Raw genomic sequence first — 104,305 nt, 5'->3', positions numbered from 1 at the left:
CATTTGAATAAAATGTTTGCTTCCAGTACTTTTAGATTAGAACAAAACTATTATATGTTTCCCTGAACCACAGCTTGTTCTGCAGCTAATCTGCTACATGTGTGCAAACTTAAACTGTTTAAGATTATTACTTTCTTTGCTTATAATTCATATGATATGTCTGTATCTGCTGCTTCTAATTTCTTAATATGGTTTCAGGTATCTGGTTTTCCTTATACTTACTTCAATCACCTCAGTTTTCTGTCTTATATGAATCTGTTTTGGAGTTTGGAGTTAAATCAGAGACACAATAGAAACAAACAGATTGTGTTGTTTTGCCTGTTATTTTTAAAGCATCGGTTTGACCGTTTAATTTACATGTACAGTCTAAAATTAACAATCATACAGCTATCCAGAAATGACAGCCTGTTGGTTTGAGTTTCCTCTTCAGGAGGATGAGCCCATAATCCTACAAAGTATTTTCAGTGTGTGTCCAGATGTGTGTGATGTTTGATGTCCTCTGTAGCTCAGACATCTGTAGGGAAACTGACTGATGCACAGTGGACCAGACAAATCAGAACCAAAAGACTATTTTTATTTCCTTTTCTTTCAGTTAGACACTCCATTGACAAAAACACCATTTTACCACACAGAGCTACAGAATACCACTTCCTCAATTTATTAGTTTGTTTGTGTTACTTTATGGTACTTTTACTTATATAAAGTATCTGATTACTTCTTCCACCACTGAAAGTCACACAATAACACAAACACACTAACAGATGGAGGCAGTGGTATTCCAGCAGCTCCTGTGTTGTGCTCAGTTAAAATTTAGGTTTTTGTCAATGGAGTCTGGTAGTGATATATAGTGATGTTTTTGGTTTACTCTTTAATAAAAAGCTCTGTCTTGATTGACTAAAGGCTGCTGCTGTAAATAAACACAGTACAGTAACTAACCTCTTATTTGTTAAGCTTAACAAGGCTGAAAGTGCTTCCTTGCTAGCGGGCTAACTAGCACGGCTAGGTTGTTAGCATGAATTGTGAAGACACAGTGTTAACAACAGTAGCTAGCTAGTTGATGTTCCTCAGAGAAAAACACACAACTGTGAAGAGTAAAAAGACAGACAGTCATTCTGGTGGTTGTTTGAGCTAACAGGAGCTAGCTAACATGGCTAATACTACTCTCAAATTAATGCTAAGCAACTAGCTAGGCTATTTATCTAGCAACAACAATGCAGCTTATTTGTTGCAAAAATGAAATAAAAACTCATTCTACGTTTGTTCCCAGTTTACATGTGAGTGTAAAATGAGTAATAGCATCTTTGTTATTTCCATATTCCCACTGATGTGTCCAAGATCAGATTAATGAACGCACAGAGATGTGGGGAAAACATCCTGTCCACCATACAAACATCCAAGGACACAAAGTGGACACACAGGGCCATGAAGGGTCTGTTCCCCCTTCAGTTAACCCTGTCACATTATTTCAGCTGGGTCAGTTCACAGCGTCAGCCTCTTCAGCCTGGACTGTACCCTTAAATCTCTGACATGTTTCTCCACCTCCCTCTCTCGGCCAGAGTGGCTCCCACAGAGAAGAAGCCTATTTTGGAGCTCCCACAGGGTGCTTTATAATATCGCCCCATACTAATTTATCCTCCCTTACCAATTAATTTGGATCACGTTATTCTACTGGGACAAAGGTCGGTTATTTTCTGCTGATGGCCTAAATCATTTTTAGTTCAAGGGGGACCGACTAATGAGACTGTCCCTGCTTCAACTCAGAACATCTCGAATCATGTCACTTTGAAATTCAGTGGAAACCTTGGACTTTATATTCTATAAAAAACATTCATATTAAACCAGAATGAGGGGATTTTTTAGCTGCACATCCAACAGACACGGAGCAACATCAGCATTTATCTGGAGTTCAAAGTGGTGAGAATGAACCAGAACAGTAAAGTTACACTGATTATAGCTGCTTTAAAGCTGCACTAACCAACTTCTTTAACGTGAAAGAGGTCACTCAAAAGAACTCTGGACCACGCCTGAAGAATCAGCTCCAACATTAAACCACTGACAGGTGAAGAAACCTTCGGTCCTTCAATCATCTGGATGTTACTTTGACACGTACCACCCACCTAGGGTTGAAGTTGGCGATTAAGATTTTATGGGAATTAACAGGAATAAACTGAGAATTTGCTAAACTGCAGATTAGTTTATAACAAAGAACTTGGAAAAAAACATCTTGCAGCATAATCTTGGTTAAAACAACCAGATTTAATGTAAATTCATTTCACATGAACAGATCATTTCTAGAATCCTGCTCACAGTACTGCATCTGATCAGTCTGGATCAGATTACTGAGAAAAATATATTGGATGCTAAATGTTAGCTAGCTAACACCATTTCATTGACAGTTTCAGAGGCTAGCTGTCAGCTGTTAAAGTTCTACTCACAAATAAATCCAAGTTAAAAATGAAAAATGTCACTTTTTAAAATGTGTATTAGCTCGCAGTGTGTCTGCCTCTGACAAAACACAATGTTTATGTTTGTATATGATAGTTTGTATAAATTACAAGTACGTTTTGAGTTAATTCCTGTTTATTCACACATATTTCCAAGGAAAGTTTGCAACCATTATTTCCAAGCTTCTGGAAATTTACTGGAGGTTTGGAACCCCACAACCACCTTAATATTGTGGTAGACCAAGCCCCCCCATGGCAAGAGCACTCCCCAATGTCAGGGGCCTCCCCCGGCAGGAAGACAAACCCACTACACCACCAAGCCTGCTCAGAAACGTCTGGAGGAACACGACAAAGAGCCTGAGGTGTTGAACTGGCCTCCAAACTCCCACAGATCAAGTTAGATCCATGGAGGACCCCCACCCTGCATCCTACAGAAAGGATCCACATTTAACCAGAAACACACTGACTCTGGGACGAGGGAACAGGAAGTGCTAACATGCTAACATGCTAACTGACTTCCTGGTTTTAGGATCAGTCCTGCAGGACTCTGTACTGTGCAGGACAGTGATTTTTATCATAATAACTCTATAATGTGACAGTTTGTTGCTGTGTCTCTGTGTGACCTCTCTTTGGATCGAACCTTTAATCATTTCTATCAGTGTCGTTTGATCAACAACATGTCCCCCGACCCCTCAGACCCAAATCTGTTGATCCAGGAGGCAGTGTGTTCACAGACGGGATGATTCTTCCTGTTTCACTGCCATCTAGAGGTGATACACCACACACACACTCACTTTGACCAAGAAGTAAAACTAAGTGAATGACGGCATCGTCTGTCTCTGTATGAAGGCGGGCTCTATGGGGCCTGAGGCCGTTCACCCGACTACAAACAACAGCCATTTTAGTAACAGCAGCTCGTCCAAAACACAGAGGAGGCCGGTGTGTTCAGGGCCAAGATCACCTCTCCCACTCATTCCTCCATTCACTCAAACCATAACTGGCAATATGTCAAGCCAACGACCCCATGATTCAGACCGGTTGTAATGAGAGGACGGTACTAAATATAAACTGAGGGGGTTAGAGGGGTTGTTTTTTTTCTGCTTGTCAAACACAAAGCTCCTGAAGGTGCTGAAAACAGGCCTGTGTGTATCTAGGAAACGGCCGCTGCCAACATGGGAAACAAACCGCGCTCTGTGCTGCTCTCCAGAGCCTTATGTAAATGTCCTGGCAGAGCGGGGCTTTAATTGACATCGACTGGTGGCCCCGGCCACACTGAAAATGATCAGACTGTTCCACCTTGTGACCAGCAGATGTTTGCTTTTTGAGATGGTCGCTGAGATTCACAGTCTGACCTGTTTGTATCAGTTAATGTCAGAACGGTTCTGTGCAGAGAACACAAACTGCTGCTCAGACTCAGAGACAGAGCTGGAACTTTTAATAACAGAATAAACCCCCACCAGGAGGAGGAATAATAAAAACTGTGACGCGTCTGTTCTTGGTTTGGTCCAGCAGGTGGCAGCACTCAGCAGTGATATTACAACAAGTTTGGATTTAAATCCACAAAGAGGACGAGAGAATAAATCTGTGACAGGCAGGAATGACTGCTGTTATTATATTTACTGATGACCTCTCTCTGCTGGTGCAGGTTCCACATTCATCTGCTGGTTAGAGACCCTGTTATATACTGTCAGGTTCCAAACAGCACAAACCAATAAACAACAAAATACAACAGAGGAGCAGCACATTCCACTGTATATTTAACTTCCTGTTTCTCACATACCTAAATATGGTTTAACACATTACTTACTTCATTTATTTGGTTATTCTATATTTGTTGGAGATTTGCTGTTAAATTATCTTTTATTTATCTATTTTCCCTCCAGCTTAGATCTATTTGATTATTGTTAATGTAGATTTTTAAAATGTTTTTTAATGTCGTTTTATTTAATTTGTTTTCTCTTTTTAATCTAAACTTGTTTTATCTGTGAAACTGCACTCACCTGTATGAAAGATGCTGCACAGATACACAACACTCCTCATCCCTCATCAATACTTCTTCTGATCAGACAAATAAAAAGAGAAAATCAACTAATCAGTAAAATCAGGCAGCGAACGAGTGTGAATAAAACCCGCCCCCATGGCAGCCACTCTCTAATACTGCTGATAAGTTATGATCAATAATCATCATCCATGAGTCCCAGTTTTCAAACATCATTAACCTCTACACACACGTACAAATAAAGTGAAACAGCAGAGAATGAATGGAGGAAAAAAGGGATCATTATTAGTTTGTTAATTTGCCCTCTGTTATAACTGCAACAGGCCTCATCTCTAGAACAGATCAGTCCAGTCTGCTGTTTATTTCCCTCAGTAAAGATGGAGAAAACTTTATGTGTTTCTTCTTCTCAGTTTCTTTCTAACTCTAAAGGGGCCGTCTCAGAAAATCTGATTTAACTGAAGTTGATTTAGGAAATTTGCCAGATTTAGTAAAAACTTTCTTCTTGTTTTTTCAGAGCGAATTTAATTTTCTCTAGTTCCAAGTTTCATTACGTCCTTGATTAGATTTGAATGTGTTGGTGCAGTTTCCAGTTGAGTGAGATCGATGTTTGAGGCATGAGGCAGAGAAATGAAACCACATTAAGTTTTTCATTCCTGGAACAAACATCAGTGGATTGAAGTCATTAGGTTTCTGCAAGTCAGAAAAACTCTGCTGCAATAATCTGATATCCTCGACCAACTCAACATCTGCCCCAACTCACCTCCTGTCCTCCACAAACCTTCCTCTCTGGATACAAACAGCAGCTCAGACGCTGAAACCAACGAACAGGTGAGACCTGACGGCGACAGGTGGGAACCAATCAGGCACCTCATCACCTGGAGAGAGAAGGACCCCTGAACAAAGGCTAAAATGTGTCTCCATATATAATCAACTAGGTTTTCATTTGAACTCAAACTCATCTTCTAGCTCCTAAAAAGTTCACTTTTCCCACAGCTCCCGCTCAGTAAAACCAAGGGTTTATCATATTAATAAAGAGTGATTATTTCCATACAGTCAGCTGCCTGTGGTGAACCACTGGGTGGCAGTGTTGGACTGGTTTAGTCTTTACTCACTGGACAATGAAGGAGCTTCAGCTGGCTTTGTGAACACTCTCAGTTGGAATAGTTCAGATAATTTGCTGTTCTCATCAACACAGATGCACCATCACTGAAAATCATTCATAATTACGCCCTCAGACTCTTTCTGGGTTTTGGTTCAATTTCCCTAAAACAGTGTTTGATTGGTGTCACCTCAGAGCTGTGGGTGGTGTCCAGGACTCACCGGCCAGAAGCCCCATTATCCAGTCCAGATGAGGGGGCACGATAACACCCTGAGTGACAGGTCTGTGGCAGCTGTGTGGTGAGGGAGGTGCCCCCCCAACCCCCCATCACACCCCCTCGTCTCTGAGTGTCCATTCACAGAGGGAGGCGTTTGTTACTGTGTGACAGCTGTCACTGCCTCCCCCCTCCTCCTCTCGCCCTCACCCCTTCCTCCAGCATGGCGTTCCACATCATTACCTCTCACCATAACCTGCTGTCCCCTAAAACCTCAAATAAAAGAAGCAACGTCTGCGTGTGGAGGAGGAAGCTGCAAAATAAAACATGTAAAAGTCAACATGCTAATGTGATTAGCAGGTAACGTTTACCATGGTCATGGTGGCGCTAGAGGAAAAGCATTAATTAATTAATAGAGTGCCACAGGAATAAGTCCTGAAACCAGGAAGTCAGTTAGCATGTTAGCATGTTAGCTCTTCCTGTTGTCAGTGTGTTTCTGGTTAAATGTCTGAAATAAGGTCTGTGGTTTTAACACAAGCTCCAAGACATTTTCAGGTTTTATTCTCCGGACATAAAATGGGTCAGTAAATCCCCCACTCCTGATGTTTGAAGCTTTTACGTGTCTTAAAAAAGGCGGTTGCTAACGAGTGTCTAAATGAGACTACAGAGGTTGTCGGGGACGTTAACATGAAAACCGTTTCAGTTAAGAAGTTGGAAAAACATGGACAGGAATCAAAACAAATCTCAGAAATTCTAACTTCTGAACGCAACTGGAACGCAGCATAACATCCGTACAAAATTTTATCCCGATCCCCGTGGTAGATGTTGAATAATTGGGTGAATGGATGAGTGAAAGCAAACTCGGGGTCACGAGTTCAACCAGAAAGGTTAGAAACCACAGCTGCAGGTTTCACTTCTGCTATCATGTCCATTTCACACAGTTAAATACTAAACGTACGAGAAGGTGAAGTCATTCCTGAATGAAATGATCTAATCTGTGGATTAAAGTGGCTCCATGTGTAGGTTTGTGATATAAAGACATCTGCAGAGGAGAAGTGTGTTGAGGTTGTGTTGAGATACAGTCGTGGCAATTTCAAAGAAAGCAGATGTGGCTTTTTATTACCGGATGACTCACAGACACATCAGCCCTCCTGCACTCATATAGCATGGCTGTGTTTCATAACATAGCTATTCAGGGCTGGGCCAATATTGGCCTTGGCTTTTAAAGAAGATGGGATATTTTCCTGTTATTGTCACTGATGCCCAGTGTGATGACTACAGAATGACACAGCTGGATTTTGACTCACTTGGTCTGGACTAGTCCCAGCACAGTACAGTACCTGTGTTAGTAGTTTAACGTTAAAAACAGAAGTGTTGTAACTGTCTTTCAGCTGTGAGAATGGTTTAATCTTTAATTCTGAATAAGTCAGCAGAGAGAAGGTTTTATAAGAGAATAAACGTCTCCACCCACGGCTGTAAATACTGTGTGGGATTCTTTCCTGTTAATGTACAATGACTCTGTGATTGCCAAGACTCCTGTATCGTACCGACGACTCCATTAAACTGTAAAATGCAGAACAAACCTGATATAGAACATGAATCACTGTTTGAGTTCCTAAAGTTCAGTTGTATGTGATAACTCATTTAATCCATTGGTCCGTGGTGACTTTATTAAGGAGTAAATGTGTGATGAGCATTTTTTTTAAATATTGACTAAAACAGATTTGAATGTTACAGAACAATCGAGCGTCAGATGAGTCACAGATTGAGCCGCTAATTCAGGGAGGAGGTTAATCCAATGAGGATAATGACACAGTCTTTCCTGTAAGTACCACCGTCCTGTTGATTCATGGCCTGTTTTCCACAAAGTCCCTGGCACTGCCACCTCATACCACACACACTGACGGCTGTATGAGAAACCGTCACAGTCTGTCAGCGACTTACAAAACAAAAAATGTACTGTACTTCTTATAAGGAAAATAATGGCTGCTTCTTTGGAAATATGAACAAGCCTGCTGTCAAATATCGCAGTTGCACGCAGGAAACAAAACTCCCAAATATAGCTTAGCTAATACTATACGAGGCTAGCTTGTTAGCCTTGTTAACTGGGGCTATAAAAGCTAATTACAAGACATGACGTTAAAGAAATAAATTGAACATAAATGAACTCTAACTTTTACATTAACTGATTTTAGCAAAATTATTTCCCAGTAAAATAAAAACACTACATTAGGACTGTTTTGTTTTTCATGCTGACCAGGAAGCTACCTGCTAGCTTACATTAGCTAGCAAAATGCTGCTACTATAGGACCAAGCTAAAATGATCACACATATACAAAGTAAGTGTTTTCTGTTGGTTATGAAGGATAGCGCTTTTTATTTTTGTTTAACCAGAAACATCACTATATATCACTACCAGACTCCACTGACAAAAACAGGGATTTTTACCGCATAGAGCTACAGAGCTACAGAATATCACTGCCTCCATCTGTTAGTTAGCTTGTGTTATTGTGTAGTTATATTACTCATATAAAGTATCTGATTACTTCTACCACCTCTAAAAGTCACACAGTAACACAGACACACTAACAGATGGAGGCAGTGGTATTCCAGCAGCCCCTGGTTAAATCCCTGTTTTTGTCAATGGAGTCTGGTAGAGATATATAGAGAGGTTTCTGGATTAAACTAAAGGGATCTTACTCTTTAATAAGCAGCTTTAGCTCTGCAGGAATCCTGTCCCTAATGTTGTCAGACACTCTTAGCAACATCTTTCACCTCAGTTCACATTACCTTCATCTTGTAGAAATTCCTCTTTACATGACTCACCGAGCTGCCACTGAAGGAGCCTGGCTCTGATTCTGTCCTAAAGGTTTCACCACTGTGATTCAGACCCTGAATCACTTCACTATAATGAGCATGTGATCTGTGGTGCATATGTGCATGTGGTTGAATGTGCATTCACTTACACATTCTTTGTGTGTGTGTGTGTGTGTGTGTGTGTGTGTGCCTGTAATGCCAGGGGGTGTATTACATTAAAATATTGTGTTTCACCTCAGCTGTGGAGGGAAACGTGAATGATAATTATTTCAGATCTGATATTGAATTAAACACAGATTGTGTCAGATTTAATTAGGGGGTAATTAATTGCTGGTCTGATTAAGTATGAATCACAGGCTGATCCATTTAAACATGTGTATATACAGAGTGTAAGGCCTCACTGGATGGCTTTAGCAGAGATAGAGTGCAGTGCTCTTTTCAGTCAGAGAAAGCCATTGATTTCTTCCCTGCTGATAACGCTGTGGTGTGTGTGTGTGTGTGTGTGAGAGAGAGAGTCACTCGTCTCTGAGCTGCAGCCTCGAGCTGCCTGATGAGATGAGTGGAAAAACCTGTCAGAGAGTGAGGTGGCAGTTAGACACTGCCATGGCCCGAGGGAACTGTGGCTGAGAGATGTGTGCTTCACCGTCCTCCTCCTCCTGAGGATGAGGGGAGACCAGTTTATATATGTTCAGTCTTTTCCTTAGTATTTTTGTTTTATTCTACTTTAAATGTGCATATATACTTGTGTATACTTGTGAGATTTTTCCACCAACAACCACTCTGTCTGACCAGACTCCATTGACAAAATCAGGAATTTACCGCACAGAGCTGCAGAATATCACTGCCTCCATCTGTTAGTGTGTTTGTGCTATTGTGTGATACTTTTACTCATACAAAGTATCTGATTACTTCTTACCACCACTAAAAGTCATACAATAACACAAACACACTAACAGATGGAGGCAGTGGTATTCCAGCAGCTCCTGTGTTCTGCTCTCTAAAATCCCTGTTTTTGTCAATGGACAAGGCAAATGCTCCCTTGCTAACAGGCTAACTAGCATGGCTAGGTTGTGAGCTTGAATTGTGAAGACACAGCATTTAACAACAGTATCTAGCTAACTAATGTTCCTCAGAGCTAGCTAAGCCTAGCTAGTTACTAGCTGTATCCTTCATAGCCAACATAAAAACACTTAATTTAACACTGTGTGTGATCATTTTAGCTTGACCCTTCGGTAATGTTCTCACACATATTTAAAAAATGGTAGCAGCATTTTGCTAACTAATGTAAGCTAGCAGGTAGCTTCCTGGTCAGCAAGACAAACAACAAAATAGTCCTAATGTAGTGTTTTTATTTTATTGGGAAATAAGATGGCTATAATCTTCTAATGTAAAAGTGAATTAGAGTTAATATATGTTTGACTTATTTCTTGTAATTAGCTTTTCAGCCAGTTAGCAAGGATAACAAACATTAGCGAAGTCTGGTAGTGATATATAGTGATGTGTCTGGTATTTTTACTTATGTAAAGAGTCTGAAAACTTCTTCCTCCACAGTATTTTTTTCACAGGTATTCTGACCCTCCCTGCCTAAAATAATGTACATCTGGTGTTCAGTTTTGAAATGACAAGGGATCTGTCGCAATTTCAAGATACTTATCAGCTTTAACAAACACAACACTCATCCCAGTCATCTATCGGAGCTTTCCCAGCTGTGTACCTACACACAGAACACAGGAACTACATCTGATTTATTCCGATATATCTCTCACCAGTGTATTTCACTTTGTTGTTTTTATCACTGTAACATCATATCTGACCGTCATCCAGAGTTACTGTAAACAGGGGGAAGTGAAACCCTAAAACGATCTTGATGTGACGCCCTGAGGCAAAGAGCAGCAATCACAGGAAAAAAGAAAATTACCCTTGTTATCTCAGAAGTACACCTCGAGTCCTTGATGAGGCAGTGATACTGAGCCCTCTGTAAAATGCCCGTGCATTTCCACATGGAGACACAGTGGTGATGAGTATGAACGCACACATTGGCATTTCCTCCCTGTGGGAACACGGTCTGCAAACAGTGACTCATCAGGACACATGAAGAGAGGGAGAGGAACTCACTCTAATGTTCGACATTCATCATCCTTCAGTGTCAGATGTTACCTTAATGAGAGAGTTTCAGAGAGTTTCCCCGTCGCAGCTTCTTTCGCCTGCTGTGGAGAGAGGGCGGTGGTGATGCAGAGGACTGTGGTTATTATTCTCCACCATCTGATGCTGATCTGCCATACAGAGGCGGTGGTGTGCAGAACTGTGGTTATTATTCTCCACCATCTGATGCTGATCTGCCATACAAGGCCAAAGAATGTTAAATATGAGGGAGGGCAGGGAGGGTATGAAGCAAGCTCACTGCTGCATCTCAGGACACACATATTCACTTCATGTGAAGCGCTAACGCAGACATCCACATTCACACACACACACACAGAATTATTGAAGAATCAACAGTTCCCAGGCCTCAGGAGGTGAGGCTATGCAAACTCAGCTGCTCTGACTTACTGTAAGCAAGTAAGCTCCTCAGCTTAACCACAACCTGAGCACAGATCTGTTTTCTTTTCCTCCACAGAGCCTCTAAGACTGTTGGCACAGACCCCCAGGCTCTGAGGTGAACTCTCCTGAGCTTCTACCAGCTTTTATTATGTGATTTTTATCTACATGAACTGTTGGAGTCAGCAGCGAGGCTTCAGGCCCGCAGGCAGAGCTGCTCACATCAGTGTAAACATGAGCTGACAGAGTAAAGGCTCGCACCAGAAATCAGCTGATTTCAAAGGTCAGATGAGTGAATTCAGCTGCAGAGGTGATGATGACTCCTTCTCTCTGGAATCTGTCGAGGTTATCGACTGGGAACGCTTCCCAAGATCACACAAATAACAACAAACAAGAGACGTGGTCGTCCTCCATGTCTGTTTCCTCTGACGTGGTCAGATGTGGAGCTGTGAGAGTCCAGACTCTGGTTGTTGGTGGTGAATCTGTTAGTGTGTGGTCTGACGTTATCTGTCGTCCTGTGTGTGCACTCTGATGTTTGAAAATCACACTGCACCCACATCAAGAAAATACTAAATATTAATACTAAATATAAATATTGTTTATTGTTACTTGTTTGTTTTTTTTATTTAAGACCAAACTTGATTATATGTTGCTTTCATTGTTGTGAGATGTACACGTTTTACCTCATGTGTCTTGACTCTGAGAGCAGCTTCCAGTCGGGTTCAGCCTCGTCCTTGAATCAGACTGGTTCACTGGGCCGTGGTTGTTTCATGTTGCATGTGAACATCAGAACGTGGACTCTCTGGTCTACAATGAGAACTAATGTGGTGATCCTGACTGAGGCCATTTTCATTTTGGCACCTACAGCAGCCGAGCCTCACCCCATTATCACAAGGTGCTAATCCACTGGATCCTGCTAACCACACACACACACACACACACTAACCCCTCCCTCCTCTGAGTTAATTAGACTGCAGTCTGCTCAGAGGAGAGAGTTTTGGGAGCCATCCGGGGCTGCACCGAGCGCCTGTTGTGGTGCTGCAATGTTAATAGTCCTGGATTAGTGAGACAATGGAGGTGGTGCTGGGATCAAGCTGTGAGGAGGCAGCGTTCACAGATGGGATCAGCATAGCTGTAGGGCTGCACACACACACAAATCTACACACAATGATCAGCACTGACAGGTGAAGTGAATAGTACGGTGGCTCTGAAGGTCAAAGCACAGCAACATTTCACAAAACAAAACAAAACAATTGTAGTGTTTTGTTACATGTTGTTGAGGTGGTGACCTGATCTGGATCAGTGTATTCAGTGTGTGTAGATATATTCTTACGCTGCAGACACACTCTTCATGTCAAATATCTGATTCTGTGTGTGTGTGTGTTGATCCTGGAACACACTGGTTCCAGTAACAGATAAAGAGGAAGCAGAGCAGCCAGAGGGAGGATGGACCTGAGGTGTGATAGGTGACATATTAAGACACTGAACCATCTCCTCTAATGTACAAACACCTTCCCGTGTATGTGTGGTTAATGTGTATCAGCCTGTTATGGAGGAAAATGAAACCTCAGCCTGTGAATGTGTGAAAACATTAACGTCATGTTGTCAGAGAAAACACTGACGACTCTGATTCTCTGTTTGTTGTGTCTCTGGCTCTCGGTGACGTGGGATCTTGGCAGACACAGAGATGTGGGAGGTTCAGTGTCTCCTTGAATTTCCTGTTCTAAGAAGACGCTCAGATACGCATGTTGTTATGCAAATGGTGGCGTAACCTCAGTCATGTGTTGATTGACTGGGTGCAGGGTCGCACAGATAATCAGCTCACATCATAAAGTCTCTGAACGTCTTTGTAATGACTGTGTTTAATATAAGAACATTTTAGCTGATGAATGAGTGAGTCATATATCATTAGACACAGTCTGGTGTTTATACTCAAAGCGTCTTTAAGGAAAGAGCCTCAGTTAAACTCACGTGTAGTTGTTTTCATTCATACTCTGCTTCCATACACCATCATCGTCTTCGTCTTCCACACACGCAAACTCCACATCAAATCAAAATGGCTGCCTCTGTGCATGAAGAGGAAGAGCTGCTAAAAACAAGAAAAAAGAAAAATACTTTGAATAATATTTCAATGTCCTTTATTTGTAGCCTCTCAGTCAGTATTGTATCAATGCCAATAAGGAACTAGGTCAGAGCTCTCTGTGTTTGGAGGAGATTTATTCACAAACTGTGAGTCATGTGACAATGGGAGTCACACTGGGTGAGAGAGGACACATTTCTCTACGTCTTCATATAGAAAGTGTCTGTGTAGGTTGGAAACTGTGGGAATTAAAAGAGGTTTGAATCAGATTTTTATGGTAAAATGTTCAGAGGTGGCAGTTAGAGTGATGATGTCACACATTCTAGAACAGAACATTCAGCGCAACACACACCCATTATAAACTCTGACACTGTAAAACAACAAATGTCAAATTTAAACTGTGATTTAATAAAAACTATAACATCTATCAACATGAAGATTTAACCTGAAGAAGTCTCAGGTCTTGTGACCTGTTTAAAGTTTCAACCATGTTCCTGTGTGAAAGTAAAATGTGGCTCCAAAGAGGAGTGGGTTTGATCATTTTTGAAAGACTTCCCATTCATTTTCAACGGGAGATTTTTTGTAGTTTTTTATGATTTACCTCATTAAACCATTTTTTGTTGATAAACGAACAGACAGTAAAACCCCAGCTGTGATCTGAGGTGTTCCTTTGTCTTCAGTTCAAGCGTCTTCTCACATCGACCTCTAACAGAGCAGATCATCACACATTTAGAAAGAAAAGCAGACAGACAGATTTCATCCTCCTGCTCTGTAACATGTATCTGTCTGTAAATGCAACATGGCCTTTACTCGACTTCTCCTTGACAAAATGCAGGACCATTCTTAATAGATGCAGCTGCCACAACAGGCTGTTATGCAATCATTAGTCAGCCTGGTCCACATTATCCTGTCATTTAGTTTCTCACACAGACACCTCAGATTCTCTTCCTGCAGAGACACTGGCACACTGGTGCTTTAAAGCCCTGAGGATGTTGAACACCAGTGTACAGAGGAGAGGACAATGGAGGAGGTGTAAACAGGAGGCTGAGACGGAGAAGAAAGAGGAGGCCAGATGGGAAGGTACGTCAGGCTGAGACCAAGGCCAAGTATCTGGAAATCCATGTGGGGAAAAGATGAATAAATCAACATGATGAGTGAGAGTTAGCCTGATTTCATGAGGACATGCTGAGGAATTGCTCATGATTTCTCCATGTTGTATCTCCCTGTGAGAATGCCCATCCCCCCTCTCAGGCAGGCTGGTGAGGCTGGGGGCAGGGCGGCTCTCTGACAGCTGCTCGGGGAGGCCTGGGGCCCGGCAGAGCCACAGCCACATCCTGGAAGATTCAGTGTTCGCTCACAAACCGGAGCAACCTGAAATAAAGACGTCTGCATGTTTACTCAATCTATCCACTTGTGTTAACATTTGAGGAATCCCTGAGACGCTGCGTTTAGTAAAGGTTTAAAGTCCTTCATAAGTGACGGCTGCTTCCTGTCGGGGCTCGAACTGTGATTTATGGTTTGACCCCTGGTGTGACAGTCGTGTAAAATGTCGAGTTGAACCACACCTATGATCCTTGAGAAACACATCAAGTCTCTTCCTGGAATTGCGTGAGGCAAGTTTGGGAAAGGCTGCATGTTTGGCAAGAGAAATTCAAGAGTTGCACAATGCAGCTATTGTTGAGGAAGAAGCTGTAACATCCTTTAACCAGAGTTAGAGTGTACAGATATTTTACAGCATAATAACCTGCAGAAATGAGTGATATATAAACAGGAGGAGGATGGAGGCAGGCTGCTCCTGAATGCAGATTAGAGCCTGAAGTGATCAAACCCCAGATGATTATCCCGGATCAATAAAACGACCCAATTTAAAAAGCCTGGTCGAACAAACCTGGGCTGTCAATACTGATGACAGGAGTGAGAAATGACTCCGAGGCATCAAGGACAAAGGAGGAGACAGCTCTCCCATGCTCGGCCCTGGAGACAAGCCAAGGCCTGGGTCTGAAGCCGACGACTCCGGGGACAGATGGAGCATGTCAGATAAACATAGACACGTCAGGCTGGATGCTTCTCATTTTCCTCATGACTGTAAAACTTTCAGAAGGACATTTACACACACAGAACAAACCACATCCTCATGGGGAGCTGATATACATCTGAACGTGAAGAGGGAATTGTGGAAACGAGTTGTTTCTGTCTGTGTTTTGACTCATTTCTACTGGGAAAAAAAAAACAAAAACGAAATATGAGATAGAAAGCAAAGATTTGGACTTATTCAGTTGTTTGTTAGTCAGTCACTAGGGTTTAAAAATTCCAAACTTTCCATGGGAATTAACAGGAATAAACTGGAAATTAGCTAAAATCACAGGGTAGCCTATAACAGGGAACTTGAATGTAGTTGAAAAAGCAGGATTATTGAAGCCACACTACTGCACCTGAGCCCACAGGCTACATCCAGTCAGTCAGTCTGGATCAGATTACTGGCCTCAGTGTCTTTGATCTGTGCTACTTAAGTTTAACCAGCAAAGGTACATCTACATGTGTTTATACAGTAGCTAGCTAGCTGCTAAATCCGACATGCTAAATGTAAGCTAGCTAAGACCGTTTCATTGACCGTTTAAGAAGCTAGCTATCGTGGTACTAGCTTAACCGTGATGCTGAGTGGGACTTCTTGGGGGAGTCATGGAGAATATGTTTTATTTTATTGATAGCTAGCTAAGGTTAGCTTTATTCACCTTAGCTAGGCAGCACAAAAAAGGACTGTGCTAGCTTACGGAGATCCTGTGCTATCGTTTATTGGGTAACTTCCAAAATAAAGCTAATTTAACGCCTAACGAAACAAACAGACCTTTTTTAAGCTGGTAACTGATTTCTAATTTTCCGAAATCAGGAAATGGCTCGTTATCAGTTTTCTGTTTTCCCACTCCAACATGCAGCTGTTATGTACATGGACCCTGATCATGACTGATTTTCCATCTTTTTTCTTCCACAGTTGTTGACATCCAGTTGCACAGTAACTCGCTGACCTCCAGTTCAGCCGCTCAGCTTCACCACACCCTCTTCACTAAGCCTGAGTTTTAGTGAAGTTCCGGAGGACAATTCCCTCAACATCCGCATCGCGTTGCTCCTCACATGGGACCACCCAGCGAGCCTAATCTGGGGTAGCAGACATGTTTGTCTGAACAATGTCAAGGCAGGTTTGCTTTCTTAGCCTCGGCTGTTCCCTGCACACACACAGCTCAGACAGGCCGGGCTTCCTCTGCTGTTAATTACGGCCACAGCTTGCATGGAGGCATATCATTAGCAGTAATTGCACACAGCATCCCACTGCCATGTGCCTCGCTTTTTCTTTTCTGTCCCAGATTTACGCTGCACTGATCCATGAAGGACCAGCGACCAGGGGAGGACTGATGCAACTCCATGTGTTCACATCTATCAACAGGAGGAAATCAGGAGTCTGAGAACGGGCACAACGGTTCCATGTCAGTTCCAGGAAATACAGGGATTACTGAGCGGCAGTGTTTGTTGTGTAAGCATGTTCCTGTGTATAGGTGTGTGTGTTTTCATATCAACAGTGAGACAGTTGTTCCCTCCTGGTCGCTTCAGGCTGCACCAGGAGCCGTGGATTCGCAAATCGAAATGCAATTAGCCTGTTTCACTTCTGCAGATGGCTGAAAGAGACGGAGCTCCAGGCTTATATAACGACTCTCTGTGACAGTATTACACAGGGTAATCTGAAAGGAACCTGCTGTAACACAAACAAATACAGAAACACTCTGCACATTCACAAGGGGTTTCCTTGGGGCCAGTGTAGCTACAAGGGCTGATTGATCAGTCTGAGTCCTGAGGTAGAAGGAGATGAGTTCATGAACGTTCGGTTCACCTCTCTGACTGATTCTGCAGAAAGTTGAAGTTAATAACTTCTGTGGTTTTTCTGTTTCAGGTTGCTGAAAATTAAGTCAGCACTGTCTGAGAAAATGGACGCCATCAGGTTTCGTGCAGTTCGTCCAACAACAATCGAATGCCTCAGACTAATGGTGCGTTCAATTCACATTGGAGGTTGGAACTGGGACTGTCCAGCTGAGAAGTTGGACGCTCACAGGAAAGTCTTTGTTGTTCGGTGCTCTGTGTAGAGTGTTCACTACTACTGATGTGAGCAGCAGCCATCTTGAATTCTTATATCAGGGTTGGTGGAGTTGCTCCAACTTTCTGAGTTGGAAATCTGACTTCATGGGGCGTTCAGGTTCAAACTTCTGAGCAGGAACTTGGAAACTCAGACTTCTGAGTACACCTGGAATGTAGCATGATACCTCCTCCCTGGGGTGAAGAAGGTTGGTGTTTGTTGGTGACAGAGCAGTCCAAGATAAACTGAACATGTCCTGCAGCTGATCTGTCTCCACCTCAGAGGAGAACCAGGACTCATTAAAAGCACCAGGTGGAAATGTAAAGGAAAGATGGGATCATTTATCACCTGGATAAAGTGTCTGGATGCAGATCAGAGTTTAACTCCAGGTGTACATGAGGTCAAAGAGTCAAACATTTCTGTTTCATCTCCTTCTTCCTCAGGCCACAAACAGATCAATCAGCCTTTGTACTGATCTCTGCTCAGGTTTAGACCATGTTGTCTGATGTATATTCACTGACTCTCCAAATGCTACTGGATGAAAAAGGGATCTTATCTCAGAATCTCAGATCATACTGGAACATACAAAATGCTCATTGTGAATAAAGTGGAGCAGACATGATTTGTTGGCTCCACTTCAATAAAAACAGCCTCGAGCATCGACGAACCTCCACAGCGGTCACTGCTGCTTCGCCTGCAGCTCTCCCAGTAAACACACTCTCTTTGTTTCTCTCATTGTGAGTGTTCAGAAATGTGGAGTGCCTCCCCCCCTCCCCTCCCTCACCCTCACCTGCACACTGTGGCAGATCGACACCAAGCAACAGCCGCCGAGCCAAACCGGGCCTCAGATGGCGAGGACCTGGCCTGTGGGAGGAACAGACTTAACACAAACTAGAAAAACCAACACAGCTGCAATAAACACACAGAGACAGGAGCAGACCAGTTTATCTGAACTGTAAGCCAGAGCTCTAACACCGACCTTTAACACGTGAACGTGTTAATGTGAAAACCAGACGATGATATGAATAAATACTTTCTAAAGCCACAGACAAGTGACTCAGCTGGGCTTCACTGCACTCTCTTTCCTCTCCTGCAGCTGAACGCAGAAATAACAGGTTTTTAATCATTTCATTTTCCTTTTTTGTAAAACAATGGCAGTGTGACATCCAGGAAGTGAGACAGAGCAGCAGAGGAACAGCTTCTAACTATGGCATCAACAGAACTGATTTACTGGTAATCAATTACCCTGTTAGCAGATGTACAGTATTATGACTCTATACTCTACTCAAGTGTTTACTATTTTTAAAAACAGATTAAGTATTAAAATGTTCATTTCATTAATATTAAATCATTTTCTTTTAATCCAGAAACATCTCTATATATCTCTACCAGACTCCATTAGACAAAAACAGGGATTTAACCAGGAGCTGCTGGAATACCACTGCCTCCATCTGTTAGTGTGTCTGTGTTACTGTGTGCTACTTTGATCTTACTCTTTCATAAAAAGCTCCACCTCTGCAGCTGCTAACACCTGAACTCGTCTGTTTCTATGTGTTTAAAAGCACGCAGCCTGTTTGTGGCTGAATCAGTTCCTTTTCTTAGTGGAAGCGTTGGTCCGAGGAAACAGAGTGGAGAGTTATGAAATGTCTGGCAGCAGACTGAGCCAGGTCACAGCTATGAAACGAGAGCAGGAGTGAGCGGGGGAGGGGAGATCCACAGCTGAGCCTGTATAGTAAAGTGATCTGATGTGGCCATAGCCAGACGAGGGTCATCTCACCTTGACCGGCCTATCCTCTGAGCCGCACACTGGTTACACAACAGACACACTAAACCACTCCTATTTATGACACTGAGGCCACAAATCAACAGGCATGGCATGAAGAGCCTGGAGGACCAGACACAGTCCGAGCTGCTCTTACCACTAACCTGGCTCTGCAGTCACAGCCGATACAGGCCTCCAGCTTCAGCTGCTTCCTGTGTCAAACAAGAACAGAAAGGTCAAAAAGCAGCAGCAGCATTTCAGCAATTCAGAAACTCTGAGTCTCATGTTGTTGCTAAACCGAAGCGTATGCAGCTAACATGTGACCACAGAGAAATCAGAGGGCGAGCGGTAAAATTACAACCTGAAACCTGACCCGAGGCCGAGAGCTGAGAGAGATGAAAGGAACGAGCGGACATTTTGGCTTTCTTGCCTGGTTAGATGAAAACACTGAGACCTCCTGTATCTGCCGTCACGTTACAGCTACAGGCAGCAGCTGCATCCAGCTCTGAATCTCACTCATTTGATCAATGTTGTTTGTTTAAACTGCACAAAAATAACCCTACTGTGCAATGCTAAGCTAACTGGATGCTAGCTATAGCTGCATATTAACCAGACAGATATAAGCATGGACTATTTGTCTTCTCATCTAGTTCTCTGCATAAAACCAAACTACTCCTGGAAATATGAAAACATTGTCCATTCCTAACCAATAAACACCTGATGCTAATTAGCTAAGTAGCGGCTAATGGTAGCTGGTGGTGAGGCTCCTCAGGTACTAATGAATAAAAGTAATAAATTCACATTCAAGTGTGGTGGTAACAAGAAAAATATACATTTCACTTTGTGTACTTCCTCACACCTGCTAAAAACCAGGAGACGAGTCGAGTGTGGAACAATGGACGCTGCTCACCTTCAACGGCCGCCATCTTGGCTACGTGGCAGAAGAGAACAACGTTTTCAAACTTGTGAAAATGGAGGCTGAGGACACGATTCCACATCACATGAAACAGGAAACACACAAGAAAATAAACACTCATTTTAAGTCAAGTGAAAGTGAGTGAAGCAGCCACAGGATATTCTGACACGGTCACATGATGTGATCGTCACTTCCTGTTCACACAGCGGCCATGTTTGATCTGAGACAGTTCTACCCTGTTTAAATGCAGAGTTACAGCAGTGAGTGCACTGTGTACTTCACTGTCAGTCAGTCAAAACACTTCACCTTGAAGATTAGAAAATATTTTACCTGAAAAGAATAAAAAACATCTGAAAACAAAAGAACACCGGATCAGCTCTAATAACACAGCTGATGTGTTTTCATTGACTCTCGTACGTTTCCTGGATAAATACACACATTCTTCAAACTGTCACAAGCTGGAATCCTGATTCCATCAAAAAGGAATATCACAGGCTGATCCACAACAGCACAGGTATTGCTTGTATATTTTATTTTATGTACAGTACATGTAAAAAAAAGAAAACAAAAAAAGTAGCCAATAACATTGACCAACGTGGGCAACAGTAGATAGCCATGTTGCTCATAACACGGGAAAAACCTGACGAGCGTTTTCCCCTCTCGGGCGTACGTCGACTCTCCCAGCTCCTCTTTGTGTAAGGCTGCCTGGAAACTAGAGAGCAAACAGTCAGACGGCAGATTATCAGAGCGGGAGGAGGTGTGTTATCTGCTCCCTTAGTAATAAAACACACTTCTCTCATTGACGCTCAGCGAGCTGCTTTTCAGCCGGAGAGGAGACGGGCCGGTCGGCCGAGCGTGACTGTGTGCAATCTTCGGTTTAGTTTTTTTAATACAGACCGGGGCTGCGCTCGCTCCACAGCCGTGGTCTCCTCCCTCCCTCCCCCACTTATTCCAACAGTGCTGCTTTCAACACAAAGGTCACTAAAGGTCAGCGCTGCAGTCTGGATGACTCGATGTAACTGCAGGATCCAACTAGTAGCGAGCTTTTCTTCCCCTCAGCACTCAGCAGTTGAATTCACAGTATTCTTACAGCATGTTTTTTTTTTAATCTCCCAAAGTCACATAAAGCTTTAACTGATAATGCATAGGGGGCTTTGACACATTTGTTCAGCCATGTTTCTCCAGTGGAAATGTGGATTTTGTTGTAGTGTGTGTGGTAGATAAGCTGAGAGAGAAACACACCCAATGCGAGAATACAGTGTACACAACCATCGGTGTCTGATGTCCCCGAAAAATCGTACATTAGAATAAACTAAAAAAGAAAAGAATTTGTTTCTTGTATCTCCAAGGCCATGGATAGTCAACCACAAAGACTTCTGAGCTCCCCTGCTGCCTATCAGGGCTGTATCTCGCAATAGTGTTTCAGACAGTGAGCTTACAGCAGGCCACCAAGGTACAGATAAAGTGCTTTTTTTTCTCTTTAACATGACGCTTTAAATAATTAAAGTGATGTAAAAATGGTTCTCAGGAAAAAACAGAAGAGAGAGGAGGGTTGGAGGGGTTAAAGTACGCTGACGTGACGCTCCTAAAGTTACAAAATGAAACGACGTGATTCAGGAAGAGAGTTCAGTTTAACTACAAATCCAACTAATGTCGCAGGAAAGGCTACGAGGATGGAACACTGTCACTACTGTCTCTGGATGGAGCCATTCACATTTTGAGTAGTAAGAGGATTCAGGGTAAGACTTTATCCCAGGAAGGAGGAGGAGGAGGAGGTGATGGAGTTCGACGCCACCGGCTTCCTCAGGCTGGACGAGCTGGACCTCGTAGTGAAACACGTCGGTGGCGGCGGCGGCGAGGACCGGCGGTAATGACAGCAGCTGTAGTAGAAAGGTGATGGATCGCCATAAACCCATTACAGATAATAATAATAAATACATTCGGGTCCTTGTAGTGTCGTTATTCGGCTCTATTGAAATGTGATTAAATCTAGAAAATAAGAAAAAGGAGGAGGAATAGTTCAGTTCATAGCAGTTCCTGGCCTTCTTTTTTTTTTGTGTTGCTCCCTTATCCCAGTCTTAACGACTCTCCACCTTGGCGGCCATTTTCCACCAGCCTTGTGAAAAAGAAAAAAAAAAAAGAAGAAGAAAAAAAACGGCATATAAATAGTAGCCGTGGCAACCACACGTACTCCCTCCTGGGTCTTGATGACAGAGTCTGAGAATTCAGAAAAACCTTGGCGATCTCTCTTCAGTCCTCAGCCTCTGCACAGGAGAGAAGAAGAAGAGCACAAAGTAAAGACAATGAGCAAATAAGGCAGGGATTTTTTTACTGTGTGTACAACTTAGTCATCTGAAGATTATGGAGCAGAGTGAAGTAAACGTCAGCTACTTTCCACCCTGCTGAAACCTCTGTGAAGCTGACAGAGCAAGAAAAACGCTTCCTTTATGAGCTCTGGAAAAAGCTCCAAATATAGGCTCGTCTTAACCCCTTACTGTGTTTATCCTCGACTGCTGAGTCTGTAACAGAGTCAACAGAAGGGGCTGGGAGCTGCCTGTCTGCCCCTCATATCACTCAAAGACAATATTTAACCTCTGAATGTGTGTCGAGGGCCTGCTGCTGCTCGGCTACACAGGAGGTCAACCAACTTGGAAACTGGGGTGGGGGGTGGCATAGCTGCAGCTTTGAGACACAACACAAAACACATTTGAGTAGCTTTCATTGTGGCAGAAGTTTAAGGGATAATTTTGGTGTTTCTGAGACGTTTTATTAAAGAGTCAGATCCTTTTTGTTTAACCAGAAACATCTCTATATATCAATACCAGACTCCATTAAGAAAAAGAGGAATTTTACTGGGAGCTGCTGGAATACCACTGCCTCCATCTGTTAGAGTGTCTGTGTTACTGTGTGACTTTCAGTGGTGGAAGAAGTAATCAGATACTTTACTGAAGTAAAAGTACCACACAGTAACACAAACACACTAACAGATGGAGGCAGTGGCATTCCAGCAGCTCCCAGTAAAATTCCTGTTTTTCGCAATGGAATCTGGTCATGAGTACAAAATGATGGTAAATTACAGTATTACAGAAGGGTGTAACAGTCAGTTCTGAGACAAAATAGTTGTGAAATAAGAGACAAGTCATCTTGTACGGGATTAAAGCCTAAGCCTCGCTACGTTTCAATACCAGACTCCATTGAAAAAAACGTGAATTTTACCAGGCAGAACACAGGAGCTGCTGGAATACCACTGCCTCCTTCTGTTAGTGTGTTTGTGTTATTGTGTGGTACTTTTACTTCAGTAAAGTATCTGATTACTTCCTCTATAGCTCAAAGTCACATAATAACACAAACTGATTCCAGCAGCTCCTCTTGTTCTGCTCTGGTAAAATTCCTGTTTTTGTCAGTGGAGTCTGGTAGTGATATATAGTGATGTTTCTGGTTAATTAAGGATAATTTGATTAAATAAAAGGGAAAGAAATACAAAGGTCATTTTCACTCCGCTTACAGCATCAAATCTGAAGTTTGAAAGAAATGGAAGCATAGGCTGGGTCATGTGACACCTTTACAAACACTTCCTGATTCTATGTGCTGATAAAAATATGACTGACTCTTGGCATCAACAACTTCTCATTCAGTGCAGTGCTACTGTGACTCTAAAATATTTTATCAGAATTACACAACTCTTTTTCAGCGTGTAGAAATCTCTCAGGTGGCAGCTTCTCATTTTCAGCCAACGCTGACCAACATTTGGGAGGCGTTGGGTCATTTCATCTGCTGCTAATTAATGCTAATTCTGTGAGCAACTTGATAACAGGCCAGAATGAAAGAGAAATCCTCTGCAATAAAAAGACTGAGTCACATTCATGTATCAATAATTTTCACCAGCAGCTCATGAAAAACAGGGTGTGATATTCAGGAGGCTCCAGCTGAGTCAGATAATATTTAATCAGCCTCACATACGTTCTGCTGCTTTAAACTTTGCATACGGAGCATTTTTAAGATGAATTCAGATCAACTTCAGGCTTCAACTGAATATTTCGACTCTTTTTTGTTTTATAATTTAAGCTCCTTTCAAAGTTTGATCACTGAACCTAAAAAGACTGAGTAATGGATTTCAATGGACTCTGACTGGATGAAACGCTTTCGAATCTCAGCCTCAAACCTTCAAAAGAACGAGCACAGTGCATCTTATGTCGTCTCACACACAGTCTCATGCATAAAGTCTGTTTAACAACACAAGAGAGATGCGTTCAGGTTCATTAGAGAGAGAAAACACTCGCTGTGGCCCTATCTTCTCTCAGAGGCTTGTGTAATCACCTGCTGCGTCTTCTTTTTGGGCCATGAACTCTTCATATTGAGTAGTTTGTGTATCTTTCAGGGGACAAAACAAACTGCTGTGAACCTGCTCTTTAGTCCAGCTCTGTCTGACTGATCCCTGCCTCATCTCAGAACCTAAAACCACCGGTTACAACAACACAGAGGGAACTACGCTCAGCACACGACACACGATTTTAACACTATTCTCAAGAAAACTTCAATGACAAAAAATTTGACTGAAGTCACAAAATGAAAAACACTGCAGGAGCAAACGTCTCGAGTTTAACTTCTAACTGAAGCTGTGTCACCTTCTGACTGAACCACAATCACAGTAATACTCAATACTCACACAGAGAAGGAACGATTTAAAAACCATGATCTGTAAACACAACGTTTACTCAACCAAAGATCTGCTGTTCTGAACATTTCAGGCCAGAAAAATATGAAGAATAAAAGTATGAAACATCCAGGGTGATGTGTTCAGGTGCATCACTTTTTTCTGTTTTATTGAGAACCATAGACACAGGCCACTGCCAGGAGGTGAAATATGGAGGATAAAAAATATAGATGTTACCTCTTCCTGAACTAAACTGATGAACAGCTTCTATCTGGAATTTAAAGCTACAGTGTTGAGGTTTTAAAGTCATGTGACGTGGTGACATCACGCAGCGCCGGCAAAAGTCAGACAAAATTTCTAACTGGCTGCATTGTTCAGTGCCACAAAGTCAAACACACCTAAGTCATGCTAGTTGCAGCGTTCACCTCGACGAGAAACAACATCACATTTTAATCTTGCGAGATCTTGTCACACAAACATAACTTTACTTCTCAGTTAACTGCACAAAGGACACATGTATAAACCTCTAACTCGGACCCAGGTGTGAATGTTGTGAACTAACCTACGTGTCGCAGTGGGAAAGCAGCGATGTAATCTCTGGGCTCATGTGACCCACGGCCTTGGCGGCCTCCAGGATCGCTCTCCGGTACATCCCTTTCTTCTTGCGGTTGAAGCGGGACCTGAAGAGCTCTCTGAAGGGCGACAGTTTGGCGACGGAGAGCTGGGAGGTGGTGGGCGAGCCGAACCACGCCACCTTCGCCTGGGGCCACTGCGCCTCGCAGGTCGCCGTCTCCTGCTTGCGGGTGCCGCTGATGCTGAGGACGCGCGCCGGCCACCAGGGGAAGCCGTGGATCTTCCCCCACACGATGTCTCCCACCGCCACGGCGTGACCCTCCTCCGTCACGCACTTTGTCATGCTGCGTGTGTGCAGCCGCACGGTGAGCGGCGGCACCGTCTTGCAGTCCTCGCGTGAAGGTACGGATGATGAGGTTACGGAGAGGTCTTCACCGGGGGCCAGGTCGCACAGCTCCGGTGAGGTGCCGTCGGAGCTGAAGGACTTGGACTCGTCTAGACTGTCGCTGCTGCAGACCGACAGACTAGAAGAATCCGCCTTACGCTTACGGAAGTTGATCAGGAGGGTGAGGTCGCTGTGGCCGCGCTCGGCCTCCTCTCCGGAACTCCCTGACCACAACTCCAGAGAGTTCTTGCCCTCCCCCGAGTCTTCAGAGTGGGGGAGGCAGGGCCCGGGGACCCTGGGGCTCCGCCTCCTTGCGCCCTCTACAAGTTCTGCCTCGTACTCGACCACGCTCTCCTCACCCTCCCTCTGAGGGGGTCTCAAGCGGATCTTTGGAGAAGGCAAGTCCTGACCCACGGTCGTGAAAGGCCTGGTGAGTTTGAGTTTGGGAATGGACACGGTGAGGCCGGACCGCGTGGCATCTAGAATGTGCCGTTGTTCCTTGGTGGGGTCGGAGGGCGCCTTGCCGTTCTCCCCCACCCCGTTCTGCACCAGCTGTTTTGGGCAAAACGGTTTGACGGAGCCGTGGACTCGTGAGGGGATCTTCATGACCTCCCCCTTACCCTGCGGAGTGCTGTAGGAGATCTTTATGACAGGGCTGTGGGGGATGATCACCTCACCTCCGTCGGCCTCCCCCCGTTTGTCCTTCCTAAGGCGCTTGCTGTCGAGGCTGGTGCCGTTTTCCCGTCTTTTAGAGTCCTTGGCTGCGACTACATCCTCTTTCCTCGACAGCTTGGAGGGGATGTCCTTGTCGTCGGCGTCGTCGTCGCTCTGTAGTGTGTTCTCTTTTCTAGACGTCTTTGTGTTGCTCATGCCGTCTTTGCTGTCTTCGTCGCTGTTCAGCGTGTTCTTGCACTTTTCGCACAGCACCTGCCGCGGCCGCAGACGGATCGTACTCATGGTCATGCGGCCGGGTTCTCGCGTCCGCCTCTTCTTCCTCTTGATTGGTCGTGGAGGGGGCTGAGGTACCCATTGGCTGTAGCTGTGGCGCACCCATAAGGGCTGAGGGAAGGGGGCTCCTTCAAAATAAGGAGGGTAAGGAGTCTGTCCAGCTGGCACTGGTGTGGGTACGGGGCAGGGAGGAGGTGCAGCAGGTATGCTGCTTTCAGGGAGAGTGTTTTCATCCTTTGGTCTGTGTGAAGCCTGGCTGGGAGGACTGGAAATCGGCTCCTCGCTCAGAACTTCCGGGATTTCGCAGCCTGGTTTGGGTATCGGGCAGTCTCCTGGTTTTGCTGTGAAATCTGGTAGACAGAAGAGCCCAGTCCTGGGACGGACACGAAAAAGAAAACAATCAATGAATAACTGTGTGTCTCATTCAGCTGTGTTAGAGTGTTACAGTAAAGTTCATCTAAACAAACACACTCTTGCTACACATGACAAGAATTTCTTGAATTTTTTAGTTGAGCAATTTCCTGCACAAGAATGAAACTATAATGCTGTGCTTGTATTTCACCATGTTAGATAACGAGGCCGGTGGGACGGCACAAATCAAATACCCTGCTGTTTCAATTAGGCCAAATGAGAAATGAGACTCTAAAGCTTTTCCTACAAGTGGCCGACCACAGGCTGTAAGCACAGAAAGCTATTTTACCGTTTTGTTTTACTTTGACCGGACACACTGACGCCGCTCTCCCCGTCACCTGTATGCTGAAATTCTTTGGGTGTGGGGGTTGGGGTATGAGCGGCCAGAGCTGTAACAGTATCACTGCTGTGATTTTAATGTGATCTTTTTCCTGCAAACATGTCCAGAGAAGGCCAAAACTGCCAAGGAGTCTTTGAGAGGTGGCTGGCAGGCAACAGTAACATGGCTGTGCTGCTTTAGTCAGGAGACAGCAGACAAAGAGACTACAGGATGCCCAGGAACCCCCCCTCCCCAACATCTGACTGAACAAAAACAATCCCATGAATCACTCGGGATTCAGAGAGGTAGAGAAGGAGCCAGGAGATTTCAGTTTGTTTTTGCATCCGTGTCTACTCAGGGCTTATGTGTGGTGAGATTATTAATTAGTGCACATTTGGGGAGCCCGTTTTCCTCCCCAGGAGAAGTAACTGGCAGGCACATCCGAATAATAGTCTCTTGGTGAGGCTTTTTCCTCTCACCTTTTTTTTTTTAAAGCAGCTGAATATTAGCCCTCACTGTGATTGACACGGCACAAACAGTGCAGCCTGTGACAGGGAACACACAGTGCTAGTTAAGCACAGTACAAGGACGCAGCATATGACCAGCCATGATTCACCGTACTGCTGCTATTTCATGTTGTGTACAGTGCAACTAGATGTGGAGATCTGCCTGAATGATAGGCCTAAAAAAACCTGTGGGACACAATGACAGGAAACGTATTTCCATGAGCTGAAAAGGAAGAAGTTGTCAAATTTTGTCAGTGACAAGGCCTAAAATACAGGCCTATTTCAAGTTATTCCAAGGCCTGCCTTTTCCCATTTGGGTGGGTTATTTTCAGGACAGTGTGAGCTCTCACATGAAAAACCATCTAAGCATACTAAGGGGCAAAGCTGGTCAGATTCTGATTCTGCTCGTCTATAAATAGTCTAAAGCCAATGGCTTTTAAGGTGCACAACACCAGGAGCAACACAAGGCTTATACATGTGACACACACCAAAGAGGACAGATTAGACATGGCACTGATATGTTTATATGTCACATTACACTCATATGAACAGGACTGTGCTCTAATAATGAGCAAGAAAGGACCTTTTCCTGTCAAACACACAGACAGAGGTGGTTTCTGGATCTTATCAGAACCAGGATTTTACATAAACCACTAAAGTTGTGATTCATCAGATCCCACATGTATCTTTATTGTCATTTTCTATTGTTTCTGCTGATGAAAAGTGACTGGTTATCAAGGTAACAAACCACTTCTCCAAACAGCAGCTGCATTCCACATTATTTTAATTAGAACATCACTTCAGATAAATGAGAACACACTACTCTCCCATCTGCATGTAGAAATTCACCAAAACAGAACTGATAGACAGAATACAGCCAAGGCCCAGCCTTTCACTGAAGACGTTTTAGCTGCTGTGTATTTGATTAGGCTAACAATAAGCTACAGATGAACCCAGTGACATTAGCTATTGTTTAAAAGAAGTCATTAACAATCTGTGTAGACAGGGCCACTGTGTTCACATGCAGTCTGTAACCACAGTAAAACATCGTATTTCATCATGTTATTATGAGATAAAATGACACCAGTTTGTCATTAGCCAGCAAGCTAGCAGATAGCTACCTTGTCAGCTACAATAACCTGTAAGTCTTTTGTATGGAGGCCCTGTTAGCTAACGGCTAGCTAACGGCTAGCTCTGGCTTGCTAGCATCAAAGGTAGATTAGCCGTTAGCTGAGTTTAGCAAATTAATTTCAGGGATAAATGTGTAAAGGAAACGAAGGAAACAACACTCACTTTTTGTTGCAATCAAGTAAAATCCCCGTGTAGCTCCTTTCTCGGTAGGTCAGCGTCACCACCAGTGTATCGTTAACTATTTGATCGATAGTGACAGGTACCCGAGAGCCGGCCCGCAGCTCCTCGGCCACAGCCTCCATGTTTCCCGGGGTGAAGTGTCCGGCTCGGCGGTGCTCGATCCCGGCCAAGGGAGCCACGGTCGCGTCGGCCAAAGATCCGTCTCCCCTTCGCTATTGGAGCAGGAGGCTACACCAGGGCATAAAATGACGCCATCACCCCCACCAAGTCAATTACAACAGTACTGCCACCGCTGACATCACGCTCTGAGCTACAGGAGCAAAAAATCTCCCAAGACGAGGCCTACCCTTCCTCTGCCTCTGCCTCCGTCTCTGACCTGTTTGATGCCGCTCATTACGACCGACTTTTATCCCGGGAATGCCTCAGTTTCCCCTGCGAGAGACTGATGGCGTTCACTGCTGAGCTTTACACTGAGAAATGGATAAAACATAGATGCATTCTCTGTCTTTGAGGCGCACATTTTTAATTTTATTTTTTCAAAAGTGAGATATTTATGACCTGTATTTAACAATCAATCATTAAAATACACAGGCACAAATCACAGCTGCGTTTTTTCACACTCTTTTACAGGAGCATTAAATGTGTTATTTGGAAAAAATCTTCAGTTTGACAGTTTCCTCATTCCTCTTTAAGATCCTTACACTTTGTGTTTGAAATGCACAGTGTGAGGTGGTAATCCAGATTTTATAGTGAACACAGGGAATATTCATCAGCAGCTTCATTTCACACTGTAAATAAACAGTACCCTGTTTATTTAGTGTGTTTTAAGGCACTAAACGTGTAACAGAGAGTCTTATGTTGCATAAAGAGCTGTTCCATGGAAAACTCTCACTCAGCAGCTTTGTGATCTTTATTTCAGGATAGTGTTACAGTGCTTATTCATGAAGGGATTATTACACATCAGAAACTGATGTGTTATCTGTCACTTGTCGAGGAAGCTGGGCCGGGCGTCTCCAGTGAAGATGGTAAAACAATTTCCAAGATCTCTTCCTCGATTTCTCTTCCTCTCCAGCAGCCGTGTCTGTAACTTCCTCATCTGAACAGGAAGGAGTAAAAACAACAGTAAACAGTAAACTCAGAGTGACAGCACAGGGAGTTCAGTGCAGATGAGATGTGTGAGTAATGAAGTGAAGGTCCGACCTCCTCCACGTCTTGCTCTGCCGCTGCCATCTGTTCGCTGGCTGTTCCTCTGGGATTCCTGCGTCTCTCCTGCATCTTCTCCACTCGGGCTCGGATCTGCCGCTCGAGCTCTCGGGCCGATCTGGAGGAGTCACACGGGTCAAAACACTTAAACCACAAACACGGAGGTGTTCAGACACGGCTACTGGTGTCTTCACTGATGGGAGACGACTGATTGTTTTCTCCTCAGTTAAGATTCGTCCCATCAGTGGAAACAGAAGAGACTAAGTGTGCTCTCTGATCTGGTTGATCAGTTTCTCCAAAGACATAATGTTGTTCCAGAAGAACAAAGGAAGCAGCTGCTGCTCTCTCTTTGTCCACTAGGTGTCTCTAGCTCTGCATCTGCACAGCTCTGACTGAAAACCATGCTAAATGCCATTAGGTGGATTCTTTAGCCTTCAGTTCTGTGCAGAATGATTTCCATGGACTAAACTGATGAGGTCCCTGTCATTGTGTGTTGTTGGTCTGTAGTATTTCCCATGTACCTGGTCTCCTCACACTCTGTGATGGGGATGGTGGTTGTCTCTCTCTGAGGAGTGTCACCGCTCTCCTCCTCCACACCAGGATTTAAACCAGCCTCTGCCTCCTGTAACAGATTGGTGAGGTTGTTTATCATCGTGTTTTGTTCTCTGGGATGATACAACAGTTGCGACATGTCCTGCAAACACAGCCTGCAGCTGCAGAGTCGCGGCCTCGCTGTGTTTGGTTCTTACAGTGAATATTTACTCTGATGCTGCTGGTTGAATACAAACAGTCACATTACTGAGAACCATGCATCTGTCTGTGTGTGGTATCACTCCTCCATCACAGGCTCTGAGGGTCTGATTGTTGTTATGTAACATGAGCATCAAACTCATTTATCTGGTGGTTTCACATCTATTGTTTGAGTCCTGTGTCCGCTCTGACAGAGGTGGTGCTCTGCTGCCTCCCTGTGGTCGGCAGGAGATTTCCACAGATACCTCTGGCTTTCTTTGTCTCTCGCTCTTCTTCTGCCTGTGCTCCGACGTTTTCTTCTCCTGTGTGATCTTGGCTTGTGAACGCCACGTCCGCAGGGCCTCCTGGTTTCTGAGGGAGAGCCAGATGACAATGCACGGTCACAGATTCATGTTAAAGAGCCTGAATCAATGCGTGGAGGAATGATGAATGAACACAGAGCAAGTTTAACATGAATCAATATGAATCAGCACGTGAGTTTGGAAACTGGAAGAGGTTGCTAACAAACATATAAAAAGGTCAAAGGTCAGAACAGGAAACTACATTTCTGTCTGAATATAATTCACTCTGGACCCGTCTCACAGTTCCTTTTTTATCATTATTTTAATGGCTCATCTTTCTCTACTTATACATCTGTTTCAGTGTTATTATATTAATAGTGTTGGACAGGAAACCTTATTGAACTGGAGCCTACAGCTCTGAGTCTGTCTCTGTACACGTCTTCAACGTTATAGATAAAGTTGGTTTAAGTGCAGTCAGATTCTCTAAATGCCACAGTTCTTAATATTTCTCCTTTGTATCTGATGACGTTTTCCATGGAGGTCGAGGAGAAGTGGTTAGGAAAAGTCTCACACAGCTCTGTGTTCTACATCCACAACATCCTCCTGTCTGAAACAAGCTGTGTTTTTAGCCACAGATGCAGCAGTGACGCCTCCTCACCTGCACAAAACACACCTAAGCATGAACGCTAACACAGTTTCTGTTCCTGACAGGAAAACTGTGGACTGGAGTTTTGAATTAAACGTTCAGTAGAAATCTGTTAAAGAATGAAAAGAGAGTATTTCAGGGGAAATGTTTCTGTTGTTCTCCTGGACAAACAGCAGACAGCAGGGTGTATACAGGACTGAACTGAACCCAGCTTACTTCCTCCTCTGCTCCAGAACAGCCTGTTTCTCTTTCAGCTCCTTCATCGCCGCCTGTTTCCTCTCCTCCGGCCTCTTCCAGTGCGGACTGTCAAACAGAGGGAGCTCAGGAATTACACCGGCCCCGGTCGCTGCCTTTTTCCTGACAAATAAATTGAAACAAAATGCTTTACTTTTATTGCTCTCCTGAGCTCTGAGTCCCAGCGGAGAGACAGCTCAGAAGGTATTTTATCACTCGGCCTCCTCTGCAGAGAATGTCATTAAAAAGTGTGTGTGCTCTTCTTTTCCTCTGCCCTCCACCACGACTCCAGACCTCAGCACTAAAGTTATCCACTGAAACTAATTCACCAGCAGCACCTCCACTGCATCAGATATCTGAACAGGTGATAAATGATTCATGACCAGCAGATATTTGCTGCAAAAACAGGTCAGGAGCAATTAGAGAACATGTTTGACCTCTGACCTCTGAACAGATTCTTTACATGTGTACAGACTTTTTAAAGAAAAAGGGCAACAGCTTCTGTCAGAGAGCGAGAGACTCATGTCTTCATTAAATATGAAATTAAAGCCAGCAGCTGCTGAGTTTAGCTTAGCATTAAGACAGGAAACAGCTAGCCTAGCTCATTAACAAACATGAAAGACGACAACATGTGGGCTAAGAACCAGCTCCATTCCCAGCAGTTTTTACATTTTGTATTTTGTCTGTATATAGTTAAAAAATATCCTGTAAATATATATTTAAATTGAATCAGTTGATTAGTGAGCTTTAGAGGAGCCGACAGGCAGATTGGACAGAGCCAGTCTTTATGCTAAGCTAAGCTAACAGTAACAGTAAAATGTCAAATTATTTAACAGAGGGAAATGATTTCACTTCAGTAATCTCCTCTGCCTTTCCTGATACATTTACCTGCCCAGGTAGAAACAGAAACAGCTGGCCAACTCTGGAGCTCATTAATAAACATGCTGGGCTGTATCTCGCTCAAAAACCAAAGTGTAAAAACAACAATTTGTGGAGAATGTGGCTGTTTCCAGCTGTCAGAGCAACCAGTGGAGACTCCACTACAGCACTGGTCCCAGCTAAGAAACAGTGACACACAACCCTCCCTGAAATGGTGGCATGTTGTTTTTGTTTGAGTTTGTCTTTAGTTTAAGTTTAACTTGAATGATTGATCAGTGAGGTTTAGAGGAGCTGTTTCTGCTAAGCTAACTCAACAGAGGAAAAGGATTTTCACGTCAGTAACTTTTATATTTTCACCTACCTCTTGGTAAGAGAGAGAAGTCGTGGCGTCAGGTTTCTGTCACTCTGTGCTTTTGAACCCAGCTCAGCTTTGTCCAGCAGCATCATCTTGTGTTTCAGCTCCTTGAACTTCTGCAGCTCGTCCTCGTCCACCGACTCATCCTGCTCCTCCACGCTGGACTCCTGTCAGCTCCGTCAGCTGGAGCTTCTCCACCACTGGCAGCTCTACAGATGAAACCGTGGCAGATACAAGTGTGATGAGGGGGCAGCCAGGACTGGAAACACATGATAACTGGTTCACTACCAGGAATGAGTGCAGCACAGAGGTGAAGATCAAACACTGCTCTGTAAACATGTGTGAGGACTGCAGAGCAGGATATGTGGCTGTTAAATATTCCACGTTATCGCTGCTGAAAAAGGCTGATGATGGTGCAGTATGTAAATGAATGGTGTATATTCAAATCTGCTAAACTTATACTCTGAGCCAATTAAATGAGAGGAGATTTCCCCCCAGAGAGCGCAGCCCTGTCTTTGTTAATAACCTTGTAGGCAGGGAGATAAATGGTTTGATTGAGGGGTTGGGCTCAGCTCAGTGTGCAGCAGCAGCCTCTCCTGTGGAGGGCTGTCTCTGACTTCTCACAGTGATTACCTCCAGACAGTACTCCGTGACAGAGAGCTCCTGTTCAGAGCCCACAGGTTATCGATCATTTTCATCAGGCTAAAAATATTGCAGAGCTGGAACTGGAGGGGGTAAAAAAAAAAAAAAAAGAGGAGTCAGCTGAGTGGCATGCGCCGTCTCCAAGGGAACAGGAGTCACACCAGTGAAGTGGTACCAGGGCAAGGAGCTATTTTTGTGGCCAGCCGTTCTATCTTTGACAAAAAGAGCAGATGGCTCGGATGCACGTGCGTACAGAACACCTTGCTGCTGCTGTAGCCTTTGATTCACCTGGAGGGGCCTTCCTCACGCTAACCGGTCGCTGAGCCATAGCGCTCCTCAGGTACTGGAGGATGCTCTGGAGACCCTGGTGCACGATGTCTGGTGGAGGGAAGGTGATGGGGCAGTTCCTCAGGTTCAGGCCTTTGAGGGTGATCACGTTTCCTGGGTAAAAAAGGCAAAAAAGGGAATGTTTGATGGTGATGTTTACAGCTCACTGTAGTGACAGGGTTAAGTGATACTACTTATTCACTGCATGTAATCTGGATCTAAGCGTGCTGCCAGTGAGGCTTATTCAGACTAATGAAACAGCTTGTTATCTCAAAAAGAAAAGAGACGCTGCTCGCTGGAGGAGGTGACTGATCTCAACTCACCCAACTCTGGTGGAAGTTCTGAGATCGGATTCCCCTCCAGCAGTAACGCCTTCAGAGACCTACATGAACCAAATCACACATTATTAGATGATGGAGAGTTTCAACGCCTTGATCGAGACTCAAGCTTGAACAGAGAAATTCGTACGAGATACAGATATGTGTCTGTGGTGGGAAAGTTCAGGCAATCCTCAGATTTACAGAAATTAACAGGAATTTAAGGGAGTTGACAGGAAATTCACACAAACTGTATCATATACAAACAGAAAAATGAAATGTATCCACACATCAGACTGGAGCAGGTGTCATTGTTCTGTAGAATAAGATGAGAAAAAAGCTCATAAACACACTAATGCACAGACATACAAACAGGTAACTAAACAACTGGAACAGCTGAGCTAGCATCCATGTTAGCTAGCCTCTTAAACTGTCAATGAAACAGTGTTAGCTAGCTTACATTTATCATGTCTGATTTACTGGCTAACTAGCTTACATGTGTTGCTTAACTGTCTTTGCAGGAGTTATTGTTTTAGTAGTTTACTAAGGGTCTACAGCTCAATAAGACTAAGGTCTTATTGAGCTGCTGCTAACGTTAGCTCACGTTGATTCTAGATGCTCAGCTTATGTTTAGGTTAGGATTCCTTCAGTGTTCATTGTTCAGGAGGTTTTTACTGGGAGATGAATTATCCACCGAGGCCTCATTGAATAAAGCAGTTTCATATTTCTAAAAAAATCAGTGTTTCTCTGCGGCACAGACACAGGACGTTACTCAGCTCGTTTCTCTGGTTACTGAAAATCCAGACGTCTGATGAATCCTTCATCCTGGTTTAAGATGGAAAGTTATAACATTATATAAAGTGAGAGACGTGACTTGAAACATTAAGAGAGTAGTAAACAAAACTAACTAACTAACTGTGCTTATATTTGCTGTGAATCTCTTCTCCCACACTTTGGAATCATGAGTTTAGTTTCCAGAGCATATGTTCCTTAACAGAGGAAACTTTCTCATTAAAAAATCTTCTGAAATGTGATAAATAAGCACTCTGTACTCCCATGGCGGCCTGGGGGTTTAGAATCAATCGGAGTGTATTTCAAAGAGCTGTTGCGTAAGTAGCCTACCTGTGTGAGCCAATTTCAGCAGGGAGCGACACAATCTGGTTATTTCTCAGGTCCAACCACTGCAGGCTGGGCAAACTGATGAACAGTGAGTCTGGGATGCTGGAGATCTGGTTGCCTTCAAGATATAAATACTGAAAATGATACAAAGAGCAGTTACAGTTAATGGATAATGCAGGAGAATAAATTGTGGCCTAATGTTCTAGTAGAAGGATTACTGATTCTCTGCAGCTGAGTGTGTAGAGGTTGACAGTCCACACTGACCTTTAGTGTGCTATTTTTCAAAATACTCTGTGAAACATGTTTCAGCTGAGTTCTGCTCAGACACACTGTCTCTGTTGGATAATGTTCAGCAGGCTCCTGTGGTTCAGCATCCTCAGACAGGAAGTGGGGGGTCTGTGGTTTGACAACACCGCTCCCAAAGACAGAGCTTAGCTGCAGACCTGGAACCTCCTCCCTCTCCTCTGAGGAGGACATTGTGATGCTGAGGCGTTCACGTGTCTTTTTTTATTGGCATTATCCTCACTGTGTCTGGAAATAAGAAAAGTTTCTGTAAGTGTCAAATTAATTTAGTGGTTTTACCTGAGATTTTAACCTGATTAGATTCAGGTGTAATGCTGCATTCATGACAGGTAAGCATGGTGGGTATTACAAGTTCCAACCTGGGAAAAAATGATTTGAATGCACGGGTGGGTCTGATATTTTGCTAAGGAACTTCTCAGAAATTAAGGCCTCTTTTTACCCAACTCGACGTCCTAACAGTTACTTTTCAATTTACCACTGTCTGCGATACATTTACATTTGAATGTTAACCTATGTGTAATGATTTAATATTAGCCCATTAAGCTACAAACAGCTATGGCAAACAGCTGCGACGGTTTATTTATATAAAGACAGCAACAGTGCTGAAGTGTCACTGTGGGCAGCCATTTTGTTTTCATAAATGATCACGTGAACGCACTTTTTTCGGAATTCAGAAGTTCGTGCTTTGATATTTCCGAGTTTAAAGACGCCTTGAACGCAGCGTTAGCTAATCATTCTCTGCTGCCTAACGTTAGCTAACGTTAGCTAACAGTAGTTTTACCACTTTAACCGCTGCCCCGCGGCTGCATTAGCTCACCTGGTATCTGAGTAAACATCCTCCTACACCTGTGAACCAGACTCCTCTTTAAAGAAACACTTCATTTAAAAAAGAGAGAAAGAAAGAAATAGGAGAACGTCATGCTAACGTGTAGCTACCACCTGAACGGGTTTGACGGTGTCACCATGGCAACGCGGTCAACACAAACTACGGCAACTATCCACGTGCAAACAAAGCGAACTGACTCCATAACGTTTATTTAATTATTATTTTAAATTATTTCATGAATTCTTAGTAGTTGTGAGCGGGTCAGACGCTGAAGCTGGAACAGTACCGGTGTCAGACTTTGTTCAGTGTGGTGGTGTAAACAGGAGTAAGTAAAGCTCGTGCACATACTGAAGACAAAGTGTTAAATCCCCTTTCCCGCCCTCCCTCAGTGATCCGGCACCACCCATCCATCTTCTAATGAGACTGTGGAATAAATTCACGCGGGTTCGTCCTGGCAGGAGGACGGCGGTGGGCAGCGGTTCTCTGCCGGTGATGGGAGCCGTGAAGCCTCCCGGTTTGTACCGAGCTCTGCCGGCTTCACCCACAGAGGCAGGTCCCTCATGTGTTGATATGCATGACAGTCTGTGATACACAGCTACGTCGACCACAGTCACTGGCCAGCAACTGTCACACTACTGCTCTCACAACCGCCAAGCTAGTCAGGAAACATGGCGGGAGCTTCCGGTTTATACTTTCAGTATAAAAGTCTCCTTAACAAACGTTCAACGTAAAAATATAAGGTAATGATAATTAAGATAATTACTAAAGATTGACTGTATTAATTTCACGGGGGAAATTTGCAAAAGGAACGAAATTTTTAAATATAAATAATTTTTCTGTATTTTTTTGGTTTCATAAGGCTACTTACATGCTCTACAAGCGTAAAATTAATTTCATTTCATTTCATTTCTTTTATTTAATATCATTTCAATTTACTTCATTTTACTTTATTTCAGTTTATCGAATTTTATTTTATTTTATTTTATTCGGTTTAATTTTATTTCATCTTGCTTTATTTTATGTTACTGAGCCAGAACTGCAGCTGCATTTCATCACTGATAAATCAATATCACTCAATTTTGCGTGTTATCATTTTCATTTAATTGAACTGGACTATTCGCTGCTTTAATGTAAATTATTTAAAATAAATTAGAATTGATTAATTTAATTTATGTTCAATGTATTAATGTAATCTTAAATTCTCCAGTTGATCTTATTTGATGTGGCTGCTAATTTGAAGGTGATTTGTCATGCTTTTATTTTCATTTCAACTCTAGTGCGACTTCCTGTTTTGTTTCCGCTGAATGCGTTTGACTTGACGCAGCTTTTTACTCTCAGCCCCGACAAACAGAAGTCTCTCGGTTTGGCTGGCAGGCGAGTACGGAAGACAACTGAACAACACCAGGACCGAGTGATTAAACGAGGCTGCCGCTGTAACTAACTGAACACTCTTTATTTTTCACACATTTCACAGTCAGTCGCTTCCTGCTTCACTTGCTCTTCCCTCTCGGGGTTTTCTCTCTCTCTTTTTAAAGACTTTAACTCGCCGTTCTCACATTTTTCGGCCGAAGAAGAAACAACCGGGTAAATAAAGCGAAATAACGGCCACGGTTCGGTTTGGGTGAAATGTGCGGAGATTCCCACTGTGTGCTGAGGAGGGTGTCCAACACAGAGCTGTAGTTTCTCTTCAAGAAGGCGAGGAATGCAATCTGAGCATCAATGTTTCACTGGGGCAAGTGGAAGAAGAGGATGGGAGCCAATAGTTCTTCAAAGAGACCAGTTTTCGATGAAAAGGAAGATGGTGAGTGATGGAGAAACCCCGCAGAGTAAAACTCCTGCAGGGTTTCTATCTAACATTCATCTCTCTCTTTCTTATTTTACTGTAAATTCAGGTTTAAAGCTGCAAAAGTTGTCAAAGTTTCCTCTGATTTAAATGTTGACAGAGGAAACTGTTGCACAGGTTTAAAATGCTGGAGTCCAACTTCCTCCCAACACACAGACTGTAACTGTCTGTCAGTTTGTTTTCTAGAGGCGAGAATAAAAAATAAAAAGTCACATTTGTTTTTCCATCACGCTCACTAACGCCCACATAACGAGCACTGACAGCACATTAAGTTTCTGCTTCACATTATGTGCAGATAAAGTCAGTGTCTGCTGCTCAGACTGAGAGAGAATATTAAAGGATCACTCCGATATCTGCCAACATTATGGATGTGATTCCTACAGAGATAGACTTTAATTTAACCAGAAACATCTTTATATTTCAATACCAGACTCCATTAACAAAAACAGGAATTTAACTGAGAAGAACACTGGGTTTAGTTTGTGTTGTTCTGTGATTTTCAGTGGTACAGGAAGTATTTAATCCTTTACACAAATAAAAGTACCACAGACACTAACAGATGGAGGCAGTGGTTTTCCAGCAGCTCCTGGTTAAATCCCTGTTTTTGTCAATGGAGTCTGGTACTGATATATAGTGTTTACAGTTTAAAAAACACCCTCTAGGTAAATGAATAGAACGTCTTAATACTTAATCTGTTTTTCAAAAATAGTAAATGCTATAAATACAGACGATCGTAACACTGTGTATCTGCTAACAGGGTTATTGATTACCAATAAATCCTGTCGTGAATATTTGGAAGTGAAAATCACTGAGGTTCCTGTCAAAGGATCACAGGTCTGTTGTTTTCTGATGCCATAGTTGGAGGCTGTGCTGTGCTATAATAACTTCTAGTGACAGTCTGAGCCTGTTGGTGGAGGTCTGCTACTCTGATCTGTCCCTGTCAATCCAAACACACGGGGAAATAAGGTTTAAAATGCTGGAATGATCCTTTAATGCCTGAATGAACTCTTTGAAATATGGGCTATTTGAAGACAGAGAGTTAATTGCATAATTAAGACAAGATTAGTGTCATGCATGGAAGTAATGTTAATTCATGATATCCTGTCAGTGTATGGGGAAATAAGCCTCTTGGAAGTGAACCCAATAATCTGTATGATAGACTGCAGAGCTGTCGTCAGCGGCCGGCCAACTTACAGGCAAAACTTGAGTAAATGAGGCCATTTCTCTGCAGGGATGTGGTCATATGGCCTCTGTGTGTGTGTGTGTGTGTGTTTAGTGCACACTCCTGCATACAAGGATAACCCAGTTAAACTCAGCTTTTTGCTTCAAGAAAAGTGTCCAGTGCTAATTCAGATTGCTTCTTGAGGAGAACAGGAGTGGTGCGCTCTCACCCTGAAACACTGAGGATAGATCTGTTCTCTGGTGCAAAGCTGCATCTGATGTATTTCTAAAAGCATGTTCTCTGGAGTGCGTCCCTTTATGCAGCAATGAAACACTCCTCTGCAAGCAAACAGCAGGAACGTGGAGGCCACGTCCGCACTGAAAAGAGACAACTGTTAATGTCAGCCTGATCACCTTGAACACTGGTGAGGTGCTGATTCTACATCGTCTCTGTGAAAGCAGCTGCTTCGGTTTCACCTTGTTCATCTTTTCAAAGAGCTGCCGAGCACTGATAACAGTCTGAGCAAACCCACGGCGCTCTGCTCTGTGGATGCTGACTTGACTCGAGATGTCTCTTAGAAACAGTATCTGTTGGCTTCTTGGAAAACAGCATATGGCCCACATTAGGCAGAAATATTAGAGCAGTGTTTGGCTCAAAAGGCTGCAAACGTAATCAGGCGGTCAGGTTGATGTCCAAGCGTAGCTGCCAGCAGGGCTTTTTTGGCAGATAGTTTGATTAGCAGAGGAAGGCTGTGGAATTGATTGAGGTGCACATCCTGATCATTTCTGTGTCGGTTTTCTCACTGAGACTTGTTGACGACAGCTTTCAGGCTGAGAAATGAGGGTTAAGCTGCTCTGCTCGGTCAGTTTCTCTGTGGCAGCTGAATCAGGGAACACATATTATTACATTCAGACACTAACACATGCTTTACCAGTGGCTCCTGACCTTTTTAGCGAGATAGTTTTAAGTTTTGGGAAATACAGTTCTTTTCTTTCTTACCAAGCATTAAAAGATATTAACATCGCTCTCTGTCCCGCCTCTTAAAGCCAAAACTTGAACTCACAGCTTGACAAGTCTCCAGTATTTCACAGGAATGTGTCTGTTTTCTTGTTGTTGACGATGATCATCATGTTGTGACCCCTCAGATTTATCTTGTGACCCCTTGGGGTGGTCTCGACCCTCAGGTTGTAAACCACCGTGTGAGCAGCTGTGTGACTGCTCTGTTTAGTTTGAGCAGAAATATCAAACAGTTGCTGTGGATTCTTGGCTTCTTACTTTGGGATTTTGTAACATCTGGTATTTATCAGCTTTTATTTAATTTTTCTGAACAAAGTAATAAAGAAGAAAACAGCCTCACTGTGACTGAGTGAAATGACTCCACAGGTTGTTAACACAGCAGGAGGTGAATGAGTGAGTGTAGAGTTTAACTATTAGCCAGACTCCAGACAAAGGAGCACTTCACTCTTTCCAAGAACTGGGAACAGCGCTCGTTTGTCGTTTTCTGACGGAGGGGACCCTGAATGTGCCACAGAGCTCAGGAGAGGAAAACGTGATCGTGCATGAAGACGATGCTGTTAATTGTGTCGTCTGTTTATTGTGTGTTTGATCCAAAGGCAGATTTCCACTTCTGTGGACGATGAACTTGTGTTGTTTGTGTGTGTGACTCCTCTTCCCGTCAAAGAGGAGAGTGTACGAGGCAGATTTGGTTGAGGATAAAGATAGATGCAGAGAGCGATGGCTGATTACTTGCACTGAATACTGAGGCACTCACTTTGCTTCATCTCTGTTACACCCTGAGTTTCTCTCCCTCTCTTTATTCAACTCTTCTTCATGGCTGCCTGCAGCGACTGGCCTCCTGCCACAGCCGACGTCCAGCCGGCCTTCGCAGTAACGCAGGAGGAGGGGAGCGCTGTCCGCTCACATCGATGTTTTATGGTCTGATCACAGAGCGTGGCCACAGCTCAGACTGAGGAGTGTTTGCTCTGTTAATCAACGACCACAGCAGAAAATCTGACGTTTAAACACATGAAATGGCTAAAAATTGTTGCAGTTAAGATGGAGAACATCCTCAGCTGAAGCTCTGAAGGAAGTTGAAATGTCAGTGGAGGCGCAGGTGATTGAGCTTGAAGTGGAAATTAAAGTGTAAAAACTTGGGGAAAAGGTTCAGGAGGTGTAAACACTGAAAGCAGCTGGAGGTGGGAGGTTTGTTCTGGAGTGAATATCCACATCATGTTTTTTGAAGCTAAAATGTGTCACAACATCATAACTGAAGTGTTGTGGTGTAACAGAGACGCTCCAGCCTACAGAGGAGGAACTAATCTGCAAAAATCATCATCCAAAAAAGAAAGAAAAATGTCCTTTATTCGTGTTATGGCTGAGCGACCTGCACGCTAACGAAGAAGAACATGAAGGTGGCTCGCCCCGCCACCCTCTCAATGGAAGCTTCAAATAACTGTGGGTGTTTCTCACTGAAGCGTTGAAGCTCCAGAATCTGCCTTTAATCATGATATTTAAAAATGATGTTATATTTATATTGAGCAGCTGCACAGCAGAATAACTGACTGCTTCAGTTTAACATGGCAGTCTATGGGACTGTGGGTCAGCGCTCTCTGTGTTTGGAGGAGATTTATTCACAAACTGTGAGTCATGTGACAATGGGAGTCACACTGGGTGAGAGAGGACACATTTCTCTACGTCTTCATATAGAAAGTGTCTGTGTAGGTTGGAAACTGTGGGAATTAAAAGATGTTTGAATCAGATTTTTATGGTAAAATGTTCAGAGGTGGCAGTTAGAGTGATGATGTCACACATTCTAGAACACAACATTCAGCGCAACACACACCCATTATAAACTCTGACACTGTAAAACAACAAATGTCAAATTTAAACTGTGATTTAATAAAAACTATAACATCTATCAACATGAAGATTTAACCTGAAGAAGTCTCAGGTCTTGTGACCTGTTTAAAGTTTCAACCATGTTCCTGTGTGAAAGTATGAGGAAATGATGTGGCTCCAAAGAGGAGTGGGTTTGATCATTTTTATAAAAACTTCACCCTTTGCTTTTAGTGGGAAACTTATTAGAAACTGTTCCTGATGGATCCACACGTTGGGATGTGACGGGATCAAAGCTGCAGGACTAGTTAAAAGAGGAAGAAGAAAAAACTCATCGGATTATAACGTGTCCTCAGCCATCGATTTATGTCATTATTTACACCTGTGTAGTTTGTGTCCGTGGCTCAGTGTTGTGTAGTTTGTGTCCGTGGCTCAGGTGTTGTGTAGTTTGTGTTTGTGGCTCAGGTGTTGTGTAGTTTGTGTCCGTGGCTCAGGTGTTGTGTAACCCTGTTTGCCTCAGGTGATGTGCAGGAGACAGTCGTAGCAGCTCTGGTGCCAGAGCGACAGAGTCTTCAAAGAGACGAGCTCAGCTTGGTGCTGAGGTGACAACAGAGGGAAGAAAGGTCGCCGGGGCTCATTGAGCCTGTTTCTGTGCAGGGAGGACGGGATTAGGACGAGGAGGGAGGACGAGGAGGAGAGTCTGTGTGGATTCCCTCACACCTGCTGATTGTTTGTCTTTACTTTCTGCTGTTTCTGTCACTGACCTCTGCAGAGGGAGGAGCACACAGACACAGGACATAAAAAAGTGGAAATGATAAGAGAAACATCTAATAAAGCAAACAGAGGCGTTACCTGTGGGCATCCTCGCAGCAGTCGTTAGCTTGGTTTAATATTTGTCTTTCCTGCTCAGTTCCTTTATGGAGAAACACATGACTGCTTTCAGCTCGTTCCCACCGCTTCAATTCCTGAACTAGATTCATGGCAGCTCTCTCTCTCTCGTCTGGACGATTCCCATGGGAAACCTGAATGAAACTGTAAATACATTTTCACCAGGCTCAGGCAACCTCGCTGCAAATAAGGAGGATCGCAGAGAGGATGAGTCGCGTCGCATGTCACAAAGTCAACACCAGGCTGACAGATGTGTAGTTTATAATCCTGTTCATTGTGCAGAGGAGTGTGAGGGAGTGTTTGTGACGAGTGTCGTGAAAGAAACCCTGTGTTTCAGTTCAGCGATATATTTCCTTTTTCCAGGTAATGAAAAAACAAAGATTTAACACTTGATGTTACAAAGAGGAGGATGTTTTGTCAGATGACGACTGTTACTGTTCATCAGCTGTAGCTTGTTGGCTAATTAAGCTTCAGGTTAACTTGTTTTTAAACCCTGTAACAGCGTCCTGCAGGACTGATCCTAAAACCAGGAAGTCAGTTAGCATGTTAGCATGTTAGCTCTTCCTGTTGTCAGTGTGTTTCTGGTTAAATGTGTGAAATAAGGTCCGTGGTTTTAACACAAGCTCAAGACATTTTCAGGTTTTGATTCTCCGACATAAAATGGGTCAGTAAATCCCCCACTCCTGATGTTTGAAGCTTTTACGTGTCTTAAAAAAGGCGGTTGCTAACGAGTGTCTAAATGAGACTACAGAGGTTGTCGGGGACGTTAACATGAAAACCCATCTACTCACCAGTCCACCTTTACAGCCTCGTTGTGTTTCTACTCACGCTCTTTCAAACTCTCACTAACTTTCTAAGAAGAAAGGCTTTTGTAGAAGAGCTCAGAGCTAAATGAAATGACCAGTTGGAAGCTTAGTGGTGGAGACGTTGACGTCATGTGACCGTGGTGGTAGTTGGTTTATAGACCTAACATTAGCTTCTTACTTCTGGAGGTTGGATTTCATCAGAACAGAAGTGTGGTGTTGCGCTGAGTAAACATGAAAAGGAAACCAGAACCCTGTTTGGCTGCTAAGCTAATATAAGTGTTTGCAGACCCTGTCATGTGACCTGCTCGTGTCCGGGACCAAGATGGTGTCCAGAGATAACAAACTTGACATTTAATCATGTGCATGCACCTCTGATGTCAAACTGTTCTCCTGCCTCTCTGTTTGCATCGCAGCATGACGCCGTGTGCAGACATTTTGCAGATCTATATACAAATAATTCACCGAACAGGCCTGAATAACAACTCTCAGCTGATTCTGCAGCATAAACGACGACTTACTGACCTTTCAGAGGCGAACACCTTGACCCCTGGATGGTCCACATTTCCTGTCTGTTCCTGAGTACACAGACACAGACCAAGCCATCACCCCCCCAAACTCAGGGCCCAGGTCCACTGACCCGGTGTTCTCCAGATGACGGCGGCCATGTTTGTTTGTATTTTGAAGCACTGTCCACTGACCGGTCATCTACAGTCAGAAGATCTTGAATGCAGTATTTCTGCTACAAACTTTTAAACAGCCAAGTGAACTTGGGGAAGCTTCTCTTTTCGCTGGATTTTTTCAGGAGGCTATTTGTAACTGAGAGAATGAGGTCGGAGAGAGGTGACTCTGTTCTTCATGTTACTGCAGGAGGACAGGACACCTCTCTAACTCTGTACAGCTCTGAGAGTTCGTCACATGTTACAGCTGCAGTCAAACAGTCAAATAAATCTCAACACTCCTCAACCTCGATGGAAAACGAAGGAAAAGAGAACCGCTCTTATTCAAAAGCTAACTTTATTTCTAACACGTGGAGATACAGGAACATTTAACCATCAGTTACTGACAGGACACAGAGACACTGTATATTACAATAAATCAGAGTTTGTAGTCCAGTCCTGGCTGCTTATTAAGTTTTTAGTTTGTTATACTCATCTCTTTGTGTAGCTTTAAACGCTGCTGCTGCTGCAAGGAATCATGGGACGTCATTCTCTCCTTTCCTAAAGGAAGCTCCAGAGGAAGCAGTGAAGGAGACGTGGACCAGGTCTGATCAGGTCTGAGTCTCAGAGACTTCCAGACAGTAAAACCTGAGCCTGTGTTTACAGGAACACACAGAGTAAGAGATGAGATGCAGCTGATCAGTGATCAGTTTCCTCCTCTAAACACTGTTGTCTTTCATCTCTCTGCACAGAGCAGTGTTTCTGTTTGAAGTCTTTGCACACGTTCGTGTACGAGTGGATAAATCTGTTTTTCCAGCAGAAATCAGCCCCTCCCTTTAACAAAACAGAGTTTCTCATCTACATGACTTTTCTGAAATCAGATTACTGCAGACGTCCAGCAGTAATCAGGTTACTCATGCAAACACACACATCAGTCTTGAAAGCTCCACAGTGAACGTGACTCTGTTAAACCTGACGGAGACTCCTCCTCTCTAGCTGCCCCCCCCCCAGCTGGGAGTGTGTACGTAAACACACCTCCGTCACCTCAGGTCACAGGTCTTTAAAAACCGTTGGAGAAATCTCAGTCGATTTCAAAGACGTAGTGAAAGTTGTTTAAGAGTGTAGGTGTGTTTTTTTTAGGGCGTCATGTGAGCGCGCACCTGACTGATGAACTGAATATACAGCTCTGTCCTAAATACCTGAGAGGACTAACAGAAGTCAGGTGTATCTGGGCCAGAACACGACGTGTCCTGCCTCTGCCTCAGATCGGAGCTGTTGAGGGGGAAAGAACTAGGACACGGTGTCCGTTTCCTCTCACCTCAAACACACACTTGAGCACCGCAGCTAACACAGCTAACACAGCTAACACAGCTAACACACAGTTTTCTCTGATGATATTAATGTTTATATTTCCTGTAAATGACCTGAGATCAGGGTTGGAGATGTTATTCGAGGCCTGTGACGTCCTGCACTGTTGTGTTTTGTGCATGCGTTCCTGTGGAGACAGCTGCTGCAGGAAGTGAAGATGCATTATTCAGCCCTCGCTGTACTCTTCACCTTTGAGGGGCTGAAAATAAAGACTGCTGTTTTTTCCTCCATAACTCAATATCCTGAGCCATTTTGTTTTGTTTTTTCCCTCACACTGGACAGTATAGGACTCTATTTACAGTGCACCATCACATTTTTATCTTTTTGTGACTGCTCTTCCTCTTCCCTCTGCCGCTTTCCCTCCCACCACCTCCCACCGGGCTCTAAATAGATCCATAATGTATCCCTCTGTGAGCAGTTGAAAGGTTAGTATGGCATTTTAACCCTGGAGCGTGGTCCATTTCTCCACCAGCCCAGGTCCTGCTGAAGATGCAGGGCGACGGTGGAAACATTCGGGAGATTCAGCTCTTAATTGGAAGAGCTGCAGCAGGGAGTTTGGACCCACTCAGCGGCTGTCGACAGAGCCGGTTACACATGAGTCAATGCTTGTGTTGAGTGTTAACAATATGGTGGAAGCTCGCCCTCGAAGGTGTTGCCAAATTTCACTTTTTCTGCAGCAGTTAAAGCTTCTGCGAGAATGAGATCGTTCAACGTGCAGGAAAAGACAGAGATTTGGATATTTTTATATTTTTTCCTTCCATTTTCACAGAATAGAAGAGACAGCATTACAGCAAATTAAAGAAGTTCTTTCTGCTTTTCACATGTTTTAGTTTCTTCAGTGCGACCAAGACTTAAAGCGGCACAGAGCAAGTTCTGGAGCAGGAACCAAACTCTGTTTCTAAGATATTTCCGTCAGTTTCCTGGCTGGATATCAGAGATGAACGCTGGTTTTAATGACTTTTTTTTAACTGATCTACAGTTCAGCTTGCAACAGCTCTTTGTTAGCTCAGAGACCTGAGCTCCTTGATGCTGCTTCCAAGTTGGAAAGCAGATAAACCGTACACCAGTTCGTTTGTACGGTTGTGGCAACATAACACACAACAGCTGAGCAACCTGACGACTTTTTAATCTCCACAATTTCACTGTCAGATACAAAAGCAAAGTCCGTCTCTGTCTACTTCCTGTCTACACTTTGTCTACTTGTGTGAACAAAGGGCCCATAATGCATTGCATTGCTGACATCACGATCAGAACTGCTGTCAAACTAAAAGAAGAGTTTACAGTGATAGAAGACAAAGCAAAGTAGAACATGCACTCACTCAGTCAATCATCAAAACAGTTTAATTGACCGTTGAGCTTTAACAGACTGTTAGCAGCAGTGCTGATCAAACCTTCCCTGCACCTTTAGCTGTAATGGTTATGCAGCCTGCTGACCTGGTTTCACTGTGCTGGTTTGGGGACGATGACCTTTGAGGAACCAGCAGGGCTGTCCGATAAATCCATTCCATTTCACCGGAGAAACATAACACTGTGCTGCAGGAGTAACTCGCACTGCAGACGATCTATACGCATTGTCTGAGTCCAGATATAATAACCGGCTGCAGGTAGTTCACCACAAGTCCGGCACAATGTGTTTTATTAATGAGCCAAATCATGATGAATACACAATGTGCCGATGCCGGGCCAGGAGTTGTGAATCACAGTGAATTAATTACGCCAGTGCAGAGACTAGGAGATTATGTGGCAGCGCTGTAACGTAACAAACACACACACACACACACACCACACACAAAGGGACACATTACCATGGTAACCTCAGAAGTTTTCACACAGTCCAGATGATGTTTCTTTGTGACAGTGCTGTGCATGGAAGAGTCCCCATGCTGCAGTGCAGAGTGATCCTCTGAAGCGTTCTCATCTCACTCCCTCCTCGTCCTGACAGCCTTTAGATGTACGATACAGCCTCCTGTAGTGACTGCTGTGTGTGTAGAGGTCCAATTTCACATCTCCTCTTTCATTCTCTGCGGCGTGGCTCCGTTTGTGAAGATTTACTTGACATCGGTGCAGATTTTTCAAACCTCATTCATCTTTACAACCACAGAATGCACCGCTCACAGAGTACTGTACATAAAGATTAGAATAAAACCGCTGCTGCTGCATTAGCACCGTGCATGTGTCTGAGTTGGGAAGTGCATTACCATGTGTGGCATCGTGCTAATTAGGAGAGCACTGTTGTTTCTGCTGTTTGAAGCACGTCCAGTAGGTATTTAATGTGGATCAGGCCAAGCGCCAGACCACATTAAATCCAGTTCTCAGTTTATTTAAACAAGAAATACATTTAAACATGAAAAATTATAAATTTTAATTTTCACATCCACTTCCTGGAGCGTCTTTTAGTTTTTGTAGAATATGGATTTACATTTTATCACAGGTTTAACAGTGAATGGTATCGGGTACGGCGTCACGATTCTGGAAAAATGAGAATCGTGTTTATTGAACTCATTTACCAGATACATGAGGAAACAGAACAGCTTTGTCGTATTGTGGTTTGTGGTGATGTCTAAGGTGACTGTATAGATTTGTGTTACTTCTTTTCTTCTGCTGTTGTTTAATGGGATGAAAAGCTGTAACCTCCTGTAACTGATCAGAAAATCAGAACCATCCAGTCTGATCCAGATCCAGACTACCTCTTCTGGTCAGACCAAACTTTGGTCCTTTGACCTGGAACGTGGTCTGAGGCACCTCCCACAGTCCAAAGACATGCAGGTTAACAGGTGACTCTGAGTGTGAATGTGAATGTGTTGGTCCTGCGATGGACTGGCGATCTGTGCAGGGTGTACCTCGCCTAATGCCAGCTAAAAGATAAGTGGTAGCGACAGTGGATGGATGTTTTGGTTCGGATCAAACTGAGAAGTCCGAAGGTCGGTGTTAAAGCACCTTGAAAGAGCAGAATTAAAAAGAAAAAGAGATATTGGTTAGCGTTAAGCGATAAACCAGTGTCTCCGTAAGTCTGTGGAGTAGATAGTAGGAGGCAGAAGTTAACAGAAACGACTGCTCGGGTGGAAAATCAGTATTATCGGTCGACAATGAAACAGCCAATAAAACTTTGCCAGTTGATGTGTGCATCCCTGATCTACCTCTACCTCTATTGATCTTTAAGGCACCAGCAGTTCAAGTTCATTCTAATTTGATGAGTAACCTTAGCAACAAGGTACGGCGAATGAATCACATGCCTCACTAGCTGTTTTTGAATAGAGGTTCATCACATTAGTGAAACACACAAACACAGCCGGAGAGAGAGAGAGAAAAAAAAGCCAGATCAAGCCTTAATGGCTGCTTTAATTTTCCAGCAGCATGACTCTTTTGTGTTATCATAAAAGCCGTCCAGCAGATGAAGATCAAAAAAACACTCTCACGCTAATTAATGCACACGCACAAGGAGACTCAAAGACGGTGGAAGCACATGACAGTCTGCCCGCGGGGAGCGTCGACTCGCCACTGGAAACGAATCCAGAGTTGCAGCGGCACACCCTCCATGCGAATCTCCATCCTCGTCCAATTATCAGCTGAGATCCATAGCTGAAGTCGTCACGCCTGTAAAGACAATGAGCACCGTGGCGCTCATGAATATTCATCGGGTGCTCTGTTTAGAGAGCCCGCAATTAGGTTGTATTAGCGCTCTAGTGCAGAAGGAGAAAATGATGATGATGGCTGCTCAGTGATGATAGTGATTTAAGTAAACAGATTCATCAAACGTGGCCTTCAGCAACGCCGCTGCCGAGGCACTGTCCTGCTACGTCAGTTTGAAATGTAAGAGAACAAGCGTTTGCTTTTGTTACCAGTGTAAAATAAACTCACATACAAATCTCTTCAGTAAACAGGGAAACAAAACACAAGGCTTAATGAGCTCATTCAGAGGCAGCAGTCATGTCTCAGTCGGTCACTTTATTAAGTACACCTGTTCACCTGCTCGGGAATCAAAATACCTGATCAGCCGATCACATGGCAACATATTTAGACATGAAGACATGATGACGACGACCTGCTGAAGTTCAAACCGAGCGTCAGAGGGAGAAAGGTGTACCTTGAAGCAGATGGTCTACAGCAGCAGAAGACCACACCGGGTGTCAGCTAAGAACAGGAACAATAGAAGATTGTCTAGGGTCGAGGGTAGGGTCAGAATTTGCTTGTAACCAACATGAAAGCATGGATCCATCCTGCCTTATATCAACGGTTCAGGAATGTTTCCAGCTCTGGTTGGAATGGTATGAGATTCTGACGGTATGATAACCATAGGCAAAAATATCACTGTTCGTAGTTTTGCGGTATTGCAGTTACAGCGTTGTTTGGCAGGGTGATGGGTGGTGCTCCTGTAGATGGAAAATCAGTAGCCTTCCTCCTTCAAGTGAGACGCTGGGGAATGGTATAATGGAAAATATCTGTGGTTTTAAAACCTTGACTTTTTCAAACCATTGGTGTAACTTGAAACTGGCAACCGAAGAATTAAGGCTGTTCTGAAGGCGAAAAGGGGGCAAAGTGTACCTAATAAAGTGGCCAGTGAGTGTATGTAAGTGATATATCTGTGTTAATTTAGTGTTATCATGTTGAATTTATCACCTGACCCTCACTTCTTAGTCTTCATTTGTATAAGGAGCTCTAACGAGAGCCTGGTCTTTAAACTTTAACGACTTGAAATGAAGCGTGCTGCTAACAACGTTGATTCAAGCGGCCGTTATTCTCCTTTATCGCCATCCAGGGCACATGCAGCCCTTCCCTGTGCTGATCAAAGAACATGTGAGTCTTTTCCCCTTGTGTTGTAATGAGAGTCCCATCAATACAGATCAAAGAGGACCGGCACAAGGTCAAGATCAAGATCGGCTGTAACTCGTAGCTTAATGTCTTGGATTTACATTTACAGTAAGACGTCCTGCGTCCCAATGCCTTTGATTGGATGTTCGATATCAAAGACTCTGGTGTGTCCCAGCAGCAGCTCGGCTACTACAGACCATGAAATATGGCTTACTACTGCGATGAAATATTCAGTATTCATGTGGGAGACTGAAGCTGCTGTAAAGCAAACAGTTCTTACTATGATCCCAGTCACACTGTAGTGTTACTCAGAGTCTGATCCTCCTGCCAGGGTCTGTGTGCTGATACTCAACTACCGCCATGAGAACATAAGCAAAGCACGTAGATGATGCTATGACGCTGCACTGGTTGTGTGCACTGTGTATGCAAATGGAAAAACAAACCTGTCAGCAAAACCTGAGCAGCGGCTCGTCCACCTGGCTGACGGCGTGGCACAGAGGCAGGCAGCACAGGATTGGATTAGAGGTACAGGCGTATTCTCCAAAGACGCAACAGGAAGGGATCGATGCTAGGAGGTTTTTTGATCCTGGTCCAGCGGGCTCGTCCACACAGGGCGCATTCACCCAGTGTGATTTGATGGCTTGGTCGTACTCTAAATGTACTCTGCATTAACATTTCAGAGTTCACTTTCTGTGCTCTGTGTCAAACTGCTTTACATTTTAAAAGGACCGAGCCGAACCTTGATATTTATTACACTTAGGTTCAGATAATCATCTCACCGTCATTGAAATAATGATTCATTCGGTGCCAGTGATGCTGGGCTTTGTGCAAACTGTGCATCCATCCATCACATTATCAGGCAGAGAGTGTGTGTTGTATAAAAGCTCTGAAATCATCAAACCAAGTTGAGTTTAACAAAACATGAAGCGCGGCTGTGAACATGGTGAACGCCAGACGTCTTTGTGTGTTATGGTCACTGTCGATTATTCTGACAATTGTTGTCTTGTTTAATCATTAACAACAAAAAATGCTCATCACAATCATCAGTAAGACATCAGTAATCATCTGGTTTTGTCCAACCAACAGCACAAAACCCCAAAAATGTTGAGTTACTACAATTTAAGACCAAGAAAAGCAGCAATTTCTCCCGTTTGAGAACCTGAAACCATTTAATATTACTATTTGCATTTTTTGCTTGAAAAACCACTTGATGAACAGGACAGAAATGCACAATCAGCTGTTTACCAATGCTCAGATTTTAATGCTCTTCCTCGTTAAACCTGGCATAGACAGGTTAATGTAGACAGGTGTGAGAGGGTAGTTCACTTGGGTTTTTACATTGATGTATTTTATCATGTTGTAGAAAATGTGACAGAACTTAAATCTCTGGCTTTTCTGAACCGGCTTTCTCAGCACAACACTCTGAGACGTGAGCTGAATGAGCACGATGAACCACGGCTCCATCGCATTAAGTGGTATCGCGTGGATCAATGTGCTCAAGCTCTACTGACATCAAAGGTATTAGGTGACCCCCAACCCAACCCCCACCCCCATTAGGATAGTACTTAGCCTCCTTCACAGTCCTTGGTGGCGTTGTAGCTCAGCTTGATGCATCCATTTCAGGTGACAGTGGAACAGTATCATTGGTCCGGTTTATTGATCGTGTGGTGATTCTCTTCCAGTTAGATATCCCCTCTTTGGGGAACCCAGGGTGAAATTAGAGGCTGAATGGTGGAGGATGAGATGTTGCGGGTGGTGTTTTGATTTACTGAGGAATGCATCGATACTTAATCTCCTCTCTCTCTGTGGTTTTACATAAACCCCAACTGAAGTTCAGGTATTTTCACTGCCAGGTAACTATCATGTTCTCAGAGGAAAACAATGGATTTGAGGGGAAAATGTGAGAATTATATCTACGCTGCCTGGACAAAAAAAAAGTCACCACCTAGATTTAACAAAGCAAATAGGTAAGAGCCTTTCAATGGATAATTACGCATCCATTGGAAGTTGGAAGTCTGGGATTGACGTCCCCCCCGAGTTAACGGCTCCAGTTGAGAAAAACATGGACGCAGTTGTTTTTTCAGAGTTTAGACAACTTCAACACAAATCTGCTCCACCTGAAGAACACCTCAGCTGTTAACGTTAGATTTTAATGCAAACACTTCAGAACGTTCTTAAAACGCTGCTCACATTGTTCAACTGTTCAAGAAACAAAGAAATGTTAAACCACGAACGTATCTCAAGACTAGCCGTTGTTAGCAACACCAGTAAATCAATACAAGACGACATGGTGGTCCAATGAAATATTAGTGTGTGTGTTTGTTTTTGGCCGGGCAGTGTATGTATGTTACAGTTAACTCAAAGGAGGACACTACATCAGACGCTCGTTCATTTATTTGCCTCCAGTTTTGACTAAACCTGCAGAAAGAATCAGTTTAAAGGCCTGACGCTGCATAAATAACATAAACTCTCCACCTTGAAGCACAAGGCGTCTGTTTGCAGTGAATCACGCCACAGATCTCCAAACTGCAGATACTCGTATGTGAGTTGAACTCATAATTCATCAGCGTCTGCGCTCTTGATAAATTGCCACCCCTCCTCCCCTCACACAACCCTCTTTGTGCCGGGAGCGACTGTGATGGTGATTAATAAAGAACGTCTCATGAAAATTACATCATCTTAGGATTCATTATTAACACCAAAATATGACTATAGAAACTTTGTGCTACACACTAAGTCCATATTGATTTTCATGCATATATTGGGTGTTTTTTCATGTGGTTCCAGATATTACTTATAATCTTTTTTAACTTTACTAATCTTGTGAAATCTCTCCTCTTGTGTGAAGGATTAAAATCGACCTCGTCCTCTGGTTTTTTGTTCTATTATAAAAGTTCTCCAGTTAAAGAGAATTACTTTGAAAGCTCCAAAACTCCACAGTTCAGTATTTCCCAGGGTATAATTAGCAAGGTTAATGATCCCATTGTATAATGTATTTTTCATGATCTTGAAGGTGTCCTCCACTCCGCTCACCTTTCCCAGCCTCCTCTCATTTCTCTTTTATCATCCGCTGTATTATGATTGATTTTATTAATTGCAGTCATCATTAGAAAGCAGCCGAGCCTTTGTTCAGTCTGTGTGAAGCCTCCCACGCTAACACCACAGAGGTTATCGGCTTGTTGTTGCTGTGGTTGTTAAGTTGCTCCTGAGATCAGATCCACGGACCTTTGTATCACCACACCTCCCACAGAGAGTCCTGAAAGAGCTGATGAAGTTCTGATCGACACAATTGATGATTTATGAGGTAAAAAGACAGACGTTGTCTGACGTCCCTGAAATTTACTATTTTAAACTCTGACAAAAGAAGTGTGGAGTACATTCTACTTTTTTTCAGTACACTGACAAAAGATTAGAAGTCATATCTTGATTGAAGAGGTAGCAGCTCTCTGAGTCTTTGATAAAAAGTCAAAGGTAAACTACGACTCCCAGGTGCGTTTCCATCCATTAACAGGTGTCAACATTATATTCTGTGCAGCAGGTGAAGGCTAAAGTTTATGGTGCTGCAGCTTAAATCAACTCACTTGTGAATTCTGGGTAGATTCTGGATGAATTCAGCTTCTGTGGTTTGTGTGTTTTGTTTTCAACCGCAACCAGGAAGTAATCTGAATTTGTTCCAGCTCTGGTTTCTTCTCCTTAGCAGTAGAGGCTCATGGGTACTGTAGTATTAAAGCATGCCAAACTAAAAACCAAACCACCTTTAGGCTTGATGAATTATTCAGGAGAATGTTGTTGTCTGGAGTGTTTTCACACAGGACCTTTGACGGCATTCCAGTTGAAAAGTCGGAAAACGCTCACAGAACCTCCATAGCTTCAGGTTCAAACTTCTGACTAAGAACTCAGAAATTCTGATGTCTGAGTACAACTGGAACGCAGCATTGGTCCTCAAACTCAACACCAACATCCTGAAATATGTCCAGAACTGGCCGTGGTGCAGCTTCAGCTGCTGTATATTCACAGGAGAGAGTTTGTGTTCTTTATTAGTGACACCCTCAGAATGTAAAGGCCTTTACATGAAGAGTAACACTGACGATTAAAGAAGCACTCGAAATGCCAACAGAGAGCAGGACAAACTCTTCTGTGATCACCACTTTTCCTGCTTTATGATTAAATAAAACTGAGAGAGCTCTGAACTGTGACATTGCCTCAATTAGAGGTTTTAAGTGTGTGAACACACACGGTTAAACCCCTCAGACTCACACTTTCCATGCCCCTTGACACTGGCTTCATGCCAATATCAGCTCCTCCACAGGAGCACATCACCCACTGAGGACCCCTGTGGTGCCTACTCAGCATCCGATCCTGGAGCGTCAGCAGCTTCCAGCCCTCACAGAGGAAAAGACGCTGTCGACGTCTCTCCGGTGGATCAGATTCAGCCGTCTGGTTCGCAGGGTTTGACTGAAGTGCAGCGTCCAGTGAAACCTGAGAGCGGTGGATGGAGGCCACGTAGCGACTGCTTCTTCCTCTTTGTCTCCTCACTCAGCATCAACTCGCCGGTTCCTGTGAAGTACCACTTGACAAACTACAAATACAGTCAGCGGCGTTCCATTGAAGCCGGAAGAAAGCAGATCGTATCTAAGGACACCCACTGACAAACATGACAAAACAGTAATTGAAAAGCTGGTGAATGGTTCGTCACAGGAGAGCCAGAGAAAACTTAAGCTCTGAGATGAAGGCTGTCGAGGTCGGAGCTGAAGAGTAAAGCATCTATCGACTGGACTGCACACACTTCACCTCCGTGTTGTGATAGAAGTCAGTGTAAAGCTTGTGTGACATGAAAGACCTCCACAGCCTCCCTCGTAATTCTTCCTCGCAGCATGTGGGAGCCAGCGTGGCACAAAGAGAGGCTCTGACGCTGAAGTGATGGTTACAGGAAGTGCTCTGTCTGCTCTAATTATCCCCTTAGCTTTGAACAAGACCCAAATCTCTTTTACCCCCCTGAATCTGAAGAGCAGCTCCTTTCACCAGGCCAGTTAAAGGGACGGGGGTGGAGGGGGGTATTTTTGTTTTGCTTCCCATTACCAGATGACTCATACTTCGAGGAAGCGCTGTGATACTGGGGACATCGATCCACGGTTAAAAAAAGTCGAAGTGGATGTTTAATTGTTTGTTACGTTGAATCACATCCGAAGTCTTTGATTGTGAATTAACATTTACTGGTGTTTCCTTTGTTAATATCGGCTTCAAACCATCTGACACACTCTGCTGTGTGAAGGTTGTTAAAGAGAATTAAAGAGAATTAATCATTTTAACAGCTGACAATCATGCCTGATAAAACATAAAGACTGTTTGGTCGGTAGTTTCAGTTTCACCTTGTTTCTTTTAATTCGCTTCAGTTTTTCAGCTGCCAGTCTGATGTGAAACTAGACTAAACCAGTTGGAAGCGTCTCTGATCTCAGACCTGCTGTTTTCATATAGAGCGTTCACAAAAAGAAAGTCCTGGACGTTGAGGCCTGACGGGGAGGTCAACGTAGGCCTGCTGGGTCTGCTGCACCCTCTTCTTAATCTTTCTAATCGTCCCAAACAGCAAAGAGAAATTAAACACGGTTAATACTGCACCTTCTTTACTAACATAGTTTACTTTATAAACTATCATCAAGCTTAAACTCAAAAAGCTTTGTGACAGATTCTGATGTTTAGAACGTCCAGTGAAAACCCAGTCACCTGCAGTCATGACTGTATGGACACGTCTGCCTGAGTTAACATGAAAACACATCATGACACACCAGAACCACGAGTCCATGAACCCACCGTGCTGTGTACATACGTTTTTCACTTTCCCCTCCATCCCTTTAATACCACACAGAGCGCTGTGTTCATGGTGTCTGTGTGTCGGCACCAGGGTGCAGTCAGAGCCACGCCATATGAGAGGATTAGTCATGTACAAAAGACTGAGCAGGGAGAATCCGCACTGGATTAGTCTATCTCCCAGACAAACCATGCAAACCACACCTTGTGTCTTTTGTGTGGATGCAGCGAGCGTCGTGGGGTTTACCTCCACAGGTCAGCTGGAGGTGGGTCTGCCTGGAGGAGCCCCAGCGTGGGCCTTCCTTCTCCCGTGATCAGTCCTTGTTTGCCCGGAGAGGGAGGAGGCCGAGCAGATCAGAAGGTGACTGACTTTTAAGGAGGAGCTGCAGGAGTTAGCGCCTTGCCTGCTGCGCTCACACAGAGAACAGAGGCGAGTCTCAATCAGAAACACAGGCGACCAGGAGGAGGTCGGTCACTGGCAGCAGCTCATCAACATTACAGGACGTGTCGTGACTGATTCCTCCGCTTAAATCAGCTCCAACGCACTTTCAGAAACCCTCGAAAGAGGAGAGAGAATATCACAAACATCTAACCACAACCACAATTTAGATCATCAATCAAAAGTGTCTTAACAGGCTGCAACAGGTGAAGTGTAGTTCCTGCTGATTTGAGTTCACTCAGCTGTGTCTAACTGCTGTGAGTTGGTGAAACAACAACAATGAAAATCTTGGATGTTGTCTGGTTAATCATCTCTCAGCATCTGTTCTGTTTACACTCAGCCAACAATGATTCTGTCAAAGAAGAAACACCACGCTGTCTGATGTTGGTGAAGAAGTAAAGAGTGGGTGAAGACATAGTTTTTCTACATAAACAATCAGGTGGTTTCCTCAACGATTGACAGGGACAAAATCTTTGGAACTGGTGCAGTATTGATCAAGAACCAGCAGCTGAACTTTAATCTAATGGATAATCGTACTAATATTAATAAATTTGATTCAGTAAGTATCTGATTACTTCTTCCACCACTGAAAGTCCCACAGTAACACAGACACACTAACAGGTGGAGGCAGTGGTATTCCAGCAGCTCCTGGTTAAATCCATGTTTTTGTCAATGGAGTCTGGTAGAGATATATAGAGATGTTTCTGGTTAAACTGAAAGGATGTGACTCTTTAATAAAAAGTAATGATAATGACGTCTGTACCAACTTCAGCTGCAGTTTGTGTTTGATTTTAATTAGCAGTTGTTAGCATGTTAAGCTAATAATGTTATAATATCACACCAACAGACTCAGTGTTGTTATCAGAACAGTGATTTTACACAGACAAGATGACCCAGAGCTTTTTTGAGGCCAAACAAAATGTTCTTGACAGTCACCTGACCTCAGACCAGCTGAGCTTGTGTTCCTGAGGACCAGACTGAAGTCACAGGCAGAGTGAGCAGGAAGTGTTGATGGTTGTGTAGCACAGGTCTGGCAGAGCATCAGCAGGGAATTGTCTGCTGTTGTGTGTGGGTTGTAGACTTCAGCCAGTTATTGATTGCACAGATTGCAACTAACATTAATGTGACGACTTTGTGTTAACTTGTTCAGTCGCGCTCTGTAAACAAAGAGCTGCAGCCCCTCCACTGCTCGTCTGATGTGCATGTGAACCCTTCAAATTAAAGCTTGGAGTCAGCACTTTATCCTCACAGTCATTGTTTCTGTGCTGATACTTAACGACTGCACCACATGTTCCTGAAGCTGCTGACGGGTTCGTTCTCTCCCTCTGTTTCTCCACAGTGAACTTTGACCACTTCCAGATATTGCGTGCCATCGGGAAAGGCAGCTTTGGAAAGGTAATGTAACCTCCATTTTCCATGCTCTGTGTGTGTGTGTGTGTGTGTGTGTGTGTGCTGTACCTTCAATTACCCAGCACAGTAATTATCTCCTGTACAGAATCAGGAGAGGCCGGGCAGAGCACGGCTGACAGAGATCACATTTTAGTTCCCATCATTTTCTGCTGCTGGTGAGATAAATAATTTTTCCATTTTAATAATAGTCATAAACAGGGCTTATGTAATTGTTTCTGTAAAGTCACTTTGAGGAGAGCCAATTTACTTCTCATCTCATGCCGGTGAACCTGTTGGGAGTTTTGACCTCACATCTCCATTTAATTACAGAGCAGCACAATACTGTGGCTGCAGTTGTCATCGTGCTGAATGACTGGGCTGCAGCAGAGAAGCTGGTGTGTGTGTGTGTGTGTGTGTGTGTGTGTGTGCAGCATATTGTGAAACCAAATTACCGCAGTTCTTTTCAACCTCGTCTCAGGTGCCAATATCATCACTGGTGGCCATTGTTGATAAAACAGACATTTTGGATTAACTTGTGGGCCGTTTGTTAGTTGAAGAATTCCTTTGTGTTGCTGTTGAATGCCTGTGTGAGACTTCAGTAATGAATTCAGGGCACTGTGTGTGTGTGTGTGTGTGTGTGTGTGTGTGTGTGTGTGTGTGTTGACGCACAATCGGGCTCCTGAGATTGGAATAGTTTATCTTCATTTTGAATCCCAAATATCACGGCTAATATTTGTTCATTATCCTCGTGTCTGTGCACGCCTTTGTGAATTCTCTCTGCTTTGCTCTTCTCAAAACACAATCTTTTTTCAAAAACATGTCCCTCTGTTGTATGGAAAGTCATTGCCCAATGCTGAATACATTACCATGTGAATTTATGTTAATTTTTTACTTATTGCTTTGTTCCCTCGAGCTGCTGTCACTTCCCTCATGATACTGAAGGGAATCTGCAGTAAGCTGGGAAATACACCGTGTGCAGCGCGACGCAGACGTCCTGAATACTGATTCACACTCTACACTTGTTTTCCTACATGTAAATAAACATGTGTTCATGTTTTTGGTTTTAAAATTCAATCATATAGAAACTGAAACAAGCTACTGTCCTGGCTAATGTGTCTCCAATCAGATACTTCACTTTGTACTCAGTAGTACTCAGAATTTCTCCAGGGTAATTTTGTCTCCAATCAAACATGGCCGCCTTGCACTAACAGGAAATGAGGATCGTATCATGTGACCAGGATTGTCTCAAAAATATCCTCCAGCTGCTTCGCTCTCTTGGCTTAAAAATGAGCGGTTTATCTCCTTGTGTGTTCCTCCTGTTTAATGCGACAGGGAATTGTGTCCTCCGTCCTCGGCCGCCATTTCCACAAGTTTGAAAGTATGTTGTTGTTCCCTCCTCGCCTGCTACATAAGATGGCGCCCGTTGATGAAAAGTGTCCATTGTTCCACATTCACCATCCTGGTTCTTATAGGTCACTGCATTAGGATCGGGCAGTGATTTAAATTTATCACGATATTTTCTGGTTTTTATTACAATAACGACCTAAATGTTGTTTACTAGTTTTCTAACAGCTAACAGCTAACGGAGCTAACGGCTAACAGGGCTAACAGCTAACGGAGCTAACGGCTAACAGGGCTGATGTCTGAGTGGATAAAACAGTTCCTCTCAGTAAAGACATGATGAGGCTCAGCAGAGAAAGATGTGTTCAGGAAACTGATTAAAATTCTGGACCGTAGCTACGAACTCCCAGACAGGAAATACTTTTCACAAACTGCTGACTGTCTAATCTGCTCCTCTACATAGAAGGTCCTATCAGAGGAATCAGTGATCAGAGTCACAGGTTTTTGTTTTATGTCCATGTTTTGACAGGTTGGTTTTAATGTTTAGTTCAGGCAGATAAAACATGTTTGTGTCTGTTAATCAATTATATTCTCAGAGTTTAACTAACGAGCCACTGGTTTCTTTAGGCTTCATCAGGATACTCACAGACTCACAGATTATAGATCGTGATAAATATTGGTATCGATGCCACAGTTGGGTTTTAATGGAAAGGTGTTTTCACTTCATACACATACAGAGAAGCTACAGCCACAGTCAGACAGATGCTCACAGAGACGTCGTGATAAAAAAACGTCCTTGTTGGAGGTCATCCCGTCTGTGTTGTTTGGCCCACTGTGGCCTCGCTCTGTGTTCCTGCTGTTTCTGAACACTTAGCAGCATGAGTCTTTAGCTTCCCACAGAACACACGACAGCCTGTCGCTGAGCAGGGAATAAATAAGATTGGTAAACCATGACCTCCAGTTGGCATTCATTACAGGACAAAAGAAAACTGTAATTTAAAGGAATTTGGTTAAAATGATTTCTACTATTCTAAAATAATAAAATAAACCACAACATAAAGACGTGGCTGAGAGAGAGGTATTTATCTCACACTGTAGCTCTGTGAAACATGAGCTGTACATCTCAGCTTGTGTAGGTGCTTTGAGAAAATGGCTTGTGTGGTGTGTAGTACTGTAGATGTGTGTATGTGTGTGTGCATTTGTGAAAGAGTGCGACTCGTTCTCTCACAGCGGGGAGTCGTGAGGTGGGTTGGAGCTGAGAAAAGAGGAGGCAGCCAGAGGGGAAGCAGAGGAAACCCCCTCATCCAACACTGCTCTTCATCCCTCCGTCTTTCTTTTCTCTTTCCATCTCTAGTGTTTTTTACGTACATCCAGTATTAGTGTTGGTATCTGTCTCTACCACTCGTCTCGCTGTCACTCTTTCAACACTCCCTGTCATCTCCCTCCAGTCTTTAAGCTCGTGCAGACTGCAGGGCTTTCAACATCTCACAGTTTCTGCACTGCACAAGACGTTTTCTGTCACAGACTGTTGTCCTATTAACACGAGGATACACTGATCTGAAGACCCTTTGTTCACACTGGGGGATTTTGGGCCATCCCAGTCTACATCCACCCTGATCTGCTTGTATGAAAATACTGTTTCTGGGTCCAACTTTGCTGAAACTCTCCTGTTTCTCATGTTTGAACAGATCTGAGTAAAGCTAGCCTTAGCTAGCCTTAGCTAGCCAGCTCTTCGCCTGGCTAAGGTGAAAATAAATATCTAGCTAGTTTTTCGCTGTTTTTGGGCAGACTGACTGAAACACAAAGATATGGACTCATAGCAAGAAACATCCTGTAAAACCCAGAGCTTATATCAGGGGTACCCACCTTTACTAGCGGTTGTTAACATTAGCTGAGTTAGCTGCTAACATTAGCTTTGTTTTTCTGCATTCGTTTAAAAACTATAACGTATCAGCTGCAGCCATTTCCTCTTCTCGTTCTCGTCACACAGAAATCAGGAATGACACTGAACAGTTTTTTTGGATCTGGGAATATTATTTTTATCAGTCGAGACGTCACAACTTAACAATCGGTTACGTCTTCGTTTTAAAACACATCGTTGTTGCTATGGCGTCCACACTACTCTGATCACATGACCCTTCTCAGGAAGTTGTTTCAGGTGAAACAGTGAAATACAGGAATATCAGTGCAGCTCCCTCCTCTCTCCGTCCTCTTCTGCTCCTCTCACAATTCAATTCAAGTGTGTTTTACGGGCGCAGCAGTAAAGAAATCTGTGTTGGCAAAGCAATATAGTATTATTAAAAATAAAATATGGCATTAATATTGTTTGAATTCCCTGTCTAGGCGCAGCCTCTCTTGTGTTTTGGAGCACCTGTCCTCTGATGGAGGGGGTGCAGAGTGATGGTAGGAAGGTGTGATTATTTCCACAGCAGTAGAGGATATAGCTCATTTGTAACATGCCTGCTCGGGGGCTGGACGCCCATATACAGCACCAGAGTAAGGATAATTGCTTGCTCCCCTGTTGCTCTCCCACTCCTCCTCTACCTTTCCCCCATGAGCTTCACACTTGCCCTCCCCCTTCGTCACTCCATCTTCTCATCTCAGGCTGCATATGAGGCCGTTTCTGCCGCGAGGCTCATTAAGGCCTGAGCTTCGAGAGCTCGAGGGGGGGCGGGGGTGACAGTCATCGACACTGACAGGAGTTCAGTGACAGCTCCTTAATGGCAGCAGTCAGATGGACAGGTAAACATCTAAACAGAGACAGGAGAGCACAGAGGGGGGGGTGGATGGAAGGTCAGAGGTGGTGCAGGAGCTCAGCTGGTGGTTTCCACATCCTCATACCCTGCACACACTTCAGTGGGAATGAAGCCTCATTAGGAGCGAGTGTGATGGACCTGGAAAGACAGACGAACAGACACAGGCACTGGAAACGAGTGCGACTGGAGGAGAGAAGGTAGACGAGGGGAAAAGGACAGCGAGAGAGGCTGCGACACCCTCATCACACTGGGAGAAGGCGACAGCATCTGTGGAAAGGTCAGGAGATGATGAAGCCTTTGTTAGCGTTTTCTCTGCTCTGCAGGACGGCTCACCCAGAATCCCCCTGACCGACAGCCTGATCGCCTCTCGCTCAGAAAGACTTCTCTCCCTCTCGTCTTTACCTTCTGGCTGCTGCAGGTGTGAAGAGACAGTCGAGGCAGATGAGAGTTGGTTTTGCAGAGAGCAGTTTTGCAGCACAGCCGAGCCTCAGCGTAGCCCTCAGCAACCCATTAGCCTAGAAATGTATGCTCTTCCATTACACTACACCTCTATAGGTTTCACAGCACAAAGCTCCGCTGCACAGCCTCTAAAGGAAGCACAGGCCATATGGATAAAATAGCTCCAGGACTTGAAAAGCTGTTTGAGCTCCAGAGAGCTCAGAAATCTTGAATCGCCTCATGTTCGTTTGTTTTGTTTTATAATTTTACCCATCTCTATTTCTGCTGATAAAAATGGCTCCAGAAATAAATAGGCCATTTGGAGGCGTTAATATTAACATTCCTGCCAACAAAATATAATATACATGGTGGAAAATGAGAATGGCAGCAGTGTTGTGAGCCAGAAAGCTGTCATGACCTCTAAAATTTCTCACTGCAGTGCATCTTATTTAATCAGCGTCCAAGTGTGCCAGAAGCTCGTCTTTGTACTTAGACACAACAACACACGTTAATGAGAAACTATCATGAGTATTGTTGCATTTTTACACTAATGAATGGGTTAAATTCCTCCTTATTCATTATCATTCCTCTCCAGAGAATACCAGAGCTCTCAGTATCCACATGCACTGTGTTGTTATTTAACTGTGTTAGCCAAAAACAGGACACAGAGTTTTGTTCCACCTCCACATTTCTGATAACTGTGCAGCTCCATGGAGAATGAATTTCAAAACTGTGACAGTACCAAGTATTTTTCTTAGGATAAAGTTATATTTTCTGATTAAAATCTGATAGAGAACTATGATAAAAATGACTCTCATTTGGCTTTAAAAGTTCAGATAAGAATTCCATCAGCCAGTAAACTTTATGTTCTGTCATCATCAGTGCAGCCGGCCTGGGCTGGAATATCTGTAGATATCTGAAGATACTGTAAATTCACATTTTTAGTATGAGAGGCTGCATCTGACCAGCATTAATTAAGTGTTCAATAGAGAGGAATGCAGCTGTCCATTCCATGAATAGCAATTAGCCTTAGCTACCTGATGAGCCTGAAGAGGTGTATATAGAGTTATCATACACATTGTGTATTTAACAAGATGTTAAACTCACACAAGCAGATTAATAAGGAATTAATCGACGACAGTCTCATGTGCAGCTACCTAGCTAACTAGTAATATTAATGGAGTGTTACTTCCTAGGCCCAAAGTTAGCAAAAGTTAGCATATCATATCCTCTTACTACAGTAGTTTGTGGGGTTATAGGGTTTACTGTGTAGTAGTCTGTGTAGTATTTCTCCACTGTGTGAAGCTGATTCTGAATGCTACCAGAGATTAGGCTAAAAGTTTTAGGCTAACAGTTAACAGCCAAGGCTAATTGTAACTTAGTCTCACAGTAGCAGTATCTTAGGCTAATGGTAGCGCTAGCTTAGGTTAATGGTAACTTAGGCTAATGGTAGAGAGTTCTCATTTTAATAAAAGTCAGCTGCAAATATCACAAAATCATCAGGAGATTAAGCTAACGTTAGCTCATGGAGCTAATGAAATAAAGTTAACTTAACGACTTTGCTAGCTGGTAAAGCTACAGCTGGTAAAAGCTGGTAGCCTGTTTTTGGTCTACGTCTGTTTACAATAAAGTTCCTATTGTTTCAGTAAATATTAAATATTTCAGCAGGGTTTAGTGAATCAATCAGTTGTGTAAGAAAGCTCTCATACATTTGACAGAGCAAACATATATTTGTGTAAGTGTTGTGTTGGTCCCACAGGGATATAAATGTAGTGACGTTCCCTTTAACAGAGAGTTCAGGGACTGAAACCTGAAAACAGAAGGATGAGAGCTGTGAGTGAAATACCTATGTCAAACAAGACGGAGATGGTCAGTTTTATCTCTCACTGATTTATATAAGCCTTCATTTTAAAAGAAGACATGCTGTATTATACAGTTCCTGTTGGGTCATGACACCTTGAATTATCAAACAGCATGGATAAAGATATAGAACAAGATCTCAGATAACAACTTTCCAAATTCTATCATGCTGATGAATATTTATGAGATATTCCACCTTTAATGAAACATGCACCTACACCTCTAACACCGTCAGTAAAGCTAAAGAGAAAATACTCGAGATAAGCCTGCAGGCGCTTTTTGTACATCTTTACCTTCTGTGATGCATGTAATCCTCATTATACCATCCTTATATTTTCCCACCTTCATACATGAGTGGCTTCAGTGTCTTTCCGTGTGTTTTCTGTAAATTAGAGGTAAAGCAGAGACTCTGGCGAGCTTGTTTATACTGCCGTGTGTTCAGAGCAATTTTCTGCCATTTGGAGTCTTTTCCCAGAGGGTTTTTTGGATTTTTTTCATCAGTTAAATCATGTGTATTTAAGTTTTTCTGTTGTTGCAGTCATTCAGCACAGCATATAAGAGGTCTGCTTTACTCTGTATTTTCCCTCTGAGGAAGGTTTTGAGTTTTATACGACCAGAACAACCATTAATTCAAACTGAAAATCAATTAAATCAGTGCTGGGGCCTGAATATTGACGATATTAACCTGACTGGGTACTGCCAGATTAAATGGATCAAGAAAATAATTGTTGAAGCTTTAGTCACAGAAATCCAAAAAGATTGTAAGTGGTGCAGTGATGATGTGTTTCTGTAGTCCAACCTGAAGTTAGCATCAGCCTGGTTCCTCCACATGTTAACGTCCCCCGACAACCTCTGTAGTCTCATTTAGACACTCGTTAGCAACCGCCTTTTTTAAGACACGTAAAAGCTTCAAACATCAGGAGTGGGGGATTTACTGACCCATTTTATGTCGGAGAATCAAACCTGAAAATGTCTTGAGCTTGTGTTAAAACCACAGACCTTATTTCAGACATTTAACCAGAAACACACTGACAACAGGAAGAGCTAACATGCTAACATGCTAACTGACTTCCTGGTTTGAGGATCAGTCCTGCAGGACTCTATCAGCAAAGATCTGAAGTGTCTGAATAATTATTGGTAGAGAGAGAGAGGCATTGGTGCATCCCTGTTAGTCTTCTTAGTTCTAACATGGAGTCATTACAGACTGGCTTTTCCCTTAGTTACACCAAATCCCTGTGTAATTTTCAGAGAGACGTCTTCAGAGACTGAAGCACTCACAGCCCATCAGAGTAATGTGTGTGAGTGTGTGTGAAGCTGATGTGTCAGGGGTTTCCCAGCAGAACGAGATGATCGATGTTATTCACTTCACCTGTCAGTGGTTTTAATGCTGTGACTGATCAGTTTATACTGTAAAGTCACTGTAAAGAAAACACCCTCCTCTCCTTTTTTTACTGCAGCTTCACTTCACCCAGCTCGGTCTCAGAGTACTCTGATCCATGACTGTGCTTATTAATGGTCATGCCTGCTGTAATAGTCCATCCTGGAGCTGTGCGAATGGACGGCCGAGCTCAGTAAACACTTTCATTTCCTGCAGGCTGACAGCAGCCGCCGTGGAGCAGGAGACATCCAGTGGAATGAACCAAATGAAAGAGCAAATTATTCCTTCTTCTCCCTGGATGACATGTTCATCAGACCCTGAAAGTGTGTTTGCCTCACTTGCCCCTCTCAAAGCACTCTTGCTAAAATGCAGCATTTGTGAGAGTGTGTGTGTGTGTGTGTGTGTGTGTGTGTTTTCAGGTTACCCTGTGCTCATACAACTCTTCCTCAGTCGCTGCTCGCTGATGACGGGTGTTAAACCGACAACAAACACAAGCTGAAACATAATCTGAGGGGATGATGGATGTCAGCACTTAATGTACAGAATATTTCCACTGAACGTCCCCCTCTGCCTCCCTCTCCTCCCCCCTCCTCCCCCTCAGGCAGTGGTCTTCTATCTGTTCGTGTTTCCCCGTGTGTCTCAGGCAGAGGCTTCTGGCCGACTTGGCACTTACCTGACCTAGAAAACAGAAAATCCGCAGCTTCCTGACTGAGTCCACTAAATTTAACACCCAACCTTTTTCTCCTCGCTGCAATCCTTATTGTCCCAGGAGCTTTTAGACCTTCTGACAACAATTGATAGGACGGCTAACTATAGCAGAACAGTGGCAGGGGGTGAGGAGGAGGAGGAGGAGGAGGAGGAGGTAAACAACACGCAGCCATCCCTGGGATTTAACAGTGACGCTTTGCTTTGAACATGAAAAAGCTCTTTTTGCATCCAAGTGATATGTTCAGCTAATAAGCATTTAATAAGTGCATGATGTTCAAGGAGCGCGTAACATTGAGATTAACCAGAGGGAGGTCTGGGTGGGCAGAGAGGAGCTGGAGGCTGAGGCAGACCTAGATCACTGTTTTTTAACATGAAAGATTTAGAGCAGCTGAAAGGGAACTTTTATTTTTGTTTGTTGAGAATCACCTGCCTGAGGCTGGAGCTCACAGGGACAGAGACAGTGACCTCCTCTGACACCTTAGAGGAGATATGATATCAAAATCCCACCTGAGTGTCCAGTGAAGGTGGACAGGTGGTAAGAGAGTCTGTCCCAGCACCTTGTACCAACCTTTGGGTCTCACAGTCATCGTCTAACTGTGACTAATGATGCTGTGATGTACTGGTGTGAGCTCTCACTGATAAAGAGGCTCTAAACGTTTGCAGAGTAAACATCAGGGGTTTTGGTGATTTCTCAATTCAAGAAGGATTTTTGCTGAGGAAGACTAACAGTTCTAGGAACATAAGAATTTTTTAATCCCACGTTTATGTTGCATTGTGAGTTGCTTGTTGCTTGTTGCTGTGTGCAACAAGTTAGCTCCACAAAATCCGCACCATGAAGCATTGGTCTAAAATGGCTTTTATGAAAGTAGAACTGTTAGAAATCATAATCAAAGCAGTAAAATAAACAAGATATTAGAGTTAAGAAGTGTTGGGTTCTGGACCTGATAGTGATATTTACATGGGTTCCCATCGCTCCGTTTTCTTTCAGGGATCTCTGAGAATCCAATAAAATTATCTCCCCTTTGCTATCCAACAGCTATCCACTATTTCCAGCAGGCAAACAGAGACGTTAGCTGCTAGCAGTGGTCTGCCTGGCAGTAATTTGAACAGCACACTTTCCTGTGTTTTGATTTTGACTGCTGCATTCTGGGGATTGCGAGACGTCAAGTACTGCAGCTGTATATGGCACAAGAACTCATAGTTTTTTTAATGATTTATCCTGAAACCATTAATGCAACAGCTAGGTTTTCACTCCTCAAATGAACAGAAAAAAAAATGCTGAGAAGAGTTTTGTTGTCGTTTCCAGTCACGCTGCATTAAAGTACAAAAGTAAACCATATCATAGGGCTCTATCGACGCGTAGTTATGTCAGTCACGTCGGATTTGGTTGTTCAATATGAAGATATACTTCTAATACAGACTTGAAGTTGCCGTTTGGTTGCATGAAATCCTGTGACCGTGGAGTGTCTCTCCTGCCGGGCTGCTGACAGCATCATCAGCTGGTTTTCACTCGCTGTAACACCTGTAGTTTCTGATTTAGCTGTAGAATCAGAGTCTTCCCGGCAGATGCATCAAACCTTTAGGAGGCAGCTCTACTGTACCATGACAACAGGGCTTTAGATACCATAAATCATAATAATGTAATGCCTCTAGAAATCATCCTGAGCCCCCGCGGTGGCTGCTGGTGTCAAGGTTTACAACCACTGCAGTATTTTAGGGTCAATTACTGAGTCATATCAGCATCCTTCAACAAGACACTACAGCCTGACCTGTTGGGTCATTATGGGATGTTCAGCCATAAACTGTGAGATAAATGTCTAAAGTATATGTATCATAAAATCCAGGAGTGAGGTGGTAGCAGTGAGTAGGATTTAATATCTCCTCTGTGATCGATGAGAAATGTTATTAAAGTAATGAACTTCCCAGTTTCCGATTTTGAGCAGAGTTTGAGGCTTTTGCCTTTAATATTTTCCACACCTCTTCATTCTGGCAGCACAATACTCAGTTGTTAGGTATCCCTCAGTTAATAAAAGGACATTCAGGGGGCTGTTCGTCTTGAACTCAGCTTTTTAATACCTCAGAACTTTATTAGGAGTATTGGTGCTTCAAGTCCAGATAAAGTTTTAATGAAACTGAGGGAGTAAGCACCTCTTGGGTTTAATTAAACTGAGCAAAGGAATTACCTGTTTGACCTAATAATTGGTTTTCTTTAGACATACTGGTACTTTTTCAAAAAACAGTTTCTCTTACCCAAACTAAATAGGACTCTTTTGAGTCAAGAGAATGATTTTTTTTATTATTGTGACTCTTCCAATGCCCTGTGGAATCATTATCCAGTGACCTCCCAAATTAAAATCATCCGCCCATCAGCAACCAAAGTAAAAGGGCTGAAGTTAGAGCCGGACAGAGCGTCTCAGTGGAATATATAATTAGTCTCATGATCTGCTGTAGATGGGTCATATGAGCAGATGGGTCACTTTGAGTCTCTGTGGATTATTTCCAGCAACTTTAGAAAAACTTGTGTTTTACAAAAATTTAATTTAAAAGTCTGTTGTTCTGTGAGATGCTTTGTACCCGTTAAAACTTTTTCCGCACTGATTTTGTTTCAGCAACAACAAAGTGACACCTTTAAATCTTTAACTGCAAACACTGAAAATAATGAAAGTTATTGATAATAATCTGCAGGCTGTGCTAAGGCAAGCCAACAAGATAATAACTGATCCATTTGTCATTTTAATAGATTCAGAAACTCTTTTATCCCCATTTATACAATAGACGGAGACTGAAACGATCGATCTATTATTTTTAATGTTTTTGTTCTAGTGCCTTTCTGTTGTTATCTGTTTTTCTCTAATGTATGGGTTGACTATCATGTTTTCAGATACGTTTCTGTCTTATGTATGTGGAGTGTTTTATTTGTGAGTGCTGGCGTCGTGTTTTTAAGAAATTCGTCCCGTTGTAGTAAACGTGATACCTTTCACTTGGACTCAAGTATGAACTGATAAGACTTCAGTGGTCAAATCTTTTCTTTTTTTCCCATACCTCAAGAATTTAACAGAAACTGTACAACCACAAGTCTGTAGTTCTTGTTTAACAGAGAAACATCACCTGTTTTTCACTTTCTAGAAAGATAGAATAGATGGTATGGAGTGATAAGCTGGACGTAGCCACCATCTGGAAGTTAAAATATAAAACCAACTACAACGTCTCTGAATCCTCCTCAGCCTCTCAGTGGGCTGTGTGCAGTCTGCATGGTTTACTGTGCAGCTGCTGATGGTCTGTTGAATATGAAATACTGAATTATTAATGAATCACTGTTGCCTTTTTAATGGATTACTGCTGCTTTTAAATCAGAGTTTACAAGTAGCTGCTCCCATCTCAACCCAGTGAAGACCCAGCACTGTTCTCCTGTAATTGCTGCTTGTATTGCCTCATTAGGGATCCTCAAAAGTTTTCAGAACATATGGGTGAATAACTGCGGTGGCTTTATTTAGAATGGTGGATGTTTTAATGTGTTGTTCAATCGCAGGAACGTGTCTCTCTGCCTGCCAGGCGGCCCCAGCTGACCCTGTGGAGATTAACTCCAGGAAACAGCCCGCTGAGCTCCTCGTTATTAGCGCCGTTCTCCTTTCTTAGCACTGATTAAATAATGATTGTGCTGCAGAAAAACAAAGTTAGTTTTATGCTCCAGAGCTCAAAACTATTAAAAGTGAGTGTCTGAGCTGTTGTTGAGGGTTTCTCTGGACACCTGTCTGTTGATGATGAGACAGACAGGTGTTCTCATCTCATCGAATACCTGCACATCAAATGACTCTGCACTTCTAACACCGTCCACAAGGAAATCGATAGGTCCCGCCTTCACGTTTACTCAGAGTGTGTGAGTCTGACCACCTCTAAAAAGCTCTCTTTAGGAGAGATAAGCAGCTGCTGTGTGCAGCTGGTGGTCAGAGATTACAGCCAACACTGTGACAGCATCTCACCCCCGGGCCAGCGCTGGAGACGTGGATCCTGGAGCCAAGTATAAACCCTGGACGCAGCCAGTATGAATGGACCTTTCCGTTCCTTTTTCCCTCTCCTTCAGTTGTATTTGCTCATTAACTGCAACGCCATTCAGATTCCCTGTTGCACAGGACTACAGCAGTCTGACAGCTGCACAGCTGAATTCATCGTCACCTGGACCGTAACGGCCAGTTTTACTCACACGCTTTATGTAAATACAGCTGCTTGAATCGGTGGTGTACGTTCAGTGTCCCTGCTCAAACAGAGCCCCGTCTGAATTCACATCATTACAGTAAACAAGTGGATTCAAGAGAATCCAGCTGGTGATATTCTGTATTTGACTCTTCTGTCAACAAATACCATTAAAATACAAATATCAGCGGTGAATTGATGCTGCTAACGAGCTGTGTTTATCTCAGCTGAAGATTTCAGGTGTACGTGAGATGTGATTTAATAATATTTAATAATAACGTGCTGATGCATTTAATAGAAACATAATTCACAAAAGTGATGAATACGTCACACATCTTATCTCTTTGGCCTGTGTTTGATGAGCTCCATATTTGTTGTTTTGAGATTTAGCCTCATAATAGTCGGTCTTCCAGTGGTTTTTAATTTGTGTAACGCTTTAGTCTGTGTAACATTTGAGAGTTCAGTCGGCTGCAGTCTGCATTCTCACCACTAGGTGTCACTAAATCCTACACACTGCTGCTTTAAATCATGGTACATTTTTAATTTTGATCAGTTTATGAAAAAAGCTTAAACCACTTCAGGTCTGTTCATTCTTATTAAGATGTATTTTATTCTGTTACATATACATATACAGAAATATAAACGTTTCCATCATGTGTTCTGCAGTTTTCCACTGTTTGACTGTGAATAACTTCACCTTCTTGTGTCCTTTTCTTCTGCTTTAGTTTAAAGGCGACTGAATGACCTTAGTCGATACCTTTGGTTGCTGCTTATTTCATTTATTTTCAGCGGCTGTAAGTCGTCCGGTGGACAGCGCCTTGACTTCCTCCTGTTGGACTCTGGTTCTGCTCAGGCTTGGTGAATGGTCCGGTGAATGTGCCAGGTTATTAGCCCAGCTCTGTCCCCAGATGCACCTCCAACCAGCCAGCGGAGAAATTTGGCTCCTCGAACTCGCCCCGAGCTTCCTGTTCAAAAACAAAATGACCTTTATCTCTGACAAATATTCAAAGCCAATTTGAAGAGCAGGTGTTCCTAAATTAGAATTTAGCAGAGTGATCATGGGTTGGCTCGTGCTGCTATTAGCATTTTGGAGATAATGTTACAGATTTAATTAATGTCTGCTACTAATCAGAGAGACCTGGTCTCAGAAGCCATCACTCAGTCTGAAGCGACACAACGACTGAAGGAATCTTCCACCTCCACTGATTTCAATCTCTGTGAAAATGTCTCCATTCATATGCAAATATCCTGCAAAACATTCAGCCTCACACCTCTCACCTCCAAACGGTTACTTTTCTCTGCTCTATACTAAACCAGTCTAATGCATTGAATTGCTAATTTGCTCTATGAATATATGAATAAATCCTTTTTAAAAGTCATCATTTCACTTGGCTGACCAGCCTCTGGGGAGACGGCGCTGGTTGGAGATGACTGACAGTGTGATATCTGATTGGTGGAGAAACTCTGGCTTTTAGATTCTGCTCAGCTCCTACGATCATTAGAGTCTGTAACAAAGACAGGCTTTAAATATCTGTGTTTAATGCAGCAGAGAGAAACGTGATCAGGAAAAAATGAATCCATACAGCAGTGAAATTACAGCTGAGCTCGGGTAAGGAGCAAACACGAGGCGCAGCAGGTGTTTTAGGGGCAGTGACGTGAATTCAAAGATTCACCTGTTGGTTTGCTGCTGCTTTGAAATCAGTTTTGAAAAAGAGGCTTTCCTCTGTCAGCTGTTTGGAGTCACTGTGATCAGCATGCACCACTGCTTCCACATGTGAAGCTAATCTCTACACAATTAGTCTTTAACAGTGCTGAGCAACGAGCTCAGAGCTAAATCCTAAAACCTAAAAAAGGTTTCATTATTTCTTTTAAAACTAGTAATCATGACTTCAGTTGAAATAAATGTCCAGTGGATTGTTTACATACATAAGTTGTAGCAAACATTGTTAGCTTATTCGCATGTACTTCCCAGCATGCATTGCACTGAGCTTAAAACACTTCTACATGTGTCTCTGAGTTAGTTTTACTTGGATCAAAAGTAAGAAAATGTATTGTAAGTGCAGCGGATCTTCAAAACAAAAAAGTTTGAATTTGCCTCAAAATTCAAAAATTTGTTGCAGTAAGTTGAATTCTCTGAACTCATTTTTTGCAGATTCTCATTTTTTGCTGCATCACTTTGGATGATGGGAAATAATGGAAATATTGTGAGACAGAGGAGGCGACTTTTACAGGGGAAGCACGCTGACAAATTAATATTTATTCAAGAAATGTGTTGATTATTTCTCTTCAAAAACTGACGGGAATATCAAGAGTTCCTTCCTTCCTGCTCTAGAAGGAGAAGGGGATCGTGGGTAATATATAACGTTGGCCTGTCTTTGTTGCCTACAGGGGGCGCTGCTGCTCAGTGAAGTTACATTGTGCTGCTTTAATGTTCATTCACAAAGACAAAGAAAGACGTAGAGCCTTTTCTCAGATTAATCTTCAGAGGATATTAATGCCTGAGCTGACTTGTTGAATTGGGTCTCAGAACAGTAATTATAAGAACAGCAGCAGCAATAAGAGTCGTAATAATGATTTTTATTTAGGTCCACGGGGGCACATCAACTAAAAAAGGGCGAAGAGGGGGGACGGGAGCTCGAGCTGGTAGATTCACCATCTCTGCATCTGAATGAAGCCACATGAAAAATTCAAAGGAGAAGAAAGAAGGAAGCTGAGGGATGATGCCTGATGAATACTGCTGCTGAGAACATGCACATACTCCACATTATTATTAACAGGTTCAAATCTGGAAGCTGAAAATATTTAAAATTAAATAATCCAACATAGTGAACATTTTACTTTACGCTCATGTAGTAACAGAACTGTGAGCTGGGACCATTTTTTAAAACACTCGACTCAGTGCTTTCAACTTTACAGATCACATCTGTTAGAAAATCATGTTCTGGAGCTGTTAGTCTGTTTGATTAGTTCCCAGACGATATGGCAAAAATATGATCAGGACTTTTTCCCCATGTTGATCGATATTTATCAGGATCTATGATCGGTGAGTTTGAAGATTATCCTGATGAAGCCTGAAAGAAACCAGTTGTTAGTTAAATATAATTTATTAACAAAAACAGAAACATGTTTTATCTGCCCTGAACTAAACATTAAAATCAACCTTGTCAAAACATGTACATAAAACAAAAACCTGTGACTGATCACTGATTTCTCTGATAGGACCTTCTATGTAGAGGAGAAGATTAGTCAGTCAGTCAGTTTGTGAAAAGAGTTTGTAGCTACAGTCCAGAACTTTAATCAGTTTCCTGAACATATCTTTCTCTGCTGAGCTCAGAGGCTTCATGTCTTTAACTGAGAAGATTCAGGACAACCTGATAGATGTTAGTTTTGGTTCACCCCTGTTAGCTGTTAGCCCTGCTAGCTGTTAGCTGTCAGTTGTTAGCTGTTTGTTCTGAGCCTCTCTCTGGTTCCACTCATGTTTCTGACTCGTCCACATCTTCCTTTTCCTCCGATAGGTCAGGACATTGGTCTGTACTTTTCATGCGTTTGTCGCGTTAATGCTGCCGTGTGATAGGCTGTTCCCTGAGCTTATCGTCTTAATCAACATCAATTTTATTGTGATTCCAGATGGAGATCATTTTATCCTCCAGCCCTGGTTCCCACACGACTGTTGTCAAGTATTTGGATGTTACATGTAGTTCAGACAGCGGACGTCTTTAGGAGACATAAACGGGTGAGGGTTCATGCAGGAAAAGAGACTTACTTGTCTCAACAGTGAAAGAAGGATGAAGCTGTGTACGAGACCTTTTGGTTTCCTGTTTGCAGGATTGAAATGAGTTTATTCAGTCTACCTTCCAGCACAGTGCAGATGGTACAGACTGGCCTGGCTGAGAGCAAAGAGAAACTGGGTCTGTGCTGAGCTCAACTGGGGAGGGAGATGGAAAAAGGGAGGGCCTGGAGCTGTGTTATCATGCTGAGGGCTAAAAAAAAGGAGGTTTGTGGTGTGGTGAGACTGAAATCCAATAAAAGGTTTTTTAGATTTAAATAGAGGAGTATTTCCTGCTGAATATCCTCAACTGAAAAAGTGTACGAGTTTGACTTTTCCCTGAGAATCATCTTTTCTTGACGGAGAAAAAGGAAGAATGTGTGTCAGATAATTAAAGTCTGCAGTTTGGAAGATTTATTGATCATCATGTGAAATCTGAATCTTAAACAGTTACACAAGAATCTATTGACTGTTTGTAATTAACTGTGAGAAGAGCAAAACAATTATTTTAGCGAGTTCATCTTGGACACCATGAACGCAGCATCGTCACTGTTTGGTTCCTGATAAAGGAGGAATAAAGCTCCTCGAACTCAGAGCTAACTGTTAGCATACTGAGAGCAGCTAGCATCATTGCTTATGATATTTGCCTAAATATAGGCTAACGACAGCTTTGATAACACAGATACAGACAATCTGTGTTAAATTCAGATGTGTGGTGCCTTGTTTGTTTTTATATTCAGTCCTTATGCTGCAGGGACTGATCCTAAAACCAGGAAGTCAGTTAGCATGTTAGCATGTTAGCTTCCTGTTGTCAGTGTGTTTCTGGTTAAATGTCTGAAATAAGGTCTGTGGTTTTAACACAAACTCAAGACATTTTCAGGTTTTATTCTCCGACATAAAATGGGTCAGTAAATCCCCCACTCCTGATGTTTGAAGCTTTTACGTGTCTTAAAAAAGGCGGTTGCTAACGAGTGTCTAAATGAGACTACAGAGGTTGTCGGGGACGTTAACATGAAAACCCATCTACTCACCAGTCCACCTTTACAGCCTCGTTGTGTTTCTACTCACGCTCTTTCAAACTACTCAATGAAATTAAGTTATTCAGAGTTTTCAGCTGTAAATCTGAAGCCGTTATCAACACAAACCTTTACAGACGGAGCAGCGGTAACAAAGGTGGTCAGGGTCTCGAGGATGAGCAGGTTTGATGAATTTAAGCTGCGATGAGCGAATGAACAGGACAGAAGTCGGGGGAAATCTGAGCTTGGAGAAGATCCAGACAGGAGGAAAGTGGAGAGACAGTCGAGTCAGACCTGGCACTCAGCTCTGTGCTGGAGGGGAAACCACGAGTACAATTAGATAGATGCTGTTTTACAACGTAATAGATTTCCCCCTGTCACCAGACAGATAATGTCCATTTTAACACCTCATTTAGCTTCACTCTCAAAGTCAAATGGGAAAAAAATCCTCATTGCAAAGGAAGAATCTGTGTTACCAAAGAATTTCTGAGGGTAATTTGAATATAGAAGGAGCATCTGCACAGCTGCACAGAAACCAGGCCGATTCTCTCCTGTTAGCATTTTTAGACTTAAAGACAGAATAAATGAGGAAAAGAGGAGCTGAGATGGGTGTTTTTGCAGAGTGCTGTGTGTAAAACAGCCATCTGTCTGGCTCCGGCTGTAATGAGCAGACCTGTGCCTTGGTGGACGGTTCAGTCCAGCTCAGACCTGCTGTCTGAAACAGAAGTAGCAGGGGGCTGTTTAGCCTTTAATGCTTCATGGGGCGTTCAAGTGCTGCACTCGGGCATTGTGGGACACTTTTAAGGACTGAAACAGCTGCTTAGAGTTTGTTCCTGAAGTGTTTTGACGCTGCATCCGTCTGTCCGTCTGTGCGGGGTTCACATCCACCTGGAGGAGGATGGAGAAATCGAGTTAAGGAGGAAAATCAGAGACTGCTCTTACATGCAGGTGCTCGGTAATCAGATTCCACCCTGACCCCCCGCCTCAGCCTTAAACCAAGGCTGGCATATTAAGTGTAATGCATGGGTGAGTAGCAGTGTTTCCTGCTGCCAGATAAACACACACAAGACAAAGAAATGAGCCGCCTCCATTAGAAATCTATCAGTTAACTCAGATTCCTCCTCCTTCCTTGTTTTCATGATATTGAACAGTTTTTTTTTCTGCGTCTTGTTTGTCGTTTTCTGCATTTGAAGCGACCATAAACCGTTTTCCCTGCGGCCCACTTAAACGTTTTACTGACAGTGCTGAGCGTTGGTGGCTTCCCTGCTCCACAGTCATGCAAATTAGATCTTACCACCCTTTGGAGACTGCTGTAAAGCCTTATTAAAGGAGAGATTCTGATTTTTCAAGTCAAACAAACAAACACACACACACACACACACACCACCATATGTACTGACTTCAGTCCTCGTCTCTGTTCAGGCCAGAAAACAAACCCACGTGACATATGGCTTCTGTATTAATATATTAAGTGTTGTATGTTACCTGCCAACACACAGGAGTCTTTCTACCTGCTGTGCATTGTTTTAGTTACTGTTGCTATGGTTACGCCTGGCGTTTTCGAGCCCCAAATTAGAGACTTTTGGAAACGCTGCCGCTCCAGTTTTAGTTTGAAAACTCACGGGTTGTGTTTTAGTCTGGACAGACAGAAACTGATCCCTGATTCGTCATGCTCCGAGCATGTGACCTGTGAACGTAACACGTGACGAATTCTTATTCTTCTTGTTCATAGTATTTCTGCAGCTTACGCCTGCAAACAGAGATAAAATCTACTGATAAAAACATGAGAAGCAACACATGAAGACAGATAACGTCAGACTGTCACAGTTGTTTTATAGAGTCAGGCAGATCTGGACTCTCACAACTCTGCAGCTGACACGTCAGAGAAAAACATGCGACGACGATCAGGAAGTGCGATGGAGGTTTGCAGACTCTTTAACATAATTCAGGCACGATCATGATCGGGCGGCTCAGATCGTCTCAGAGCAGATCAGGGAGGGTAACATCAGTCTGAACACCTCACACCACAGGAGAATCTGATAAGATCAATCTTTACAACCATCAGATGATCAGGTCTTCATTGACTCTGATCAGGAGGGGACTCGGGACGTGAATCAGCCTGATTATCTTGTAGTGTGAACTCTGCTTTAGCAACCAACTGGTAGAAAATCTACTTCCTGTTTACACCGACACGCTCGTGCCCAGTGCACGTGAGTGGTCATGTGACATGTTACTTCAGATACGGAGCTAAAAAGTTCATCTGGAGGGAGATGGTTTTAGTTTTACGTAGTCTCAGTTTCTATTAAGAGTCCAAATCCATCATTTAACTGTCTCCATGTCTGAGTCCGAGGACCTGCAGCAGATCTCCGTCCTGCCTCTGACCTTTTCTCAGCCACTTCCCGACAAAAACCACAGAACTCGTGATGAATAAATAACGGAGGTGATTCGTGTGGAAGTGGTTTCTGCGCCGCAGTCTTCTTCTCATGCTTGAAAATGAACGTTCATTAGAGCTGCTCGGCGGCGTGTCGGAGCAGAGGATCTATCCCCGACCATCACATTAATCAACACGCTGAAAGATGCTGTGGGCTATTTTGAAAACATGTTTTATTTGCACAGCAGAGAGAGGCTGAAACTCGGCTCAGACCTCAGCAGTGATGTGATTCTCCTCCCCACACATCGACCTGTGTGAATGTGATCATGCACAACACCTTATTTATTACTTCAACCAAACGTCACATATTTAAACATTACATTTTAAAGAGCTCTTGTTTTCCTTTCAAATAAGAAGTCATTTTTTTTTCTAAGGATACACATGCTCACAGTTCCTTTAACCATTTACTTGGTCTTTAAACATTTTTCCATGACACTGTTATCATTTGTTTTATCTGTAAGAATCTGCTCCTTCTTCTTGAAGTCATGTTTTTGGGGTAAAAACCAAATAAGGAAAGTTTGGGCTCCATTACTAATTGAACTGATAAAATCTCTTGTTGTATTTTTACCTCCTCTCAGAGGAGGTGTAAAATGTTCTCTTGGATTGTTCACATTTAAAGAAATCAGGAATATATCTTTATATATCGAGGTATATCTAGTGAATGTTTCTCCTTTGTAAAAAACTGAAAAATGTTTCTGTGAATGTTTATTTAATTACAGGCTTCTCAGTTTATCAGCAGATTCTGTTTGCAAACTGTTTATCTGACTCCTGTCCTTCTCTTTTCTCTCTGTTCTGCTCTGCAGGTATGCATTGTGCAAAAGAGGGACACAGAGAAGATGTACGCCATGAAGTACATGAACAAACAGCAGTGCATAGAGAGAGATGAGGTCCGAAACGTCTTTAGAGAGCTTGAGATCCTACAGGAAATTGAACATGTTTTTTTAGTAAATCTCTGGTGACTATCTTATGTTTTTACACTTTCAGTGTGTGGTCTGCTCTGCCTGTGTCAGTCATCTGCTTTGTCTGCCTGCTGTTTACTCTGAGAGACGTGCACGCTCACTGTTAGATCTGTGGCAGCCTTAAAATAGATGTACTCTTTGTGGATATTATGTTCCCACTGTTGCATGCACTTTATTTTCTGCGTTTGGCACTGAGTGGAAAAAAGTTTTGTTCGTTTCATTAAGGCCTGAAACAAATCTTCTGTTTGCTTCAGAGCCAGTTTACACAGGAGAGATATTTTGGGATATTAATTTTGACTCTGAGCCTGTGAAGCACACATTTGATAATTACTGTGGTTTGAAATGACCTTACTCTTCCCTTGAGTCTGATATGTGGGTGAACGGAGGCTGCTTTCATTATTCAACACTCATCTCCGAGTGGGACACGTTTCTAAATGTAATTGGGGACCTGGCACAGCATTCACGGCATATTACACAAAGCACTTTACTCCTCTGTAATTGGTGGAATGATATTGCACGTGCTCGTCTTCTCTGAGCGATCGCTGCCAGAATCTGACGTCACCACGCGGCCTGTGATGGATCGATTATGTTTGGACTGAGTCGGCCTCGTTCCCTCTCCAGGTTGTGAATGATTTAAGTTGAATCTACAGGATATTTTTTTCTGCTCTTCCAGAACAAACTCAGGGCATTTTAATGAGTGTACAGTCGCAGGCCTGTGTATTTTTATAGTGTAATTCCCTGCAGGAGTATATGAGTGCCAAAGCCTTCTGTGTTCTAGTTCCTGGTGCTCGCTCTCTCTCAGACTCTGCATCCAGCTCTGTTAGTGACAAAGATGCTAAAGTGTATCACTGCAGCTACGTGGGAATGAGTAGTTTCACACTTCACACCTCCTCTCTCTGCTTCTCCAAGTCGAAAGAAAAGTCCCGTCCATCTCCGACTGGGAGCTCAGAGGAAACATGATGCACCAGCAATTTATCTGGATCATCCACATACGTCTGTACGACAGCTTCATGTATGACGTCTGTAAGTCCAAAGGCCTTTTAACACTGGGGGGTTTACACAATTAATTCATCCGTTTTTGTTTTGACTACTTTCACACAGAAAGCAAATATAACGCAAAGAAAAAGCTAAATTTTTATAGAAAGGAGGTCGATTTTTTGGAGGCATCACAGTCACACAGACCATCAGAGGCTCTGGGTCAAAGGATCCTGGTTGTTGGTCTCACATCCCAGCAGGACCTCAACCTGTCCCACAAACATCCTAAAAAATACGTCCACAACCGGCCACAGTGCAGCGGTGTGAAAAAGCCTTAAGACTCCTTTACATCCAGAAGAATAACAACGAGCGCAGATAACTCCATAAACATTAAAGGGACAGTCCCAGTGATTTCTTCCTCCAGCCTGAAACAAAGGATCTAACGAAAATACCGACATGCAAGTCAGTTTTTATTGATATAGCACCAAATCACAACAGAAGTTATCTCAGGGCTCTTTTCATACAGACCATACTCTTTATATTATTATATTTACAGAAACCCAGCAGTTCCCACCAGGAGCAGCATTAGGCAGAAACCTCGAGCAGAACCAGACTCAGAGCAGGGCGTCTGCCTCGAGTGGTTGGGTTAAGATTGGGGTAGAATAAAGAAAAGAGAACATGGCGTAATCCAGAGTCCGTGTAATGATAGTTTTAAAAATAACTAATAAATCTTAAATGTAGCAGCAGGCGCTGAGCAGGATCGTGGGAGCAGCAGGAGGCTCGACATCACAGCTCAGACTCTACAGCTCCAGAGGCAGAAAGAGACGAAAAACACAAAACTACAGAGAGAGAGAGGCTAATGCGCTAATGCTAATGCGCTAATGCTAATGTGCTTGTTGAAGAAACAAACAGAGTCAGAATGATGCAGGGATCTCATCAGCAGGACAGTTTAGTTGATGCGTTGACGCTGACCCAACCTGCTGAAGGTGGTAACAGGTAGAGACTGAAGTAATAACAAGGTGCTAACTGAAAGTTAAAACACAAAGATGAGCTTTTAGTTTGGATCTAAAGGAATCTGTCTGATGGAAACAGGGAGGTTGTTCCAGAGGAAGAGACCCTGCAGCCTGAGGACACAGAGCATTTAAAGCGGAATATGAGGATTCATATAAGGATCATGCTGCAGATAGGATCAGTTATCTGTGCAGAGGTGATGATTTTGTCCCTCGTGTCAGTCTGATCTCGTCTGTATTTGGCTGCCCCTGTTGAAAAGCATAGGGAAGCTGTCAACTCTGCACAACAAAGAAAGCATCACAGTGAAGTGGGGGGGGTGGGGGGGGTTCAGACCATTACCGTCTGTGTGACAGGAGAGAGACGCCTCATAAAACCAGCTGTGTCTGGATGCAGCTGTGACCCTGAACTTGTGCAGCTGTGTTGATGTTTTTGAAATGTTCGTATCAGCAGACTCGTCCTGCGCAGAGCGAGAAACGAACGGTGTTTTTAGACCAGAATAACACCAGCCCTGTAAACACGACTCAGTGATGAACTTCTCCCATCGGCCGTCGCTCTGTCAAAACGATATCGAACTGTTTCTGTTATCTCTGATGTTGATATCGTGATATAAATAATGTGCAGAGCTCATAAGGTTCATGTGTTTGTGGTGAGACATGGAGCTGGAGAAAGCGACTGGTCTGTTGTTGTTGTTCAGGTTTCACTCTGGTTGTTTTAGGGGGACCAGCAGGACCTGGTCTGGGTCTGTAAAGTCTTTCATTGGGCTCTAAACGACGGCTCTGCTCCAGAAGCTTCTTGTCAGACTCAGACCTTTCTTTTCAACCGTCTCCTTGTCGGTTATGGTGTGTTAACACCAGCTGACAGTGCCCCTACGCACAGCCCAGCCGTCTCCTAGGGTTTTACCTAAAAATATGGTTCCATCCTCATCGAGTTCCTGGATTCTTACAGGATCGTCTGCAGGAGCTAAAGTCCTCCAGCTTCCTCTGTGCACACAAAATGTATAATTCAAGAAAAGTTGTGATTTTCCTCCTCAAGCTGTAGGAAGGCGAACACAGGGAGAGATGAAGAAAACAGTTTATAGCTGGAGTCCACGGCACGTCTGTTATTTCTGCCCCAGACGTTTTGTGAGCATCTGTGCGTTACATGTTGCACGTGTTTGCGTCGTATGAACTGTCTGCTTCATTTAGCTGCTGCTGCAGCCGGGCAGGTCATGAGACAGGACTGATGAGGACTCTGCTTCATCTCTCCATCCTCTCCCTCGCTGTAGGGCGATCGTTCACTGCGTGGGTTCGCTGTTTATCCAATTCCTCGTGGATCAGACCGTCGCCAGCGTCCATAGGCTTCTCAGTCAGAGCGTCACGACTTGTGGAGCTTGGCATTCGGTCACTTCAGTACATTATTAATGAACGTGTGATGGACCAGCTGGGGTTTTTGGGAGCTGCCTATTCTCAAAAGCAAACACACACACACAGAAAAAAGATGCAGCTCACGAGAAACAGCAGCTTTGATGAAGCTTCATAGGAGTGTTTTTATTGATACAGAGCCAGGAGGGAGGCAGAGAGACAGAGAGGAGGCAGGAAAACACAGCAAACAGCTGTCAGAGGAAGTAATGATTCCTGCAATCATCGAGAGAGGAGGGCTGCACGAGACAGCACAAAGAAAGTATTTGACATTGATTTGTTTTGTCAAAAAAGAGATGTGCAGACTAAGAGGATTTGTAAGGTTTTTCCTGCAGCTCTTACCTCCACACACACAGAGACTCTCTGTCTGAGACGTCCTCAATTCTGCTGTGTGCTTTTGAACAGCTGCGTCTGTAGCTCCAGAGGAAATTCATTAGGAAGCGGCCTGGTGAAAGCCCACACTGAGCACCGTCAGCCGGGGAAAGGCTGCTCTAAGCTGGGCGGATGTCAAGTTTGCAGCCCACAGTAATTGCTGCGACCATTCCCTCTCTGCACAGATACGATGTGTAGGAGTCGAGGGTGCGCTGAATGGATTACCTTGGAGGAGGAAAAATTAACTATCATCTGCTGCACACACCAAATCCACACAAATCCTTGTAAGGATTTGCGACACATGAGAAGTCGCTGACTTCTTCTTTCCCTCCTGTGTTTGAAACACAGAGGGTCGCCTCTCCCCACCCAGAGGCAGCAAATAACCAGCAGTGAACGTGTTCGCCTGGTCTGTGGAGTATAGTTCATCATTATAAAAGCAAGATTTCGCCTTAAGCGTTACATCACAACAGATCACTCTCAAACACCATCACCCGTTCTCCCCGAGGGCTCGGAGACGCAGCGGTGAATCATGACCAAATGGACGCTGCTGCGGTGGCGAGAGGAGCTGAGGTTGTCATCGTGGAGTCGGAGCTTTAAAGGCAGTCCCCTGGGATCATCCTAAAGGATTTTAAAGGGTTCAAAACCAACACAGGAGTGAGTCATGTGGAGGAGCTCCTCCCGGTCCATCAGAGCGGGAGGATGGATGTGCCACGTCCTGTTCTGACTCCATTAGGAATATTGATTTCAGGCCTGGATGGAACAAGGCCTGAGGAGACTGTGGAACAAATTAGCCTCTGCACCCCCCAGTCAGCAGTTATAACGAGTGAGGGGGGTTAGCTTCAAATCATCCTCATAAAAGCCAAAATACAGGTTCATTTCTCTAATGCAGCAACGTGCATCCACAGATTATTTTGCCCTGGACTTAAAAGTCTTGAAGGACTTTTAGTGAAACTGCCCCTTACACTACTTTTAAAGAACTTTTTGTAGGGCATGCACCTTGTGAAATCAGGCCGGTGGAGGTGTTGTGTCTTAAGGCGAGCGGTTGGAGGTTGGAGGAGAGGCAGCGTTCACTCACACCGTTGTTGCAGGAATCCTCAGAGGATCACGCAGATGTCTTGTGATTGACTCGTGCAGCCAGCCCGTCTCTATCATCAACTCTATGTAGGCCAGTGAAACTTTGCAGACCGACTCGAGCCAAGTGAATCACAAGCTCTTGTTTCTCTCTCGCTTTTTCCTCAAAAACTGTTCCCCCTCTTCCGCTGTCCCTCTATTTCCCTCCCTGCCTCCCTGGGCTCATTTGTCATCGTGGCCTGATTATTTCAGCCTGTTCCTTGTACTCCTTCCAGCCGGCTAACCTTCCTCTCGTAGTCGCTGTGACTGTCGCAGCCTAGTCCTGTCCTGGCCTTTCCACATGGCCTCCTCCTGGTTTTGGACAGTAACAGCTCTCTCCAGGCCCCAGATTACTGCAGGCATTCATTCAAATTCAAAGGTTTGACCCGTAACTCCTCTGTGCTCATTACAAAGCACCACTCAATAAACTGAGCTCATTTTTCAGTTTTCAGAGCAGCAGAGGGCACATAAACTGAGATCAGTGGTAAAACATTCTGACCCAGTGTTACAAACTCTATAACGCAGATATAAAATCATGATGACGCTGTTTAATGAGACGAACCCACAGGAATATATTCGTTCAACAGAACAGGTCTGATAAACCCTCTGTACATTACCTGTCCACACAGCAGACAAACGCTACGTCCAAGCTAATGGTTCATTCCATTTACATCAGAAGGTAGAACCAGCAGAAAAACATGGACGTTCACAAGAAAGTCTTTGTTGTCGATGCTCTTTCTGGGAATCAAAACAGATCTGATCCACCTGAAGAACACCTCAGTTGATAACGTTAGATTTTAATGCAAAGACCTCAGAACGTTCTTAAAAAGACGTTTGACTTGGAAATCTGACTTCAACTGGAACACACCATAATACCTTCTTAACAGTCTCATCTCTGTTGCCAACGGACTGTTGTCAGTTTGTTTGAAACTCCTGGATTGTTTAGTCTGTGGACGAAAGATTACTTCTGACGCTTAAAACACTTACAATTGATAATGGTATCTAGTCTATGGATGTAAAGTTCAGCATGACCACAGGTGGTGAACAAGTAGTACAATCTGCAGACTAGACCATGAATGATATTCTTCAGCTGATCTCATGATTTCTGCATTTGTTCTTATCGTCTGCCAGTGTATACTCGCCCCTTGAATATCAGAGTCTGATTTTTCACGACCTTCAGATCTAAGACGAGGACCTCGGACATCCAGAACGATCTGAAAGTAGAAATGTTGTTCCTTTGTAGTAAAAGGAGCTTTGAGTTGAGGTGGTTCTGGGATCTGATTGTGATTCTTCCCAAATACTTCCTTTGGTATTTAAAGTATTCTGGACCCGTCCATCTGGGTTCTGGCCTTAGGGACACCTCGAACATGCTGGAGGAGGTGGCAAGGCAAAGAGACACCTGGATCACTTTGCTGAAGGCCAGAGGACGCTCGAGGGAGAAGGATTAAAACCTGTTTGGAACAATGAGTGAGAATGACCTCTTCAAATGAGGTTAGGAGAACACTTTCTGTCCTCAGAGACATGAAGAAGGAAAAGCAGATGAGACGTTCAAATGCTGTTTCAGAATAGATTAGAATAGAATAGAATAGGCTTTATTGTTATTTATTTTCACTGGGTAATTGAAGGGAAGCTCCTGTACAATTGTTGCTGTCAGAATGACGACAAACCGTCACTTTGACTGAAGCGTACGTGGACAAATGTCTTCAAATCGTCTTCCAAAACAACTTCCAACTCTTGTCACTTTTATTTCTTCTTTTCCTCTCCCACTCTGAGGAGAGCCTTCACTTGGTTCAGGGCTGTCAAATTTATGGACTTCATGTTGTGTTTATTTGGAGCAAAGTCTTTTCCAAAAAGTGGGGGAATGAAACTGTTTGTGTTCCCTCTGTGTCCCATCCTTGGCAAGAGTCTTAAAGGTGACAAGGCTTGTCAGCGCCGGAGCTTTCATATGCTCCCGTTGTCGGCTCGTATCTGACATCTCCCTGTCACCTCGGTGCAAGCCGAGGAAGGAAGTGACAACCAGACCGAGCCTCTGCAGCCTCTCTCTCTCTCTCAGGAGCTCAGATATTTTGGCGGTGGATTGGGAAGACCGTTTTGTGGAACACCGAGATAGCGAGTGCCGCCTCAGAGGAGGCTCGTCTGTCAGCTGTGTACCAGGAATCAGACTGTGACAATGAGGTGATAAAAAGGTGACGGTGAGGAATCCCTGCCAACGGCGAACAACATCCTGTGGCCGGCCATCTGCTGAGGCAGCGGTGGGTTTTAATAGTGTGGCTGATCTCTGAGGGGTCAGGGCAGCTTGGTTTACTGTGTCTGATGTCGGTGGCTCTGCTGTCATTTCACATTGAGTCCGTTCTGCAGGAGTGTCTCGCTGCAGTGGAGGCAGAGTGGCTGATGGGAAATGTGGGAGGCAGAAAACTGTTTTGATGCTAATACAGAGCTGAGCCTCAGTGTAGGAGCTGTTTTTTACTTTGTTGTTCAATAATTGGGATTTGTTGAGAGTTTTTCCAGCTTGTTTTGATCAGCATATACACTGGCCACTTTATTAGGTACACCCTGCAAGTATCAGGTTGGACCTTCAGAACTGTCTTAATTCTTCATGGTATAGATTCAACAACATTCCTCCAGAGATCTACAGACCTAGAGAGCTTCAGAAGATGGTTCACTGTGGTCATAAAGAGACGGACATGGTCAGCAACAATCCTCAGGTCGGCTGTGGTGTTCAGTTGGTGCTAAGGATCCACCAGCTGAACCGGATGGATCCTTTGATGTTGTGCACACCAGATTCTGACCCTCACATCCCAAGAAATCCAGACTCATCAGACCAGACAACGTTTTCATTGTTGCCTGTGTGAACTGTAGCTTCAGTTTTCTGTTCTTACCTGACAGGTGTGGTCTTTATCTGAGTTATGGTTGTCTTCCTATCAGCAGTCTGGACATTCTCCTCTTTGGTATTTTCACCCAGAGAACTGAAGCTCGTTGGATATTTTCTTTGTCTACGTTGAGCTGCTGCCATGTGATTGGCTGATCAGATATTTTGATCATTGATATTTCCACAGTCAGATTTATCGTGTGTTGGTTTCCACCACAGTTACACCTGGAATTAACCTGTGATCTGTATCCAGACTCGTTCTCCAGATAGTAAATGATCCGATCTTTCCCTTTTTGTTGTTGTTGTCCTCTCTGAGATCAGATCTGTGTCCTCTGTGAGTTAATCTGAGGTGGAGACAGATCAGAACTGATCCGGATAACATTTTAATACCAGGTGTAAACAGGCTCTTTGTGCTTCATGAAAGTCGAGGCTGAATCATGAATTAATCCACAGTGTTTTAGCAGAAGAGATTGAGCGAACGGTGCTGCAGATGGTTTTCTCTCTGCGGCAGATCTGTGGATGAGATGAAACAATTTTCACTCGGCAGCAAACACAGCTCTCATTTCTCACCTGTAGAGAGGCAGGAAATTGGACCTGAACGGGACCAATCAGAGCCTCTCCTGAGTGTTCAGATACAGAGAGAACCTGCAGCTGTAAAGGAAAGAAGTGATACAACCACAGCATCAGAGCTTTAATGAGAGAGTAAAGAATTGGCTGAGAAGCAGCTGCGTTAACAGAAGAAATCACCCAGGCTCAGTTTGTTTTCCCTCCTCTGCTGCAAACTGACACGTGGGGCCTGTTAAGATTTTATGCTCTTTATTTTTCTTAGATGAAATATTAGCAGCAGTCGTCCTGTGTGGCTGAATGTTTTGTTCAGTGTTAGAAATCCCCACCCAGATCACTTAGAGGCTGTGTTTTAATTTGATCTGCATGTTTAATAAACCTGACTGACAAAAATGTGCAGCACCGTTCAACGTTAAGTCAGATCAAGCAAAGATGGGCTTTAATTTGACAACGACTTCCTCTGCTCTTCCTCCCTGTGAGTAGGTGACGTGTGCAGGATAATGATGGTCGTTCGTTTGTTGACGGAGCTGCATGAACAGGCCTGTGCTCCTACACAGATTCCACCATGTTTCTATAAACTGCATGTGTGTGCAGATGTTTCCTGTGCTTGTGTTGTGCTGCATGCAGGAGCAAACGAACCTCTACACCGCTGCTGTTTGTGCTCAGTCTGTGCGTTTGTTCATGTAGCATGTCCCCCTCCTCCTCTACACACCTGGACAGTGACTGAGCGCTGTGTCCTCCAGGTACTCGTTCCAGGACGAGGAGGACATGTTCATGGTGGTGGACCTCCTCCTGGGAGGAGACCTCCGCTACCACCTGCAGCAGAGCGTCCAGTTCAGTGAGGACGCCGTCAAACTCTACCTCTGTGAGATGGCGCTGGCGCTGGACTACCTGCAGAGCCAGCACATCATCCATAGGTACACACTCACCTGCTTCATCTCAGCTCAAGGCCTCTGACAGCTCAGGCCTTTGTTTGTAAAGAAGCTCATCTCCTGCTTTCACTGTCAACAACCCAGAGAAAATATTCTTTAAACCTGTTTTACAGACGTTCCTAACTAACGGCTAATTTCAGTCAGAATCAATGAGGTTAATCTTCACCGTCTGCAGCAGCTGCAGCCGTCGGATTTCTAAAATATGTGGACGTCAGTTAGTCAAAGTACTTTAGTTTTTTGACCAGCAGGGGGCAGCAGAACAAACTGTTAACATTAACATATTATCACCATTTAAAGTTGATATTCATTCTCCTTCTACGTCAGCGTAGCCTTTTTTGAGTATTTGTAAAGAAACTTTTGTTTTACAGACGTTACTAACGACTAATTTCTTTGTCGATTAAAGTGAAATTTAAATTTAAGATGAGTCGACCAGAATAAAACTGCAAAAACACAAAAACCGAATCAGTGAGGATCGTCTGTGGTTGACCCTGAAGTATTTCTAAATCATGTAGAAGGCAGTTAGTGAAAGTAATTCATTTTCAGCCAGCAGGGGCAGCAGCTGGGAAATCAACAATAAGCAGATTTATCAGAGATTTTTCACCAAAACACACGGTTCTGTGGAGAGCTGGGTCAGAACAGGGACTCTGGGACATAAAACCAAAACAAGGAGCTGAAAGAGGCTAAAACGCTGCCTACACCTGAGCAGCACTGAGCCAGGTGTTTTATTATCTGTACAAAACTAACTCACAGTTCTTTACGCAGCAGAATCAGTATATATAATCAGTATAGTTTCATCAGTTTCAGTTCAAACTGCAGAATTTCTCCTGCACTGACTCTGAACATCAGCTCAAGGTTTTGTTCATCGACTCTGCAGCAACAGTGACGATTTTACTGCAGCTGTATCTATAAACTAAAGTCCATTTAACTGTGGTAAATCTGTTTAAAGAGCAGTTAAAATCTAATATAAAGGTATTAGATCCAAAAACAAACCTCAGTCAGTCTCTGTGGGCTGACAGGACTCCCTCTCCAGGCATCCCTGTTTTTATTTACATTACTTTACATATCTAAAGATAGCTCTCATGTGTGTTCCCATAATTGTTACCATCCATCATCTTCAACCAGGGTTGGACTCGCTGTCCGCAGCTTTTTGTCCAAATCCGCTGAGCGCAGCAGGAAGAGTCTGTGCAGTCCAGTAAAGAGAGAGAGCTGGATCCCTGCAGACTGCAGATTTACTGCCACAGATGGCTGGAAAACTGTTTGAACCTTGTTCAAAACCTCATTTGGGCTTCAGTTCTTCCTTCAAACAACAGTGTACTGTCTGTGTGTGTGTGTGTGTGTGTGTGTGTGTGTGTGTTTGTAGTGAAGCGTACCTGTGTTCTCTGATTTACCAACAGATTTACCAAACAATCGCAGAAAGAATCAAAGGGTGAGTGTTAAAGGAATAGTTTGACGTGTTTGCAGTATAAAGCTTGGTCCTGGTTAGCTTAGCTTAGCTTAGCTTAGCTTAGCTTAGCTTAGCTTAGCCTGGCCCAAAATAAAGCTGGAAAAAATGCACCTGGTTTCCTCAGTGATGATGAGACTCCATAAAGACTAATGGTGCGTTCCAGTTGCACTCAGAAGTCGGAATTTCCGAATTCCTAGTCAGAAGTTTGAACCTGAACGCCCCGGAGGTCGGATTTCCAATTCAGAAAGTTTTTACACAGTGAAACACTCTGGTGTTCAGGTGTGTTCAGGTGTACTGTGCTAATGCAGAAAAAAGCTACTTCATTCGACCATTTTCTCTTTTCCCTCTCGGCTCGACCAGGTGTTTTGCAGCTTTCTAACACTGCAGCTACGGCAGTGACTCTCCCGCAGTGAGCCGCCACAACAGAATATATACAGCAGAGACAGTGCAGACATAAAGTTGGCGTCTTGGTCACAGCTCAGTTATCTCTCCTGCCGGGCTGCTGACACTGTCAGTCGGTTTTAACTCCGGTAGTTTTAGCTGTGTCTGTTCTCCTAGCGTGCAGCTCTCAGCAGGTAGAACTCACCTGTTCTGTTTCCTCAGGTAGATAAGTGCAAAAAAAAATCATGAGTGAATAGCGATCTTAATTCTAAGCAGAAACCCGTGATTCTTATTAAATCCAGATTCATGCAGCTCTAACTGAGACGCAGCATGAAACAGCTCCTTTAATTAAAGCCTGTCGTCACACAGGTGAACTGTTACTACAGATTCACACAGTAATTCTCATGTGTTTCATATATATTATATAACATCACAGGAGTCTAGCTTTGTTTAACGCGTCAGCTCCTCTCCCACGTTTTACTACAGCACAGTCTGTGAACATGTTAGAAACATCAGCTGCGTCTGCACTCTGAGCCCTGATCCAGTCCCTGGGCCTCCACGTCGTCCCCCGGCTCCACAGTTTGGTTCCACCCTGTAAGTTTTTTGGCAGGAGAATACTATACAATTATTTTGTTGCACCAACTAAAGGGAAGATGGGTCTCCGGTCTCCTAGCAACAGTCAGCTGCCACCATGCCCGAGGAGGTAAAATTAGTCCTATGAGGAGAAGAAGGGAAGAGGAAGTGGAGTCTTTTCTTCATCACGTTAAAGCTCGACTTGTCAGATCAGTGTTCGTGTTTCTGTGCTCGCTGCAGAATGAATTAAACCCCCATCACCTCCTCCTCCTCCTCCTGCTCCTCCTCCTCCTCCTGCTCCTCCTCCTCCTCCTCCTTCAGGAGTTTTGGCAGATGATATGAGCCTCAGCTCAGCGTTGCAGCGTCCTGTGGGGCGTGTCGATGCTCTCTGCGGACAGCGTGTATTCTCCACGCCAGCATGACGTGAAGCGTAATTAAATAAGCCGTGTGCACTCTGTTAATTGCCTGTGGAAGGCGTGGAGGGGCTGGGAGTGTGTCGAGGTGTGTGTGTATGTGTGTGTGTGTGTGTGTTGTTGTACAAAGCGTGTGCAGACAAACCTATGAGAGGCTCCAGGGAGGACGGTGATGGTTGTGTTCTCATGCAACAAAATGTAGAAAGAGAGTCTCAAAACTCAGGGATCCTTTTAGTTTAACCAGAAACATCTCTGTATATCTCAACCAGACTCCATAGAGAAAAACAGGGATTTAACCAGGAGCTGCTGGAATACCACTGCCTCCATCTGTTAGTGTGTCTGTGTTACTGTGTGACTTTCAGTGGTGGAAGAAGTAATCAGATACTTTACTGCAGTAAAAGTACCACACAGTAACACAGACACACTAACAGATGGAGGCAGTGGTATTCCAGCAGCTCCTGGTTAAATCCCTGTTTTTCTCTATGGAGTCTGGTAGAGATATACAGAGATGTTTCTGGTTAAACTAAAAGGATCCCTGAATTACAAACACCTCCTACAGACCTGAACACAAACTCTGAGGCTCTGTGTTTTCATTCCACTGGTGTTTACATACGAGAGGTGATCAATAAGTTTGATAAGTGTCCTGAAGAAGAAGGAGATGAATTAAACGGCTCTGGTTCAACAGTTCAACTCATGCAGAGAGTTTGTGGTTTTCCTGTTTCAGGTGATTGATTAAAGTTTGAATTTCATCTGATAACCAAACAAATCTCAAACTGATAAATTCCCTGATATATTCTCATCATTTTAGTTTTATCTCTTGTCCAGGAGATGTTGCACATTATTTTACATTGAGTTAAACTTAAATATTTCTTGTTAAATTCCAATATTTCATTCAATATTTGGTGAAATTTCTCTGGTGATTGTTCATGTCTGTGTCTGTGTTTCTACAGAGACGTCAAACCGGACAACATCCTGTTGGACGAGCAGGGTGAGGATGTGAACTGTCAGCTCTGTGCTCAGATGGATTTTTGTTTGTTTGTTTGTTTTGATGGATTTTTATTGTTTTGTTTTCCTCTCAGGTCACGCTCACCTGACGGACTTCAACATCGCAACAATCATAAAGGATGGAGAGAGAGCCACGGCCTTAGCTGGAACCAAGCCCTACATGGGTAACTCTGATTTGTTTGTCTTATAAAAATGAAATGAAAATGAAATGGGATTTGAAGCCCAGTGTAAGTTCTGTCTGATAGTCTGAAGAGAAAGGATTGTCTTTAATTTGGTCACAGTTCGTCTGGTTTGAGCAAACTGTCGTGTAATTAAGAATTAACTGCAGCCGTGTGACGACCTTACAGTAAATACACTGATGAGATTCTGGCGCTGGGAAGCTGCTAGACTCAGATTTCTGCTGATTTTTTTACCCACTCATCATCACTGAAGAGTCACTTGTGTGAATTAAATGATAGAAATTACAGGCCTGGTGTTTGTTCGTGAGGAGCCGAGGAAAATATGCTAAAAAATGTCACGTCTTGTCGAGTGATTCCTGAGGAGAAAATGAAGGATTTTCTGGTGACATTTCACAAAGGAACATGTGGTTTTTCTTTGTTTTTCCACGTGTGCAGGCAGTGGTTTAAAAAGCTTTTTGTGCTTTCAGCCCCAGAGATCTTCCAGTCGTTTGTAAGTGGAGGGACGGGTTACGCCTTCGAAGTGGACTGGTGGTCACTGGGGGTGACGATCTTCGAAGTGCTGCGTGGATGGGTAAGACATCGGTGATAAAACTGACTCTGCCTCTGTTCATCCACCTCTCCTTCTCTTCATCTGTCTGTTCTGTGTTTCCCGTCCAGAGGCCCTATGATATCCACGCCAGCAACTCAGTGGAGTCCCTGATTCAGCTCTTCAGTACAGTCAGTGTGCAGTACAGCCCGGCCTGGCCCAAGGACCTGGTTTCCCTCCTGAGGAAGGTGAGCCGGACTCAGTGGGACGTCATTTACAAACATTAAGCACAGTTACAGTTAAATCTATACAGGTTTCACAAAAGGCTTTGAGACAACACTGAGGTTATACAGTGTTTACCTGTGTATCACAGTAGACTTTACTCCTGGATAAAACATGGAAGGACGTGACAGTCGTATAGTTTACTTTCCTAGTGATTAATTGCAGATTAATGGATAGTAGAAAATAATGTTTAGTTATTGTCCTGATCTTTTACAAAGTCATTAAAGAGGCTCATTTAATCCTCAACATAAATAAATGAACGAAGCTGTGGAGATTCAAACTACAGCGTATCCTTAAAATTTAACGATTTTCCAGCTACATCTTTGATAAAGTGAAATCAAAGTAAAGTGAACCTGACCCCACCGCTTGGACACAGATGGTTTCCCCCTTAAAAAAGAGAAGTGGGGGGTGGAGGTGATATCAGGGCACACACTGAGGTAACAAGACGCCACAGGAGCAGAGGATGCAGGTACTGCAGGGGGACTGGAGCTGGAGGGAGGGAGGATGAGCCGAGACCCTCAGGGCAGAGAAGAAGAAAAACGACAGATGGGAAACTGAGAGATGGAAGCACAGAAGCAGAGACAGAGTGTGTGTGTCAGCCTGTATTTTGTCGTATATAAGTAATTTAACTTCACATTGAGGCTCAAAATGAATCAAACTCGTGAGATGAGATAATTCTCTTTGTCAAATGGAAATAAATCTGCTCCACACTGACTGAAACAGACTCATTTCCTCTGTGATAATAGCCCACCTTACTCTGCTTTCTGTCAACATGTTGTCGTCTGAACAAGTGAAACTGTGGTGCAGACAAATTATCTCATCCCCCGTGGCAGCATTTCTTCAGTCATTTTAAGATTCCTGACTCGTTGCTTGTTAAAAGGGAGGTTTTATTTTGGTGGCAGGGTGTAAAGTGTGAGCATGAGTGCGTGCATGTGCTCGGTGTCTGAGTGACTGAGCGTCCTGGACCGAGCGTTGGTCTCTTCCGCTCGGCTGCTGATCGATTACCGCGTCTGGACTCCAGCGAGACGGACCTAACCCGGGCCCTGCAGGAGGAAACTGAATCAGCCTGCGACCAAAGGCTGGAAATAAAGCACAGGAGGAAAGTTAACATGACAACAAAAGCCACATCCCATTATCGTTTCCCAGTGTTTACCCTGAGGTGAAAATTGAAACAGATGGTATTCCATTAAAAACACAACTGTATCAGCACCAGTTTGTGTTTCCTCGATGGAATAAGTGACTCCACTCATGTGTGGCGTTCATCTGTCTTGGTCCTGATCAGTGCGACTATTTTGATTCAGTCCTGATGAGTGGCTGATTTGATTAACACTGCCCCCTGTTGGCTACTTTAATATCTTTATCTTTAATATCTCTAGTTTTCCTCCTGTTGAAGTCTTTAAATAAATAACTGAAATTAATTAATGATTCATGCATAAGCTCATTTTTAATTAGAGTTTTTATTTCATTACATAGCCATTTTCTCACTTGTATTTAATGTGTCATTGTATTTCTACATAGACGTACTCTCAGCACCTGCTGCTACATTTACACAGTTAACAGCAGTGTCACAGTAATGGCGTTTTTCACAGCAGGCAGTGTATCTTGACACGGCAGGAAAAGCACAAGTGGAACTGATCAGATTAAAAATGACTGCACTGCATTTAGGTGAGCTGGTTCCAGGGTCCTGGTAATGTGCATGCAGACTCGCTGACATGACTTACAGGGACACTTAATGGAACTGAGCCAACATTAACTATTTGTTTCCTGAATCAATCGACTAAAGGCTTCTGCTGTAAGTAAACACAGGCTAGCACAGCTAGGTTGTGAGCTTGAACTGTGAAGACAGAGCATGATGACATTAGCTATAAACTGATGTTCCTCAGAGAAACACAAAACTCTGTGAAGAGTAAAAACAGACAGTGGTTGTTTGAGCCAACAGGAGCTAGCTAACACGGCTAACACTACTGTCTTTTCAATTTAATACTAGGCAACTAGCTAGGCTACTTATGTAGCCTAGCTTAACAAGGTAGCAAATGCTCACTTGCTAACAGGCTAACTAGCACAGCAAGTTTGTGAGCTTGAATTGTAAAGGTACAGGGTTAACAACAGTAGCTAGCTAATTTATGTTTCTCAGGAAAACACACAACCCTGTGAAGAGTAAAAACACAGACAGTCTTTCTAGTGGTTGTTGGAGCCAACAGGAGCTAGCTAACACGGCTAACACTACTGTCTTTTCAAGTAATTAGCTAGGCTATTTATTTAGCCTGGCTAGCTAGTTTTTTTTTTTTTTAAAGCAAATTGTGAATACTGTTATTAAAAATATCTGCACAAACTCTTTTGTCAGTGGAGTCTGGTGATGATAATATAGTGATGTTTCTGGTTTGTTAGTGCTCTAGCTAACAGGAGCTAACTGGCTAAATTTGGTTGTCGCTGGTTTACCTCCAGCACCACAGTAATGAAATAACATAATGAAGTCAGAGTTTTAATAATTTCACATTTTATTTGGTTCATGTGTATTTTACACACTTTATTAACTTTGTTATTGATTTAACATTGAAGACTTTAAGGGTCCATTTTCTTTGTTTAGGAACAATATAAACGTATAAAATAAAATATAACAAAATCTCCATTCTCCATGAAAACAAACAATACGTCAGTGTTTTTATCAACACGTTTGAATTCATAAAGTATTCATAGCAGAAAATATTAAATATCAGACACTGATATTTTCATTGCAAGATAGTTTCAGGGAAGGAGCAGAAATTTAACAGAATATTTCTGGCTCCTTCTTCTGCTGACTTCAACTCGCCCAGCCAAACACTATTTGAAACTGCACAATCAAACGGAAAGAAACCATCAAATTGATTTTTATTTCACACCCGCAATTTTGTCGAGTTTATTTCAGCTCCCAGAGAAAAGAGCCTGGCTGTGAGCGAGGAGCGAAGTTGTGAAGGTGATATTCCTGCTCGGAAGGTGACATTGCTGTGTGTGTGTGTGTGTGTGTGTGTGTGTGTGTGTGTGTGTGTGTGTCGCTTCCCTCCAGCTACTGACGGTGAACCCAGAGCATCGTTTCTCCAGCGTGTCCGACATGCAGACATCTCCCTACCTCGCTGACGTCAACTGGGACGCCGTATACGAGAAGAAAATGGAGGCTGGATTCGTCCCTAATGTCAGTGTGAACAGATCAGATGTCAACAAACACACTTAAAGACACACACAGGCACTCCGTGGTGTTTGCTGATTGTAATGAGCATGTGTAGCAACTAAATAATGCAAAGGAAATTGAATTCAGCCGGTGTGTACATGCACTTCCTGTACATTTGTGTGCATGCGAGTGTATTCATGTGTGTTATCCATTACATGAGTTCAGTGTGCACTCTGTGGCTCTGTGTGTACAGCAGCTGATTTATGATCCTGCCTGGATGTGTGTGTTTGTGTTTCTCCCACAGAAAGGTCGGCTCCACTGCGACCCCACCTTCGAGCTGGAGGAGATGATCCTGGAGTCACGTCCCCTCCACAAGAAGAAGAAGAGACTCGCCAAGAACCGGTCTCGAGACAACAGCAAGGATTCGCAGTCTGTGAGTGACGTCGCCCTCGGCATGGTCGAATAAATCACCCAGAGAGCTGCACTGTCCATCCTGTCAGGGTTTTACACAGTGATTTTTATCAAAGTTACACAGAGCAACAACAGACTTTCAGGGAGGCTCCGTTCTCCCTGTCGGCTTAAATCTGACGTCACAACCGATGAAAATCCTGCTTCCTCTCACCTGTCTGAACAGATCTGAGTCCAGAAACTATTCAGAGTCATTTTGAGAGAGAGAAGAGGAAGCTGCAGCTGATAAATAGTTTGACACCAGCTGGTGTTAACGTTAGCCAGCTAACCTAGCTAACATTAGCACTGGTTAGCAGACTTTTGTAAAAGTGGGTTCCCCTGGTATAATCTTGCTATGAGCAAACATCTTTGTGATTCGATGTCTGTCCTTCTCTGTGCTGCCCAAAAATAATGAAAATAGCTAGATATCTATTTTCACCTTAGCCGTGTGGAGATAGCTAGCTAACACCAGCTTTATTGAAAACGGACAACTGAAACATGAAGATGTGGCTCATAACAAGAAACCTGTACCCAGCTCTATCAGAGGGACTCACCAGTGTTAAAGTTTGCTAGCTAACCTTAACACCCACTGGCATCAAAAGTTTTTTTTGACACTTAATAGTTCTTCTTCTTTGGGTTTTTATTGGCGGTTGGCAAACCATCGTACAAGTGCACTACTGCCACCTACTGGACTGGAGTGTGGAACAGAAGATTGGCAGGAAAACTGAATAGTTTTTTGGACTCACGCTGCAGCATCTTAAGAACAGGAGAGACTCAGTATTTACGTCGGTCATGACGTCAGACTGAACAAGCAGATTACAAGTTAGTGAACCAATGTTTCTGTTAGTTTAAGGTAATGTAGTTGCACATCCTCACATCTGAGAATCTTGAGTTAATCTTCTTATAGTTGGTTATTTAACAAGGAAAGAGTTTACATGTGTGTTTGTGGATTATTTCAGACTCACGTTTCTCAGATTAGACACTAATCTGCTCCATCTTTCATATTTCAGCTTCAGATACAGGAGATAAAACACTGAACTGCGTCAGAAGCTCAGCATTAAAAGCATTATGTTGTGTTGAGGAGGAGCTGTGAGGATGAAGGTGGGATTCAAGATGTCACTGCATCTGCTAAAAGGCCTTTATTCCCTCTGATGATAGAGAGGCCTATTTTTAGCCTTGCTCACATTTAAAAGGGTTATTTGCCTTTGTACCACACTGTGATTTACTGTTTCCATGTTAATTTGATGTTTGTGTCCTCGTGCACATCAGATTATTCTCAGAGTGTAGGTGCTAAAAGCAAGTGATTATGAAAGGACACCAGCAAACACACTCACATGTGTCTGAGCAGATGATTACCTGCTGTAGGAGTGTGAGAGCTCCGGCTCACATGCAGACGCAGGGCCGGTCTGGGATAACAATGCAGCTCAGGTTTACCTCGGTCTCCGCTCTGTCAGTTCCTGTCAAAACTGCATATTTTTAGATTGGTGGTGAGCCAAATCCCAGCATCTTCTTTTCCTCAGCGACAGTGAATTATCTGCATTCTCAGATGAAACCTGAATAATACTCTGCTGCTGAGAATAAAGAGAGATTTACTGTACGAGCATGTGAGCTGCAGACAATAACCTCTGCTCTACTGTAGATTTTACTCCTGCTTTAAAGGAAAACTCTTGTGTTTTTGAACGATTGTCTCATGTCTCTGGGTGTAAATGATCGATGTAAATGCTGCAGTGTAATCCAGTGGACGACCGTCCACGTCTGAGTCCGTCCACTAACGTTCTTGTTTTTACCACTGACAGACTCAGATTATTATTCTCAGAGTCTGACAACATGATGACAGGATTCCTGCAGAGACAGAGCTTTTTCTTAAAGAGGAAGATCCTTTTAGTTTAACCAGAAACATCTCTATATATCTACTACCAGACTCCATAGAGAAAAACAGGGATTTAACCAGGAGCTGCTGGAATACCACTGCCTCCATCTGTTAGTGTGTCTGTGTTACTGTGTGACTTTCAGCTGGTGGAAGAAGTAATCAGATACTTTACTGAAGTCAAAGTACCACACAGTAACACAGACACACTAACAGATGGAGGCAGTGGTATTCCAGCAGCTCCTGGTTAAATCCCTGTTTTTGTTAATGGAGTCTGGCAGTAAATATAAAATAATTCAAAAAACAAAATAATTGTTTAGTTCTAGCTTTAATGCTGTTTCCAGAGTATTACAGGAGGATGTAACATCAAAGATCTGAAACAAAAGAAACTGTGAAATGAGAGACAAGTCATCTCGAACATGATTAAAGGCCGGGCCTGTCCTGATTCGCCCTGCGTGTCCTGAAACCAGAATTATTCTGCAAACACAGAGCTGGAGTCTGTTTGTCTCTTCTGCTTTGTTATGTTTGATTGAGACATTATTTACCACAGACAGGAGAGATCCTCTCTGTATTTATGAGAAGCAGCCTGTTCCCATCAGACAGTCATCATGACATCAGTGTTATTAACGTCAGTGTGTGGTGTGTGTGTGTGTTATCAGTGTGTACCATCGAACAATAGCAGGGTTATGAAACTTGATGTGTGTCTGTGTGCACGTGACACATATGTGTGTGTGCTCATACTGCGTTATTACCGAGATTATTAAATTATGAAGCCTTCACTGCTGTTGTCATGGCCTCAAGTGCTTTTGGAAATATGAGCTTCTATTTTTGTCTCAGGCCAAACATCCAATTTGAGGAGGGCTCACAAACAATTCATGACTTGTTTAAAAAGAGCAACGGAGGGGAAAAGAAGAAAGAAACCGGAGATGAGGAAAAAGACTTTTTCACCTCAGTTAAAGCCACTGATTCAGGTTTCATGATAATGAGGCTGATGTTGATGTTTTACAGGAGAACGACTACCTGCAGGAGTGCCTTGAAGTGGTGCAGCAAGAGTTTATGATCTTCAACCGGAGAGAGGTGAGAGACAGTTTCCTGTTTAAAGGGAAAATATCACAGTAATTACATCTTGTTCAGTTTTACTACGAATAAAACGCAGCTCCTGTTGGAACCTGTTGGATGTTCTGGGTGATAATATTATCATCACTCAGGTTCAGCTCATCTTCCTCTTCCCATCAGACTCTGTCGTGTCCCCAGATCTCAGCAGGGCAGAAATAATAATAATGATAATAATACTTTTATTCATAGAGAACTTTTCAAGAAACAAGCACAAAGTGATGGAGCTCAGTTCAACTCAGTGGGTTCAGTGAAGCCAAGAGTAGAGTGACACATTTAACAGGAATGAACTGGATATTGTGGTAATTTATAAAACCTGATGTAAAACATCTAAACTCACATTTTTGACTGTGATTTATTTGTGAGTAGAACTTCAATCAGTTCTTACATGTTGAATAAAATAAAGATTCCCTGATTTAGCAGCTAGCTACAGTTCAACTGAATTTACATTCAATTTGTTTTTTATCAGCTATATTAAAGTTCCCTGTTATAAGCTGACCTGTGATTTAGCAAAGCTCCTGTTCTCATATATTTCCATTGATGACAAAAGTCTTTAAAGAGCCCGCCCCTCCCTGTCCTGGATAAATATAATAATGTGCACACAGTACGTTACAAATAAAGAGTATGATGTGTCCTGTAATGTAAAGGGTATTGGTTCAGTGCTGCTCTAAATTATTGCCTCATTTATTATTGACCAGCTCCTGAAATCCTTCTGTGTGGGAAATGTCTTATTATATCCTATTGCTCTAATTAATGGCAGTCTGCTTCTATTTATAGAGGAGGCTGTAATATCTGGAATTATACGGAGCAGAGACGAGCACTATATAACAGCTGTCTGTGTGTGTGTGTGTGATTTCACTACATTTCTGAGGACCGTGTCCTCACAAGGATAGAAAGTGTTCATGTTGTTGGATTTAATCTGTCCCAGGTTGAAAAGGCGTCAGGAGGAGGGTCAGTCTGAGGCCGGGGCCGACGACGCCAGCGGAGACGGGGACAGAGAGGCCGAAGCCGGGGGGGCCACCGACGACGACGCGCCCGACCCGGACCCGGACCCGGGTCCCGAGCCGGAGCCCGAGTCTTCGTCCTCCAAGCTGAGCATGTGCGGCTCGGTGTGCTCGTCCCCCGGCAGCTGCTAGCACTGACGGTCGCTGGTCTCTCCGGCCGCCGCAGCTGTTTGTGCCAATAGCTCGTCCTCACCTCTGTCTCCTCTGTCGTAGCTCGGAGTGGAGGAAACGCACAGCAGGGCCACTTGACGCACAGCAGGACCTAAAATGGCTCCCACCATTTCCCTTATCTTTCTTTTCTGTAGCATCCTTCCGGTAAGGCATGAATGAAGCGGAGAGTCCCCTCCTACTGTATCTGTCCCACCTAGAGTAAGCTCTAACTTCTATGCAATGTTACAGTATAGCATGACAAATAAGGTATCACTCATTAGGAGGTGTTCAGGAGCAGAAAGCTCCACGAGCATGATGACATCCCGAGCAATAGCAGTCCACGTGGTCTCCTGTTCTTTTTGTGGGGTTGGTGGTTTTGGTGGAGACGCCTCCCCGCTCTGCCTTCCTGTTCAAAATCTGATGGGTCGACTGAATTATTCAGCACCTGCAGGCTCTTAGTTTATGTTGTTGCCTGTGTCTTCAGTTCACTCTCCCCCTCAGCCTCCTTCATGTACCGTGTGCCCTGAATCGGAACAAGTGTTTTTCATCTCCACCTTTTCCAGTTAGTGTTCGTGGCCGGTTTCACGTCGTAAACCTGTTAAAAGTCGGTGCCTGTTGATGATAATCAGTATTGGTTAATGGATGCATCGTAGGTCAGAGTGGTAGTTTGAGTTTCCTCTCTAAGCGTTCGCCAACACGTCTTTTTCCAAGCTTTTTTTAGGATGATGGATGCTGTAATTTATGGGAAATCAGTGCAGCAATCAGAATGAAATGTAGTGTTATGGGCCTGCACCGTCTGATTCAGAGAGAAACTCTGCTCTGGGGAATAAATACCAATCAGCAACAATCACATCCTTTAATAATCTATTAGAAAGCTCTGTTTGCTTCACTAGACATCATCCTCTCTTTAAGTGCTTGGTTAGTATAAAGATCATCTCCCTGTAGTTTGTTTCAGAGCTGTACTTAAACGTGTAGCTGTGCCCTGTTGGTACTTCAGATTGTATAGATGAGTTAGTCTATTGCTGTCATCGTGATAGTGGTATATTTAAGGTGGCACCATTAATCTCAGCGTGGGATTAACACCTGGGAACATGTAGCAAAAGTCCACCTTAAAACCCTAAGGCCTAATAAAATGAAAACCATGTAAATAGCATACGGTATAGGTAATTAAACTCACCACAGTTTTATGTGGGACTGCGAACTCGACATATAAACTAAAGGAAGAGCTGCGTGAAGCTTCTCACTGCTTCATTCTTCTCTTCTTTCCAAGTGTGCAGGCACAACTTGTAGGCAAAATATGCCAAAGCTTTTCTACCATTTGCATAACCATTTCTAAGGAACTTTGAGTGTGTGAATGTATGTCTCTTTTCCCAGTATAACATAAAGTCAACGTTCCTTCTGCAAGTGAAAAATCATTTATACAATCATATTGTGATTATGTATAAAGTATATATTTCAGGTTAGGGGGTGACCTCAAATTGATAGTTTTGGGAGGTTTGTCTATTCGCTGTCTCTATAAGGCTGAAATGAGAAGATTGAAACCACTGCTGCAAGTACGAAGAGGCAGTAGCCTAGCTTAGCATAAAGCCTGGAGGCTCTGCTTCTCTGTTTAAAAAAATCCTTGTGGTAGAGCCTCTTCACACTGAAGAGAGTCTACGGTGGCTGTCAGGGGTCCAAGTCCTTTCCTGTGAGTTTGCTGATTATTATTAATTATTATACAACCACACCACCACCTAACAGTCACCCTCGGGGAAACGATGTATGTTTAGATATTGGATTTAGTTGTTAATCTGTAAAACTGGAGATGAAAGCTGACATGTAACAGGCTGTGGCTCCTGTACTCAGCCTCTGTTTGGTTCAGTTGTCCGTTCTGGCTACTGTAGAAACATGGTGGACTCCGTGGATGAGACCCGCTCCCTCTGTAGGTATAAACTGCTCAAACACAACAATGATCAGTTTCAGGTGATTCCTACCAACAGATCTCTGTAAATGTTCCACACTGAACACTGAATTCTCCAGAGTTATCTTAATTACATGTAGCATGCTAACGTTAGCCACTGGTTGTGTGAGCAGTCATCAGGCGCTAACATTAAGCTAGCTGTTTATCCCTGTAACAAAACTAAACTAACAAGTAGCATATAATGTTTTTAACTTGCCCAACACTGGTAATAACATTGTTTTTTTACGACCAGTGATACTAGTAAACATGCTAGCAGATTAGCTTGCTAGCATTAGCGGTAGCTATCTCCTCATTTCACCCTCCTAAATAAAGCTAGTAAGTGTACCTCCCAAACTGTAGAAGTATTTCTTGAAACACTTATACATCATGATTAGATTAATAAGCTTCTTTAAAGGGATATAAAGTGGCATCTTCCAGGTTTGCCAGAAAACGTGATTAATTTAATAGTATCGAGCCCTGCGCTTTTTTCTGCATGTACCTTTACAGTATAAGCCTGTTCCTGCCAAAGCCTTGAGCTTGAGCCTTACTGGCTGATTTGTGCATGCACAAGCTTTTGGTAATAGCATACCTCGATGCTCACCTGGTTATTGACGCAGTTCAAATCAGAGTATAACTGACCTGCGTGACTGTTTCTGGACAGTGAGTTTTGTGAACTTTAAACTGTACAAAATCGTATAATCCCAGTGTTCTATGGACGGCATGATATTTTTAGGTGATATGCAGTACCTTCTGGCATCCTGTACGTCGTCTCAATGCTCTGTTGG

The 104,305-nt window shown here is 43.4% G+C and overlaps 3 protein-coding genes and 1 long non-coding RNA gene across 6 annotated transcripts; 2 read left to right on the top strand and 2 right to left on the bottom strand.

The window, feature by feature from the left end:
- Positions 1-11,762: 11,762 nt before the first annotated feature.
- Positions 11,763-18,658, top strand: LOC108885138 (uncharacterized). Its single transcript, XR_007814804.1, has 3 exons — positions 11,763-14,271; positions 16,181-16,717; positions 17,132-18,658. It is a non-coding gene; the product is annotated as an uncharacterized LOC108885138 (long non-coding RNA).
- Positions 18,659-20,504: 1,846 nt separating this feature from the next.
- On the bottom strand, positions 20,505-29,852 carry pwwp2b (PWWP domain containing 2B). 2 transcript variants are annotated; one of them, XM_018679332.2, is made up of 3 exons: positions 29,079-29,852; positions 25,206-26,922; positions 20,505-22,253 (listed from the first exon to the last, which is right to left on the bottom strand). In XM_018679332.2, exons 1-2 carry the CDS (start codon positions 29,216-29,218, stop codon positions 25,206-25,208), a joined length of 1,857 nt encoding a protein of 618 aa, XP_018534848.1. In that variant the 5' UTR covers positions 29,219-29,852; the 3' UTR covers positions 20,505-22,253. The 2 variants fall into 2 exon arrangements, with proteins under 2 accessions (XP_018534848.1, XP_018534847.1); XM_018679331.2 differs by having other exon boundaries at positions 25,210-26,922.
- Positions 29,853-29,988: 136 nt separating this feature from the next.
- Positions 29,989-37,599, bottom strand: LOC108885140 (leucine-rich repeat-containing protein 27). Its single transcript, XM_018679333.2, is given in 12 exon segments — positions 29,989-30,192; positions 30,297-30,417; positions 30,821-30,921; positions 31,295-31,400; positions 32,193-32,333; positions 33,451-33,614; positions 33,616-33,653; positions 34,375-34,527; positions 34,737-34,795; positions 35,853-35,983; positions 36,114-36,380; positions 37,327-37,599. Coding segments are annotated over 11 exon segments (1,341 nt in total). The 5' UTR covers positions 36,327-36,380; positions 37,327-37,599; the 3' UTR covers positions 29,989-30,078.
- A 708-nt stretch (positions 37,600-38,307) lies between these two features.
- LOC108885141 (serine/threonine-protein kinase 32C) lies at positions 38,308-103,155 on the top strand. Of its 2 annotated transcripts, XM_018679339.2 has the most exons (12): positions 38,308-38,779; positions 58,929-58,984; positions 79,667-79,818; positions 88,864-89,037; positions 92,814-92,851; positions 92,943-93,032; positions 93,515-93,618; positions 93,705-93,821; positions 96,899-97,024; positions 97,305-97,433; positions 100,323-100,387; positions 101,353-103,155. In XM_018679339.2, exons 1-12 carry the CDS (start codon positions 38,698-38,700, stop codon positions 101,561-101,563), a joined length of 1,344 nt encoding a protein of 447 aa, XP_018534855.1. In that variant the 5' UTR covers positions 38,308-38,697; the 3' UTR covers positions 101,564-103,155. The 2 variants fall into 2 exon arrangements, with proteins under 2 accessions (XP_018534855.1, XP_018534853.1); XM_018679337.2 differs by lacking the exons at positions 96,899-97,024; positions 97,305-97,433; positions 100,323-100,387; positions 101,353-103,155 and adding an exon at positions 94,171-95,273 and having other exon boundaries at positions 38,309-38,779.
- Positions 103,156-104,305: the final 1,150 nt, after the last annotated feature.

The sequence above is a fragment of the Lates calcarifer genome, linkage group LG16_LG22 (genome assembly GCF_001640805.2).
Source record: "Lates calcarifer isolate ASB-BC8 linkage group LG16_LG22, TLL_Latcal_v3, whole genome shotgun sequence".
NCBI lineage: Eukaryota > Metazoa > Chordata > Actinopteri > Centropomidae > Lates > Lates calcarifer.
Note: the sequence above shows the minus strand (reverse complement) of the source record. Positions and strands in the feature narration are given on the sequence as shown.

Bases quoted from the DNA above. Each gene is read 5' to 3' on its own strand.
- pwwp2b (XM_018679331.2), bottom strand. From the start codon at position 29,218: ATGGAGGCTGTGGCCGAGGAGCTGCGGGCCGGCTCTCGGGTACCTGTC. The intron at 26,923-29,078 runs GTGAGTGTTGTT...TGTCCGTCCCAG, and splicing joins TTACTTGATTGCAACAAAAA to GACTGGGCTCTTCTGTCTAC.
- LOC108885141 (XM_018679339.2), top strand. From the start codon at position 38,698: ATGTTTCACTGGGGCAAGTGGAAGAAGAGGATGGGAGCCAATAGTTCT. The intron at 93,822-96,898 runs GTGAGCCGGACT...GCTTCCCTCCAG, and splicing joins TGGTTTCCCTCCTGAGGAAG to CTACTGACGGTGAACCCAGA. The intron at 97,025-97,304 runs GTCAGTGTGAAC...TTTCTCCCACAG, and splicing joins AGGCTGGATTCGTCCCTAAT to AAAGGTCGGCTCCACTGCGA.